This window comes from Micromys minutus, assembly GCF_963924665.1.
Source record: "Micromys minutus genome assembly, chromosome: 4".
Classification (NCBI taxonomy): domain Eukaryota; kingdom Metazoa; phylum Chordata; class Mammalia; order Rodentia; family Muridae; genus Micromys; species Micromys minutus.
In genome coordinates, this window is record NC_137973.1 from 80,714,497 (window position 1) to 80,858,675 (window position 144,179).

The window sequence follows — 144,179 nt, forward strand, 5'->3', positions numbered from 1 at the left end:
GTCTACAAGAGGCTAAGGTTAAAAAGATTTCTATTAATTGAATTGACAAAAGAAGTCTCAAAAAAAAAAAAAAAACAAACAAAACAACAACAACAACAACAAAAAAAAAAAAAAAAAAAAAAAAAACAGAAAAAACAACCAAACAGAAACTTTGTTCTCTGGAAAAGTCTTATGAATAGCATTTTGAATAACTGTAGCAAGCTTAGAAAGGAAAAATATAAAATATATGGCTTGAGCATTAAATCAGCACCAGAAAATGAAATGGAGCTGAATCCTTTGTTCCAGGATATTAAATTGAAATAACTGAGCAAGATCCCATCCAGTTAAATTTAGGTCCAGACATAGTAGTATGATCCTTTAATTCCAGGAGGCAAGGGCAAGCAGATCTCTGAGTTCCAGGCCAGCCTGGGACAGAGCAGGTTCTAAGTGAAGGGAAGTTTATATCCAGGCATGGTGGTACACCCCTTTATCCCAGAATTCAAGAGACAATACCATGCCGATCTTTGAGTTCAGTGTCAATCTACAGAGCAAGTTCAAGGACAGTCAAGCTTAGGCAGGGACACAGCTCAAAAAACAGAAAGCTGGTAATAGAATAAGGGGGACATGTTCCAGCCCCAGAAAACAGCAGTATTAAGCAGCTTCAGCCATGTGGCTCTGACCTTTGAGTCAAGAACAGAAGTGACTACTGGGACAATTAATGCTTATTACCTGGAGCTAAATTATTAGTGGGGATTAAGAAGAGACCAGTATCACCTGAGGTGAAATCTTCTGGGAAGTATTTTCTGAGAGCACAAAGAAGCTGTATTTCAGAGATAACCAAGGTCAGACCTTGTGCTGCAGCTGTTCTTGGTAATGTGTAAGAGTCACCCAAAAGGTACTGGTTTTGAAGGCATGAAGGAGTTATGAAGAACAGCTTAGGCTTGGTACTTTACGAGGCCATGAAAGGCCATTGATGAAGGTGCAGCCTCAGGTGTACCTGAAGGCTCAAGACTGAAGGGGTCATGCAAAGTAGTTGAGGATTGGTATCATGAAGGGAGCTAGTGAGAGGCTATTGATGCAGCCTGGTTTCAGTGAGAAACATCAGCATGTTAGAGATGCTAGTACTATGGAATAACCTCCAGGAACAGCAGCCAAAATGCAGTGGGGTCAACAAAAGTCCACAGTGCTACAGGGGACAGAGGTAAAGTGACCCAAGCCCTGTGGAGGAGCCCAGAAGATCACACGTGGATCCCAGACACTGGAACAAGAAGCTACAAAGTTGAAGTTGCCTTGGAGACCCCAAGACATTAGAAATGTCACAGCCATGAGATACCCACCAAGAAATACTAGTAACAGGGAGTAGAGCCAGCTCAAGGGAAAGAATTTTGTTGAAGTTGACAAAGAAGTAAAAGGAGTTGCGGATGTGAAGAGAGCTTTGATACCAGATGTGGAGATGCAGAGTTTAGAGTTTGCCTAACTGGTTTCCTGTCTTGCCTTGAGAATTACAGTTTAGTGATTGGATGAATCTCAGAAAAGACTTTAAACTTTGGACTTTTAACAATGTTGAGACTGCTTTAGACTATGGGGACTTCAGAAGTTGGACTAAATGTACTTAAAAAATATTCTATGGATAGGCATGGCCCCCATAGACTCGTGTATTTAAACAAGCCTATGAGGGCCAGGGAATGGAATCTGATGGTTTGTATGTGCTTGTCCTGGGGAGTAGCACTATTTGGCCTTGTTGGAAAAAGTATGTCACTAAGGGCATGTGTTTTAATACCCTTGTCCTAGCTGCCTAGAAGTCGGTATTCTACCACCAGCCTCTAGATAAAGATGTAGAACTCTCAGCTCTTTCTGTAGTACACCTGCCTGGACATTGCCATGCTCCCACCTTGATGATAATGGACTGAACCTCTGAACCTGCAAGCCAGCTCCAATTAAATATTATACTTATATGAGTTGCCTTGGTCAGGGTGTCTGCTCACAGTAGTAAAACCCTGACTAAGACTTCATAGAAACCTACAGTATCCGTCACTAGGAATGTGGAGCTAGACAGAAGACAGTGAGTGAAGAATCAAGTGCAGAAAGCCAAGGGATCTGGGACAGCAAGAAGATCTAAGGAAATCCATGAAAAAGAGGTTTGAAAACAAGCAGTGAGCCAGCCAGCAAGCAGGGACTGAATCTAGAGGCCATTTCATGGCAGAACTGAGCAGTGTGTAGAGTCAAGAAATGGGAAACAGGGAGGTGGGTGTATTGAGAGCCAGCCCATGGACTGAGTTACTGGTAAATTCATTTTCTGCAGATGCCATTTTTTGCTAGACCCTTTGAAACTCAGAATCTTGCAAGAAGTCAGTGATCCCGCACATGCATGTATCCTTCTGATTTGATATTTGAAAAGTTGCCTTTTCTTACCACAACAGTTCAAGCACCAAATGCCCACTGTGCACTAAGACCCCACCTGTGATTTGCCCAGTCCAAAATACAATGATATATTCTGGGCCATTAAGTAGCTAACAGCCTAACTATTCCTCATTAAATTGTGCGTTTAACTTAGCATGTTGTTGTGAATTTGTGCCTGTCCCTTTCTGATACCTCTCTTAGAAAAAAACTACCTTCATATTTAAATAAATAAAAATGAGTTTCTTGTCACAGTTACTTGAGATTTAAAATTTTAAAGAGCCCATCAAAAAATAACTCTCAATTTCCACTTTGCTGCTAGGAGCACGCAGAACAAAAGCACGTGTGGCTCTGGAAGTTGGCAGGGATCCTTGTCTGGCACTTTCCAAATTGTTTTAGCAATGTTTGGCAAGAATCTATCACAAATTATGGATGATGATAATTTTGCAGTGTGTAGAAGCAGATGGAGAAGATGAATTGACAGAAAGAATGTTTCTTCCTCGAAAACTGATTGGTAATAATAATTATTTTTAGAAAAGGCAGGAAAGTGTCAAGAATCACCTACTGACGGTTTGATAGGTACACACAGATTAATGTGCAACCCAGTTTCATATAAGAAACCTTTCATCAATGCAAAATTGAAGAAAATATTACCAAGAAACTACTCTTCAGTGGTATATACTGTATAATTGAGAAATGATTCTGAGTTCTGCACAGGCATAATTGTTTATTAAAATGCCATTTCTTCTAAGAAAAATAATTAATTCAATTGACAATTGAAGACAGAGTTCATAACTGATGGTGGCTTGTTTTTCTTAGAGGAAAACTCTCCAGTACTTTAACAAATGAGGTTATTTTTAATTTTTTGTTGTTGTTTTTATTTATTTATTTTTGAAACTCGTGGGTGATCATTTGGAAAAATCCTGTTACCCGCATAATGTGGTATGTCAGAGTAAACAAGTTGAAAATAACCAAGGTTTATTTTATATTAATAATGTTATGTGCTGGTTTATTACAAGGTGAACAAGGTGATTCTAGGTCCAAAAAATGGCTGAGGACTTAAAGCGTTCGCCTGTCAACCAGGACAATTTCAGATGCGTAGAATGCACCTAAGTGCTGAGTGGAGTCGTAGCCTCCTGAGCTTCAGCTTCAGCAGATAAAAAAAGGAATCCTTAGAGCAGGTAACACAAGATTGTCTATTGGCTGTGAGATGTTGCCTGAAAGAATAAGGTGGAAGACTGACAAAGGGGCCTTTATATACAAGAGAATGCGTGTGAGCGTACATATGTACATACATCTGTGCACATGCATAATACATGCATACTGCACACAGAAGCACACAGAAAAGGATAAAAATAAAATTCCGAATCACAAGCTATGCATTCGGGACATGTGGGTTTAAACACGAGCCACCTCATCTATGCAGACAAGAAGACGTACTGCACACTCTTCTACTCCATTCACAGTAGCACACCCAGGGACCCTCTCCTGCACCTCCACACCCATTGTTGTGTCCCACGTTGTCATGTCTTCCATAAATTAGTGAAGGTAGGGAATTCTTAACACTTGCATCTTTGTACATATGAAGTCTGACCACTATACCCTTCCAGGCAACTTTTAGCGGCTTCTACAGTCCTAGGCATAGGCACACCCAATTTGCTCTGTCTGTGGCCTCACTCTCAGCACTTTCCTGGGCTTTGTGGTCTGCAGATGTTGACCTCCACACTGTCCTTGAAGACACAGATCTCATTCTAACGTCCAGAACCAGAGTTTGCTGTTCTCACTGCTAGAACTGTCTTCCTTCAGCTTCCTTGAGAATCTTCTCCTCCCTCAAATATCCCTTCAGTACACATTCCTGGCGTAAGTGCTCACATTGAAACCACCCCAATACCTGCATCAATATTTTTTCATTTATACCGATGTTTCTCTACAGGATTGGTTGTCATGTACATGGTGTAGTTATTTACATTTTTTCCCTTTGTTGTAACTGGTCAGAGCAGAAACTCTATGACGAGGATTTAACACATCTTTCTCTATTTCCAATAGCCTTATTGTTAGGTGAACTAGTAACTTGAAAATGTATTATCTGTTATTATTGTGATTAGGAATTCTGGTCTGGTTATTGCTGAAGACATCCCACTAAGTTATTAATGTTGCTTTAGAGATAAAGTGAGGCTAAACACCCTGATTTCACTAATGTTCCGTGGAAAGACATAAAACTAAAATCTTCGCTGCCCGAAGTACTTTGAGGGTTAAATGCAGTATTAATATGCAGACACCTAATTTACCATATGGCAGATAAAAATGATGTGTTGAGGTTCATATAATTTACAGCTGAATAAAAATGTGATGTATATATATCAGAGAGAGAGAGAGGAGAGAGATAGAGAGATTTTACACACACACAAACACAGAGGGAGAGAGAGACAGAGAGAGTGAGACACACAGAGAGAGAGAGAGACAGAGAGACATAGAAACAGACAGACAGGCAGGCAGACAGGCAGACAGGCAGACAGGAAGAGAGGAACAGAGGAGGGACAATCACTCCTTTTTGTCTTGACTAGTTCTTAGGAAAAGGAATTTTTATGAGTACCAGATTCTTACTCATTACTAATTTGTCCCTAGAATCATTCCTACCACTTCCTGTCTGTTTCACACTTGAAACATCCTTCAGAGAACAAATGACTATTTTGTCACTATTTTCTCCTGAGAAATGATCGCCAAGGCAACTTTCAGTATGGTGGCTACACCGAAATGCTGCCTGAGAGCTGTGGCTGCTTGAGCAAAGAGGCATTAGGGAATAACTTGGCGAGGGGAGTAACTTTAGTGAGGCATTACAAGATTTATTTGGGGGATCAATTTTAGGGCACTATTCAGTACTAGTCCAGATTTAGGGCTGTCAGAGAGTATGATCAAGTCCTACCCTTTTCCTAGGGGTGGATATGTGGCGCAACTGTTGCATGAGAAGATAGCATCAGTTGCTTATATCAGGTAAAGTTAGGGGTGTTTGGTCATTTTTGTAAGTGCTTTACAGGGTGTTCTGGTCCATGCTTATGCTCAACCATGAACACAGTGTTGTTGCTACTGCCCTGTAGCACAATAGTCTTAGAGTAACTTCTGAGGCTGTCTGTCTGTGAGCTGATGCATGATAGGAGAATACCATAGAGTTTCTCTGAAGACTAGCTAGATTGACTCACAGCATCCACAGGGACTAACTTCTTGAGTTAGGCTCACTTGAAAATAGGGGCAGCATATCCACTTTCCAGGATCTGTCCTCAGGGCTATGAGAACTTACTAGAACCTTGCTTCTGTGTTTTCAACACAGTCATTTTCTTTAGTAAGTGAGAAGTCATTTAATAAATGTGGTCAAATTTTGATGAACTGTTTTTAATATATATAACTCCTCTTTGGGGAAATAACACCTTCTTATTTTTTATATAAAACTATTCTACCCTATTTTAATGTAGTTTTTATACAGTTTGCTATCTAACTTATCTTAGCTGTGCAATGGAAAATATTCAAAGACACCCTAGTTAAGAATACTTAGGACCAAATAATGTTGATCAAATATTCTTGCAATGTGCGTGTCGTTTCTAAAGCTCTATTATTAATGTTAAATATCAAAATATTACTTGTAATAAGAGTACACAGATTGAAAATTGTCAATATTAATCTGTTTGTAATTTGATCATGAGGAAACTTCTAATTTATTCAATTAGTATAAATATTATTATAGTTTTCATTAAACCACTCCACTCAGCTTTTGTTTCTGATAGAAAATTTGTACTTAAAATTTGAATTTTTAGGAATATTCCACTTATTATCAAAGAATGTATGAAGTTCACTAAATATCAGTTTACCAATCTATCGTCTATCAGCTGACTATCCATTCATCTACATATATATGTATCTTTATATCTATGTATGTATGTATGTATGTATATATGTATGTATTTATCTATATCACCTGTCTACCAGTCCATCTGTCCATCTGTCCATCCATCCATCCATCCATCCATCTATCCATCCATCCACCCATCCATCCATCTATCTCTTTATCCACCTATCTATCTATCTACCATTTATCTGCCTGGGCTATTTAGTGTTGATTGTCATCTTTCCATGATTTAGAATCACCTAAACAATGCTTCTCTGGGTGTTTCTGACATGATATTTTCAAAAAATGTTAGTTAGGACTGTTTGGAATGTGGGTAGAGCCATCTTTTGAACTTTTGTTCTGAAAGGAATACTAAGTTATGAAAAAGCTCTGTGCTTCCTGCCTACAGACAGTGACCAGCTCTATACTCTCCTGCCACAGCCTGAGTCTCATCTACATACAACCTGCCCTGCTATAATATAGACTTTCAAAAGGGTCTAAGTGAAAGCTTAGCTGTGAGGTGACTGCTGTCTGCTGTGTTGACATGCAGATATGACAGTGAAGGAAAGTCTGTGCCCTTTTTCTAGACATCTAATATAAGTGTTCTAATACTCATATAGATATACAATCCTTATATAGTATGCCCTATACTGACTTGTAACTGCATATTCACCTAGCTGAGTCCTTTGTCTTATAAGACAGACATTAAATCATCCTCTAAGACATATAGAAATGGCATCAAAAGCTCAAGGTTTCTCTTTCTTTTTCCCCCCAATGTCAAGCCTTTTTTTTCTCTATGACACTAGTGTCACCTCTTTGGGTTAAGTTAAAAATCCCCTGCAGATTGTCTTTTTTTTCTCATAGCAATTTATATAAATTCACCATTTATTATTTGGGAAACTCATGAAGAATGGCGGAAAAAATTGTCAAGTCTCTTTTATTCTACCAGTCTACTAGCTTGAAAAAGCCTTCCTTGATCATAAAATGATCCAGCAAAGGTTAGACATAGGTGGATTCCTGTTTCACAGCACAATGAGAATTTCAAAAATGATGAGCTCTTTTGTTGATAACCCCAAGCAGCCTATACTTTTCTCTTTATTTTGCAAATTATTGAATCCTTCCCAAATTGCCACCCAAATGAGGAATTTTAAAACCTCTCCAAACATTGATAAAGGTTCTGGGAATTTGAAAAAACTGAGTATCCCCATGGAGCTTGTCTTGTGTGAACACATTAATGCTTTAAGAAGCACTCAGGTGGTACTCCCGGATTCTAAAAACGTCACTGGATAGCGGTGTCCAGTGCATAATAGTGTTTATTAGTCAGAATTTGAGATAACTGAAAATAGACTTATTTTGATTAAAACAGATTATCTTTAACATTCAACATTAGGTTAGAAAATAATTGGCTAATGAAAATTGTGAAGCCAGTCAGGGAACCCCAAACAAGCAAAATTCCAATGGATTCACCACAAGTAACGTAACGTGTTTTGAATCATTTTTTTTTTCTTTGAACAAGTGAAGGTTTTAAAAGTGCTTTTAGGCTCATAAATTTAATTAGTGATTTCATGTGTTCTCCACAAGTCCTATTTCTTTCATCCCACATATAGCCCATCTGCATGTGAGACACACTTTGCAAAATGAAACACTCAATTACAGAACTATTTGCTGGGTGCCAATTTAGTCAATGTTTTACATTGGTGAAGCCATACTTATTTAACACCTCATAAAAAAGAAAATCTCAGGGAAAAAACCAGGTTTATTGTACACAAGGGTCTGTGTTCAGGCAGGACTCTTACTGTATGAAGAAAGTTTCAAATGACAGATCTGTAGTATACAGTACTGCTTCTTAAGAATGCATACTGTGTACACCTTGAACATATACATGTAAATAACAATATAATATGTTCTGTATTTATAGCAAATGCCTAGGGGGAAAAATCATCACTGCACAACTTCAAGAATGATGGATGATTAAAGACTTTCTTATACAACAAATTTGCTAATGGGTATTCTCTCTCTCTCTCTCTCTCTCTCTCTCTCTCTCTCTCTCTCACTCACTCACTCTCTCTCCTTCTCTTTCGTTCTCTCTCTCTCTCTTCCTCTCACTCTTTCTCTCTCTCTTTCTCACTCTCCCCCCCCACACACAAACACAAGTGCAGGAACATAGACAACCTTAATGATAAAAGTCTTTCATAAACAAAATTTTAACTTTCAAGCCCCAGGAACAAATATTTTTGGCACCCTAAGAGGGTATTTCTCACGTATCGCCATTCTCTATCAGAATGATTTATGAGCTTTCCTATTGATGGAGTCCAGCCATTTGCGAGTATCCCCCAGAAGCCCACACTGGAATGATCTTCCAAGTTGTCCTCTAAACATCTAGCAATATAGCTGGGAATGCTCCAGTTTGGAAGCACATGCTATACAAAGATGTCACTTACAAGCTTCAGATGCTACACTGCTAAGGTACCTTCCCAAATAGCTGCCAATTGGCTCTAGATTGTGATAGAAGCAAATTGATTATTTCTTTGTGGACTCTGAAGCCATTTCTTCTGCATGTTACTGATGGAAAATGGAAGAATGAAGTCATGATGACCTCAGAACAAAGAATATGGAGGGTAGGGGCTGGAGTAAGGGACCATCTAAGCATGTGATCTTATTTGCATGGGAGTAGATTTCTGTCCCTAAGAGAGTTGTCTAGGAAATGCCGTCCTTCTGGATACTTCCCTCACAGCTCAGAAAGGATTCTAAATGGCAAAGATGAATTCATTTGATATATACCTAAACCCACTCGGGCTCTCTGCTCAGAAAACATTTGCACATCCATTATTAATCATTGACTGTTACAGCCATCATCACTTTATCTGGGTAGAAGGTAAATGCCCATCAGGAAAACCAGCAAACATCTTGGTTTCTGCAAAACATAGGCAAATAGTTAAGGTGGCTATATTGAGAGAGACCGTAGGCAATGATTTTTCATCAATGTTTACGGGGGGGAGTGCTTTGCCACTCAAATATTTTCTACAGACAAGTGAGGCAAACCAGAAGAGTCATAAAATTGAGTACATGGTAGAGGAGTAAAGAATGTGCATATACAAAGAAAAGGGAAATACTGACATGTAACTTCTGTCTGAACTATAAATCTGAGGATTTTTAATAGTTGCACTACATTATGTAAAATGTTGGGATGTGGGAAGCCACATTCACCATTACAAGATGATGCCGGAGCTGCATAGGCCCTGCAGCCGATAAACAACCTAAAGTGCGCATGCGCTACAGCTCAACCCGGAGCATGCAAAATAGGGTCTGGGACACTCACCAATCAGAGAGGAACACGTCCTACCTAGGCCTATTTAAGCAGCACCAGTTCCTGGGCTCAGGGTCTTTTCGCCTCTGCAATCAAACCCCACAACAAATGTCTGCAGAAGAATCCTGTTGTTACGCGTCTTTCTTGCTGGCAAGACTGATGACCTTGACATTGGGACTCAAAGCCAATCACTCAGGAAGTCTGGTGACAAGCATACAGATCAGAGAAAACACACATTTTCGGGAAATTCAACTCATGTTGATCACAAGGAAAAGGATCTGTATATTTTTCTTTCTTCTTACTAGGTCTTCACAAGTTCTGTGATGTGGACTGGCAGATTTGAATTCTTCAATTTCCTTTTCTTGAGATTTTTTTTTTTTTTGTATAATTATAACATTACTTCTATTGCTTTCCTATCCCAAACTCTCTTATATATTCCTTGTTCTCTTTCAAACTTATGACCTCTTCTTTCATTAATTATTAGATTCATATATATATATTTAATATACATATACTATATTGTGTGTTTGTGTTTTTAAATAGTCTGTATAATGTTACTTGTATGCATATATATGTAATATTATGTACATGATTTTTTTTTCAGGGCCGATTGTTTATTGAGAGCACATTAGGAGCTTTTATGTGACACTATGTCTCCTAGTCATGTCAGAAGCTACACCCATGAAGTCTAACCAACAAGACTTCCTAAGATGAGCTGAAAAGGTTCACACAATAGTTATCTAAAATGGGTGAGGCCTCAACCCTACACAAAGAACCAAGTCAGCTACAGAATTTAGAGAGAAGAAGAAACAGCATGCCCATGGAAGGACATTAACAGTTGGGTATCCAATACTAAATGGTCATCTTTGAGTTTTGAACTCCATGTAATAAATACAAATTAGTTAGGGTTCTAAAAGGTACATGGTCTTCAGGCTACTAGTGGCATCTGAAACTGAAACTTGTTGGAAGATAGTATTGAAACTAGCTTTGACTTCTTCAAAATGTCCAAATACTTTGAATGCAGTAGTTATACTTTTCTAACTGATCTCAAGCCAGTGCTTGAAATTCAAATAGGTAATTCTAAGGATAGAAACACTGACACATAATCAACCATCAGAGACATGTATCAGTGGCAGAGAGAGTTGAGTAATGGTGTTATAGCTATGCTGTCCTAAGAGGAGGAACTGAAATCTGTGCATTGTTTATTCGCTTATACAATTAATGAAGGGCAGTGGTGTGTGCTATGATGTTCAACCAGGTAAAATTAAACCACACTTTCTGTACCAGATAACTTTATTTAAAAGGTTAGAAAAAGTTAAAAGAAAACATTGAAATGTTATTTAATATTTTGCAAGTCCTATTTTAATATTGGATATAGATTATACATTCACTATTTTTATGGGACAGTTCTTTTGGAGTGGTGGTGGACAATGAAACAGCCTTCCATGTGTCAAGTTCATGTTGAGCAGTTTTCAGAGAGAAGTGTGATGTTCCTCATGTGAAAAGCCATCACATGCATGAGTCCTATGGTAAGTATAAAAGATCTTTTGTTTTCTAGATAGAAATTTAGAGACCTAACATACTAGGTGAGGCTAAATTATTTGGCTGCCATTTAATCTGCTGGACCAAATCTGCCACAGCCACACTTGTGAGAGCTGAGCTAGCTGGTTTTATTTATTACCTCAACAGAGCTAAACCAGGCTCGGCTATTTTGCTGTGACATGAAGTACAAGGTAGTCTCTTTATATAACATAAAAATACAGATGGTGATGATCAATGAAGACTAGAAATGAGATTTAACTGCTTTTGTGATGTATCATGATCTTATAGATGTCCTTTTAAATGTTTAAAAGCTTTGCTTCTATGATTCTTAACTTGGCTGTTTGTCCATTAACATTTGAGATTCTGGGTTACTAAATTTTATATTGACAGCCAAAGGAAAAATAATAAAATTATTAGGTGTACATGTGTGCAACGATGACAAGTACTTTGTTTAATTAAGGAATTTTTTCATGCCTGCATACTTGTATAAAGAGCTCTTCTACCTGTACCCTCTTCTCCTCTGCATATAATGTATCTGTTTACTCTAGAAAAGAAAACTCAACGATGCTTTAGTGTATCGTTGCTGAGTCTAGATCCTGATGTGTAGTTATTTTTCACAAACTGTTGATACAGAAATAATGGCTTTTACAAAATCTATACTCCTGATTCTTTAGAGAAAAATTCTAGTTAAAATAAATAGTAATTAAATTTGATATTAGTTGCCACTGTGACTCATTTATATCCATGTTTATGAGTTCTACTGTAGCAATGACAGAAATATGAAGATTGCTGTTATCCATGTCTCCTAATGACTTTTCTCTAATAAAGAATTTATATCCTGGCTTACTTTGATTCTGTAATTTTAATGTAACTCTTATTTTCCCTTCCATAACTGAGGTTACATTCAAAATCCAAACCATACCTTTTTATCATTTTTATTATTTTAATATTAACTTTAATGTACTCTTTTGACAGAAGTTATATTTTTTCTAATCAAGTTTTATTAAGTGAATATGCTCATGTATAAATTTTGAGTCACTTGCATGATTCATGGACAGCTAGGTAGTCATTTATAAAATGTAGTAAACCTAGTTATAGTACCTACAAAGACTACTAGGTATATTTTAGAAAGAAAAAACAATGAATGGAAATAATCTGTGAGGGTTATAGACTTCTGCTTCTCCATGGGTAATAACAAGTACCCAGGAACACTCACCCTCATCATATAAAAACAATATAGTCTGCAAAATCTTTCCTTTCATTTAGAATATCAGAATTTTGACTTTACAAGACAACAAAACAATACAAATTTCCAAGTGTCTCAGAGGATCAAGAAAACATTGGCCTTTCTTCTCCTTAACCTTTAGCAGAATGTGGGAGGAAAAAGTGACAGACAGGATTTAGAAAACGAGCTAAAATGTCAACAAATTTCTAGAGGCTGAATAAAGATTGATTTAGGGTCCCTGGAAGCCTCAGATACAACAAAAGCATGTTGTCCTTCACAGCTCTTCTCTATGGGCCTCCATTCAGGAATCATGACAGAGACAGAGTTGAGAAAGGCCAGTGATAGGCAGGCATCAATACCTGCTCACTTTTTTACACTTCTTCAAGTAGAGAAAAATATTTGCCTCTGCAGTCTGGAAGAATTCCTCTGTCTTAACCACAATCATTGCACTCCATAACAAAAACAATAAGGTATTGCAAATATGTACCTAACATCTCTGCTGCTGATCCCAGGCGAAGATACTCTGTCATTAAATGGCAGGAAGGGAACTAGATCTTAGCCTCCAGGGATAGAATAGAGAGACCACCCAGTAATAGGACTTTGTGTTTAAATAAAATTGTGGTTATTAATTGAATGTAACATGTTGACTGAGCTAAACAATACTCAGATGGCTAGTACTATATCATTCATCTGTTTTCTTGTGGGAGCATTTCTGATCAGGCACTACAGAAAGGATTTTTAGTGCTATTGCTGAATGTGTCCTTTTCGTGTCTAGGCAATGACCATGGAATTGAATAAATAGGTGAGACTTAGGGTGATTTAACCATCTGAGCTAGTCCCCAGTGTAAAGAAGCTAAGTGTTATTGTGAAAGGGCTTAGCAGAGGGACCTTATCCACTTTAGCCTTCCCTCTGCTATGTGTGGAAAACATGTCTTCGTTGGAGGCAGGATCCTCAAGGCACCATCTGGGAAGGAAAGAATAGCCCTCACTAGACAAGCTACTGGAGTCTCATCTTGACTTTCATGTTCAAATTCTGCAACTGTTAGTTGTCCTGACACAGCTACATAAAGCAGACTAGGACAATTGGATGTGACTGTAGAGTGAAAAGAAGATTTAATTTGAGCAAAAACATGGCCTAAATGACTTATTTATAATTCTTATTGAAGACTGTACTTTACCTAATTGACAAATATTCAGATGCATAATTTCCTGTTGATTTACACTGAAACAGAAGTGAATTATTCTCTTTTCATATTGAAGAAAGTCAAAGGAAGCTTTTATTTTTAGAGTGTTCCTGGTACTTTGATGACCTCATTGGATGTTGTGAATGCTCAATCTCCATTGTTAACCTAATTGACTTGTTTAGAAGAACAGCACTTGGGCAGGTGTGATGGTAATTCCTAAGAGGTTTAGCCAAAGAGAGAAGACTCAGCCTGAATGTACATGGCAATGCCCCATTAGCTGTTGTCTGGATTGAGTGTTAAAGGACAGAGAAGGATGCAAGCAGAATGCTAACATTCATCACTATGATTCTTGACTGGAGATGCAGTATGACAACCAGCCTCCTTCTGCCCTTACTACGCCTATCTTCAAATTGTGAGGCAACATAAATACTGCCCCTCCTAAGTCACTTTTTCTCAGGTACCTGCTCATACTGATAAAAAAGAAATAATTCAGACAAGTAAGGCGTTTGGGGTGGAGATAACAGCTGGCAAAAAAGGACACGAATGTAGATGTTTCCACACACTAAATAGCTTCAGGTAAATGTGTTTTATGTCCAGTTAATTGACTGTTAGAGTTAGAGGTTGTTCTAGTGCATAACACGAATAGAGGCAGCCTGTAAGACTAAAGAACTCTATCTGGTGGTGTCAGGAACAGGCTGTGGGAATTTCCTGGGAAATGATCAGAGTTTAGAAAGGCCACTCCTGCATTAATGAAGCAAACATAGGTAGACTGAGAAGGGGAAGGGATCCTGAGGATGGCAGCTGCTAGTCAATATGGCCTAGGCAAACAATAGAAGAAATGTGGGTAGATTACAAGTATAACACAAAGTGTGTCATAGAAAGTCCCAACTATCCTGTTGCAGCATTTATGAGTTAGTCTTTAGCTCCTATAGGTAGACCTTTGTTTTTATTGTTCATGTTCTTATTTGATGCAAGCAACTGTAGCAGAGAAAATGACTCAGTGTGTAAAATTGCTTTCTATGAAAACATGAAGATCTGGGTTTGGACAATCATTGTCAAAACAAAAGACAGGCACAGTGGCTCTCATCTGTCATCCCAGGTAAGCAGAACAGGGACAGGCTAACAGGCCAGTCTCTCTCTCTCTCTCTCTCTCTCTCTCTCTCTCTCAAAAAAAAAAAAAAAAAAAAAAAAAAAAAAAAAGAAAAAGAAAAAGAAAAAGAAAAAAACCTAAAGTAAAAAGGATTGTGGAATATTCAAGAGTTTATCTCTGACCTGTTGCAAGCTCATATTAGCACACATAAATGCATACACACATCCATATACATACAGTAAAATGAAAGAGGAATCAGACAGGTACCCAGAAACACAGACTATTCTTGCTTCAAGTGATACTTTGCCATTACCACACCTAAATTTATTCAGAACATTGCAGCATTTAATTTATCCTCAGAAATTAAAGCAATTTTTCTTGCGTCGTGGAGTAATAATTCTAGATCTTATTAATATTATAGCAAGCCCAGGGCTAGCCAGTTTCTTAGTTTAATAGATTACCCAGTTTCAAATTTTGACAAAAATAGTATTTTCAGGTAATAAAGCAGAAAACGAATTTGAATTTTTTTTGCCAAACATAAGCCCCCATAATTAATATGTTATACTACAACTCTATAACATGTATTTCAGGAACTTTTGTTATGATAAAAAATATATCTGTTTTATCCCACATGCCAGCTGAAGGCATTTGATGTTACTTGAACCTGAAGATGAAATGAGGAGTTTGTGAAATGAATATCACCTTTCAAATTATCTCAATATTGGTGCTAAAGTATCAGTGTGTTCAAAATTCTATAAATTGATTTAAAGTAGAATACTAACTTATAAAATAAAACATCTGCTGTTTAGAAGCTATGCATGTTTAACCTTTAGTGATTTCATGAACCAAAATCCCATCTACTTTCTAGTCCTTGTCGTGGACTAATGAATGGGGATTTCAGTTGAGGGTGAGTGAGGGCTTTAAGGTTTCTTTCACATCACATCTCCTCATATCAATAAGAAATGGTTGCTTATCAACCTCACTTTCATCTTTATGAATGCTACAAATATTAATTTTTTTTGTGAAACTAGCCATAGTAACTGCAAGAACAGTTCATATGGTCATGCAGAATGTATAGAGTTAAATGTCTGCCTTCACAATGCAGAGGTCTACCAGATGACCACAATGCTATTCTCTAGGAATATATAGTCAGAAAGCAAAGTCAATGCTTTATTGTTAAAAACACATTCAGACAAATGTGAGCTTGCTAACAAGAACTTTTCATGTGGGAGAAAATACTTTGGGGAATTCAAAGCCACCATTGCAGTTAGATGGCCATGAGAAAACAAAACCAGAAAAGGATTAGCTGATGCTTATAGAAAAGCTTAAACAGATCTCTTCTTATTATGTTTCACATTGCTGTTGACAAAGTGACTGGAAGGATTTTAGGTTTAGAGAGGATATAGTCCACTAATGGTAGGACATCATGAAGCAAGGATAGGAGGTGCCTGGATTTATGTCATGAAGTTAAGCAATGAATGCTGGTATTCAGGCCAGTTATTTCTTTTCCATTTATATTCTTCAACTCATGGGATGGCTCCACCCACATTCACAGCTGGGTTTTATCCTCCTTCAGTTAATCTTCCAAATACTTCCATAGTCATAGTCACAGTTTTTTTTTTCTCTCATGTAATTATAAATCAAATCATTCTGCAGTAAAAACCAACCATCACATATTTCTTTTAAATAAAGTATAAATTTAAAGAAACAGAGATGATTAATATTGTGCAGTAGAGAATGCTCATGAATAGATCCTACAAAAATGCAATGGGAAACATCTCATATTCAACTCAGCATTATTAGAGTTTATTTTGTATGGAACATTCGTTGTGAATTTTAGGAGGCTTATCATATTGGAAATACAACTTTATTTAGCTTCTAATTGCTTAATGAACCTTTCATCTTATGATATACTGCTAAATCACTTGATAAGGGCAGTGTGTCTGAGAAGGTATGTCATTGACTAACAATCATCTTAAGTGGTGATGATCACCTAATATGAAAAGGAAAGGTGACCAGGAATGTCTGTAGTATCATTTGACATGCTCATGAGCATTCATCATTACTAAAAGTATTATGTTCAAACTGTGTTTAAAACACAGAATAAAAGAAGGGACTTCTCATTCCATATCTAAACCTCAATCACAAGAGTAATATCTGTGTTTGGAATTCTATTAAATGAACATAAACTGTGTACCATATTGGCTTTCATGTGATGGAAACAATAACAAAATTTTTCTTCATTTTAACTTACACCCATATCTCTGTGCTAAAGGGATTTATTGACCATGATCAAATGTTTGTTTTATAAATTATATTCTTTTTTAAAAAACATATTTGTTCATATAATTAATATAAATGATGTCCCAACACTACACATATCTTCTTATATCCCCTAAACAATACTTACTTTTCTTTGTACCACCATGACATTTTATTATTGATTATTTGGGAATCTCACATCCAGCACCTTAATTATGCTCACTTCTCAGTCTTCCATTGTCTGCCCTCTCACTGGAGCGTAGTCAAATTCCTAGTGACCACTCACACAGGAGAATGAATCTTTCTTTACCTGTATCCATGCCCAAAGCCATCCACTAAGGACAGCTATCTTTAGTGGCCAAACTCTACGTGATAGGTTGCTTGTGCTTGGTTAACTTCTTGTCATGGGCAGTTCTTCCTGTTCAGTAACTGGTACAAGAAAGGCACATTCTCAGTCACGTATCAGTGACTCACAACCCACTTTAGAGCTCTGTATAACACACTGTAAGCCCTTCTAAACACTGGTGCTGAGTACCTTCAAGACATCTTAAATAAATTCAGGGCTGATGAATTCTAGAACAGAAAAATATGTATCTGTAGACAATTATGGTATTTTCCTTTACCAGTTAAATAGGGGAAAAAGAGTGATGTTTTTCTTCTTCCATTCTTTAACATCTCTCTGTCCTTTGCATATGTTGTCAATTTTTTCTAGTTGATATCTGACTAAAAATGTTGAGTTATAGCATCACCGTTTTCTTCTTTGATGCATTACATCATTTGCTTTCTTTCTTCACTATTTGCTTTGCATTTTCTATAGATGTAAAAGTCATTTAATTTTAATTAAGTTCTAAGACCTTGATTATCTCATTTATCTTATTTGTCTTGTTTATATTTTCACAATGAAGATTAACTGAGAAATTGTTTTGTTCTGCTTTTCATTTGACAAACACAATATTGCTATTGTGCTTTTTAAAATTATTTTTTAATTGAACAACTTTATTTTAAAAAACAAAGATAAATGTACAGATTTTAAAAGCATTTTTGCATTAAAGTATATGAATACATTTTGTTAGTACTTTATTTTTTTAAAGGTTTGATAGTATGCCTTAAAATCTTACTAGTTACAATGAGCATGAAGTACATGTAAAACAAGATGTAACCTGGAAATAGTCAAAGGTTTCTTGGTGTGTAAAGAGTAAGAGTAATGATTTTTCAATTTTTTTGCCTTTGTTTTTCTTGAATTCACATAGTCTGTGAGTTGCTTCTGGGGTGTTCAGAGCTTTCTGGGGTTAGTATCCAATTATCAGTGACTGAATATTATGTCTGTTCTTTTGTTACTGGGTTATCTCACTCAGGATGATATTCTCCAGATGCATCCATTTTCTTAAGCAATTATTTTAATATCAACTTTAATGTACTCTTTTGACAGAAGTTATATTTTTCTAATCAATTTTTATTAATTGAATATGCACATGTATAAATTTTGAGTCACTTGCATGATTAATGTACAGCTAGGTAGTCATTTAGTAAACGTAGTAAACCTAGTTATAGTAATTGGCCTTTGTGTTTAAATAAAATTGTGGTTAATATTATTCTGTGAAAAGTTTTTCTCTAAATATAGGGCTCCATGGTTTTGTGATACTTACCATCCAGTAAAACCCCAGGATCCTTCTATCTCCTTCTCCATAGTCCTGGAATTAAAAGCACTTACTGACTGTCACTTCACCTCTGGGCAAGCATTTACTCACTGGTTCATTTCCCTGGCCCAAGACAATTCTCCACTTCATTGTTTTTCCCAATCACAGGGACTACATCCCTACTGTATAAGATCTTTTCAGAGTATTTGTTTGGAATAAACATGCACATGTGATAGAGTTTCTTTTATCGTGTGAAAGGGAGGTTAGTGTTATGCTAGTCAGTGTGAATACTCGCCCATATTGGCTTTCTCTAATTAAATCTACTGTATTGTGATTGTGACAGTTGTGCCCCTTTCCAATATTTCATATGAATCTCATAGAACCACAGCCACCATAAAAGCCATCAATGCCAAGAATATGAGTATAAGATCAACATCTTTGAAATTGCATCAGAACAACCTAGTTATTTTCAGGAAGAATGAAACACCAGATCTTTTGCCATCCTTGACAGGCAAAAGGGTGCTTTGAAATCACCTGATTTGATATGTTAAGAGTTCCAAACTGTGTCACATGTGATTGCATCCCAATTTTGCTGTTTCTGTCCATTATTAACCCAACTTTGATTTTTAGCTGTATAAATCAGGATGTGAGGAATAGACAGTTCAAACCAATTCTACTCAGTTGCCATAGAGAGAAAGTTCAGTTGAGCTCTGCAAGTGTCAAAGATGTAAGGTGAACTCCAGTCTCAACTGGGTGAGACTAGAAAATCCAACCAGGACATGGTAACCCACACAATTCAACACTCATCAACAAGAAAGTGTTTGATAGGCTTCATGCTCAATCGGACTGGACTTTCAATCACCTAAGAGACATCCTCTTGATTTTGTCTATGAGGGATTTCCAGAGAGGTTTATCTGAGGAAAACCCACCTTTGATGTGGTTGACAGCAATGGGGCTCTGTTCCCCAACACGGTGGAGAGTGAGAATGTGAGTTATAGCCAGCAATACTCATTTCTCTCTGTTTCCCTACTGTGGACACAACGTAACCAACCATTTCATGTGCGCTGTCTGTCATGGTACACTGTATGTCCTCAAACCCTCAGAAGAGTAAACTCTGCTTGATCCTGATGCCTTTGACCCTTGAAGCTTGAAACATTGCAGTTTAAGAAACATATCAACTGACAGTTTATAATGCAGTTGTCAAGAACAGCTGTTTTTTAGGGCTGAGACAATATGGGATCATTTGTGTGAACTAGAAAAGGGATAGCATGTTCCCTCTTAGCACTAGAAAGTGGCAAAGTATGGTGATCCTACCAGTCTCCAGAACCCAGACTGTGAGGGGTTTGTGAGCATCTCTTAATGGCCTAAACTTTTGTTTAATCTCTCAGTAGAATATCTACAAAGGTCACAAAATTCTTACAACAGCAGGATGCAGCCATTATTCTTTAACTGCTGTAAATCTGTGACCTAATTAGGATACCTGTGTCATATTTTCTCGTCCACATTGTGTCTGACAATGTGCTACACTCTGTAAGTGCAGCACTTTACCAGAGAACAACTGTACAAGGCAAGGACTGTCACTAACTTCTGTTAATGTCTGGATATAATGAGATTTAGAAAGAGCAGTTTGACTCTGAGAACAGAGGCTCCACACTCAGGTCTACTGGTCCCAAGGACCCTTCACCTAAGCATCACTGTTATTGGCTTCTCTGTATTAATGCTCCATCCTGAACTGAAGACGTATTACTCAGGATGCAGCTTTTCTAAGATCTTCATTTATCCTGACTTCTAGTTTCTCTTCAATTAATATTCATAAAGCAGCCCTGCTTCTTGTATCAAAATGATTAAATCCAAAGCATCAGAGTGGCTTTAACATTAATCTCATTGTTTTCTTCTGCTTTCTTTGTTATATGTTATTCTTGCCAAAAGAAAATGCTTAAAATTTTCATATTTCAAGTTTTGTGGTATAGCCACCTCATATTTTGAAAATGACAAAAAATTCTTTTTGTTCATTTCAGTATTCTAAATTTTATGATATATTTTGTAATACTTTGCTTAGCATCTCTGACTTTAGAGAATCGGAACAAATGTTCTCAATTCATTTAATTATTTTATTCTCATGCCTAAAAAAAAACAATATTTTTGAACTCTCTGCTTCCCAGAATTCAACAAAAGCTCATTAAGATTTTGGTCTCTTGAATATAGAATTAATAACAAGTTGAAATTAGATAGGCTCCAATGATCTATATTTTAAAGTTAGGGCATGTGTCAGGGGTGCATCCGTAGAGTCCCCGATCTTATCTATTTACATCTTCTGCTTCTGTGGGAAAGAACAGGGGATGCCTGTCATCGGAGTGTGCTCAAAGATGTATTTTTCTGAAACTAGGAAAATCTAGCTTCAGTGAGAAACAAAGCAAGGCAGACAGATACAGGACTGGTACCTCTACCTTGAGAGGAGGTTTCCACACTTTTCACATTCCAGTACTGTCAGCTTGCCTGCTTCCTTGTCAAAGAAATTACCTTTCTTTTCTGCACATTATATTGTCAATTCCTAAAGAAAACTGACATCTACAACTACTTAGGATATTGTAACTTATAACATCACTAACTTACAGACCCTTTGAAAATGTTTGCAAATATGGACCCCTCTAAATATTTTTGGTTTATTTCTAGTTGCTGATGAATATTGCCAATGACACATATGGAATCCTTCCATTAATTTTGGATCATTGTTAATAATGGAGTACAGGGAAAATGTGGAAAGAAAGGCAATGCTATGGAAAACTTTTAGTCAAGTAACACATGTTAAGCATTAATATCCTTTGTTGTCAGGGCATTAGATTTCATGGTAAAATAAGCCACGGTTTTCATTATTGCATTTCCATTATTGCTATTGAATGTCTAAGCTCCTCTTAGAATGATTACTTTGTGAACTGCTTCATCAATACTCGAAAACTGTAGAACACCATGGAATGCTTAAAAATATGAGGTTCTAATAATAGCAGACAATTATTAAGTCATCACATTCAAATCCTGTTGTCATGACATCTTAATGAAATTATGCTGCTTTTGAAGCAGGGTCTATAGAAAATAAGCCTCCAAAGATTTTCATGTGTAAAGAATGCCAACGTTTGATTTACATTTATTAACTTTATGAGGCATAATAATCTCGAATGGTACAAGACATTGAAAATATGCAATATTGCTACAGAGTTAAAGTGGCTTCTAGTTGTGACAGCAGCTGACTTAACGAGCCAGTTCCAGTAATAATTGAGTTTCTGTGCTTTTCTTTTAATTTTGCTACCTGACGCTACCTGAGAGCAGTCGACTTTATTTCAGAATCCCATTAGGTAGCATTATGAGATCCTATTTCCTGGGGTTTTAAAATCTAATTGTCAGTCAATGCACTACGGCAAGCCTAGCTGCCTTTGATTCTCAGTGCTCTTCGTGGTGGGAAAAAGGAGAGAAGAAGAATGCTCCATCATCCTGTCAAGGAGGTTTCTTAACAAATTACCTTTCCTCTCAAAAGAAAACACACAGAGGCGTTTTTGTTGCTTTAACAATTCTTATAGTTCATATCTTCTTTTCTGCACTATTACAGAGAGCAGAAACTGAACACCTTGTGCATAGCCCAGACAGGTTGACAGTTGATGTCCTTAAGATTTATGAAGAAATGCAAGTATTTAATGACTGTATCAGGCTAAGCTATGCTGCTCAGGAGTCTTAGATCTGCTTACAAGGCTTTGTTTTGTCTCAGAGTAAAATCAACTACATAGATTTTATTTGACCTGAGAGAACACTGGACGTGGAATTTGAAATTGACTTGTTCATTTTCCTTTAGATATTTTGTGATGAAATATGACCTCCAAATCTATTAAAAACAAAAATAGAAAACATTAGGCTTCTATTTTCTGCTTCCAGCATATGGTGGTTTTTATAAAAATAATTTTCAAATCACACATTTTTTTTTTCAGCACAGTTCAATTAATGGAGGATTTCCATTAAGTCTCACTCTTGCTATGACTCCAGTGTGAACAGCCCAAAGGCAGAGAAAGATTAAGTCACGTATTAAATTAGCTGGATATTTTTGTCAGCCCAGGGTAGACATATTTAGATTACAATGATTTAAACTATAGCAAATTTTTACAAAGACAAAAATTTTAATGTAGACCAGCACAACTCATAGATTCCTTCCTACTTTTCCTTTAAATGTCACAGGAAGAAGGGGTAGCTGTGTGAATACTGCGACAGCAAGTTGGTTTATGTCACATCTCCCGATGGACCCAGCAGAAAGGAAGGAAGATAATCTGTCTTCCTCTAAGTTCTTAAAGATCCTGTTTACTTGCTTTGTTTAATTCTCTTTCAACTGGGAGAATGCCTTCACAATGTTATTTATTTATTTATTTATTTGGTATAGTGGAAGAGGATCCACCTCTGATGCACCCTTCTCATATCAATTTCTTCCTCTTCTGCATGTTTTAGTCCATCTGTGATGTCTCTAGATTTCTGTAAGTGCATTAAGCTATGTAGCTGCAGGCACAGCTCCTTTATCACCTCCAAGTCACCTGCAGATCATCTGGGTTTACAGTGGTGCTACCTGGTACATGTGCATTTTGCTCAAGAGCTGCCCTGGAGCTGAGATCCTCTTCCACATCCTTTCCCATTGATTCACCTGGACTTGGTAGCCCAAAAAGAGATCAGGACAGTGGAACTTTTTTTCTCATAAAGTAACAACTAAAAGGATAATTATAAAAACAGAGTTATATATTCATGAAAAGGTCTCAGAAAACCCAAATGAAGTAAGACAAATCAAAATGATGTGCCGAGTTCTCTTAAATCAACTTAAAAAATGACAAAAACCCCAGAAATAAGGAAAAAAGCAAGTTACATTCAAAGGCCTTCACATCAGTCAGCATTTAATGGCCAAAGACTGTTCCAGGTGCTGTGGGTAAATTCTTTACTGTCTCAGCTCCATCTGGTAGTCTAGCAGAACTTAATTTTCACTTAAAGTAAAAATACATAAGTAAATAAACAAACAAACAAACAAATAAATAAATCTGAAATCACAAGAAACTTTCAAGTTAATCTAGTGGGTAGTCCAGAGTTAAAGTGATCTTTATAAAGTCAGATATTCATGACCCTAAAGGTGACAAGCTCTGTATTCCACATGAAGTGTGCCGTAGGTAGCACAGTTCTTGCATGGAGTAGAATGAATTAAATAGGATGTTAAAACTGGATTCCTTTGTTTGAGAAGGTCAATTTGCCCTTGAGAAACATAGACCAAGCTGAGATTAAAGAAAGCCTAAACCTAGGGTAGTATTTACATTTCAGAGTTGTTTTTAAAGAAAGAAAATCTCTAAAAGGGCTTTGTGAAGGAAAAAAAAAAGAGTAAAATAAAGAAACTCACCAAAACTTAGGATACAGACAAATGAAGAAGGACAGGCCATCCTCCATGTATTTGACAACTCTACATATCTTTCTAATCTGAGCATGTCCTTTATAACTCCATTGGTTCACAAAAGAGTAAGGCACACACATAACATGGCAAAGCCCTGGAGAAGCCGAGATTAATTTCTTATTCTGGAAATATGGACATAATTTATAAATGTTTTCCATGGGATTTTATGACATACATTATAAAAGTTTTCCATGGGCTTTCTTCTTTGAGGGCAGAGGAGTTTTAAGACAAGATCTTCCATTGCATCCTACCCTGGCTGTAGACTCACTCTGTAGTTCAAAGTGGCCTTGAACTCATGGCAGTCCTTCTGCTATAGGTTGTTAGTGCTGGGAGTATAAACTTGAAGTATTAATTTGGCTTTCCTTAATCTTACAAAAATGGTATCAAATACCTACTGCCACAACATGCTTCCTGGAAAGTTATCCCGAAACCTCAACTTTCTGACAAAGAAGTATCCTTTCAGACTCAAGTCTATGGTCTGGCAGTGGTGGGGCTGAAATAAACGAGGCTTGACCCAACACTTGGATATGAGATGCGGTTCAGGTTCCTCCACTGTTTATTTTAATATCTGCACAAAGATTTCAACTCTAGAATAATTTTTAGCCTTACATTCCAGAGCATTGAGACAACCTGGTACTTGGGTCTAAGACTTACACTTAGCTCCTTAGCTCAACAGCACAAGAAGAAAATACGTGTTCTGGCCATAGAGGGCTGTCCACAGATGCTGTATGACATAAATTACTGTGAGCATTGTCCACCATGAGCTTTACTGGCAGATTTCCTTGAGTTTCCACACTGTCATTTAGACTTTCATTTTGATTTCAGCAGAGGTAATTATCCCAGCTGCTTGGGTATTGCATGAAACCACAGGCATCTCAATTTGAAGGTACACATTAAAAATATTTTAGATTCAGAAGAGAGATAAAACTTATGTATTCTCTCTCCATCATATTAGAATCCATGACAAGGTGTGAGAAATAACATTTCTATTCTAGTAAGCAGATCTATTCATTATATAAGATTTTACATTGAACATTTACTCTACATTAACTATGATCCTTCAGATCCAAACAGTAAGAATAATGACATAACCATATGTCTGGAGAAATCCATCTGTATATATCTACAGAGCACACCGGAGTGACTACAAGAAAGAATGCAGTCTAAAGGAAGCCATGTTAGTATTGTCCCCAAGCTTCCCAAAAGAGCTATCAGAACATGACATCACCAACATGACCACAACTGTTAAGAATGACCTTGAGTACTGTGGCATAAGCAAGCTATGGGCAATCACTGCTAGCCTTTTTACTTCTGTCTTTGCTGGAACAAATACAGTTCCTTTAAAAACCTAATTGCTTAATAATAAAATATTGTTATATTGTTACTCTCCAAATGTATTTCATGCCATTTAATGATTTTCATATTGTATCCTGACTAGTAAAGTCAGCAGATGAAAATTTATTTTTGTATTCTTACACAAGGGGCCAAATAAATTAAGATACCAGTTGTCAGAGTTCAGTGTACTTAAAAATCACCCAAGGCAAACAGAAAAAAGAAAACCCAGGTATACATCCAAAAATTCTGGAGAAGTCTGATGGATGGGCCCAGTAAAATACATTAAGAATCGATTTGTTTCTTTTTTCCTAGTCTTTCTGAGATGAATTGTGTTTGTTTATTTATTTCAATTTACTAGTGTCAGTACTGTGACAATGAGCTTACCATGTAAAATACTGCTAGTTATTGTCCAACTTAATGATAAAGGATCACAAATTTTTAAACAGAGAATCTACTTAAACTAATTAAATGATGAATTACAGAGAATTAAATGATGATTTGAACATGACATACTTACATTTTCTAAAGAAGACAGCGTCCGTAAGTGAACAGCATGCCACCTTGTTTGTGTGTGTATAGATCCATGAGAGTCACAGACAAACAAACAAAAGCCTAATTACAAAATATAAGAACCAGCTAAAAATTTGTTACATTTTTTTTCATTTTATGTTATATGCAGGTACTTTCTCTCTGTCTCTCTCTGTCTCTCTTAGTCTCTCTCTCTCTCTCTCTCTCTCTCTCTCTGTTTTTCTCTGTGGCAGGGGTGTGTAGTGTGTTGGACATGTGGGAATGTTAGAAGACACATCAGATCTTAGTTCTCCACCTCCGTCTTTAATATGGGATATCTTTATTGCTTACTGTTGTGAATACTGGGTAAGCTTTCTGTGCCACGATCTTCCTGGGACTCTTCTCTCTCAGATTTCCACATCATCCTAGGAGTCCTGAAATAGATGTGTATGCTTCTGCTTTACAGGATTTTTGTTGTTGTTGTTTTGTTTGTTTGTTTTTTTTTTTTTTTTTTTTTTTTTTTTTTTTTGAATTTGAGTTCAGGTCTTCATGCTTGTGTGGTTAATTTTTTAATAACTAAACTGTCCCCTAAGCCTCAAAATACAATTTTCATTGTAGGAAATACTTAATACCTCAAAAGTTGTACAAACTGCAGTAAAAAGCAAGGTATCTATTAAGCCAGAGAAATTATATGACTCTTAAAAATAAAAAGCAAAAAACATGCAATACCTGAAGATTTAAGAAGAAATTTAGACAAATGATGTAAGTAAGCCAACTTAAAATTAAGGGAAAGACATAACAGTACTAAAGGCTAGATAATAAAGAGAAATATAAAAATGTAAGTGAAAGGAATAAATTGCCCAGAGGTAAAAATACCAGGTCGAGAGAGGTAATAGTAATAATAAATAATAGAGAATTGTAGGAAGGGGAAAGAGGCCAGTACAGAATCAAACACAATTGTAGCTGATGCTCAGGCAAGCGTTTGGGGTTCTAGATTCACATCTTCAAGGCTAAGACCCAGGAAACCAAACTCGGCACTGACCATTGCTTTATAGAATCTGAATACCACTAGGAGGCATGAGCTATTGAGAGATGTCTTGTGAACAGCATGCACTATGGATACGTGTGTGCTGAACAGCTGTTCAGCTAGAAGGTGCCTGCATGAGGCAGGCCTCTGATAATGGGATTTGGAAACTCAGCTCTGAGTCTCCAAAATACAACTTATACTCATAGTTAAAGGCAGAAGTCCCTACAGACAAGGCTGCTGAATGTGTCCAGGTGCTGGAGGACATTTACTGCAGCAGCAAACAGAAGAAATGGGATAACAGTGTACTGGAGACAGGCTCAGTAATGTCTTCCTTGTCTGAGAAGAGAATGGATTTTTCTACTCTGGGTGGGATAAGGTGTTCAGCGATTTTGAACAGAGCTTGCTGGACCTGACACCCTTGATCTCAGCAAGCTCTGTCTTACCACTGTGTAGGAACAAACCAGAAAACATAAAAATCCAAAGTAGATTCATTCAGTTCCAGAACTGAGCAACTGAATGTGATTCCAGCATTCAAAAGGCAGAGGTGTGAGGCTTCAGGAGGGCAACGAATATGTCTCAAGGTTGAAAGTCATTGGAACTTGCTTTGATGTTCCTATAGAAAATGAGAAAATTAGCAGATTATTTTCTTTAACCATAAAGGTAGATGGTTGTCCTGTTTATCTGGGGAAACTGGGGAGAAAGAAGACTATGTGGATCATCTTAAGAAAAAAAAATCTTTTCCCAACTGATGTTATGCCCATAAATCAAAAAAAAAAAAAAAAAAAAAAAGACAAAACAAAACAAAAAAACTACAATCTTAATAAAAATGGGCCGTCAAATCAGAGGTCTTGGAGGCTGGCAATTGTGTTTCCTCATTCAGTCCTTGGGTGCCATTTTGGTTTTCTATTATTTCTACTTTAATTAATGCCTTCTTGTGGGTTTATATAAGAAAGACCACCATGTCGCCATCAGAAAGATTACAAAGCGAGCAATCCCTGCTTCTCGCCCTCTGCCTGTTTCATTGCTCTCTGTATACAGGAAACAGTTTTTCCCATCACCGATCCTATTTCACCACATCTGTTTGTTTACCTCTTGAATGTAAAGCCTTCCCATCGCATGGAAACTTACTTACCACTGGTTACATCTTTGAAATATAAATCCAACACATTCTCTTAATTTCTCAAAACAGTGATACCAAAATGAGCCTCCTGTGTGTTGCTCTGAATTCTTAATATCGCTGTTAACTACAACAATGGTTGCTGCCCACTTATATATAAATAAGAAAAATAAAACACATTTTTGAAGCCTTTACTTGGGGTGACATGACCATGTGATTATATACACCTTGATTTGATATAGTTTTGAGTATCTAGTCAAGAAAAATTAGTATTAGATCCCTGAGAACACAGAGAATCAGCAGGCACCTGGAAGGAAGCATGTGTGGGGAGAAACCTTGGAGTCACCAGGAGAATCAGGCTTAACTTGAAGGCGATTTTGCTTCTCCAGATCTCAACCATTATTGCTGCTACTGAGTTCTCTGACCACTTGAAGGGGCACATACCTGTCCTCTTTATATCCAGGGGAACTTCAGAATTCCTAGAGGGATAACGTAAGAACTACCTGACTGGGATAGAAGGTAGACTATTTGGGGTTTGTTCTAGTCACTTTCAGTAATAATAACAAACAACAAAGAAAAATTTATAGGTATTATGAAGGTCACAGTAAAAAAGAAGGACAGATGTTGTTGATTTATAAATATCACAAACATCATTACAGTCTTTTGAAATGTCTATTAACATTAAATAAACTGTATTAACCATATTATATCACATACAACTATACACACACAGACACAAACAGATTCCTGGACATTTAAGTAAGAGAATGAAGAGCCTATGGATTAGGTCTAGCCTGATCACTACATATTTTGCATTTTGTCAATGATTCAGTGAAATACTAACTCTGTTGAAGTATTTGCATAATGTTTGGGCTGTTAAGGAAACTCAGATGTTAGTCATCACTATTAGTCTAACAAATGTTGAACCAAATATTTCAGTAGTCTAAACCGCCAAAGATAAATGGACACAGTTTATTATGGGTATCATAACCACCTATTTAAACAATAACAATTATTATTTTAATTATGTCTATGTGAATGGGTCTCTATGTGAGCTTTTACACACGAGGATAGTGCTCGCTGAAGCCAGAAGGTGGGATCTGGCCATCTAGAGCTGGAGTTACAGGCAATTGTGAGCTGTTCAATGTGGGCACTGAGAATTGAGTTAGGGTGCCTAGGAAGAATAGAATGTATAAATTCTTAATCACTGAGTCATCTGTCCATCCTTATTTACAAAAAAAAATACACACAAATTACAGACACACATACATACACATAGGTACACACACACACTATATGTATGTATACACACACACACATACACACACACACACATATATATATATATTAATTGCTTCACTTTTAGCTTGATTTATATAGTCATTTCCTTCATTACATTTTGAATATTATATAATACATTTGTTTGACATTCTACACAACAAGTTATTTATACTACAACATGAAAACTCGGTCCTTCGCTGGCAGTGCTTCCAGCTGGAGTACTTATTTAAAGCCATCAGTATTCTACAGCACTTGAGTCACAGTCTTTCCAGCTAGGCAATGTGCACATAGAGTAATTGCCGTTCTTATTAATCAGCAACAGTTTCTGTCACTGTCAGACCACAAATATTAAATTGTGCTCTCTTTAAATCCCCATTTTTGATATTAAAATATCTTTAACTTCATCACAGCTTGTTGAACAGTCCATCCCTTTAAGCTATTAATCTCACTTTACAACCTCCCTGGCCAAGTCATTCACTTTAAAAGGACTTCCCTTTTGCCATTATGTAAAGACCAAATGGCTCTTTCTAAATCTCAAAAGGGAAGGAAGTGAGCTATTCTTTATTACACTTTATTATGTCCTTTTAAAAAATCTTATCATGTATTAGCAGTAATATTCATGACACTGGAGTACACTTACAATAGTCAGCTCTCATGGTTATCAAAAAGCTTCATTTTAGCATTTAATCAACTCTAAAAGCAATTCATTGCTTTGGATATTCCCCATGCAATGACCATTATCCACAAGTACGTTCCTTTTCACCTAGAGCGGGATGGCATAGGGGATGGATCACTGTTCCAGAGGAACTTACCAGACTTTTAAAAGGGCATTTTAATTTCCATAATAGCTTCTCCAAGGAGCCGGCTGAATAGTCCTTTAATCTACCAAGTTGGGAAAAAAACCTTAAAAGCACTGTGTTGTTCTCTATGTTTAGGACCCCTTTCCGGAAACGAGCAGGTGTCTTGACATGACCTCAAGCAATACTAAATTATGTACTTGTGGTAGAAGCTTGTTTTATGACAGTATTGATTCACAGAAAGCTCTGCCCCATCGAAAGCCTCCCCTTAAGTGACTGTGATACCCACTACTCTTTCTAATGGGAGCACTCTGTAGAAGCATGCTCCCTGACTCTCAGTGAAGGGAATTGAACTTCTGAAAGAGAATATACCTCGAAATGTCTATTTCCATCTCAGCCTTCCCAAACGGCCCTGTTTCTGAGAGCCTCAAGAACAGACGAGCTCTTCCTCACCTCTCCTTACTAATGCTGTGCTGTTTTCAGCCTGGTGTAAGAACAGATGCACTTAGTGCTTCTGGAAGCAGACCGATTCCTTCTCATTGTAAAGTTGATAATTCTGAGCAAGAGAGACCATTAAATAGTACCCTTAAATCCAAAACTATGTCTTTGATGATCACACACAACTGCATTGTGTATTTAGTACCTGATTACACTGTATGTGTTATTATTTTCTTAGGCTTTCTACACCTCTGATAGTTTTCAGCATGTTGTTAATCGTTTTTTGTATTTATGAGACTTATTTGGCTTCCATTTTGCAACTCACATCTATAAAATTAGTAAAGAACTGTGTCTATCAATGTACTTCAACCCACTTCTGTTTCTAGATATCTGCATCCCTGATACTGTATGGGATAATATGGAATCCTGTTAGCTCTCACTCACATAGAACATCATATACTTCTCTCTCCCTCCCTTTCCTTCCCTTTCCCTCTCCCTATTACTTGATAATCTTAAAGAAAATGAGAAATGGGTTATAGATAAAAGGTAACAACAACAACAACAACAACAACAATAATAATCGTAATATTTTCCTCAGGAATAATTTAAACACATAGAAACTTATCTCAGCATTGAACTAGATTCTGTTCCTGAGTCTCTGGATGTGTGACAGTGGAGTTAGAGGAGAAAGAACTCCAGCAAGAAAATGAGTGTATTTGATGAAGACCTGACAGTGTGGGCAGATCCTGGACTTGAGAGATAACTAATCCAGAGATATGCACAGTGGAGATTCTCTCTAAAATCACTGAGAAGAACTCCTGCAAAGGGGAGTAATCGAGGCCCAGGCCACACATAGGTTGTCCCTGAAGCCCAGGTTCAGAAGGCTTTGGAGGAAGAGCGTGTAGGTGTACGACTAAAGTTAAGCCGAAGAAAGACTTTAATACACACCTCTCCCTGCTGGCTGCAATGCACAAAAATGAGCCCCAATTTGCAGACTTTATTATACTTTGTGTCCAAACTACTCAGGTTGGTAATTAATTTAATTTTCAGTGTATTTATGAAAACAATGAGCCCCAGATTAATCAAAGTCTCATCACTATAAGGCAGAAGGAAGTGTCCAAACCAGGTCTAGCTGACTACAGAATTGCATTCTTACCATTTGTTAGTGAGCTAACAGGCTTCAGAACTGTCTCAACAGCATAGTGTGACTCAGTGGGCTAGCAGGCTTCAAGCGTGGGTTCACTGGGATAATAAGATCTGCAAGGTTCAGACAATATAAAATCTACAGATTCTTCAATATATGGCCTCAGACCTCACCCAAATACTTGACTTTCACCCAGTATGGATATAATAAACTCATGAGTTACAAATATTCTCCACCATCATGAAGTGGAAATTCAGAGATAAAATGAGTATCCTTTAAACAAAAAGGAGATGCACTCTTTCTAAACCATTTGTCTAAGTTCAGGGGAATGAACATTTTCATTTTCCCCTTTATAAGATACAATGCCAATATGTGGCTGTGAGCTCTTTTTTTCCCCCACAGAGACATATTACAAAATTACTTCATAATTGTTTAAAATTTCAAATGTTCCGGGTTTTGCTGTAAACCAACACCAGAGCCATCCACCTTGTATAAGAACTTTGTTCTGGGAGAGAGGCTGAAAAGGAAAACAAGGTGCAGTATGTGATGGCGGATATAATTCTCATTGAAGTTTCTGAATGAGTGGGTGGTTGGATTTCCCAACAGAAAAGTTGCACCCAAAATTGATCAAGTTCAGTATCATCAACAGATGTCCCCAAAACCATTAGCAACTAATGGATTAAATAAAAGATGCTAATAGCTCATTTGTCTACTCTAAATCCCATCAACTCAACCTTTAAAAACCCTACTTTCTTCTCATTACAAAATTAAGGCCATTGTCCTTTAATTTTTAAATGATGTGTATTTCAAATCAATTAAGGCCAAAAGACCAATTATCTGTTGGATTTGTGGCAGCCAAAGTGTTTTGAATAGCTGCTGGAAAGAGCGAACTTGAGTAGGGCAGGCTGTACACTGATGAATCAGGCAGAGGAACCAAAAAAGCAGGTGCACGTAATGTTAACGTATGCATGTTCGCTCCCAAAGGACTATTAAAGAAGATGTGTGTGTCCCTTGCCTATAGTTCTCAGAGGTTTGCAATAATGAAAGCTTATATTTAAAGGTTTCTACCTTTTCGCTCCCTCTTTAAGGGATTTAAAATTTTCATCATTGTGTCTCATTCTTACATACCCCCTTAAGGTTTTAGTAGCTATGGTGATCATCTATGAAATTTTCTGTAATTAAACATAGTGCTTATTTATACTAGCTATTCTAAGAGCTGAAACCTCTAGATTTTTTGAGCCTTATGTTGATCACCTAGAATGGTACATGTGACCCTAACTGCAGTCAGATAAATGCATGAACTACGCAAAATTTCAGTGCGCTTATTGCAATGTTTCCGAAAGGTTACGGTCTTGGGATTTTAATGCATATTTTACTTGTCACCCTGTCGCCGAATAGGAAGCTATATTTAGTGAGTTAAGAATAATGGCTTTACTGTTGCTCCTGGTAAACAGCTACAAGAATGCAAATCTGAGGTAAGGAAGCAAGTTTGGGAATGTGAGCTACTTCAGTTACATGATATATTCTTGAAATTGCTATTCTGCATTTTTATGCATTCTGACTTCATCTAACATATTTTATTGGAAAAATAACAAGGTTTTTACTTAGAATTTAATTGCTTAACTCTTAGCATATGAATAAAGAATACTTTAAATTTGATTTAATACCTCTTGATTGTTAAACTTAATTAAAGTAAGCTAATTTTGAAAGAGACTAAATGAAAGGGGGTGTGTAAGGAGATGCCTGATGAGCTGAAAGCTTTCCTCCCTATTTTTTCAAAATTTAAAATATAAATTACACACAGGAAAATAATCTTTAATACACAATTATTCAAGTTTTGGCAAAGGATCATGATTGTCTGGCCACTAACAAGAATAATAAAGCATTTCCACCAAGCCAAACAACTCCCTTCACAACTCCATACCTGCCTTCCACTTTCACTCCAATCTAGGCAATCACTGTAGTTCTCTGACTCTTCTGGTTAGTATTGTAAATATAATTATTTAGAATGCAAGGGCACACACACACACACACACACACACACACACACACACACACAAACACACACCACATGACCTTGTTCAAAGTCAGGTTGACATTATGTCAAACCATTATAAAAGTTTTAGAATCATCATCTCACAGATACTGAGTCACTCAATCATGAACAAAATAAAACCATATAATCTTTTTAATCTTTGGGCTCTCTTTGCTCAGTATTTTATTTCTGTGTTAGTGTTATTTATAGTTCTACATAATATTAATTCTGATCTTGTTTTATTTTGTTACAGAGGTGAGAAGCCTTCATTTAATAGAAATGCCCACCTGGAACTAACTTTTGCTAGTGTTTGTATCCCTGTCTAGCTTAACCAGAGTTTATTTAAAACACCATTGTTTAGATTAGTCTGACACATTTTTTTATAAAACAACTTTATTTTACAAAACAAAGATAGATGTACAGATTTTAAACATTTTTTGCTTAAAATTATACATTTTTGTCAGTACTTTTTTTTCAGATTTTAACATAATTTTTACATAAAACTATATGAATATATTTTTTTAATCAGTACTTGATTTTTTTCAAGGTTTGATTGTATGCCTTGAAAACTTAATAGTTACAATGAGCTAAAGTACATGTACAACAAAATGTAACATGGAAATAGTTAAAGTTTTCTTGTTTTGTAAATATTTTTTTGTTTTGTTTTGTTTTCTTTATTTCTTGGACTTCATACAGTCTGTGAGTTGTTTCTGGGGGAGTGCAAGCCTCTGGGGTTAGCATCCCACTATCAGTGACTGCATATTATGTCTGTTCTTTTGTGACTGGGTTATCTCACTCAGGATGATATTCTCTAGATGCAGCCATTTTCTTAAGAATTTGGTTAAGTCATTGTTTCTGGTGGCAGAGTAGTATTCCATTGTGTATATGTACCACAATTTTTGTATCTATTCATCTTCTAAAGGACATCTGGGTTCCTTCCAGCTTCTGGCTATTATAAATAGAGCCGCTATGAACATTGTGGTGCATATATCTTTGTTGTGTATTAAAGTGTCTCTGGGGTATATGCCCAGAAGTGAAATAGCTGGGTCTTCAGGTAGTACTATTTCCAATTTTCTGAGGTATCGCCAGACAGATTTCCAGAGTGGTTGTATTAGCTTGCAACCCCACCAACAGTGGAGAAGAGTCTGACACATTTTGATAAAGAAGTATATATTAAATTTATAACTATGTAATAGATATAAAAAACTAAATTATATACTTCATGGTCATTATAACTGATTAATTTTGATTACTAATTAAGTTTTATACTAACTGTGGCTTTTGTATGTTGCCCTTTGTATGACTGAAACATCAATGAACTCACCATTAAGAAGACTACTCTTTGGTTTGTGTAATTCCAATAGACTCCTTGGAATTTTTTGCATAAACAATATCCTTTCCAATTTATATACAAACTCTATTTGCTCAACAAACACAGTACAATCTCTGTCAGATTGAATATATGTACAATGTTTTATAATCAGCATAACTATCGTAGCTCATGGTTCAATTAAGGTCTTCTTGGATCACCTTTATTGTCTAATAGATCTGTTTCTTTTTCTGATTTACTCAAAGTTCACGATGAGCCAATTTTCTGCCAAGTGATCTCATTCTATCCCTCTTACTAAAGTGCTTTCTAGTATTTTCCTCTTGTTTATTAATGTAGTGAATTATACTGATTTTTGTTACATAAAAGATAACATTCCTGTAGTGAGCCATTTATTAACCTGATGTTTTGGTGTTTTGTTTTCTGCTGAATTTACTCTGCTAGTATTTGGTTGTACCTCCCTAACTCCCATGAACATGAAAGATCTGAGATTTGTATTCCTTTTTATCATATTTTCCTTCAGAATGGTCTCTCAATGTCATTGTCAGTCCTAGAAATATATAGCCCTACCCATAAAATAAATTTTGAAGTATCAGTTCTTTAAGTTTTGGAATAATTTGTATAAAACATATAATGTTTTGGTCCTAAAATATTTCTTAGAACTTAACTTGTATAGATGCCTGAACCTAAATTTTTCATTTTTTTCAGAACTTTGAATTACAAGTAGAATTTTCTTTTTTCTTTTTTACAATTTATTGGATACATCTGCCTTTACATTTCAAATATGTACTTAATGGTCATTGTAAATGACATACCCTTCACTCTCACTACTCCGCCCCTCAACTTGCTTCCATGAGGATGCTCCTTCTCCCAATCACCCTCTCTACTTCAGTTCCTGGTTGAGTTCCTGACTGGTTGATTATATTGTTCTTCTGATAAGATTGTAAACCTTTCAGCTCTTTCAGTCCTATCTCCAGCTCTGTCCTTGGGGCCCCCATGTTCAGTCTGATGTTTATCTTCAGTCATCCTCCTCTGTATCTATATGACTCTGGCAGAACCTCTGAGGAGACATCCATAACTGGTTCCTTCCAGTAAACACTTCTTGGTGTATCAATAGTGTTTGGGTTTGATGCTGCATATGAGGTGGTTCTCCAGGTAAGGCAGTCTCTATAGATCTTTTCTTTAATCCCTGCTCCTCTATTTGACTTTGTATTTCCTCTCATGCCTTGTTCTCCCTTCTAAGAAGGACAGAGTATCATTAATAGTGTTAGGGATTGGTGCTTGCCCATAGGACGGATTATAAGTTGGGCTGGTTATTGACTGGCTATTCCCTCAGTTACAAAATTCTTTTAAGAGAAAGTAGGTAATGTAAAATCATATCACTAGAAATAATTTTTGCTGTTTTTTTAACTTATCCTAGTAATTTATGTGAATCCAATAATATAATAAAAGCTTAAATCTTCCCTATTAAAAGAATTTATTTGCAGCCCATTTTAAGTGTTGTGTAAACAAAGACATTCCTTCCCTAATTATATTAGTGGCAATCAAAAACCAAATATTTTTATTAATTATACTTCAATTCGATGTATCTGGTTTAACTCGTTTTGAATCAACCATGCATTTTTTTCAAATTGTTGGCTACTTTCTGAGAAGATGACTATTTAGCAAATACTATTCTTTCAATGAAAAATGGTTTAATTATATTATACTCTATGAGTATGCTCTGTTCAAATTTGTTCAAACTTAGTTTTTAAAATGACTTCAATTTTTTCTCATGAGTTCCATCTTCTAAAAATATAGTTTTACATGTATAATTGAAGGAGTGTGTGTTTTGTGCGGTTTGATAGAATGCCCCTATAAATCTGAATGTGGAAATTTTTTCTTTGCGGAGCACACTTAATGTTTAAGCATCTTCATCTACTGCTTTATCATTTCACAATGAAATCTTGGAATTATTCCAATTCAACCGTGGTTTTTTTCTTTGTGACCGAATCCTCTGTTTGTAAGTATGTGTTATATGTTATGTGCTATGTGCAGGTGCATATGCCATGGTTAATCACCAGGCTTTCTGAGCTAAACCTCTTCCTCTTAATCACATCCCCTAGTGGTCAATTGTAAATGGATTCTGGAGATTGCATTTTCTGTTAATTATGGCCATTTCATTTTCCATGTTGGGCTTATATGGGTAAATTTCCTTCCTCTCACCCTGTCATTGTGCTGCTACTTTCTGCAGCTAGCATTATTTATATTTCTACTTAATATCAATCCTGATATTGTTTTATTTTGTTACTGAGGTTGAACAGCCTTCCTTTAAAGGAAATGTCCCCTGGACCTCTAACTTTTGATATTGTTTGTATCACTGTGCCCAGCTGCACAGGAGCTTAACCATAGTTTATTAGGACTCTTCTACTAATGTGCAGAAATAAAAATCAGTTCTTAGGTTGCTTGTCCAGGAATCTCGAAGTCCATTATCAGCACTGTGCAAACTCTGTCTGCAGGTAGATCCCCATAGTTCTAGCACTCATGTTGGCAGAAAGAAACTCCTAAGTTCAAGTCAATTCTTAGCTACATAATGAATTCAAGGCTAGCATAGGCTAGACAATTCGTTTCAAAAGATAAAGAAAAGATGATTCTTATTTTTATCGACTTCACCCAGCAACAAATCAAGCAGGTTGTAATAATGACCAGCCTGAAAGATTTGCCCACTGATGGAATAGCAACAGAAATATTAGGGGAATTTCCAACTACATATTCACTGAGTTCCATGGCCATAAGGCAAATTATATGAGACTAGATGGATCATGGTCCCTACAGGAAAATTTATTATTTATATTAGTTATTATTCTGCTAAAGAACATAGTAATAAAATGACTCCTGTGCCATATTGGTAAACCCATAGAGCAAACACTACACAGACATCATCATAGAAGCTTCCTCTCGCAGGAAATGGTAATCACCACAGAGAACAAGGCATACAGTGTAAGACTTCAGAGTCCTCAATGCTCAATGGGATGCTTTTATTATACTCTTTTCCTCAGTGATTGTGGAACTAGTAGGGAAAGTGGGCATAAGAAGAAGAAGAACCAGCAGTAGTAGATGATGTTAAGGAAATAGCGTATTTAACAGGGCTGCAACACATATGCACTGACAGAGCTGATTACAGCACATATAGGACCAAAACAAACTCAACTAAACAAAAACACGAGCATGGAAGAGGGAGGAAGTATGAAAAAGTCTCACCCTGAGCCAACAGGCTTTTGGCAAGCCTCTGGGAGAGGGAAAATCAGGTTTATTTTGTGGAGTGACACAGGGTATATTAAACACACTCATGCTCAAGAGTAGAAGACATACTCACACTTGACTCTGGTTTTAGTGGCTTTTTCTTTTCTTTACTATTTAAGATAGAAAAAGAACATAAAAATGGTTGAGAAGGAAGAGGCAAGGATCTGAGAGGAGTTTGGGATGGGAAAGTTTATAATACAAATTACAAATACACTACATGAATTTTCAAAGTTTAATTGCTAATAGAAAGAAAAGAAACGAAGAGCATGTGATTTCTCTTTAATCAAGCGAGTCTTTATTGAAGGCTGAGTGAAGATTATCGGAACTGACTTGCACTGGATTTTCTAGTAATACTGAAAATTTGGTCTTTGGATGTTCCTCAGGTTTAGTTTGGTGAATATATGGGGGGAGATAGGAAGATACTTGCTCATATTTTTTTCACATTTTTGACTTTTTATTTCTGTCTACGTGTCTTAGAAGACATACAAATTCAACAAATATGTCCACAGAAGTATATTAGAAAGCACCTCTCAAAACACACATTACAGGCAGTTCCCAGAGATAAAGGCCTGGTGAGAATGAGATCCCAGTTGCCAGGGGGCAGAGAGATCTCTGCTGAGAGCTCACAGAAAGCACGCTCCTACCCTGCCTTATCCAGGAAAAAGAAACCCAGCATTGGGACCTCTGTTCCCAACAAGCGGCTTTGGGGCGCAGAACAGGGCTCGGCCCATCTGCCACATGGACCAGCAGTTCTCAGAGATAAAGGCATGGTGAGAGGGAGATCCGAGGTGCCAGGGGGCAGAGAGATCTCCGCGGAATAGGCACAGAAATCGCGCCCCTGCCCTGCCTGATCCAGGGACCAGGAACACAGCATTGGTACCTCTGTACCCACCCGGTGGCTTTGGGGCGCAGAACAGGGCTCGGCCAATCCGCCAACTGGACTAGTGGAGATCCAGGAACATAGACCAGGTACAAGGTAAAGGCAAGAACATATCACTGACAACAAGATGGCAAGAGGAAAGGGAAAGAGCATAACCCAAGGAAACCAAGACAACCTGGCAACACCAGTATACAGCTCTCCAATCAAAGCAAACAGCAGAATGCCAAACACTCCAGAAAAAGAAGACGCAGACCTAAAATCATACATCAAAATGATGATAAAGATCCTTAAACAAGAACGGGAGGAAAAGCAAAAAGAATCAGAAGCTTTTAAAGAGGAAACAAGAAAAACATTCAAAGAACTCAAAGAACTAGAGGATCACAGAACCAAAGAGATGAAGGAATGAAAGAAGAAATTTAAAATGAAAATTTACACTATAAATAAAACACTAAAAGAGATAACCCTAGAGGTAGAACAACTAAAAAAGAAATCAGGAGCCACAGATGCAAAGATTTCCAATAGACTACAAGAGATGGAAGAAAGAATCTCGGGAGACCAAGACAATATTGAAAACATAGACAAAACAGTCAGATACGATGCAAAAACCAAAAAGCTCCTAACCCAAAATGTCCAGGATATCCAGGACATAATGAGAAGACCAAACCTAAGGATAATAGGAATAGAAGAAGGAGAAGAATATCAACTAAGAGGCACAGTAAATATATTCAACAAAATTATAGAAGAAAACATTACTACCCTTAAGAATGAGATGACCATGAGCACAAAAGAAGTCTTCAGAACTCCAAATAGGTTGGACCAGAAAAGAAATTCCTCCCGACACATAATAGTCAAAACACCAAGTGCCCAAAGTAAATAAAAAATACTAAAAGCAATAAGGGAAAAAGGTCAGGTAACATATAAAGGCAGACCAATCAAAATCACACCCAATTTCTCAACAGAGACTATGAAAGCTAGAAGATCTTGGAAAGACATCATGCAGAACCTAAGAGACCACAAGTGACAGCCCAAGCTGCTATACCCAGCAAAACTATCAATAAATGGAGAGATGAAGGTATTTCAAGACAAATCTAAATTTAAATAATATCTGACCACAAACCCAGCACTACAACGAATTATAGGTGGAAAACCCAATACAACCAGGAGAACTACATCCTAGTAAAAACAAGAAAACTCCTAAGCAAGAAAACCAAAAGAAGAAAGAGACACAGACACAACTCAACCCACAAAAGCAATAATAGCAGGAAACAGCAACCACTATTCCTTGATATTTATTAACAAAAATGGAGTCAACTCCCGAATTAAAAGACATAGGTTATCAGACTGGATACATAAACTAAATCCAGCATTTTGCTGCATACAGGAAACTCATCTCAGAGACAAAGACAGACACTATCTCAGAGTAAAAGGTTGGGAAAAACTTCCAAGCAAACAGCCACAAGAAGCAAGCTGGAGTGGCTATTCTAATATTGAATAAAGTAAATTTCCAACCCAAAGTTATCAAAAAAGATAAGGAAGGACACTTTTTTTACATTATAGGGGAAATTTATCAGGAGGAACTCTCAATTTTTAACATATATGCTCCAAATACAAAAGCACCCACATTCATAAAAGAAACCCTACTAAAGCTCAAAAAGTACATTTCACCCCACACAATAATAGTGGGAGACTTTAATACCCCACTCTCACCAATGGACAGATCATGGAAACAGAAACTGAACAAGGATACTGTAAAACTAGCAGAGACTATGAACCAACTGTTATTAATAGATATCTGCAGAACATATCATTTTAAAGTAAAAGAATACACCTTCTTCTCATCACCCCATGGCACCTTCTCGAAAATTGACCACATAATTGAATACAGAACGAGCCTCAATCGATATGAGAAGATTGAAATACTCCCATGCATCCTCTCAGATCACCATGGTCTAAGGCTGGTCTTTAACAACAACAAAGACAACAAAAAGCCCACATACATATGGAAACTAAACAACACTCTGTTAAACGATAGCATGGTCAAAGAAGAAATAAAGAAAGAAATTAACGATTTTCCAGAATTAAATGACAACAAAAACACAACATACCCAAATGTATGGGATGCGAGGAAAGCAGTACTGAGAGGAGAACTCATAGATCTGAGCGCTTCTAAAAAGAAACTGGAGAGAATATACATCAGCAACTTGACAGCACAGCTAAAAGCTCTAGAAAGAAAGAAAGCAGATAAACCCAAGAGGAGTAGACGGCAAGAAAAAAATCAAACTTAGGGCAGAAATAGACCAAATAGAAACAAAAAGAATAATCCACCGAAAGAATCAACAAAACCAAGAGCTGGTTCTATGAGAAAATCAACAAGATTGATAAATTCCTAGCCAAACTAACAAGAGGGCAAAGAGAGAGTACACAAATTAACAAAATCAGAAAGGAAAGAGGAGACATAACAACTGAAATGGAGGAAATTCAAGAAATCAGCAGATCCTACTACAAAAGGCTATACTCCACAAAGTTGGAAAATCTGGAAGAAATGGATGAATTCCTAGACAGATACAAGACCCGAAACTTAAACCAGGACCAAGTAAACCATCTTAATAATCCCATAACACCTAAAGAAATAGAAGAAGTCATCAAAAGCCTCCCAACCAAAAAAAGGCCTTGTCCAGAGGGGTTCAATGCAGAATTTTATCGGACATTTATTGCGGACATAACACCAATACTCTCCAAATTATTCCACAAGATAGAATCAGATGGAATACTACCTAACTCATTTTTTGAGGCTACAATAACCCCCATTCTTAACCACACAGAGACCCTACAAGGAATGAGAACTTCAGACAAATGTAACTTATGAACATTGATGCAAAAATGCTCAACAAAATCCTTGCAAACCGAATCCAAAAATACATCAAAATGATCATTCACCATGACTAAGCAGGCTTCATCCCTGCGATGCAGGAATGGTTTAATATAAGGAAATCCATCAATGTAATCCACCATATAAACAAACTCAAAGAACAAAATTACACGGTCATCTCACTAGATGCTGAGAAAGCATTTGACAAAATTCAACACCCCTTCATGTTAAAAGTCCTGGAAAGAACAGGAATCCAAGGTCTATTCCTAAACATAATAAAAGCAATAAACAGCCAACATCAAGTTAACGGTTGGAAACTTGAAGCAATCCCAGTAAAATCAGGGACTTGACAAGGCTGCTCACTCTCCCCCTACCTATTGAACATAAAACTGGAAATCCTGGCTGGAGCAATTAGATAGCAAAAGGAGATCAAGGGGATACAAATCGGAAAGGAAGAAGTAAAAACATCACTCTTTGCAGATGACATGATAGTGTATTAAGTGACCCCACAAATTCTACCAGTGAATTCCTACAGCTGATAAACAAGTTCAGCAACGTGGCTGGATACAAAATTAACTCAAACAAATCAGTAGCCTTCCTATATTCAAAGGACAAACATGTGGAGAAAGAAATTAGGGAAAAGATACCCTTCACAACAGTCACAAAATCTATGAAATATCTTAGTGTGTCTCTAACTAATCAAGTGAAGGACTTGTATGACAAGAACTTCAAAGCTCTTAAAAAGTATACAGAGGAAAATCTCAGAAAATGGATATATCTCCCATGCTCATGGATTGGAAGGATCAACATTTTAAAAATGGCCATCCAACAAAAAGCAATCTCCAGATTCAATGCAATCCCCATCAAAATTCCAACCCATTTCTTCATTGAGTTGGAAAGATCAATGTTCAATTTCATCTGGAATAACAAAAGACCTGGAATAGTGAAATCCATCTTCAACAATAAGAAAATATCAGTGGGAATCACTATTCCTGATCTCAAGCTATATTACAAGGCAATTGTGCTGAAAACTGCATGGTACTGGTACAGAAATAGGCATGTGTATCAATGGAATAGAATAGAAGATTCAGAAATAAGCCCTTACGAATATAGTCACCTGATTTTTGACAAAGTCGCTGTAAACATTCAACGAAAAAAGGACAGCCTATTCAACAAATGGTGTTGGTCCAACTGGCACTCAGCATGCAGAAGAATGAAAATAGACCCTTTCTTATCTCCTTGTACAAAACTCAGGTGTAAGTGGATCAAAGATCTCCACATTAAACCAGAAACTATTAGATGAGAAATAGAGAACCTTATAACACAAAGGACAGGAGAAAATTTTCTGAACAAAACACCAATGGCTCAAGCTCTAAGGTCAAATATTAACAAATCGGACTTAATGAGATCGCAAGTTTCTGTAAGGCTAAGGACATTGTCAAGAAAACAAAACAGCAGCCAACAGAATAGGAAAAGATCTTTACCAACTCCACATCAGATAGAGGCCTAATATCCAAGGTATACAAAGAACTCAAAAAGTTAGACACCAGAGAATCAAACAACCCTATTAAAAAATGGGGTACAGAGCTAAACGTTTTCAATTGAGGAATATCGAATGGCTGAGAAGCATCTAAGGAAGTGCTCGACATTCTTAGTCATCAGGGAAGTGCAAATCAAAACAACCCTGAGATTCCACCTCACACCAGTCAGATTGGCGAAGATCCAAAACTCCGATGACAGCAGATGCTGAGGAGGTTGGAGAGAAAGAGGAACACTTCTCCACTGTTGGTGGGGTTGTAAACTGATACAACCACTCTGGAAATCAGTCTGGCAGTTCCTCAGAAAATTGGACATAGTACTACCTGAAGATCCAGCTATTCCACTTCTGGGCATTTACCCCAGAGACCCTCCAATATACAACAAAGATACATGCACCACAATGTTCATAGCAGCTCTATTTATAATAGCCAGAAGCTGGAAAGAACCCAGATGTCCTTCAGTAGATGAATGGATACAAAATTGTGGTACATTTACACAATGGAGTATTTCTCAGCTATCAGAAACAATGACTTTACCAAATTCTTAAGGAAATGGTTGCATCTAGAGAGTATTATTCTGACTGAGATAATCCAGTCACAAAAGAATAGACATAATATGCAGTCACTGATAGTTGGATGCTAACCCCAGAACAACTCACAGACTGTGTGAAGTTCAAGAAAAAAACAAAACAAAGCAAAACAAAACAAACAAAAAAAAAAAAACATTATGCTCAGTCTTTACACACCAAGAAAACATTGACTGATTCCGGGTTACATCCTGTTTTACATTTACTTTTTGCTCATTGTAAGTAGTAATACCTTAATGCAGAGTATCAAAACCTTAAAAAAAAAAAAGAAAAAAAAAAGCCAAGCACTGACAAAAATGTATTTATATACATTTATGCAAAAATGTTTAAAATTTTTCTCTTTCATCTTTGTTTTTTAAAGTAAAGTTTTTTAAAAAAAGAATATACACACTCACATACACACACACATACAGAAGCATGCACACATTGCATTGGGTGTACAACAAAAAGAGGTTGGATCAGTGAAGAATCTGGTAGCTGGTTAGTAAAATTAAAACACTTGGTAAGTAATTCTATAAACCAAAACCAAAACCAAACAATTAATAAAAAGTGTAAATAAATATTACAAAAATAGCTTAAATAAAATTAAAGGTGCAAATGAAAGACACATTACAAATATGTGCAATTGGAAAGAATTTATATATGCACAAATAAATGTACCCATGTTTCTTTTCTAGATTTCTAGGAAGAGATAAAATATACTAAAATGTTTAGAGAAATATACCCTTATAGTATTCAACGTTTGTCTTATTTTTCAATTCTTCTATTCTTTGATAATTACACCTTTGTTTTTCTTTTGTTTTTTTTTAATAATATATATATATTTTACATTCCAAATGCTGTACCTGGGTGTTGTTGTCCTCCCTATAGAGTCCCTCCCCCATCCTCCTTCCATCTCTTCTAAAGGGTGAAGCTGCCCTTGGGAATCTCCTCATCCTTACACATCAATCCTTTGCCTGGTTAGACATGTCCTCTCTCACTGATGAAGTCAAGGAAGCCCTCTGCTACATATGTGCCGTGGGCCTTGCTCCAGCTCATGTATGCTCTTGGTTGGTGGCTCAGTCTCTTGAGAGTTCCCAGGAGTTTTGGCATTGACACCCATGGTCTTCCTCTGGTGTTCCAATCCCATTCAGAGCCTTCAATTCTTCATCCAAATCTTCCTCAACCTCCACCCAATGTTTGACTATGAATATCTGTATCTATTTCAGTCAGCTGTAGGGGAGGGGTTCCAGGAGTGCCATTAACAATGTCTGAAACTGGTGCTTGCCCATGGGATGGGCCTCAGGTTGGGCCATTTTTTGGTTGGCCATTCCTTCAGTCTCTGTTTCATCTTTGTCCCTGCATTTCTTGTTGACAAGACACATTTTGGGTCAAAAGATTTGTGGGTAGGTCGATTCCCTTATCTATCCCCTGGGGGTTCTTCCTGACTACAGGAGTGGCCTATTCACTTTTAGTATTCCTAGCATTAGGGCACTCAGCTATGGTAATTTGGATTGATTCCTGGGAGCCTCTTCAATCTCAGGTCTCTAGAAGTTCCTAGAGACTTCTTCCTGTTCCTTACCACAGAAACTGGTGATTTCCATTCATTCTCCTAGTTTTTAGGGTCTCTCTTCAGTTTCTTCCCACACTTGATCCTGCCCCTCTATTTCCTTCTCCTCCCCTCTCTCACAAAATTCCCTCCCTCTGCCTCTCATTGCTAGTTTTTTCTACCTTATTAGTGTGATTCAAAGATCCTCAGGTGGGTCTTTTTTCTTGTTAAACTATTTTGGGTATGTAGGGTGTATCATGGGTATTCTTATCTCATAGCTACTTTATACAGGAGACAATTCTTGAATAGAACACCTATAACTCAAGATCTATGATCAACACTTGAAAAATGAGACCTCACAAAACTGAAAAGCTTCTTAAGGCAAAGGATACAGTCCATGGGACAAAATGGCTCTTTACAAATTGGGAAAAGATCTTAAATTAACCCTATCTGACAGAGGGATGATATCCAAAATGTATAAGAAACTCAAGAAGTTATACTACCAAAAAGCAAATAACCCAATTACAAAATGGGGTACAGAGCAAAACAGAGAATTTTCAGTGGCCAAGAAGCACTTAGAGAAATGTTCAACATCCTTAGTTGTCAGGGAAATGCAAGTCAAAATGATCCTGAGATTCCACCCTAGAACAACCAGAATGGTTAAGATAAAAAAATATCCAGAGACAGCACACACTGGTGAGGATATGGAGGAATAAGAATACTCCCAAGTCTGCTGGGATTGTAAATTGTACAGCTGCTCTGGAAATCAATCTGGAGTTTTATCAGAAAATTGGCTATAGTTATACCTGAAGACCCAACTATATCACTCTTAGGCATATTCCCAAAAGATGCTTTGCCATAGGACAAGGACATGTGATTCACTACGTTCATAGCAGTTTTATTCTTAATAGCTAAAAACAAACCAGGCATCACATAATCAAAGAATAGGTACAGAAAATGTGGTTCATTTGGACAATGAAAAATTATTCAGCTATTAGAAAAAAAACTTTGTGAATTTTGCAGGCAAATGAATGGAACTAAAACATACCATCTTGAGTGAGGTAACCCGATACCAAAATGATATGTTTGGTATGTATTCCCTGATAAGTAAACATCTTTTCCCACTTTTAGCTGTTAGGCCTGATCTAAACTCATTCTGTCAGCCATGTGTTGATGATGGGAGCTAGAACTCAAACTTTAGAAAATTCAAAAGATTTAGAAAATCTCAGAGTTGGCCTGGTGAGACAGTGCTCTGAGTAGCCAGGGAGCAGAGAGACCTGTGCTGAGCTCTTGGAATGTGTGCCCACCCGATTGGTTCAGGGGAGCAAGAAGCCTGCCTTGCGGTCTCTGTTTCCAACCGGAGGCCCATGCATAGAGAAAAGGAGCTAAGGTCATCTGTGACCAGGAACAGCGGAGATCCAGGGACACAGGCCAGGTACACAGGGGAGACTAGAACCAATGACTGACAACAAGAACATGTACAATCACAGAAAACAACCATATAAACAAATTCAAAGAAATAAACCACATGGTCATCTCACTTGGTAGTGAGAAAGCATTTGACTAAATTTAACACCTCTTCATATTAAAAGTCATGGAAAGTATAGGAATGCAAGGCCCATACCAAAACATAATAAAAGAAATATACTGCAAACCAACAGCCAACATCAAACTTAATGGTGGGAAACTTGAAGCAACCCCACTAAAATCAGGGACTCGACAAGGCTGCCCAGTCTCCTCCTACCTATTCAACATAGTACTGGAAGTCCAGGCCAGAGCAATTAGACAGCAAAAGGAAAACAAAGAGATACAAATTGGAAAGGAAGAATTAAAAAATCACTGTTTTCAGATGACATGATAGTGTACTTAAGTGACTTCAATAATTTTACCAGAGAACTTCTCAGCAGATAAACAAGTTCAGCAAATTGGGTGGATATAAAATTAACTCAAACGAATCAGGAGCCTTCTTCTACTCGAAGGACAAACAAATTGAGAAAGAAATTAGGGAAAAGATACCCTTCACAAAAGTCACAAACCATATGAAATAACTTGGTGTGACTCTAACTAAGCAAGTGAAGAACCTATATGACAAGAACTTCAAACCTCTAAAGAAGAAAATAGAGGAAGATCTCAGAAAGTGGAAAGCAGTCCCATGCTCATGGATTGGAAGGATCAACATTGCATAAATGACCATCTTACCAAAAGCCATCTACAGATTCAACACAATTACCATCACAATTCCAACCAAATTCTTATAGAGTTGGAAAGAGCAATGTGCAATTTCTTCGCTATAACAAAAGACCTAGAATAGCAAAATCCATCCTCAACAACATGAAAATATCTGCAGGAATCCCCATCCCTGACCTCAAGCTATATTACAAGGAAATTGTGTTAAAAACTTCATGGTACTGGTACAGACATAGGAACGTGGGTCAATGGGATAGAATAGAAGATCCAGAAATGAGCCCTCACATATATGGTCACTTGATTTTTGACAATGGATCTGTAAATATTCAATGGAAACAGGACAGACTCTTCAACAAATTGTGTTGTTCCAACTTGCACTCAGCATGCAGAAAAATGAAAACAGACCTTTTCTTATCTCCTTCTACAAAGCTCAAGTGTAAGTGGATCAAAGATCTCCACATTAAACCAGGTACACTGACACTATTAGAAGAAAAATTAAGGAAAACCTTAGAACACATAGGCACAGGAGAAAATTTCTTGAACAGAACACCAATGGCTAGTGCTCTAATGTCAAATATTGACAAATCATACGTAAGGAGAGTGCAACGTTTTTGTAAGGCTAAGGACACTGTCAAGAAAACAAAATGGCAGCCAACAGATTGGAAAAGATCTTTACCCACCGAACATCAGACAGAAGCCTAATATCCAAGGTATACAAAGAACTCAAGAAGCTAGATACCAGAAAATCAAACAACTCTATTAAAAAATGGGGTACTGAGCTAAACAAAAAGTTCTCAATTGAGGAATATCGAATGGCTGAGAAGCATCTAACGAAGTGCTCAACATCATTAGCCATCAGGGAAATGCAAATCAAAACAACCCTGAGATTCCACCTCACACCAGTCAGATTGGCCAAGATCAAAAATTCAGATGACAGCAGATGCTGGCAAGGATGCAGAGAAAGAGGAACACTTCTCCACTGTTGGTGGGGTTGTAAACTGGTACAATCACTCTAGAAATCAGTCTGGCGGTTCCTCAGAATACTGGACATAGTACTACCTGAAGACTTAGTTATTCCACTTCTGGGCATATACCCCAGAGAAGCTCCAAAATACAACAAAGACATTTGCACTACAATGTTCATAGCAGCCATATTTATAATAGCCAGAAGCTGGAAAGGACCCAGATTCCTTTAGTAAATGAATGGACACACAAAATTGTGGTATATTTACAGAATGGAGTACTACTCAGCTATTAGAAACAATGACTTTATGAAATTCTTAAGAAAAAGGATGCATCTAGAAAGTATCATCCTGTAGTGAGATAACCCAGTCACAAAAGAACAGACATAATATGCAGTAACTGATAATTGGATACTAACCCCAGAAAGCTCTGAACACCCCAGAAACAACTCACAGACTATATGACGTTCAATAAACTCAAAGGCCAAAGGGAAAAAAAAGAAAATGAAAAACCATTATGCTTAATCTTTATACACCAAGAAAACTTTGACTAATTGCAGGTTACCTCTTGTTTTACATGTACTTTATGCTCATTGTAACTAATAAGATCTTAATGCAAACTATCAAACCTTTAAAAAACCAAGTACTGATAAAAACATATTCGTGTACTTTTATGCAAAAATGCTTAAAATCTGTACAGTTATTTTTGTTTTTTAAAATAAAGTTGCTCAATTTAAAAAAAAAGAATATCTCAGTCATTTAAACTCTGACACATGATGTGTGATTGATTTACAATTGACTTTATCTTACTACACATTTTATAAGTGGGGGCTTTGCTGATAACAATGGTCTGTTGTAACATCCAAAGACTGAAACTTTTCATTTCTCCTGTCCTTTAGAGGCATTTGTGTTTCTTCCTCCTTCTCTTGAATTTTTATTTGCACTCACTGGTATTTCCTACACCCTAGTCCTCTAAAATCTTGAATCAGTGAAGCTTTCCATTAAACCATGTGCCATGGCCATTTTCTATATGGACACATCTTATTTAGGGTTCCTATTGCTTAGAAGAAATACTAAGACACAAGAAAGATAGGGATGAAAAAGATTTTATTCAGCCTACACTTCTCCATTGCTGTGCATTAGCAAAACAAGTCAGGACTCACATAGGACAAGAACCTGTAGGTAGAAACTGACATAGGCCATGGAGGGATGCTTCTTACTGGCTTGTTTTTTTTTTTTTTTTTTTTTTTTTTTTTTTTTTTTTTTTTTTTTTTTTGTCTTGCTCTGCCTGTATTCTTATAGAACCCAGGAACATCATCAACCCAGGACATCCACAATGGTGCAATCACAAATTTAAAAAATACTATACAGCTTGATCTTATGAAGGCATTTTCTGATTTGAGATTTCTTCCTCTCTATTGACTCTGACTTTGACAAGTTGACATAAATCCAGCTCATACAGAACAGAAAGAACAGCTTCTCATCAACCTTTCAATTCAACATGGATTCTTCCATGATAGATACATCTCATGTTTATATTCCTGCATTACCTACCACACCCATGCTGTAGCTTTTGAAGACTTCCAATCAGCTAAATTGATTTTAACATCTCCTGCAGAGAAGTGAGTTCAGTCTCAGAGGGTAGTTGCCTTTCAAACTTTGGATCATTAGACTATTATGTGTATTTAGTTAACTTATTTAATTACCCACATTTTATGTGAGTTTTGAGGTGGGTATAGGTTTTCCCTAGTTTTCTACCCACAAAAAGACAGTAGCAATTTAATGAGTTTTATAATTTAAGTCAAATCAGAATTAGAGGCGTACATATAGAAAGACATATGACAAGGGGAGGGATTACATTTATATATGCTACATGTTAAAACATGGAGCGGTGTGTGGCTGATTGTGTGTATGTAAGCAAGTACTCTGACAGATAAAATACTTGCTAAACTTATAAAGTTAGAAAGAATAGGGTGCCTTTATCACTACATGAATGCAATCCATTATTTTCTCACCTTCTGCTTTAGTAGCGTCCCTGGTATAAAGGACAAGAACTTCCTTACAAATTTTACAGTGTATAAGAACAGAGTTGCCAGTTGTGGACATTGGTAATTCAGGGAAGTAGAAGTTATTGAGATGTTTAATGTCAAGCCACTTTGAATTCCTAATCTAAACATTCTGAACGCAGCATATGCTGACATATTTAGATGGTTTCTGAGTGTTGAAGACTATAGGAATTATTTCTCCATGTTTTCAGAGACTTGGTAGCTGTTAAGGGAAATTTTGCATAATGTTTCTACAGGGAAATATGCATAGTATTCTTCAAAAATGAGTCTTTGATTTAAATATCCATGATTTCATAAGAATTTAAAAATTAGACAATTTTTTTTTTTTTGCCTGAAATAAAGGTTTTGTGTTCTGATTGTGCCAGAAAAACTGGCGGCAGGATTAATTTGTGGCACACATGTTGAGCTGGCTTTCTTGCCATGGGTAGTTCTAATAAAGAAACATTTAAATGTGAACCTTCTGGCTTATATTCCATAGATGGAAATATCAGAAATTAAATAGCTGTCCTGCTTCAATTATGTTATATAATACATAGAGTATAATGGACCACAGCTTGGATTGGAATTTTGTTTATTAATGAAATCAAACTTCATTATTCAAAGACAAAAATAGGTAGAAGCATGAATGTTAAATGCAGTATTCAATGAAATGTATGGGCACGTTAATAAGTTCAATGCAGTTCCATCTCCTACAAAAGTAAAAATAAATTTACTACATTTTAACCAGGGCACAAAGCTTTATATATTTTCATAACCAAGGTTCCAGTTCAAATAGTTCTGAGATAACATTGAAAAATAGAGCACACAGTTTTATAAACTACTGGATGTTATAGGCACACCCTTAAAATCCCAAGTAGTCTAACGTCTGTGAATACCACATCCTATCTTGTCTTTGGATAGTTTTTGTATTTTGTATGTAGTAAACCTCCCCATATGTGTTATTTGCTTTTGGAATTTGTGTTAGATGTATTCACTATTTCATGCATTATTGCCTACCATTTATTCACGCTTCCCTGCAGGCATCCTTTTGTGAAGACAGATCATGCTTCATCATGTGACAGCCATATAAGGACTACCACTTGTGATGGTGGTGAAGAGAGGAATTGATAATCTTGTCATGTCTTTGGTAAATAAATACACATTGTGTTTAGCACATGCTTAGCAGAAAATTGCTGATTAAGAGTATATTATTGCATTGCCAGCCATTTCTATGCAGTCTTAAGATTAAGGTTTAGGAGTTTGTGTATTTCCTTGTGTATACTTCATGCAATTTTCTGGAATGAGTGTTTTTGTTAATAAATTTTCCCTTATGTTTATATGAGTAATCCTGGTATATTTTCAGGATCTTCTTCTCATTTTAATTTACACTGTCCTAATACATCATTTAGAAAAACACATATAATTGTAACTCTAATTTTTAAATATCTTCTTGTGTGAAATTTCTGTTTAAATAATCTGACTATTAATCCTTTACAACCTGTGCCTTAGTTATTAGTTATTAAAGAATTTCCAAAATCACATGTTCTGGAAACTAAAAAATTTACAATTATACATAGTGAACAACCTTCAGTCTATGAGCTTCTTTCTTTGTATCTAAATGTAGTTTTGATTATTCAAACTTGAGTTTAAGAAAAAAACTCATAATTAATTTAGTTTTTTCTTGTGACCAACATTTATTTTGTCTCATTGAGAAATCTTTATATGCTCTTTTCTCTATCTTTGTAAAAGTAATATTTGATAAGCTTCTAGTATTTGATCTACAATAAACATTTCTTTGATTAAATAAAAATATAGGCAAGAATGCAAACATTTTCTTCAGCAAGGGAGTGGGCAGCACCAAAGAAAAGGCTCAGGACCTCTATTGGAGAAGAGCATGTCACATTCGTCTTAAATCAGTGGGGATTTTTCTTCAGATCTATTTAGTTCCATTGCAATCCTAGTCTTTGATGGATCAATATGCCACTGTCTTCCTCCTTACATTGTATAGATGATGTTGGTGTTTGGAGTAAATGTATCAGCAATGTGCGTCTTTTAGTTTTCTCTGACATTTTTTTTTTTTACCAGCTCTCACTCCCTCCTAAAATTTATATTTTGCCTTGCCTTTACATATAAACATACATATACAAACAAAGAGAGGTTGGCATTTCATCAGAAATTCTCTCTATGGAGCGGTTTAGGAAGTGCTGCTGTGGAATTGCTTAGTTTTTAAAATCTGCTTTGTAATTTTTTGTTGCTGTTGCTCCTTTAAAGATTTTAGTTTAGGGTACTGAAATTTTGTGTTCAAATTTTTACACTACATTTAGCACGTGGCTAAGGTTTCTAGAATATACGTTTAATAAGGATTTAAAAAAAAAACCATTTCACCCTGGCACACTCCAGTAGAAACAGCCTGGCCTCTGCCTAATAGATAAGAGTCAGTGAGAGTGACAATACTAGTCAGGTGCCAGGAGAAGTTCTCTGTCATGTCTCCCTCAACAAAAAGAAGGTCAGCAAAGACAGGAAGACTCAGGACCAGTAAGTGTTGTAAGGCTAGCTATGCAACCTCAAAAGCCCCACCACTGTTGATTGAGTGTTTATACTCTCTCTACACATTACATGTCCATCCACAGGTTTTGCCTCAGCAAAACATTCGAGTATACTTCAGCAAGATAGCGTGTGAGTGTGCATCATATCACACAACCAAAAACTTGCACTTCACATTCTAGTGGAATGAGTTAATTAGTACATATCTCAGATTCAACATTTTCTGTACTATTACACATAAATAATGTATTTGTCTTTAAATAAATAAACCTTCTTACTAAAGTCCTTTTTAAACTTTAAATTGATCTAGACTATCAGATCGTTTTCAGACAAAGCCAAATATCATTTCATTTTTTTAGACCTTATCTCATTTCCTTTAATATCTCACTTAAGTTTACTGAGCTTTGCGCAGATCTTGGTGAAAAAAAATGGAAGCAATAGCAGCTTGTGCTTGTATAGACGTTTTATTTTCAATATTGATGAGAAAGCTCGTGTACTATAACTGTGATGACTGCATTGACATTTTATATAATACTTTTCAATCATATTTTACTTTAAGATCACAGTTCAGTATTTGCACATTTATCACATGAATCATCTACTTGGAAATAAACATATTTTATTTGGAAAAAAACAACATAGAATAAAATGAGATTAAATATCACCAATTCCTTAGTGATTCTACCTGAATTAACTCAAAAGTACTTACTTATTTTTTAACCAAAATAACAACATAGTTGTCACTAACTTTTATGTAAAAGTCTGTAAGTGAACAAGATTTGATGAAAAGACTTTGAATTCATAAAATATTAAGCAGCATGTGTCATGAATAGACTTGGCCAATGTAGAAATTTAGGAAACAGGTGTGCACTGGCAGGATTTCATTAGAAACCCTTCATATATGCATATTATTTAAATTCATTAAACAAAATTATATAAATGAGACAAGGATTAAAGATAGAGGCAAGTAAAGGGAAATATATATAGATCTTGGAAAAATTTAACCAGAAGAGACTGAGAAGAAATGCAAGTTGAGAGGGGGAAAGCACGAGCCATTTGTCTTTCTGGGCTGGCTTATGGCACTCAATGTGTTTTCTAGATCCAGTCATTTACCTGAAATTTTTAAAAGTTTACTCTTCTTTTCTGCTGAATGGAACTCCAATCTGCATATGTATCACATCTTTCGTTAGCTCTAATATTTTATATTTAAATACTAACATGGGGAAACTGCAAAGCAGAGAATGTGAAGGGCACCATGGGTTGGAGGAAGATCCCAAGAGTGAGAACATGGGCAGGAATGTGACTGCTGCTGAGAGCTTTGTTTTCTGAAGGAGATCAAACATTATTAACCGAAAGTAGAAATAAAAGAACTCGAGTGGGGAATGAAAGAACTGTAATATATGTAAAGGTGGTAGAAATATCTAGTCTATATTTTCATCTTTTACCACTTTCCACTAATGGGAGGGAACCACAGAGCCTTGGGCACATAAGATCAGACCATTTGTCACCTTTGTTTAATTCTTTGAGACGTTGGTAGATTTACTAGTGAATAATTTTTTTCAGCTATGGATCTCTGAAAAAGGATCTAGTAATTGCTCATTTTTCTTGTCACTTCAGACTTAAGGATGATATTCAATTACCATGTCCTCAGAGCCCTTGGGTGCTTCAAGGTCCCTTGTTGGTTTGCTCAAGCCAAAACACTGTCCACATGAAGCTTTTTAACATTGCTTCCATTAGACTGTGCCATCTGTTTTCTGAGTAAAAGCATAATTGGTACCAGATGTAGCCTCAAGAAAGAAACTTAAAATCAAGATTGTGGAAGTTTTTCCTGTTTATATATTTTAGAAGCACATGTATAATCTGATTTGTAGGGTGAGATGTGATAATGAGTAAGTGTTGGCATCTTGCTTCCAATAAATGGTCACCAGTGAGCCTAGGAAAGGAATTATTGATGAAAGGTGTGGCTTTAGAGTCAACTGTCGATGGCATTTAGCAGCTATGATAATAGTAGGTATTAAGTTGTTTGAAACATGACATAGCTTCTCCATAGATCTGAGAGAGTAGTCAGAAAAATTGAAACATCCATTGTCTTGATCTCATTTGCAATGTTTAGATGGAAATTTTATAAAAGACTTTTGTTCCTTGAAGTCATGGGTTATAGCCCAAGGCTTGACTCTAGCAATAGTCACAGTTCCAAACTAATTAAAAGTTATGATCCTAGCAAAAATTATGGCTAACATGACCTTGTTGGGAGAGAATATAAGACAGGGTAGAGGATAAACGTTCTAGAGAGGAAGAAGTTTAAATTGATCATTTTTACTCCAAAAACACCTAAAACTGGCAATGAATGTGTCCTCTCTCTCTATAAGCTTTGCCAGATGCCTCTTAGTACAGTTCAGTTATCATGGCCTCATCCTCACTGATCTGATTGTTCTATAGCTCTACTGAAATATTAGGATATCAGCAACATATAACATTAAAAGAGGTAGATACCAACAAGGGAGACCATAGTCTTTCTGTCTAGAAGTTGTAGGATCTTGCCAATCTATATAAAGAATAGTCAGGAGGTCATAAATAAAAAAGGTCCTAATGGTGTTAACCCAGTAAGCATGATACAACACATGAGAATGCATTAGAGATATTAAAATAAATCCAGTCACCAGGATTTCTGTTGTTATAAACTGAAAGTGAGCATTAGTAACATATGTGACTAGTGAATTAAAGGCAAACATACAGTGGGTGGAGTTAATTTCCAGAATATGCAGGGAAATCACAATAGGAAGGGTGCCTAATAGCTGGGGAGATGTTAAATATAATGTACTGTATATTATTACTCTCTAACTTCAGTTCTAGAAAAACATGGAACATCAACATTTCTGTACATATTAGAAATTTGTTTGTGGCTATATTTTCATAAGCTGGAGCTGATACTAAGATTCTTTCTGGAATTGGGTTCTATAGTTTCTATAGGAACAGAATCCAGACATAACATATAGAAATGGTACTTCCCCATTATATTGAGAACAGGCATTTCATAACACACTTAAAACAATGGTACCAAACAGAGTATTATTCCCAGATTAAATATATAATGAATTGATCATTAGCTCTAGATAGAAGTCATTTTACAGAACATATGTGTGCTTATGGAGAAAGCAAGTGCCTTTGAAAAAAATATTGTTCTGTATAGCCACATGTGATTTATATCATGCATTTCATCCAGGGAAATTTAAATTAATTTATAAGGCTTCTTTCCATGTGATAGAATAAACCAGGATCTCTAGATTTTGGAAAGACTATCTGTAAAATTATCTCAGTGTCCTGAAGAACAAAGGACCCTGTATATTTGAACCTATAGAGATTAGAATAAAAGATATCTTCATATCATACTAAACTCATGATGATTATTTTTTCAGTTTCAGAACAAACAATGAAAATAGATATGGTTAATAAAGAACAAAATAGTCATACTATTTTCTTGAGTGAAGAACTGTATGCTATTGAGATACGCATAGCTACAAGAATCTACTAGATTGTGAAACTTCCTTCTTTGTCTTAGGTTTTGATTGTGACAAGATACCATGACCACAGAAATTCTTATAAAGAAACCATTTCATTGGGCTTGTTTACCAGTACAGAAGTGTAGTCCACTGTACTTGGGGTGGGGAGTGGGGGATGGGATGAAAGACATGGTACTAGAGATGTAACAGAATTTTACATCTGGATCAGCAGACAGAAGGAAGAGAGAGTGTATGTGGTTCTGGCTTGAGCATTAGAAACTTCAAATCTCACTCTATGACACACTTCCTCCAACAAGACCACACCTACTTCAACAAGACCATGCCTCCAAATAGTGACACAGCCTAAGACCCTATGGGTTCCATTTTCAAACCACCACACTATAGCATACAAAATGCAAACAAACAAACAAAACAAAAACAAGCAAAACAACACAAGACTGCAAAACACAGTAGTCCTAGGTTAATTTTACACATCAATTCAACCAACAATTGAGATACATAAATAGAACAAATAATACCCATTCCACACTGTTACCTGTCTGTTTAGCCAGGAAAGTCATCTTGAAACATGCCATGGCTCTTGAAAGCAGAAAGGATTTGCTGCAGTCAACAATGATGTGAAAATCTTAAGGAATACTCCAGATTCTATTATGTTGAGGGTTTTTTTTTCTATAGAGAATAGAAGCTTTAGACTTCCGCTAGGGTCTGTAGAATCTAAAACCTTTAACAATTAGACACACAGTGCTCTCTGGCTTCCATGTCTTACTGAAATGAATGATAATTAGTTCACATTTTCTCAGAAATGGATACATATTAAAGCATGCCATGCAGTTTCATGTATTCCTCAGGAATACAAATGTACAGAAAACTATCATAAAAGTGTTTTTATTGAGTCCTACAGCTTCAGGTACAGCGGCCACAAACTACAGGGCCCAGAAAGATGAGCAGGATAGCAGATTGCCCAAACAAAAGTAAAGGGACTGTCAGCAATGGTGGGATTCATGCTTCTGAATTCATCTGTTGGGAAGCTAGTCATCACTGTTATTTTGGTTGTAGATTAAGACTTTTGACTTGACAATGTTCTATTCAAGACAGAGGAACTGTTGGGGTGGTTGTGTCAGAACACAAGGAAAATGAGAGGTGAGTAAACCCTAAGGGGTTTCCCATCAATTATTAGGGTTAATATCTTTATAAATGAAGGTGTTGCAGACCCTAAGATACTTATTACTCTTAGTCATACATTTTAGGATATATTTGTATTTCCATCAAAGTATAAAAATTAGGATATTTTGGACAGAGAGAAGTAGAACACAGGTTTGGGAGAGTGTGTTTGAGGGTGGTTAAAGGATGCTTTTAGGAATGAAACATGAGTGAGAGTGTGAATATGTTCTCAAAGAAGCATCCTCAACAAATGTCTGTAGCAAGAAATGTTCTTAAAGTCTGTGACTTTCTGATTTGTCTTTCTAAAAATACAGTTTAACCTGTGATACGCTTCACCTTAGCAGAAAAGTTTCAGACATTACCCTTTGTAAACTTGATACATGGTTTTGTATTCTTATGGTTATCCACACACCTTTTGTTCCCATAAAAAAAGAAGGCAATGTAATAGTAGACTCAGCATGTGTAAAATGAATCTACCTCTTGTCCAATATGAATATTTAGCTACAGAATTACTATAGTCATAAAAAACCATTCTAGGTTGAGGAAATGATAAAGTGGGATAAACTGATTTTTATGAGATGTAAAATCGATGTAAAGGCAGACATAGTTCTGGACTCTAGTGCTCCTATAGTGAGATAGGAGAAGGTGACAGAATTTATGGAACAAGATAGGCCAACTAGACAAGCTTATAGTGGGAAAACCACAAAGTCAACTTGTCTTAAGCAATGAGGAAGATAATGACTGCATAGAGTGTTTGCTTCTGACCACTGTACATCTACCATAGTACATGCATATGTGTGATGTTCATTCACAGGAATGTACACTGAGTATACACAAAGAGAAAAAGAATGAGGTTGAAAAGTAAATTGAAAACTACTTTTGGTTTTGTGCGTAGTGGTGATGACAGCTCAAGAGGTAGAGGCAGCATGATACAGAAACAGCCAGTTCTAGGTCAGCATGATAAATAAGAGGCACCACTTCAAAAATAATACAAAATATATCAAAATTAAACAACGCACCAAACTAACCAAACAAAACCAAAAATAGACAATGTCCATTGTATTCTGAGACAGCTCCAACTTGTACAAATTCAGGACCAAAATATCTACAGGGCTCGGCTGTATGCAGTCAGCAGCCAACAGTAAATACTATCAAAGGGAAAGAGACAGAGTTCGATCAGTCTCCCTTGTCATTCATCCACCTCCATAAAGGATACTATGAACTTAATTGTGTCTTCCTCAAATTTGTATTTTTTTTTCAGCTGGGAAATTTTCCTTAGGTAATTGAAGTTAAGTGGGCTTAGAAGAGCAGGATTCTTTTATGACCAGTAGCTTTCTAAGAATAAGAAGGAAAGGATTTTTTTTTTTCTTTTCTCTCTACAAATTTACACTAAGGAAAACTCAATGTGAATACACAACAAGGTGGCTTATTGCTGCCAGCCAGGAAGGGAACCCTCATGGGAATCTGCTTATCCTGGCCTCTGATGTGGAATTTTAGTTTCTATTATTGTGAGAAAATCAAGTTTTCTTGTTTAAAACATTCAGTTTATGGTGTAGTACATAGAGCAGTTCAAGCAGGCTTATGTTAGAGGTTTACTTATTCAATCCTATAACTGAATGCTAAAGGCCTTGAAAGTTTAAGATGTGGGTATATTGTGCTTCAAAGCTAATAAGCTAGTTTACAGAATTTGATAATATCTTACAGGAACATATCTAGATTTTTCTTTTTATTTGAGTATGATCCATGCTATACTGGGACTAAAACTGTGCATAAAGAATATATTTCAGATCTACTACAAGGAACAGCAAAGATCCAGGGAAACAGGCCTGGTGAGACGGCATTCCGATTAGCCTGGGAGTAAAGAGGTCTGTGCTAAGCTCGTGGAAAGTGTGCCGCCCCACTGGTTCACGGGAGCAGGAACCCTGCCTTAGGGTGTTTGTTTCCAGCCAGAAGCCCGTGCATGCAGAACAGGTGCTCAGGAGATCTGCCACCAGGAACTGCAGAGATCAAGGGACACAGGCCTGGTGAGATGTCCTTCCTAGTAGCCAGGGAGCAGAGAGGTTTCTACAGAGTGTGTGTAAAGTGCCTGCCCCCCCCCCCCCCATTGGTTCAGGGGAGCAGGAACATTGCCTTATATTGTTTGTTTCCAGCTGGTGACCCATGCGCAAAACAGGCACTCAGGCCATGTGCCACCAGGAACAGCACAGATTCAGGGACACAGGCCTGGTAAAACAGCATTCCAGGGTGCAGAGAAGTCTGTGTGGAGCCCACGGAAAGTGCTCCCCTCATTGGTTCAGGGAAGCAGGTACCTGCTTTGGGGTGTCTGGTTCAGGCCTGCAGCCCGTGCATGCAGAACAGGCATTCAGGCCATCTACCACCTGAAACAGCAGAGATCCAGGGACACTGGCAAGGTACAAGGGAGAAGCGAGAACCAATCACTGACACCAAGACCATGTATAATCACAGACAACAAGATGGCAAGTAGAAAGTGAAAGAAAATACCCCAGGAAAACCAAGACAACCTAGCAACACCAGAAACCAGCTCCCCCATTACAGCAAACAGTGGAACACCAAACACTTTAGAAAAGGAAGACTCAGACCCGAATTCATACCTCAAGATGATGATAAAGATCTTTAAACAAGAACTGGAGAAAAAGCATAAAAAATAGAAGCTTTTAAAGAGGAAACAAGAAAAACATTCAAAGAACTGAAAGAACTAGAAGTAAACAGAACCAAAGAGATGAAGGAATGGAAGAAGAAATTTAAAATGGAAATGGACACAATAAAGAAAATACAAAAAGAGACAATCCTAGAGGTAGAAATCCTAAAAAAGAAATCTGGAGTCACAGATGCAAGCATTTCAAACAGACTACAAGAGATGGAAGAGAGAATCTCGAGGGCCAAAGACAACATTGAAAACATAGAAAAAATAGTCAGAGAAGATGCAAAACCCAAAAAGCTCCTAACCCAAAATGTCCAGGAGATTCAGGACACAATGAGAAGACCAAATCTAAGGATAATTGGAATAGAAGAGGGCAAAGAATATCAACTAAGAGGTACAGCAAATATCTTCAACCAAATCATAGAAGAAAACTTCCCTACCCTTAAGAATGAGATGACCATGAACATATAAGAAGCCTACAGAACTCCAAATAGGATGGGCCAGAAAATAAATTTCTCCTAACACTTAATAGTCAAAACGCCAAGTGCCCAAAGCAAAGAAAGAATACTAAAAACAGTAGAGGAAAAATGTCTTGTAACATTTAAAGGCAGACCTATCAGAATCACACCCAATTTCTCAACAGAGACTATGAAAGCTAGAAGAGCCTGGACAGACATCATGCAGATGCTAAGAAAACACAAGTTTTAGCCCAAGCTGCTATACCCAGAAAAACTCCCAATCACTATAGATGGGGAGACCAAGATATTCCAAGACAAAACTAAATTACACAATATATGACTACAAGCCTTGCACTACAAGAAATTATAGGTGGAAAACCCAATACAAGGAGGGAAACTACATCCTAGTATAAACAAGAAAATTCTGAAGCAAGAAAACAAAAAGAAGAAAGACACACAGGCACAATTCTACCTCTAAAAACAAAATTAGCAGGAAACAGCAAATACTATTCCTTGATATCTGTTAATATAAATGGACTCAACTCCCCAATAAAAAGATATAGGCTATCAGACTGGATATGTAAACAAAACCCAGCATTTTGCTCCATACAGGAAACTCATCTCAGAGACAAAGACAGACATTATCTCAGAGAAAAAGGTTGGGAAAAAACTTTCCAAGTAAACTACCCCAAGAAGCAGGCTAGAGTGGCCATTCTAATAACAAATAAAGTAAATTTTTTAACCAAAGGTTATCAAAAAAGATAAGGAAGGACGCTTTTTACTCATTACAGAGGAAATTGGTCAGGAGGAACTCTTAATCTTTAACATATATTTTAAAAATACAAGAGCACCCATATTCATAAAAGAAACCCTACTAAAGCTCAAAAAATACATAGCACCCCACACAATAATAATGAGAGACCTCAACACCCCATTCTCACCAAACAGAAACTGAACAAGGACACAGTAAAACTAACAGAGGTTATGAACCAATTGGAATTAATAGATATCTACACAACATATCCTCCTAAAACAAAAGAATTGACCTTCTTCTCAGCACCTCACGAAACCTTCTCCAAAATTGGCCATATAATCAGTCACAAAACAAGACTCAAAAGATATAAGAAGATTGAAATACTCACATGCATCCTTTCAGATCACCATGGTCTACGGCTGGTCTTTAATAATAATAAAGACAAAAAAAGTATACACATGGAAACTAAACAATGGTTTATTAAATGATAGCAGGGTCATAGAAGAAATAAAGAAAGACATTAAAAATTTTCTAGAACTTAACAAAAATGAAAACTCAACATACTCAAAACTATGGGATGCAATGAAAGAAGTACTGAGAGGAAAACCCATAGCTCTGAGTTCTTCCAAAAAGAACTGCAGAGAGCATACACTAATAACTTGACAGCACATTTGAAAGCTCTAGAACAAAAGGAAGCAGATACATCCAAGAGGAGTAGACAACAAGAAAAACAATCAAACTTGGAGCAGAAAAAGACAAAATAGAAACATAAAGAAGCATTCAAATAATCAACAAAACAAAGAGCTGTTTCTTTGTGAAAATTAACAAGATTGATAAACCAGATAAGTCAGACTAACTAGAGGGCAACGTAAAAGTATCAAAATTAACAAAATCAGAAATTAAAGTGGAGACATAATAATTGAAACTGAGGAAATTCAAGATATCATAAGGTACAACTAAAAAGCTTGTACTCAACAATGCTGGAAAATCGAGAGTAAATGGATGAATTCCTATACAGAAGCCAGATACTAAAGTTAAACCAGGACAAGGTAAACCATCTAAATAATGGTATAACACCTAAAAAAGTAGAAGCAGTCATCAAAAGCCTCCCAACCAAAAAAAGCCCAGTTTCAGAGGGCTTCAGTGCAGAATTTTATCAGACATTTATGGGTGACCTAATACCAATACTCTCCAAACTATTCCACAAAATAGAATCAGATGAAACACTACCTAACTCATTTTTTGTGGCCACAATAACCTTTGTTTTCAAATGACAAAAGGACCATACAAGGAAAGAGAACTTCAGACCAATCTCACATATGAACACTGATGCAAAAATACTCAACAAAATTCTTGCAAACAAATTCCAAGAACACATCAAAATAATCATTTAACATGATCAAGTAGGCTTCATCCCTGGGATGCAACAATGGTTTAATATATGGAAATCCATCAATGTAATCCACCATATAAACAAACACAATGAAAAAACCACATGGTCATCTCACTAGATGCTGAGATAACATTTGCAAAATTCAATACCTCTTCATGTTAAAAGTCTTGGAAATAACAGGAATCCATACCTAAACATAATAAAAGCAATATACAGCAAACCAACAGCCAACATTAAACTTAATGGTAGAAAACTTGAAGCAATCCCACTAAAACTCGAAAGGCTTTCCACTCTCGCTCTACCTATTCAACATAGTACTGGAAGTCCTCGCTGGAGAAATTAGACAGCAAAAAAAAAAAAAAAAAAAAAAAAAAAAAAAAAAAAAAAAAAAATCAAAGGGATACAAATCAGAAAGGGAGAAGTAAAAACATCACTATTTGCATATGACATGATAGTGTACTTACGTGACCCTAAAAATTCCACCAGAAAACTTCTACAGCTGATAAACAAGTTCAGCAAAGTGGCTGTATATAAAATTAACTCAAACAAATCAGTTGCCTTAAGCTACTCAAAGGACAAACTCATGGAGAGAGAAATTAGCTAAAAGATACCCTTCACAATAGTCACAAACTATATGAAATACCTTGGTGTGACTCTAATTAAGCAAGTGAAGAACCTGTATGACAAGAACTTCAAATGTCTAAAGAAGGAAATTCAGGAAGATCTCAGAAAATGGAATGCTTTTTCATGCTCAAGAATTGGAAGGATCAACATTGTAAAATTGGCGATCTTACCAAAAGCAATCTACAGATTCAAAGCTATCCCTATCAAAATTCCAACCCAATTCTTCAAAGAGTTGGAAAGAGCAATGTGCAATTTCATCTGCAATAATAAAAGACCTAGAATAATGAAATCCATCCTCAACAAAAAGAAAACACCTGCAGGAATCACTCTCCCTGACCTCAAGCTATATCGCAAGATAATTGTACAAAAAACTGCATGGTAATGGTACAGAGATAGGCACATGGATCAATGGAATAGAATAGAAGATGCAGAAATGAACCCTCACACATATGGTTACTTGATATTTGACAAAGGAGCTGTAAACATTCAATGGAAAAAGACAGCCTCTTCAATAAATGGTGTTGGTCCAACTGGCACTCAGCATACAGAAGAATAAAAATAGACCCTTTTTTATCTCCCTGTATAAAGCTCAAGTGTAAATGGATCAAAGATCTCTAAATTAAACCAGGTACACTGAAACTATTAGAAGACAGAGTAGAAAAAAACCTTAGAACACATAGGCACAGCAGAAAATTTCCTGAACAGAAGACCAATGGCTCTTGCTCCAAGGTCAAATATTGACAAATGGGACTTAATAAGATTACAAAGTTTCTGTAAGACTAAGAACACTGTCAAGAAAACAAAATGGCAGCCAACAGAGTGGGAAAAGATCTTTATCAACCCCACATTTGATGGAGTACTAATATCCAAGGTATACAAAGAAATCAAGATGTTAGTCACCAGAGAATCAAACAACCCTATTAAAAATGGGGTACAGAACCAAAAGTTCTCAATTGGGGAATATGGAATGGCTGAGGAGCATCTAAGGAAGTGCTCAACATCATTAGCCATCAGGGAAATGCAAATCAAAACAACCCTGAGATTCCACCTCAAACCAGTCAGAATGGCTAAGATCAAACTTTCAGATGACAGCAGATGCTGGCGAGGATGCAGAGAAAGAGGGACACTTCACCACTGCTGGTGGGGTTGTAACTGGTACATTCACTCTGGAAATTAGTGTGGTGATTCCTCACAAAATGGGACATAGTACTACCTGAACACCCAGTTATTTCACTTCTGGTCATATACCCCAGAGAAACCCCAACATACAACCAAGACACATGCACCAAAATGTTCATAGCAGCCCTATTTATAATAGCCAGAAGCTGGAAAGAACCCAGAGGTCGTTCAGTAGATGAATAAATACAAAAACTGTGGTATATTTACACAATGGAGTACTACTCAGCTATCAGCAACAATGACTTTATAAAATTGTTAAGAAAATGGATGCATCTGGAGAATATCATCTTGAGTCAGATAACCCAGTCACAAAAGAACAGACATAATATGCAGTCAATGATATTTGAAATCTAACCCCAGAAATCTCTGAACACCCCAGAAACAACTCACAGCCTACATGAAGTTCAAGAAAAAAAATAGAAAATTAAAAACCATTATACTTAATCTTGGTTAAAGTTGTTCAATTTAAAAAAACAAACCAAAACAGCATATATTTCGATTTACATATTATAGTTTATCACTGAAATACATTGGGGAGAAATTTAACCAGGATCTGATTCAGGAATCATGAAGGAATCTGTCCATTGCTTGCATTTCAGGCTCATACTTAGCTATATTTCTTGTGCAGCCCAGGTCTACCTAATTAGGCTTTGAAACATCCACAGAGTACTGGGCTCCTTCTACATCAGTCAAGTAAATGTCCCCGCAGACATGCCTTCCCATGGGCCCACCTGATAAAGAAAATTATTCGATTAAGGTTTCCTCTTTCACAGTGAATAAAGTTCACAACCAAGGTTAATCATAATAGAAGAGATGGTGAAAAAAATCGAGTGTAGGGATGCAGGGTGAAGAGACCATGCTTTGTGTTTCTCCTTCATCTTTACCTCTTGTTTTGTGGTCTATCCATCCTCACTACCACTCAACTTGAGGCTGGGCAAACTGTATTGAACAACTGGGATCCTCCTCATCTCTGAGAGAAAATAACCAATGGGAATGTGTGGAAGTCACCTGAGTGACTGCTTCGGGGTAAAGATGGTTTGATTTGTATCATGCCCTGTTTCTGCTCTTGATAACTGAAAGCACTTGACGGCTATGCCAAGGAAATTGCTCTACAGCTATTCATGTCACAGCCCCCTTTGTCTGGAAAGTTCTCCACTCTATTTCTTGTAAAGTAACCAGAGCATTATCTTAAATATACTTGACTTTAACTCTCATGCCATGAGGCTCCTGTTCTCCTGTTATATATATTTAATTTGTAGTCTAATCTGTGAGCATACTACCTGAAATTTTAAAAATTCTTTTTTGAATCAAAGAAAGAGATGCACCTTAATACTAGGAGACATGGAGTTTCATGTTTCCAGTGGACTTTTTGGTATATTGGGCTGGTTATGGTTGGAGCCAAGTGTGATGTTTAATAAAAGATGCTGAAAGCCAATTTGTGTTTTCTGTTTTGTCTATAGACAGATTTGAGTTTTAATGCCTAGTTGGTGTGAGGAAATCTTTGGTTTTCTTCTTCTGTGACTAAGCAGCATCAAGAGAGGCATCTCAGTACGGACAGAACAGTATCCTAGAGATGAGGATATATGTATTCAGTCCACATCATGACGCTGTGCCACTTTGTAGGTACTTTTGAGCCTGAGGCAAAACTGTTTCTCAAGGTCTACTTCCCAGTCTAAGTGCCGCACTAAATGCTGAATGCTGCTTAAAATTGAGCAATTAAGGACTCAAGAGAAATCTTCCTAAACATTTTCAAGACACTTACTGCTAAGCAACCCCTGTTTCCATTAAACTCCTGATGCTATTTGAAATTATGAGTGTAACTTTAGGAATCATCTTCCCACACATTAGAAAGAATTACAGTGAGTCATCTTGATTTGTAATTATGTTTTGAGATATATTCTCTTAATTAAATTATCCTATGACAGATTAAAATGAATTATTTGTAAGAAGTTGCTTTTGTTTCTAAGAAATGATGATACAGATCTAAATTAAAAAAAATCCTTAACTAGAATTTACTAAAAGACGTACAACAACAACAACAAAACTACTAAAAATATATAAACTAAAGTGGTCCAAGCCATCTAGGACCCAGGAGTTAGATTTCAGAACATGTCTTAGTCAGGGTTTTTATTTCTGCACAAAACACCATGGCCAAGAAGCAATTTGGGGAGGAAAGGTTTATTCAGTTTACACTTCCATATCACTGTTCATCACCAAAGGAAGTCAGGACTGGAACCCAAGCAGATCAGGAAGCAGAGGATGATCCAGAGGCCATGGAGGGATGTCACTTACTGGCTTGCTTCCTCTGCCTTGCTCAGTTTGCTTTATTATAGAACCCTGGTCTACCAGCCCAGGGATGGCACCATCCACAATGGGCTGAGCTCTGCTCCCTTGATCACTATTTGAGAAAGTACCTTAGAGCTGGATCTCATGGAGGCATGTCCTCAACTGAGGCTTCTTTCTTTGTGATAATTCCAGCTTGTTCAAGTCGACACAAAACCAGCCAGTATAGAAGACACCAGTCATCTGTCACAGAGAGAGGTTAAGGAAAAATATTTACTGTATACAGATGTAAGGTGTACACACATGATGTCTAAGCAAGTCAGAAGTCTCAGGTCATATGCATGCATTCTGCTGAGAACTATAAAATGCTTCTTTTCTGAGTACTAGGTTTGTGTCTGGCATCTCTTTCCACTAATGTACTGAGTTGGCTTTGATCTTCGATTGCCATGTTTAGAGAATTTTCCTACACTAGTGCTTAGACTTAAGTGTACTTTTTTTGAGCAAAACTATAAGGCAAACTCTTTAGGAAAGCTATTAATTTTTCATTTCTTTGTATTCCAGTGGATATGATTCATTCATTTCCTTTACAGACAAATTATCATGCATATATTAAATTTATTTCAAGACAAATAGGCAACAGAAACAGCAGAATTTTAACACTTCGGGTATATTTTAATCTTATATAATGTTAGTGAGCCCTTATTTTCATCCTCTGCAGCTATGCTCTATACCCGAAGACACATAGTCAAGAAACAGATGTACAAGTATGGCAGATACATTTAAATCCTTTTGAAAAATGTTACTTTAAGTCAGCTCTATTATGTTAATAATACTAGAGTATTTAACCTGTTCTCAAAGTAAAATAACCAACTATGTCAAGCCAAGTTTCTTATTACAACCATCCTGTAATTACTGTGCATGCTACACAACTTAGAGAAAGGAAAGTATAGCAGATGCAGGATGATGTTCATGAAGGAAACTGACCTTCTTTAGGAGGGGCTTGGGAAACCCTGTGCAAGATTCATCTCTTTGGGGCAGATCTCACTAAAGTAGCTCTGGAAGGCATAGAACTGCAATGTAGATAATGCTGGCCTTGAACTCATAGAAACTCATCTGCTTTTGTCTTCTCTAGTGCTTGGCTTAAAAGAATTCATCATCATGCCTGATTTCTGCTCTTCTGGTAAATGTTATGGGTTAAACTTTTAAAAATATGTTTGCTACAGTACTTCCATAATTATATCTTCTGGATATAATTCTGAAATATTCCACTTCTCTAATATTACAATATCAAATAGTCATGGCTTATTCATCAAAAGCGGTAAATAGATTCACATCCTAAGGTACTGTGTTTAAAAGAACAACAAACTCTGTAAGAGATGGCAATTGAAAAATCTTTATCAAACTATGAAATAGTGTTAAACATATTTTAACTGATGTTTTCATACTAAAACTGAATGACAACATTGTTTCTGGTAATGCAAAAATTCAGTTGAATTTATTTTGTTTTACATCAACATATCATATATTGTTATGAATATGATATGACAGAATCATTTGTCTTAATAAGTGGTCTGTAAAGACCAGAAAAAAATATTTCTCCCAAAATGTTTCTGAGGTTGTCTGACTTAATGTTTAATACTTCTGCCTAAATCATGAGCAAGTATTCACTTTGTCAAATTTTCAAAATCAAATTTAATTACATTAGAAGACATCCATCATGCCATGACATTCTATTATGTCTTCATTTACATTATTTCCAAAATGCTTATGGAAAAAATACATCGTGTTTCACTCTAAATTATATTATCTCAGTCACAACACCATTGTTCATTGCACAGAGGATTTTGTGCACAAGGCCTTTCTCCCTCCAGCAGTCCAGAGCAGGCGCAATGAGCTCATGTTTCTGACTCTATTCAGAAAATAGTTCTCAAACTCAGGAACTCAGAGAACTTGCGGTGAGTTGACTGGGTTCTTCTATTCTCCAAATAGAAGAATGGAGACATTGTTCACATTTATATGAACACGATCAGAAGGGGATGGACAGGCGTTGATTGATGCTTAGGGGCTCTGACACATCTTGAGATTAAAAATTGGTTTTGAAAATGCCAGGTACCTGCCAACAATCTGAGAGAACTAAAGATATCTTTGCCGAGTATTTTGTTGATCAAGTATGATGTGTCAGACTTGAACTATGTTCACTCCGAGAGTCATCAATCTGTCCACAGTTTTAGCTCTCAGGAAAAGTGAAAATCATGAAAAAGTTATATTGAAGCCTGAAAAGATCCTTTTATTGGGATGTAATTCCCTTTTAGAGTAGAATCAATAGGAACAATATATTTGTCAATTCTAAATTGTTTAATTTTTCTAGTTTTGTTTCTGCATAAAAAATGTCACTAGGGGAAAAAGATACCTAAAATATTATGGAAGATATATAACTGTCAGTTGATTAATACCACAAATAACAGACTTTTGCAGTTAGAAATGATTTGGATACATGTTCAAATGAGTCGCTGCATTCAAAATTAAGATTGTCAAAGGCGCAATCCTGCAATTGTTGGAAGATAGTCAGAAGGCAGCATTTACTTTATTGGATATTGAATAAATAAGAATGTCAAGGGAAACCCAACTTTGGCCTACAATGTGTTGCCCTCCCCCTAATTTCTGTGTCTTTGTCAAAATTGAAAAATGTTTTTCACCCTTTTCAGTATAAAGAAAGAAGAAAGTAATCATATGGTTATTAACATAGCTCAATAATTTAATAGAATTTCATTTAACACTAACTGGATGGTGAGTCTAGATTATAGAGTTGAATATCTGTTACACAATCAAGAGAGAAGCCGAAGAGTGGATGGTCAGAGACATGAACATAGGAACTATCAGAGGCATGGGAGGAAACCTGCTCAATGTTAATTGTTCTGAATTAGTATACAGTCATTCACATGTAGTCAAACTGTGTATATGAAATGTGTGTTACTGCCAATGCTTCATAGGACTTAGTACAGAATCTTAAAGGCCAGAGAGGTAGCAAGGAAGTCTAGCTGTTAGAAGGAAGCCAAAAAGAAATAAGTTTTTCCTAGTTCCATTTTACTTCATTAATTCAGCAACGGCAATGAGTATGGTACATTGTTCTTATCGTGAATTCAGTGTTTGGGTTTAAATCAGATAATGTAAGTTTACTCTTTGCTAGTGTTTCTCATGCACCAAAAATGTCTGTCCATACTGTCTTCACTCTTTCCTCTCTCTGACAACCATTTAGTGGACGTATAAAAGACACTTTAAGTTTGGAATCCTCTCCTAGCTGCTGCTGACACAGTCTCCATACTTCTGCGCTGTGCTCCTGACCTCTCTAGAGTGGCTGAATCCACATCTTTGCTGATGGATCCTGCTGTGTGGTACCCACTCTATCCTCGGTCCTTCTATAGACCATCCTCTGTTTTTGTCCAAATGTTGAAATGTACTGTGCTCTCAGAATTGCTTGATGCAACTATGTAAATCTTAATTTGGTATGTTTAAATATTTCAGATCATTCTGTCTGGGAAGATAAAGTCAATATTTCATTTCATTACTTTACTAATCTGCTTTCACAATGAGGAGCTAACACTGGGTTTTCTGATAACAACCAAACCGCCTTTTCAAATATTTCTACTTTTGTCATCGTCTGTTCAATGTTGATCACATATTTTTATCTTCCTTTCTACTGTGTTGATCCTTGCATTAAAATTTGAATCTCAACTTTCATGTGGAATATACATATATATATATATATATATATATATATATATATATATATATATATATATATATATATATATATATATATATATAATAGAACTTTCTGGAACATAATGAAGCTGTATTAATTTCCATTATTTCTTTTATGATTAGGTCCTTCACTGTAAGCCTGAGCTAAATAACACTCCTATAGCCAAGAGCCAGATGTACGGGGCATCCCTACAGCACACTCTGATGCCTGCAAGACATGAGTGTTTGGTAGCTTTTAGAAGAGGATAAGAAAACTCAGTGTCTACATGATCCAAGCCATTGATCCAACTGTCATTTTTATCCCACTGTTTCTGAGAGGACACATTAAGACATTAACCCAAAGAAGACCTAATGGCCCCAAGATGGAGGGAAGCTACGATGGACATTAAGTAAAAACTATCATACATATTCCCATATCTCTTGTTTTTCACACTGCTTTGTCAATAGTCAGAGTTAATTACTCTAATGTTAAAATCTTCTATGTAATTAAAATACTACAATCTATTTTCACAAAGAAATGACTGAAAATTTTTATAATGATTATTTGAAGAATTATGGAAAGAAATTTATTTCTAAGATTATCACTCCTTACAGCACAAAAACGACAGAATGATAGGAACAAAATGACAAAATGACATCATAAAGTGAGTAAGAACAATGTATCATGTTTTGGTGTCTCTTGAAATCTATACTTATTCTATGGCTTTCTAATTAGGTCAGTTTTGAGAAGTGAGGATTATACTAATGTTGGTTCATTCAGCCTGGGTTTGCAAGGTTTCAGTTACACAGGGTAATATACTTTAAGACAGCATGCCTACATCATATCACTTTGTGTCATAAAATAACTTTGCATACCTGAGAATAGCTGGTATAATTTTCTCAATGTAAGACTTACATACTGACTTAAATAGGGGTAGATTACCCAGTAGCACTGTGTTTATGATAAGGATACCTAATAAGTACACGTAGAGTACTTACAATCATCAAAGAATTCTGGGAAGACATGTTAAAAGTGTATCAGTGTTCTACCACAGCTGTGAGAGGGTGTGAGAACATTGGTTAACATCCTACTGAAGGTAAAGGAAAATCATAACATAAAACAAACCTAAATATTTACATTGCCGCCATGTTTTTGTGGTCTTTTCAAACTCAGCATTATTCATAATATTGATGCATAAAATATTAAGATGAACATGTGTTTAAGAACAATAAATTAATGTGCTGTGGTTTGGTTCTATGAAAAGTGAAATAAAACTTCATGGAGGATCTCTTATCTTGATCAAAATAAAGGCTTGGATTTGATCTCTAATAAATGTGAACAAGAACAAAAAGAAAATTAATCACTTCTAAGGAAAACATAAAAAACATTTATATAAACTAAAACTTTAACTGGGTGTTTGTTTATAGGATAAATAGAAGAACTAAAAATATGTGCGTATCAAGGATGGCTTTATAATCACATTTTTATTTCAATAGCGTTGACGTATACTTGATTTTGAATAAAATTCAAGTACATGAAATTGGACACTTTGACTTCTACATAAACCCATGCGTCCATGAACACAATCAAGATCTGACTGCCTCATGTTGTTTGTGCTTTTCTGTTCTCATCCCTTCCCAATTCCATTTTATCCCAAACATCCAAGAATCTGTTTGATGCTAATGGATTTATACTCACTTTCTCTAATTTTATGAACTTGAAGTCCACTATAATAACCACTTCACAGGAGTTTTTTACGGAGTATCATAATTTTGAGACTCATCTCTGTCAAAACAAATAGCATTTGAACATTTGCTTTTGTCACTGTGTATCATTTAATAAAGCATAGTATATTGTGCCAACACATCACTTGTATGATAACTTATATTGTTTCTGCCTTTTAGCTATCATTAATGTCTATAAATGTTAACTTTTTGTGTGCATGTCTTTTTGTGTATATTTGTGTATACCTACATGCATATTGTCTAGATCATTTGGTATGTAGGAGCCTATTATTTCACAATTACCAAACTGCTTTCAAAGCACGTGCTCTGTTATATTTTGTCTGGATGTGAGAATTACAGCTGATTTGTATCCTTGCCAACCTTTGATATGATCAGGCTTCAATGTTAGCTATGGCGATGAGTTTTTTGTGCCTTCTTCTCCTTCTGGTGTTTTTGTATATGCTGATGATTAGAAATAATGAACACGTTCTCATAAGCTTTCTTATTTTATCTTCAGTAAATGATTACTTAAAGACTTTTTCCATTTTTAATTAGGTTTTTCTTTTTTTGGTTGGACACTGTGAATTTTCTATTGATATATTCTGAAACTGAGTTTTACTGATGAAATAATTTCCTAATATTTTCATAAGTTTGTGATGTGATTTTTTTCCTCTTACAACAAAGCATAAAGTGGTGAAGCTTCGATGCTTTTATCAATCTAATGTTATATACTCTTCTGAAATGTACTTTTGAAAATAGCTGAGAAATATTGGTACCAGGTGTGGTGACACATGCCTTTAATCCCAGTATTTGAAGGTCAAGTCTATATGAGTTCAAGGCCATCCTGATCTACTTACCAATATTTAGGCCAGTAATGGTTGCATATGGAGATTCTGTTTTTAAAAAGAAAGGTAGAAAAATACCATTTAAGTCTTTGATCATTTTGAGATATCCATCTCATTTCTTCTCTTTTTTTGTGAAACATGTAAACAGTTTGGTTTTCTTGAAATATTTTTGAAGAGGCAGTCTTTTCACCTGTGAATCACCTATGTGTTTGTGTTTGAAATCAGTTTCCTACCTACCTGTTGGTCTGCTTCTGGAAAATCCATTATGCATAGTGATTTATTCATAAGCCACTATTGAACTTTGTTTTGCTTTGTATTTACTCTTAAAATCAGATTATGGTAGTCTCCCCAGTGTATTACTCTTTGGAATGTAGTTGGAACTGTACAAGCTCATTTGACCTTCAGTAAGAACTTTTGTTTTCAGTAAGAACTTTTGTTTTCAGTAAGAACTTTTGTTTTCAGTAAGAACTTTTGAAGCATAATATTCAATTTAGTAAAGAAAACAAAGCAAGCTCAAAATCTATTGTCATTTTCATTGATGACATATTTATTAAAATTTAAGAATTTGTCATCTAAATAATGTTGTCTTTAACTCAAACTTTGCTTAAGTTTTCATAATTTCTTTAAGTAGTACTTTGAAGGATTTGGTATTCTGATCTAGACTTTAGATGTTTAGATTTGTTCTTAGGTATTTTAGAAGTACAATACAAATAAAAATAGCATTAAAATATTTTTTATCTAATATAATTTTTCTAATAATCTTCCATCCTACAGCCTTTCTATGCTCATTTGTTAGATTTGTCTCTGCTGGCAAAGAGAATATTAAAAATTATTTTGTGTAGACTATCCTATATTTTTTTGAATAAAGCATTTATCCTTTGTTTTTTCAACTATATGAATGTCTTTTCAGTTTTCATTCAGACACAGATGGTGCATGATTATGTACTGTATTTGTAATACTAGAAATTCTTGTCTTGTTCTTAATACACGTTACAGAAGAATAATTAGTCTTTTACTAAACACATGAAGTGATTATAGAATTTTCAAAGAATATGAATGTTGCCATCTTTTTATACTTTGAAAGAAAAATTTTCAATAATGCATATTAGATTTTTATTTATTTGCTTTTTTTATGACAAATATTTTTGTCCATTTAAGGCTAACCTTGAATTTGTTATTCCCATTCATGTGTTCTGGGGTGCTGAGATTAAAGGCAGGCATACCACATCTACTTTAATATATATTATAACTTGTAGGCTCAGCCTTTAAAAAAACCTACTTCAATAAGGACTCTCAAATGCTTCAACTCCTCTTCTAGCCCACACTATAAAGGCAGAGGAGAAAAGATGGTATATAGGACAAGGTGACTTAGACCTGTTTAGAAGTAGCTCTTTAGGACAATTCCAATCTCCATTTATTAGGATACCAATATCCAGTTGAAAAGTGTCATCAAACACAAATCATCAAAGACTGCATGATCCAACAGAAACTGCCAAGTCTCTACCAATTTTTCACAAGTCAGCAGGCGTGACCAGGATCAGTCCGAGCGCCAGAGTTCTCTCAGCAAAGTGAAGAGCAGTGGAGACTTGAAAGCAGTGAAGAGCCACACAGATAGCTGTCCAGGCATTGAGTCCCTTTCCACTCTCTCCAAACATCACAGATCTTGCTGCAACAAAGCACCTCATGGGCCTGCATCACATGATACATCCAGAAACTTCCACTTCAAAACTTCGTCAAGTTTGTTGTCAATATTTATCAATGAAAAAAATATGGTATTTGAATGTTAAATGATTATTTTATTCTCAGATAACATAACTTTGTGATACAGAATTATTCACATTCAGTCTTCTGAAAAAAATTCTGTAAATTATATATAATCTTTGAATTTTGTTTTATATAAATTAGATAATGAATCTACTTGGATCTGTAGTTTTCTTTACAGTAAGACTGGAACTTCATAGTCCGTATTGTTATAATAAAACTTCTTGAGCTTATTTCCCCCAAGACTAAGCTCTAAACCTGCTGCTACACCACTACCTCTGCTGTTTGAAGACCATCACATAGTTATTCATAACTCTTCATTTCATCTAACCAAATGGTTTCATGTCCCAATTTTCTGACAAATGAGTCTTATTCCTTTTATTGAATATAATATTTATACATTTCTTCTGGCTATCTGTTCTTCTTTGTTTATATGCTGTCTACTACTCATGGATTATTTAGTTTGTTTAGTTCACACACATGCACACATACATACAGATACACACACACACAAACACACACTATGCTGTGGGACTGGAACTCACTGGGCAGGAATAAGACCATTTCTAATAGTTTTGAGCCAAATATAGACTGAGATTTATTAAATACTGGCCATAATGAATAACATAAGTCAGCTCTATACTCAGGGTTCCCAGACGGTGGATCAGAGTTACCTTAGACAAGGGCTTTTAAAGATTTAATCCACAAGCTTGTGTATTTCCTGCTTTCTGCCAGTTGGGAGCAAGCCTTCATCCTGATGGAATTAAAACCTACTATCTCCAGCCTACATATGATGATGCACATCCTCTGCAGTTGGAACAACCAACTTTGTTTATAGACAGGAAAACATGTAATTTGTTATATTATATAAAGAACAGACCCTGGTATCCCAGGACCTTATTTATCCTTGTGCAAGTGGCACTAACAGGTTAGAGGCACTTTTATTTTACAGAATTCTTAAGCACAGTAATTTAAATTGGAAGCATAATCTACTCTCACAAACACTTATTGGTTATGAGGGCTTACTGCTATGTTGTAGGACTAGAATTCAAATTCCAGTGCAGTTATCAGGTAGCTCCAAATACATGTAACCCCAGTTTTGAGGGTCCTAACACCCTCTTCAGGCCTTGGGGGGCCCATTATATACACATATATATGCAGAGATACATAAACACATAAATAATATTTACAAATTGTTTCTGCTTCACTTTAATAGATATTTGCATAAAATGAAACATAAGATAATATATTCTTTTGATAATTAAAAATTCTATTTTGCTTTTTTCTGGTGCATTGGTTCAATAATCAATCTTCTCTCTTTACCTCTACCTTGCCGATTATATGTACCCTACATTTTCATTATTATATTTTGTTTTTATATGTTGTTAGACACGTTAGATTATGACATGCCATAATGTGATTTTCACTGTGTGTGTGTGTGTATGTGTGTGTGTGTGTGTGTGTGTGTGTGTGTATGTGTGTTTTGATGGTCTGATAACTTCTTAAATAAATGGATATTTAACTTCTCAAATGAATTTTGAATAATCTGTCATTATGTTGCATACCTCCTTTCCATTTCTAGTATGAAATCAAGTCTGCCATTGACCTTCAAATAATTAGCCTGTTATGAATATTAATTTTTTTCTCCCATGGTAAAAGTTATTTTTAGCACATAGAATGCAATGACAATTAATTTCCATGTTCAGTAATTTTACCAAATATATATATGCCTTTTGTCAAATCAGCCATGCACGTATTGTGTTTCTGATTTCTATGTTTGGGAATGTTTCTCTTTTCATAAACTTCTTTCATTGAAAATAATTTTTTAAAAAACATTGGAAATAAAAATCTTCACTTATACAATACATTGCGAGCAGTTTCCCATCTCTCCACTCTTCCTACCTCCTCTCATCTTCAGCCTACCCCAAGATCTACGCTTGCCCTCTTTCCATTACAGAAAAAAGCATGCCCTCAAGAGACTACAGTCAAACATGCAAAAACAAGATTTAATATTACTAGGCAAAATTGATTCTTTTATCATGCAATATGTCCTAATTGTAGTTTTCCCTCCCTCTACTTCTCCCTGATCTTCTCACCTCCCCTTGCCCCCGATCCACACTCTTTCTGACTCTCGTTAGAAAAAAATAGGCTTCTACAAGATAACAAACACACATGACTAAATAAAATACAAACATATGAAGGAAGAAACTATCATATTAAAATTGGGCATAGTAGTCCAACAGGAAAAAAAAATCACAAGAGGAGGTACGAGAAACCAAGAGCCACTTATTAGCTCCATGAGGACTCCAATAAACACACTGAGATAATAGCTTGCTATAACATTTTGCACAAGACCAGTTGCAGAACCCAGGAGGCCCTATGCTTTTCCTTCAGTCTGTGGTAGCTCATATAGTGCCTTGCTAATTTGAATCAGAAGACCTAGTTCTACTGATGTTCTCTATCTCCTTTGTCTCTTATAACAAGTCCCCTTCTTTTTCTGTTATTTCCAGGGTTTGATGGAAATCTCCAATTTGGATGTGGCATTTAATGTAGTGTGGTGAATCTCTGTATGTGTTCTCATCTGCTCCTGTAGGAAGCTTTTCTGATGATGACTGAGTAAGGCATTGATCTATAAGCATAGCAGAGTATCATTAAAAATTATTTTATTGATTTTTTTATGTGTTCAGATTTACTGTGGGTCTCTGGGCTAGACTCTAGCTCTTGGATACACAACAGTGTCAGGTATGGGTTCTTCTTTGTGGAAGTTAAATTAGACATTGGTTGGCAACTCTCATAGTTTCTCTGCCATCCTTGCCCTAGCATATGTTGTAGACAGAACAGAATGTAGATTAAAGGTTTTGTGGCTGGGTTTATGCTAGTGTTTTTATTTTTCCAGTATACTACAAAGTACCTTCCTATATTGAAGAGAAGACAATATAAGGGAGGATACCCTTCATAGATTCTAGGAATTTTCCATTGCAGAAGGTTTCCATACCACCCAAGTGCACCATTCATTTCCAGTGATCTTTCTCGACACTTTCTCCCTCCAACTCATTTTCCTACCAGATTCCCCTATTCCTGTCCCTGCTAGCCCCAAATACCCTCTTAAAATCTATTCTGTTTCCTTCTCTCGGGGAGATCCTAGAATCACCCCTAGATCTGTTTTCTTACCTAATCTCTATCGGTCTACAGATTCTAGCTTGGTTATCACTTTACTTAATGGCTAATATCTTCTGATAAGTGAATACACACCACATTTTTCTTTCTTGTTCTATGTTAGCTCACTCAAGATTTATCCAATTGCCTGTATTCATGATGTCATTTTAAAAACATTTATCAGCTCTTTGTGAATTTTACATCATGCTCCTCAATCCCAGTCATTTCCCCTGCCCTCATACCCACCCTCCACCCTTTGTATCTTTCCCACCCTACAGAGGAAAGGAATCTCATTGTAGAAGCTCTACTGTGTCAGGGTGTCTTACAGCTTACTTTTTGTTCACAACCATTTGCTTGCAAATATTTATTGCACTGAGTATATCTTTGGCCAACTAGGTACTTATTTGTCTGGTGTGAGGTTTTTGATTTCTGCTACACTATCAGTTCTGGAACCTCACTGAAACTCCTCTTGGATATCCTGTTGTTTCCCTCTTCCATGCATATCCTGTAGTTTCTAATCTGTAGGACCAGTCAATTCATGAATTCCAGCATTTCACTGATAGAATTGATGCCAGATGGACTAATTCAAAGCTCTGTACCTGGGCCTGAGGAGTGTCTGAGCTGGTCAGGTCTCTTGGTCTCATGTTTTCATGCCAATTCACCACAGGCCCCACTTCCTCACAATGACAACTCTACTGAGGTGCAGGGGTGCTCTTCTGAGTCTTTCTCATAGTTGTTACTGCTGAAAGATATGGTAGGCTATCCTTCCTGGTATGGGAGGTAAGGGACAAGAGAGATTAGGAGAGTATCTCTCCCATATCTGCACTATAAAACAGGAGAAAAGAGACAGGGCCTGCTTACCTGCAACCTTCACTTCTGGGGCCAGCTCTACTGTGCTGCCCAGGAGCAGTTGACATTTCTTTCCCTAGTGCTATAGCAGGTAAGGGGTAGCGCCTGCTCTCCTGCCAGCCTTAGATGGCAAGGGCAAAATTGAAGTGATGGGTTCTCTCCCTTATCCATGCCACTGCATGCAATAAATAACAATTCCACTCTCATATCCTTACCAGCTCAAATGCAACTCCCACACTGTGCTGTGCATCTCTCCCTGGTACTGCAGCTGGCCAGAAGCTTGGCCAGCTCTCCTGGTCTCTTGATACCAGGAGCAGCTCTTGCATGATGCCCAGATAAAGAATGGAGCAATTTATGCACAGCTCTCAGTCATCAACATGTCCCTGGGTTGGGCAGCCCAGACCAAAGACTTCTTCCTGGCCTTTTTTGGTAACAGATTGTTCGAGCTGGTTTTGTGTGTCAACTTGATACAAGCTGGAGTTATCACAGAAAGAAGACCCCCTGGAGGAAACACCTCCATCAGATACAGCTGTAAAGCATTTTCTTTTTTCAATTAGTGATCAAAGGTGAGCAGCCCATTATGAGTGGTGCCATCCCTGGGCTGGTAGTCCTGGGTTCTGTAAGAAAGCAAGCTGAGCAAGCCAGGAAAAGCAATCCAGTAAGCAGCACACTTCCATGGCCTCTGAGTTACAGTCCTGAATTTCTTCTGCAATGAACAGCAATGTGGACATGTAAGCTGAATAAACCCTTTCCTCTCCAACTTGCGTGTTGGTCATGTTTAATGTAGTAATACAAACTCTGACTAAGACACAAACACTTGCTGATACAGAGCCAGGAACTCAAACATAGCCTCTGGTGACACTATGGGCTAGGACTCCACCATGGTCCCAGGTGGCATCCTCAGTTTCTCCGATCAGGCAGTTCCTCATTACCCTTGAGTCTCAAGTTCTGCCTTTCCTTGTTGTGCCCACAACCGTTTGTGTCTCCTTCTCTTTCATTTGCCAGCACTTTTGTGCTCCTCTTAGTGTCAACGGGGTCTCTGAGTTCTGGGGTGGTTTCAGGTGGTGTCTTGGGAGTGCTATGGCCTCATGCATCAGGTATAGTTTGTGCCCTGGGGCCTAGGCAGTGAGATCTCAGTGTAGTTTGCTTTCCATCCCTCCTGATGCCAGACTGGTAGTTTTCTCAGGCTTACTTTTTTAGGGACTGTTAGGCTAATTCAGATGTTCACAGGTCAATATAGTCAGCATAAGCAACCCTTCATCCCCGATTGTGCCTTCTTTCTAAATCGGTCCGGTAATACTCCATTGTATAATGTACCACATTTTACTTTATCTTCTATTGAGGGATGTAGAGGTTGTTTCTAGCTTCTGACCATTATGAATAGAAGCACAATTAACATAACTGAACAAGTATCCTTGTGGTTGAATAAAGTATCATTCGTGAGTAAGGCCAAGAATGGTATACTTTACTCTTGAGGGAGAAAAATTCTCAGTTTTTTTTTTTTTGAAACTGCCATATTGATTTCCATAGTAGGTGTACAACTCTGCATTCCAACTAGTGATGGAGAAGTATTGCTTTTTCCACACCTTTGACAGCCTGAGCTGTCAATTGTATTATTGATCATAACATTCTGACAGGTATAAGATGGAATCTCAAAGTGGTTTTTGATTTGCATTTCCTTGATAGATACAGATGTTAACCATTTATTTAAGTATGTTTCAGTTATTTAAGACTCCTCTATTGAGGATTCTCTGCGTGGAACTGTCCACTTTTAATGTATTATTGTTTTTAATATATAATTTTTTAGATTATTTATATGTTTTGGATATTATCCCTCTATTGGAAGTGAAGTTTCTAAAAATATTTTTCTATTATTGCAGGCTGCCACTTAGTCCTGTTGAAACTGTCATTTGCTTTTCCATCGGATTTAGTTTAATCAGGTCTCATTTATTAATTGTTAATTTTAGGGATTGAATTATTGGTGTTCTTTTCAGAAAGTATTCTCCTAAGCCAGTATTAAATTATATATTAAAGGCTCCTTTTCTTATTTTTTCTATCAGGTTTGGTGTATTTAGTTTTATATCAAGATCTTCAATACACTTGAACTTTGTGCAGCATGACAAATGTGGATATATATGTATTTTTCTACATGAAGCCATGCAGTTTAACCAGCTCCATTTTATGACCATGATACAGGTGTCCCTCGGCGTACAGATTTATGTCCTGAACTTTAATTTGACCCCACTGATCAATGTACTTGTTCGTTTTCCAATAAGGTGTGTGTGTGTGTGTGTGTGTGTGTGTGTGTGTGTGTGTGTGTGTTTCTTGGTAGAATTTTTATACTATCATATCATGTGTAAGCAATGCTTTGAATTATGCTCTAGCTGAAACTTTCGGTACTATATTGAATAGATATGAAGGGTGTGACGACACTTGTCTTGCTCCTGATTTCAGTGTAATTGCTTTTAGTTTCTTTCCTCTTTACTTGATATTAACTACAGAGTTGATGCAAATTGTTTTTATTACATTCAGGTATACCCTTACATTCCTCATATCTCTAGGACTTTTATCATAAAGGGATGTTAAATTTTTTAAAGGCCTTATGCATTTAATGAGGTAATTGCATTTTGTTTTTCTTTCAGTTTATTTATATTTTGGATTATGTTTACTGATTGTTATATATTGAACCATCTCTGCAACTCTGGGATGAATTTTACTTGGTCTTTTTGCTGTGTTTATAAATTTGTATAGTGATTATTATATCAGGTATTTTTGTATCTATGCTTATAAAGAAAATTTGTCTGTAATTTTCTTTCTTGTTGAGTCTTCACGTAGTTTGGCTATCAGAGTAATAGTGTCCTCATAAAATAAATTAGAAAATGTTTTTTATCCTTAAATTTGATTAAAAAATTTTGAGAAGTATTGGAAATAATTCTTCTTTCAAATTTTGAATTTTAATTTTAAGTTATAATTCTGTAATAATATCATGTGGCTTTGGAATTTTATTTAGTAGGGGATAAGGATGAATTTAATTTGTCTATCTTATCTTGATTTGATTTTGGCAAATGGCATCTACTGAGAAAATTATCTAATACTTTTAGATTCTCCAGTTTAGTTATGTACAATTTTGCAAAATATGTCTTTATATTTCTTTGGATTTTCTTGTTGTCTGCTGTTATGTTTCTATTTTGTTTTTGATTTTCTTAAACTGAATACTCTTTCTACAGCTTTTAGTTTGAATAAGGGTTTGTCTATCTTGTTGATTTTCTCATAAAACAAACTTTGTTTCAATGAATCTTTGTATTATTAAATTAAATATATTTCAGTTCTCTCTGATTATTTCTTACCAGCTACTCCTATTAAATAATATTATTTCTGTTTGATTTAGAGCTACAGGGTGTGTTACTGAGCTGCTAGTATGAGTTATCTCTAACTTTTAAGTTGTACTCAATGCTATGAACTTTTCTCTTAGCACCACTTTCATTTTGTCAGATAATTTTTCATTGAATTCTAGTAAGTCTTTCACATATTTTTGTATCTCTGCGTTTACTCAGTAATCATTCAGTAGAAAGTTGTTTGGTTTCCATGAGTGTGTAAGTCTTGTGCTTATCTTGTTTTTGATATTCAGGTTTAATCTGTGGCGATCTGATGAGATGCTGGAAGTGATTTCTTTTCTTTTTATTTGCTATTTTGTATGTGTTGAGATTTGCTTTGTATCAAGATATGTGAAGAAAATTTCATGACATACAGAGTAGAAGGTATATTCTTTTGTTTATTTGGGTGAAATGTTTGGAGATGATGTTTGTTTTATATTGTCTGCTAGCTCCAGTATATTTCTGTTTAGGTTTTGTCTAGCATTGGTGAGAGTGTGGTACTGAAATATCTCACTTAGTATAGGAGAGTCAATATGTGATTTATACTATAGTAGTAGTTCTTTTACAAATGAATACTCCTTGCAGAAAATATCCAGGAAATCTGAAGCAATATGATAAGAACAAACAGCAAAATAACAGACAAAAAAACCCTCAGTTAAAATGCTCAGAAATCATAAAAAATAATAGAAGTAATTTTTTTCTAATCTAAAGAAATTACATGCTTATAAAGGTTCAAAAAGTGTATAGAACACGAAATAAATTGGACCAGGAAAAAAAGTCTCTTTTACACATAATAAAAATATAAAACTCACAGAACAAAGAAAAATGATTAAAAGTCACCAAGGAAAATATGCCAAGTAACATGTAAACACAGACCATTTAGAATTACACCTGACTTCTCAGTGGAGACTCTAAAAGATAGAAGAGGCCTGGATACATGTGCTGTAAGCTATCAGCAATCACAGTTGCCAACCCAGAAGACTGTATCCAGAAAATCTTTCTATTAGTATAGATGGAGGAAAATAATTATTCTATGAGGAAGCCAAAGCCAAAAATTAAACAATGTCTACCTACAAATATAGCCATATTAAAGGTGCTAAAAGTTACAACTTAAGGATGTTAATTATATACATGGAAAAAGGGGGCTAAAATCACAACAAAAATCATATAAAGAGAGAGAAACTCATATAAAGGAAACTCATATAAAGAGAGAGACACACACAGAGGCATGCATAGACACACATAAACACAATGAGTATACACACCTATGTACTACTACTTTACACCTCATCATCATTGTCTTCCTCCTCTTACCACCACCAACACAATTACAGGAATCAATAATCATTGGTCATTGAAATCTCTCATTATCAATGGTCTCAGTTCCCCAATAAAAATGCATTCTAACAGAATGGCTGTGAAATTGGATCTTTCTTTCCAATGCACCTGAGAAATACAACTCAACATCAAAGATAACTATTACATCATGGTAAGAATTGGAAAATATTCTTTAAGCAATTTTACCCAAGAAAAAGGCATGTGTAGTAATTTTACCATTTAACAAATAAGATTTTAATGCAAAATTAATAAAAAACATAAGGAAATATGCAACATGTTCACCAAAGTAAAAAGTCATCAAGAGGAAATTTAAATTCTTAGTAACTATGCCCCAAACAGAGGGAACCCAGTTTTGTGAAAGAAAATGTTTCTTTAACTATAGTCATACAAAACTCTATCTTTAGGAATTATTATATTAATTTTATGTAGGTTCATTAGAATTTGCTAGGATTTTGGTAAGTTTCATAGAACTATTTAAATGTTCTTTTATGGTTTGTAGAAATGAGCAAACACTAAGACTAGAAGGGTTTGCAGTCACTGATATTGAGATGCTAACCCCAGAGGCTTGCACTCCCCCAGAAACAACTCACAGACTTTATGAAGTCCAAGAAATAAAGAAAACAAAAAAAAAATATATTTACAAAACAAGAAGACTTTGACTATTTCCATGTTGCGTTTTGTTTTGCATGTACTTTATGCTCATGGTAACTATTAGGTTTTCAATGCATACTGTCAAGCCCTTGAAAAGATCAAGTACTGACTAAAAAATATCTTCACATAGTTTTATGTAAAAATTATTTTAATATCTGAAAAAAACAGTACTGACAAAAATGTATAATTTTAAGCAAATATGTTTAAAATCTGTACATTTATCTTTGTTTTGTAAAATAAAGTCGTTTAAAAAAAAAGAAGGATTATATTTGGAGGACTGAATTACTAAATGTAGGAGAATTTACAAACATGTGAAGACTCCCAGTTATGTATGAATGCCCACTGGTGACTTTTACGCTACCATATAGTCAACTGGTCAGGTTTAAATGGCTTTTCAAGATAAATTTGTTGGTTTAATGACAAAAATTTAGGTTTTAAAATTCTGAAGTCTAGAGTACAAGTTTACATGTCTCCTTCTCTTACTTCAGTTTTAGCACAATGGAAAAGTATGTGACATAATATTTCTAATAAAAAAGGATTTTATATATGAAAAATATAGTTTTTGAATTATCCCTGAATTTCTGAGTTTCATATCAACAGTGGCAGCAAGGAATTTTTTTGGATGCTGAGTCATTGAAATTTGTTGACATTTCTCTGTTTCTCTATTCTTTTCAGCTAAATATTTAACTTTTATTAATTTTTATAATGATGTTTTAATTGTTTTATGCTTTAATTCATTTAAAGAGTTGACAATTCATCCCTCACTTTGTCTAAACGCTGATTGCTCCCTAACCCATACTTAAAACCCTCAGTTTCCAAGAATATACCCCTGCCACCCAAACCTCGTCCCTCTAGGCCACCCCACTCTGTGAAACCTCAAGTCTCTCAAGAGTTAAGTGCATTTTCTCTCACTGAAGTAAGATCAGGTATTTCTCTGTTGTATGCCTGTTGGAGGGGTTTCAGACAAGCTACAGTATGCTGCCAGGTTGGTGGCTTAGTGTCAGAAAGATCTCAGGGGTCCAGATCATTTGAAACTGCTGGTCTTTTGCCACCCACCTCCTCAGATTTGTCCAGTTTTTCTCCAATTCAGCCACAGGGGTTCCCAGCTGCTGTCTATTTATCTGCATCTGACTCTTGCAGCATCAGTAAGAGTGTCAGAGCCCCAGGCCTCTCCTTAAACTAGATTCCAATTTGGGTCAGTTACTAGACCTCCTTTCTCTCATCCTCTTCTCAATTTTTCCCCTGCAGTTCCTTCAGACATGAACAATTTTGGGTCATAGTATTTGACTGTGGGATAGCAACTACATCCCTCCACTTGATATCCTGTCCCTCTAGAAGTTCCCTTTCCCACTGTAAATCACTACATCTAAGATATCTATCTTCCTTAGAGTCCTTAATCTTTTACTCCCTGGTCTCCAACACATTCTAGAGGATCTTGCCACCTCTTATCTCTTGAGGTTGCCTATTTCCATTTGTTTCCGCGGGTGTTCAGGACTTCAGTCCTATACTCCTCCCTAAATACCTCATCATATTCCTCCTGCCTCCTACCCAAGTCCCTCCCTCTGACTCCCATGGTTGCTTTCTTCTCCCTCCCATGTGGGATTGATGCATCCTCACTTGTGTGTTTTGGCTCATTAACCTACCTGACTTCTGTGCCTCCTGGATATTTTGTGCCCCCCCCCAATATCCACTAATTAGTGAGTACCTACCCTGCATGTCCTTTTGTGTCTGAGTTACCTCACTCAGGATAATATTTCAGGCATATACCCTAAAGATGCCCTATCATGCCACATGGGTACATGTTCTACTATGTTAATAGCAACCTTTTTTGTGATAGCCAGAGGCTGGAAACAACCCAGATGTTTCACAATGGAAGAATGGCTACAGACTATATGGTTCATGTACACAATGGAATACCGCTCAACAAAAAAGAATGAGAACATCATGAGTTTTGCAGGAAAATTGATGGAACTAAAGAGTATCATCTAAATATTTTAAACATACATTTTAACATCCAAAACAATATATGTAATAAGAAAATCAATGTCAATTGTTTAATTCGCAGCTTGACTCTTCATATTGTTTCTGTTTCTTTGAAGAAACCATAGAACCTCTTATAATTTAAGTAGACCTTACAGAAAATGTACATGAAACTGCCTTACATGACCCAGGACTAAAAAAAGTTAAAGTAAAGCCTTAGGTTCTTTCTAATGTGATTACTTTAAATTTTATTACTTCCAGAAAGATGGCTATTAATTCTCCTGAACACCTTGTCATGCAATATTTTTTGAGTTTACTAAGCACCAAGAGTTCACGTTGAACTTTAAATCTTCCTTCAGGCCAGATGCCACATATAACTGTCAAGCCATAGCTTCCCTTTACAAATGAGAGGACAGGGACTGACAAAATGTAAATGACCTATTATGGTCACTCAATAAAAAAGTGATGAGATTTACTGAGACCTCTGATCATGTGCATGTATATAAAATAATTCAGTACTGGTTTGCATCTGCTGATATGCTGGTCAACTAGAATGTCCATTTTCCAGTCCAGGATTAAGATTTTGGCAGAAAGAAAACGTTTTATCTAATGTTAAGCACATAATGCACAGTAAACGAACAATATACAGCATAGCACATGGAGTTGGGAAGGAATAATTGATTTACTCCTAGCGTTAGAGCTGTGTTCTGATGTAAACAGTACTGTTCTGAAAAGATGACATCAGCTTACAATGGACACAGTAACATTATGAAAAACTTAAAAATATTACTGATAGTGATAAAATTAGTGTAAAATAACTTAGTTTTAGAAGAAAATTATATTACTTACTGACAAATGGTTAAAGATCCAGTTATAAAAGTTAGAAGGTATAAGGAGATATCCCAGAGGACTCCTTAACCTATATATTATAGAAGAATATGAAGCTCAAATTAATTTTTTTTGGCAAGAAAAACTTGAGGGCTTTTGCCACAGTGACTGGTTCTTCTTTAGGACACACAGATGTGAGCCATGTGGGATTTGAATTAGACAAGAAATTTTGGACACATGGATACAATTTCCTTAAGACAATCATGTTACTTCCCTTTCTGACTTCGCCCATTTATATCTCTACAGACTAATAGGTGCTAATTCATGTAACATATCATAGCACCTCCAAATAAGATTATTAATCTGGACAATGTGCTATAAATAAAGACCATGTTTCAGAGGGCAAAGAGCAAACATGCTGTGACATTTTATCAATATGAGCTCAAACACAAGAATTCATCCCTCCTTTACCAAGGCCTGGTAGATAACAACATAGTCTGGCACATAAGGAACAAATGGTACCATTTACTGCTATTAGTGCTCTTTGTATGTAAGATGCTTGTCAACTTACCACTGCACTCAAAAATCCCACTACCTAATCTTTTGTTCCTTAATTTTGTTTAACTTTTAATTTCACGTATCCTGGAAAACAGTCCTTTCAGAATTAGACAAAGACACATGGGCTCTTGAGAAATGCTATCATTCTTCTCATAACCAAGTGGAAAGATTTGTGACCCAAGCTACTCATAAAACTTGGGAACAAATGACTGAAGGCTTGCCAGCTTTGGAAGGGTTGCTGTCCTAATCTTAAATCTCCAATGTGGTCTCTCTAACTGCTTTAGAGGTTTTCTCTTCAAGTACATTTATGATTTAGCACCGACCTTCACATCACACCATTATAAAGTGTCTGCGATTACATATAATCTGTCAAACACATCATAGTATTTAAAGTAATTCTTATGAAAGTTATCTGCCTTTAATTTGTGTAGCAGGTATGCATGAAATGAAGTGTTGCAAATCTAAGTGTCTCTCAGTCTAACAGTGCAGCATTTCTCACATTAGTCCTGCGAACCATAATAACAAAGCAAAGTCAGTTTATTTGCTCCAGATTCTTTGATGGTTAGCTTTCCAAAGACTATTGTTCTTCAAGAGAGAACTGTGCAGATTTAAGCACGTGCAGGGCATGTGAGCCTGTAGACCTCACTTTTCAGACTCCGTAGGAATTCTTCCAAGGAAAACACTCTTAAGAAGTTAATGTTATTGTTTAAGATTAACATTAATGTTAAGTGTTTCTGAACAGTGAACCATGGTTCTAATACTTAAGTATTTTAGTCAATGATTCAATATTTATTCTGAATATGATTTAAGACAAAAATGCATAGCAGTTTCTCTTCATTATATGATCACATTATTTGATCTCAAAGCACTTAAGTAAATTCTCATGATTTTAATGGATTATAAGTATTTATAGAAAGGTCATTAAGTTGAAGGTAAAGCTTCTCATTCTCTAGTTTATTTGGTGTACGTAACATAAGTCGAGTTGTTATAATAGATTCACAAATAATGGTGGACAGTTTCAAACATTTTATTTAAAAAACCCACACTGGGGATGCAATGTAGAATAATTACATGGAAATAATACATGATGAATCACAGATAACCTCTAGTGTGTTTCTTGCCTACCAGTAAACTTGACAAATTCAACTAGGAATTCAGTCCCGGAAGTATTATTTTTTAAAAGCTTAAAATATATCAAAATAAAAATATATTTTGATGTAGAAGTAAGTTGAAAACAGAAGGTTTCGTACATTTAGAAAAAGTGAGAATATCCATGTTAGATTTTATCATTACAGATGTTAGATGAAAGTCAAAGCTTTTGGTTTGAAGTTCTTATTTGTGTAAAGACAGAGATCTTGGTGCCAAAGACCTCAGAGATGAAATATCTGAAAATAAGCCCTAAGAAGAAAGGGTAGGTCACAGTTGACTTTGTGAAGAGAAAAAGCAGTGTAGGGCCCCTTGGAAATTTCATCACTCTTGAATCATGGCAAGTAGCCATTGATATAAACATCACCAGGACTGGGAAGGAGAAAGTTTGGAAATGTTTGAGGGGTTTGTTGATAAAAAGAGTAGTATACATTTTATTTCTATTATTCTGCTGTTTTAAACAAAGAACATGTGTATGTATGTATGTATGTATGTACATATTTATATATGTAGAAGGAATCTTAGATACTAAAAGGCATATATATTCATATATGTGTGTATATACAAACACATACACATATTTAAAAAGTGAGACTTGTCTTGGAGAACTTTTTATAATTAATAGTCTGTATGTGAGAATTTTTATCTAGTTTAGAAAGAACAAATTTGATGCAATTTAAAGGATCAATACAATAGTGAAAATTTTCAGGGAACCATAGTATATATATTATGACAAAGAATAAAAGCAAGAGATCTACTTTATTTTATATTTTCAAGCCAAAAACAATATAAACATTGGTTTTACATCACACAAACTTAATTTTTGCATTTACAGGGGTTCAGTTAGAAAACCTTCATGTTATAATAATAATGCAAAATATGCATGGCATTATATATTTGATAGGCCTTTCAGAATAATTAAATACACCAAATACATTGCATTTATATATATCATTTATTATTGGTAACAAACTTGTACATTACTAATAAAAAATTAGAATACACTAAAGCAAATTTTATATATATATATATACATACATATATATATATATATATATATATATATATATATATATATATATGATATCAGGAGAAAATACTTGAGGTCTGAATTCAGTTCCAGTGATTCAGAATTTAAAATACTGAGTATGTCAATCGACATTTTGTATAGGACATAATTTCAGGTTTAAATTATTGATAATTTATCATTTTCAAGGTCCATTGTTTGTATATTTTTATTATTTGCAAGTTATATTGTTTATAATTCATTCATATTCATATTATTTATTCTATCACAAATATTCAATGATTGTCATAGAAATTCAAAACTATTTGCAAAATATATAAACTAATTAATTAGAATGAACTATTTTTAATAGCTGAAATGTTTTTTCAAAAGCTCCACAAAATCACCTGAATTTCTATTCTTCTTGTGTAAATGATACATTTAGTAAAGACTCTCTATTAAAAATATTATTGTGAAAACATCAGCTTTACCTTCAAGCAACAGAGTACAGAAGTAATTTAATTACCTTTAATTAAATTTTCTAGTTAATATTTCTCATACAGTTTTATGCTCTTTTCTATAGTACTTCAATGTTTCTAAGTATTTTCTTTATTAAGAACTGTCCCAAATATTCAGTTCCACAATTTTTACTCGACCTACATTATAAAAATGGCTTAGCAGATGACATTTTGAAACAAACCTAGAATTCCTATAAAGAAACATATTGCACTATTGAGAAACTTAGTTAACCTGTAAGTTTCAATAAAGACACAGAAGGAAATCATCTTTGGCTGATATTCAAATTTATTTTCTAAACAATTGACCATTGTATTTTCTCATACACTGGAAAACATTCAAGTTTTGAAGAATATTGTTCATAGAAGAAGATTACAGTCCTTGAGGACTCTTTCAAAGAAGAAACAAAACACAAGGGTTTTGCTCCTATTTTTGTCAATTTTGAAGATGCAATGGAGGTCTGGAACCAGCTGAATCATCTTGCACTTTAGGTCCTGATGGTGAGCAGCTGCATGATATTGACTTGGGGAAGTTAACACCAAATAAGGTGTAGACATCTGAAAGTACTCAGCCCACCTCTAAGCAGTGGCATATGTAAATGGCGTTGGAATCTTTGAAAGCTCATGATTAAGTGCTCAGACAGCTCAGTAGCAGATGTTTGGCTCTCCTGTCATCCATTTTGGAACCCTCATGCTAATTAGGAATGTGGACAAATGTCACATATGGATTTGAGTGAGCATTTCTAGAGGATATAAATGACATGGTTTGTGTCTGGTTGAAGGAGTTCAATGTGAAACAGGTAGAAGAAATCCCTCTGCATGGAGATTATTAAGACAGAGTCAATAGTTTTAGGGGTGCGTATTAATTTTATTTTATCAAAGCTTAACACGTGGCTTTAGTTTTTGAAGAGTGAATTCTAATAGCACAGAGCCAGTCAACGCACACTGGAGAGGTGACGGGGCTGAGAGAATTTGTTGTATGTAAAGAAACGGTTATAACCAAATTCTCCCCAAAGAATACAGTGGGCCAACCACAACCATTTTCTTTAGCTGTCTTGTTTTCCTTATGTATTCCTAATTACTTTGGAATTCACTAAGTTACAGAAAATGTTTATTAATTGTTTTATTTTTAATCACTGCTTTTCTTTCTTGTTTTTTTTTTTTTTTTTTTGCACAATTTCCTATAAGTTCAGGAAAGTTATTACCCAAAGCCCAAGGACATCAGAATAAATGATATTTAATATATAAATATGTATCATTGTATATGAAAGCAAGCTTTCTAAGAATTGTGTTAAAAATGTAAATCTACCTTTATGACAACTATCCCTTACACAACTTCTAAAAAAATGGAAAAAAATAGAAAAAAACTGACTCAATATCCAAGCAAATACAACATCTCCTCCTTCCTACTTATCTTTATATAACCTATTTTTTTTAAGGAACTTACTTATCTAGCCTGTGAATTGTAGGTTTTATTGATGGCAATAAAAGTTCCCTTAGCTTTTAGGGCTAGACACGGATAAAAAAGAATTGTGTAAACTTAAAAGTACAAGATAAAATCTTTGACACAGTAGGCCTATGCTTATGTAATTTAAGTTAAATAAAATAACATTATATGAAATTAATAAGTTATATTTGGAAATATGTAAATATTTAATACATATATAAATATAATAACAACTGATAGAAAAAGAGACAATGAATTTAAAAAGAAGGAATAATAAGTGTATGAGAAAGTCTGGAATTAGAATCAGAGAGGGATATGTGTTATAATTTAAATACATTCTCGAAAATAAACAGAAAATGAGCCTTTTATGTCATAGCTATAGTTAACAATTCTTGTGATTATTTTTTCATTCTATTAGTGAGTCTCCTAGGCATGATCATAAAATACACTTTCTGTATCTCTGCCAATACCATTCTTGAAGCTTCCATCAGTCTCCTTAAGACTAATAAAACAACAGATTCCTAAAGGCTCACTATATCAACTGTCTTTTTCTGTATGCTTCCTTCCATACCTATTTCAACCTCTCAAACAGAAAAACTAAACATTTCAGACAAATCTCTCTTCTGCTGCCTATTAATCAACAACATTCAACAAACACTGTGAGGTGTCAAACTCCTAACCATGGTCTTTAAAGCTTTAAATAAACCATCTTCTCTCTCTACTCTATGTCACTTCTTAGTCTTTTCATTCTCCTGGTGCCTGTGAAAATAACCACAATATCTCTCTTTCTGATTTTATACACCCTGTGTAATAAGGAGCCCAGGACTCTGACATCAGTCATTAGCTTTATACAGAATGGTCTTCTTCTCATGTGATTTTGAATTTCTTTTTCTTACGATGAATTGCAAAGTTTCTGTTAGGCTAAGAACATTGTCAAGAAACAAAACAGCAGCCAAATGAATGGGAAAAGACCTTTACCAACTCCACATCAGATAGAGGCCTAATATCCAAGGGATACAAAGAACTCAAAATGCTAGACACCAGAGAATCAAACAACCATATTAAAAAATGGGGTACAGAGCTAAACAAAACGTTCTCAATTGAGGAATATCGAATGGCTGAGAAACATCTAAAAAAGTGCTCGACATCCTTACCCATCAGGGAAATGCAAATCAAAACAACACTGAGATTCCACCTCACACCAGTCAGATTGGCCAAGATCCAAAACTCAGATGACAACAGATGCTGGCAAGGTTGCGGAGAAAGAGGAACATCTCCACTGTTGGTGGGGTTGTAAACTGATACAACCACTCTGGAAATCAGTCTGGCGATTCCTCAGAAAATTGGACATAGTACTACCTGAAGTCCCAGCTATTCCACTTTTGGGCATATACCCCAGAGACACTCCAATATACAACAAAGATACATGTACCACAATGTTCATAGCAGCTCTATTTATAATAGCCAGAAGCTGGAAGGAACCCAGATGTCCTTCAGTAGATGAATGGATACAAAAATTGTGGTACATTTACACAATGGAATACTACTCAGCCACCAGAAACAATGACTTAACCAAATTCTTAAGAAAATGGCTGCATCTAGAGAATATCATCCTGAGTGAGATAACCCAGCCACAAAAGAACAGACATAATATGCAGTCACTGATAGTGGAATGCTAACCCCAGAGGTTTGGACTGCCCAGAAACTACTCACAAACTGTGTGAAGTTCAAGAAAAAAAAGAAAACATTAGGGTTAATCCTTACACACTAAGAAAACGTTGACTAATTCTGGATTACATCCTGTTTTACATGTACTTTTTGTTCATTGTAACTAGTAAGATCTTAATGCAGTGTATCAAACCTTAAAAAATGCTTAAAAATTTGTACATTTATTATCTTTGTTTTCCTTTAAATAAAGCTCTTCAATAAAAAAAAGATGATTTTTTCAAAAAAAAGTATTTTCTATTCCAAAATTTCTTTGGGCCAGGGAAGACTTAGTGGATATGTTGAATCCTTATGTCTCATGGCCTTTTGAAAGTTTGTAGCCAAGGTATCATGTAGAAATAGATTTTACTTAAGAGATCCCTGGAAGATTGTTCACTGTAAATGCATACATGCACACTCTTCATATTGCTAATGAGTATTGAACAGAGTTTTATACAAATTTGCTTCTTCATAGGGCTTTTTCAACAGAACTGGCCTATTTTAGGGTACGTCAACCAATGAAGGGGGAAAAAAAGCACAATGGCACATGTTGAAATTTGTAATTATTGTCCACATTTGTAGTTGCTCCTGCCATGTTCCTTTCTATAGAAACTGGTAATTGAGTCTAACCTAAGAGTGAGATCTTGGTTTCACTATATTAAGGCAATCTAGATTCATGACCCATGCACATGAATATTTGATTCAACCCAAAGCTTCCAACAGTCTGACCTCATCTTACAAAGAGTGTAGGACCCAGCACTTAACTATACAGCCTGACCTCACCTCATCATACACAAAGTGTGAGATCCAACACTTAACTGCTACAATCGGGTTTTGGAGAAGATGAGGTTCCTTACACCAGCCATTGAAATACAGTTTGTGGCTTGAGCTGAAGACGATGATACTCAGAACACCATATCTGGTCTCATCTTTTTACATATACTTAAAGCTCATTGATGAAGCAAGTCTAAGATACCCTCTACAGACATTCATCTTCTCCAGTTAGGCATGGTGCAGGCACCGAGGCATGGAGATCCTGCAATCTATTCACATCAAGGGAAGAAAATTCTTGATTAATTTCACTCCCTGCAACACATTTTTTCAGGTGATCAGCTCTGCACCCTGCCAATGGTCCAACACTCTGGTTATCACTGATTTATCAAAGGTAATTGATTGCTAACAGTGGTAACAGCTCCCTGACTTTTTTCGACTCCTATTTCGCTTTTTCGGTTTGCTTATGCGGCCCCCATAGGAGGCTTTTGCTCTGTTTTATTGTTTCAACTTTTGTCCTGTCTTGCTATCTATCTTTTCTGGATCTTCTTTTTTCTGAAGAGGGAATGAAGGAAGCTTGGTTTGGTGGAAAAGAGAAGTCCTGGGGGTGGGGAGAGCTGTAGGAGAAGTGGAAAGAGTGAAACTCTGATAAATATATAGGAGAAAAGAATCTCTTTTCGTAATAATAAAGTAAGAATCTCCATTAAACTGAGTGGGTATTTGTGAACTGCCATCTGGAAGAGCATCCCTCTCTGTGTGCCAGTGGCACTGAGACTGCCCATTCCTCTGTGGTCTGCCAGGGGCATGCCCTCACTGTTTGTAGGTTAGAGACACACGTTCCTGATCCTAAGTGTTCCTCTGATATCTTTGAGAGTAAACATAACAAAAAATAAATAAGTGAAAGCCCAAGACAAAGCAGAGCCTCAAAATGTTAACTGTTAATATGATTTAGTACATGCAAACTACCTATATTTATTACGTTACCACATCTACCACATCGTATTACATAAAGTGTAATTTAAAGAAAACAAATTCAATCATATTCTTTGAGTTAATAATATATGTAGTAAGTTAATGCAGCATATGTTTATTTTTAGTGATGATAGTTTGAAGTAGAAATTGAAATTAATTTCCATTCACATTTTACATATATTCACATCTTATACATTTAAATTTACACTAATATTTTATTATAAGCATTTCATAAAGATTGTGTTGTCTATGGTCAAACTATAGTGTTTTAAGTATAACTTTTTAGAATCAACACCCTTTATTAACCAGACTAAAGCTGATTATATTTGTATGAGATCAAATTTAAATGGGAATTGCTGTTGACAACATAAATACATTAAATACAAGTAAAATCATTCAAAGATACATTTGTTAAAAACTTGATGTGCAAATATTTTATGAAAATATAGTATTCTATATAAAAGTTATTTATCTAAGATAAAAATATATCTGTGGGGATTAGACATTTTAAGGATATTTTGTAGAAAATGATTTGTCAATTTTTCTTCTACATACTATTAAAATATTTAAAGTTATTTTTAACCTGGCACTTGTCATCACCATTACTTCAGGACAGTGTTCACTGTATATGGAAGAAGCAGATGGACACAGTCATAGGTTTAACTTTTCTGATGTGACTTTCACCACATTTACATTGGTAAATGCTGTGTCATGAGAATGGTCAAGACCCTGGTCAGTTCTGTGCACACCATCGAGAAGTAAAAATACTGTTACTGCTTTTGTTCTTTTCTTCTTATTGTTTTCAAAACAATATATTTGATCAAGAACATGTCAAGACAATTCATATATTTACTTCTCTGCACTGTGGTCTGAAATGTGTTACCAACATATTGCTTATAGAAAATTTTCTTATTATATATAGGTTTGTAAACTCAGAGTTGTAATGAATCTAAAGAAATAATGTCAACTCAAACCACTTTGTGCTACTTTTCTGTGTAATTCATCTTTGGAGTTTCAAATAAAACTCTCTAGCACTGTAAATAAAACTCCCAGGATCTGAGCAAAGACACCGATGGGTCCCATTCCCTCATAGCCAAAGGAATCATCTGTGATCTTTGCTGACACTTTATGGATCTGCCCTCTTCACTCCTAACCACCTGTAAATCCCTGTCCATTCAAAGTACCCCCCTCTGAGTCTTTAGCTGGGGCTCTATCTGTTTCTATATTGAATTTATAAAAGATGTGTTGACATGATCTTAACAAAAACTCTCTTATAGCAAGGGAGAAATGAGGAAGAGGAAAAAAATGAGTTTCTTTGTTCAAACCAGAACAAACCAGATGGTTTTATAAGCTACAGTAACTAAATAATATATCATTGATTCCAATGTGAATAATAAAGGTGTTCAGGGACTGCTCGCCTCATATGTGAGGTTTTAGTTTCCAATATCTAGTGATCTGGAAACCTGCCATGGTAATAATTACTTCATGCGGGTCACAAACCACTTCAAAGCAAAGCAATGATACAGTAGAAGCACTTTGAAGAACATTCCATGAAACTAAATAAATGGAACATAAATTCATATCTTATTTTATAACATCAAAGATCGTGTTGGTTCTTAATACTACTGTTGCAGTGGACTGAATGCCTCTGTTTCAGAAAAGCCTTCTCAGATTGTTAGGGAGCTGTCCTATGCTCCCTGTAATCAGTGCCTGGTCTATGGCTTCAGTGAAGCAATTGTTAAAATGATTCATGCAACAGTTTGAGGGTTTATATAAAGGCAAACTATGTTGTTTATTATAGAAATATTAAGCTGAAAATTCTATAGCATCAATTTCATAATTTCTCCTGGAAATCATTGTTTAAAGTCCATTCTTACTCAAGAAACTACAAAGTACACAACCTATGACTTTCTTTAAAGAGTAACTTAGTATTTCTGTCATCAAGAAATGTAGACTTTCTAATCTGCTCCAGGAATTCCATCAGTGTTCTCATGCGTCCCAAGATTGGAGAGATGAAATCATTGTGTAAATAAGAAGTGCATATTAGGAAAGGAAGGCTTAGAAACCTCATAGCCAATCTGAAAGAAATTGACCTGAAAGAAATAGAATCAAATAATATATAAGTGGTCAAGTAAAATCAACCTAGGAGACAAGTTTGGGCCAGATTATCTCAGAATTTTAGTGTTTTATTTATATGGAGGTCACTTTTCCTGTGTTTGACTGGAAAAGGAAATGAATAACCAGAAATTTCTTACACTTTATCTTCTTGAAGGAATGTCATTTATTTCATCCTGTTTTCATTGTCTAATGATTTAATTGAAATGTAAGCTTCTGCATACTCAGCATGTAAGTGCCCAGATCTTTTTATTTCAACTCAGCTGTGTGCCTGAAATCTATCATATTTATCAGTTCAAAACAGAAAACTATGAGTTTTGTCTTTAGTGTATTGTACAGACTCTGCAGCACTGTAACAAAACACATGACACATCAATGGCAGAAGACAATTGACTGATTTATCTTATGGTTTCCAAGGTTTTCATCTATGACTCCTTTGTCCTCTCATTTTAGGATTGTGACAGGGTGAAACTTCATAATAGTAAAACCTGATGATATCAGAAAAATTGAAAAAGAAAAAAGGATTTACCTAGGTCAAAGATGTGTACACTATAGCCCAACTTCTTTGCTTTTAGTCCAATAATAGAATTATTTCTGGAATTTTGAATTGTCCTACTAGATAGGTACTAAAGCCTTCAACACACACATTTTCTATAATATTCAAGATTCAAAGTAGAATACTTTGATAGTAAGATAATATCTTTTATTGTATTTGGGAAAACTAAGTCTTTAATCAATAGCTGATAATGCAGTAAGTAATATTAATTATCATTGTGCCTCAAGACTATTTGAAAATATGGATGAGTATAAGAACTCAGTGACATAGGTCTCTCATTGTTATGGTGGCTTAGCCATTTTTTATTCTACATTCTACCATAAATATAATTTTATCAAACTTGATTTTTTAAATAAATGGAACATTCAAAGATTTTAAAGAGTTATTGAAAAAACTGAATTCTTGGTAACTACAATGACATTATCTGAAATACTTAGTTACTTCCATTAATTCCAAGTTAACTTCAAGGTTTTTTTCATCTTTTCTTTTTTTCTATGTTTAATATCCAGGAAATAAAATTTTCTCACAAAATAACCCAAAATATAGATGAGAAGGAACTTTCCTCTTACAATTAAATAGTCAAGTGCAAAGCAGATGTAGTAAGTCATAGATAGAACGTCATAAGACCGATACATTCCCAAAGTAGTCCAGAGACTCTGGATAGAGAAAGATAGAATCCAAAAATGTCCTTTCCTAAGAAAACCTTATACTACACTTTGGTCTTCAAATAAATGGTATAGAGGAAAAAGAATATATTTAGCCCAGGAAACAGAGTCTTCTAACTCTTACATACACTTCAGAAACTCCTGAAATGCCCATAAATGTACAGAAATCTATGTTCATATGCATGTAAGCAGGGTTGAAGCAGAAAAATTTACTCACAATGTAAATGAAAGAACAGCAAATATTGTACAAAAGTATTCATATTCTAATTGTGTCTTGTGCCTCGTTGGAGAACATGACAGCAAACTTTTCCTATGTTGTTGATATTCAAAGGCTGACCCCTATGACTCTCATCTTTGAATATCTTTGACTGCCTTAGCATTTCATTTTTTTTTGCAAGTGGGTGGAGTCCAATGAGACAAGGAGACAGAAGCCTACATATTTTATACATGTTTATCAAATGGCAGATGGAACAAATCCAGCCATGAAACCTACATGGAGAATGTTTTCTTCCACTATTGGAGGCAAGAGAATCTGAGTAAGAGAGGTCTGTTCCACCATCACTAACATTAGAGGTAGAGGAAGTCACAACAAGCAATGTGAGAGGTCCAAACAAGCAGCGTGGGAGGTAAGAATGATTTCTACCAACAGCCAGCAAAAAAAGAGAAACGTCAGTATCACACTCAGAGGACCTGAATTGACCAAACCACGATGGACTTGTACATGCTCATTTACAAAACAGTACAAAGGATCTTGCAGTCACCTGATTTCAGCTTCCCAGGATGGTAATTAAAAAGGCCTTATGGGGCCAACATAGACATTTCTCCTTCAGATTGCTAATAAAATAAACAAGTATAATTTTAAGTCAGCAAATTCATGGTGATATACAGCAAGAGAAATCTAATAGTAACAGGATTAATTTGTGGATTAAATGTAATAATATCTGAAATGATTTCTATGTGCATTTTCTTGACAAGTTCTAAGCTTTCAATAAGTAGCAAATTTCTTGTTCTTGTAACTCTTGTTACTCTGGGAAATTCCAAAACAAGAGAATATTGGTGTCTATTTAAGAAGATGTGTCTTGCTCTACAGGAGTTTGAATATTATATGAAAATTGCTAATTTTCTAGGAGCTGTCCCAGACTGTGCTAGTAGAGTCCCAAATGATGACTGCTGCCTTACAGATGCAGGAGTGACAAACAATGGCTGGGACAATAAAGATCTTATCTAATTGTCAAGACCTGGACCTGAAAAAATGGCTTGTATTTTGGCTGTCACAAAGATAACAAGAACAAGGGAGAGATAATGGAGAGTCAAGATTTGAATACAGAGAACAGAATGTGAGTCTTCTCTGTCACAGTGATGGTGAAAGAGTGTCTGAATGTGACAAGAAACATCCTTTATTACAATACTGTATAATATTGTTCTTAGTTTATACTGGACACATTAGGTATTACAATGTATTTATAATAATGATAATTTCCAGCTAGGAATTATGGCATTTAATATCTTCCCTTTTCTCTCAAATACATCATGAGTTTTATTTATTGATATTACAAATCCTTATTTAACAACTAAATTCTGAGCACAATTTCAGGCTTGTTGAAATGATTGCAAGATCCATGTAGTTCTAGGCATAATGAAAGGATTCTAGGCAAAAGAAGGAATTTTCTTCTTTAATGGGCAAGGAATTAGGTAACCTCTAATGTTTTTTCAAACATAAAATTAAAGATGCCTTATTTGTGATTTTCAACATTCCTTGAAGTTGTGTTCTACCTAAAAGTTTTGGAAAATTTGAATACTTAACACATCCATATCTTTCCAAATAACTACACTTATTGTGTGCATTAGTTGGAACAAAGACATTTTTATCTAACAGCAACTTCTCCTTGAAGTCCTGCCATGAAGAAGATGCTGACATTAAGGATATAGTATTCTAAAATCAATGCTGTTTACAGTGTCCTAACATCAACACTACAAGTCACTCTATAAAGCCCAGTCTGTTCTCTAAATGTTAATGCATAGCAGAATCTCCAACCTATAGTTTATAGGCAATGACTATGAGTGAATCTAACATATTTGAACATGTCAAAATTATGTCACAATGTCAAATGCTTAGATATTTCTGGAACTGGAAATAATCTAAAAGGCAAGGTGCATATTTCTGTCTTTTGTGTTTTTAATAGTACTAGATTGAGTTAATCATCAAAACAATTCACTGGAGAATTGGTCTTACGTGTTCCTGAAAGGAATACTATCTTTATTTTGACATTTTAATCAATGTCATTTTCCCCTGTCCTATTTAACAATAATTGTGGTACAGGACACCATGGAACATAAAGTCTTACTTATAAAATATTACTGATAATGTGAAGTAAGTTTTCAGAGAAATGACTCATAAAGAAAAAATTTCAACTTACAGACCATTTCTATAATTCATCATTTTATGATAGATACAATGTAAGGTGCATATTAGGAACCAAGATTCTTTTATTGTTTGCTCTCTTCAATGCCATTTTACTATATTTACAACATCTATGAGCACTTTGGTTGTATTCTTCTATCAATTTTTGTTTGAAAAACTTTGGAAACAATTTGTCATTAAATAAACTAGTTGCATGATTTTGCTAGGGTTGAATATTTTTACAACATATCATGAGAAGTAACTGTATATTCTTAACAGGTTAAATAAAGAGGTCCATATTTATCTAATTCAGTAATTTTAGGAAAAAATGTAATTGCCTGAGCAGACAGCCTAATATAGTGTACATGGTTAAGCTTTTCTTGGTTTTGTTTCATTCTGGAAGTCTGAGGCTAATTAGTTTATTAGCCAAGCTTAGTTTCTTTTGAGGGAAATCATCCTCGCTTTCAGGCAATGTCTCCTAACCATGTTCATGTGATCTTTGTGTTCAAGAGAACATGAATGAACTAGTAGGCACATTCCTCAAACCTACAGAGTCTCTTATAAGTTCAGACAACTGTATAGGCTAAGTCCCTAACACATTGCTGCGGGAAGCAAGACAGTGTAGCTTGTTATTCCCAGAGGACAGAACTGAGTGAAAATGCTTTCAGGAACCCTGGCAGTCCAGCAATTAAGGAAAGTTATCTTCTTGCATCAAACTCAGCCATTGATGAACGTCTATATTAGGATGTTGGCAGTGAGGTTATGATGTGAGGATAAAGACAGACATGACCAGGTTCTGTCTCAACTGCACAGACATTGACATCTATCTGGCAAAACAGCTGAGGACAATAATCTTATCAGAGAGAGCTCAGAGATTCGTAGGCTAGATGGCTGGAAAAGAGTGAAGTACATCAGTAGACAAAAATAAAAAAAAAAAAAAACAAAGGAAAGCAAGTTAAAAGGACAGACCAGAAGAATGAGATGGGTTAACTCGCATCTCTTCCTGAGTCAACTGAGAACATACTAGCAGGTATATGCTCTTATTCGTAAGGAAGAGTCAATCAGTAGTAAATTAGAGATGGTCCTGACCTCAAGGATATTTCATTAAGGCAGTGAGTGAGTTTGATATCTCATACACACAATGGGTTATTTGTGGGAATCATATACGTTCAGCAAACACAAAGAACCAGAATGAAATATAGAAGGATGCTTTGTTCAGTTGTCTCAGATATCACGGGTCTACAGTGATGTCTGCTACTAAAAAATGTAGAATTAAAAAGTGAGAACACTTTTGTTGAAGAAAATTTGTCTCTCTCTCTCTCTCTCTCTTTTTTTACTGTATTTAAAGGATAATGTAGACAAGTTACATTTAGTAAAATGATCACAATTCTATCCACAGTTCTGATGCATAATGAGAGGCATAGACAACGGTTGTGTTGTGAGTGCTCTTTTGTGACTTTCCCGCTTCTATCTATACAGCTCCTTCTTTTCTGCACCCTTGCATGTGAAAAGCACCAAAGTCATGTATCAGACAGCTGTAGAACCACGGGAAGCTCCCCAGGGAGGGCTGGCTTCTTTGATGGATACTCTGTGTAAAATGGCATTCCACAAGGTTCATGGGCACTTTTTGTTGTACTTTGTTATCTAATAAAAACTCTTTGTGACCCAGGGTGAAAATGGGAGGTAAGTGGGGATTTTATAGCAAAGTGCAGAGAGAGCTCAGGGGAAAGAGTTCATAACTTTTGTTTAAAATGAACTTGTCAATGGGAAAAGGGTAAGAGCCGTTTGTACAGCTGCAGTGGGCGCTGTGAGAAAGTATCCAGCAACTTAGTAAACACTCTGTCTTTGGCCACAGAACAGTGAGAAATAGCACATATTTAAAAACAGCCTTTGTTTCATTCTTTTTTTTCCAATAAATGAATTAATGGAAGAAAATGGAAGCACATCATTATTCAAGTGTCTGTGAGAATTCCCTTTTTGTTATGAAGTAAAATTATTGATAATTTTCTTTGCCACCTCTTCACATATACAATAAAAAATGAAAGATATTAGGCATTTGTTGTCTTGTTCAGTGCTTGATAACTTAGGAGTTCTGACAGTTTAATGATTTTATTAATGACTTTATTTTGTACTAAGTTAAAAGATTATGATTTCATTTCAATAGATTCTTGTGGACACCAAGGGATAACACTGTTAACAGGAAATTCAAGAAAAACCTTTGGGAAAATCAACTGTCTTTCCAGACATCTTGCTCATAAATAGGAGAATAAATTAGAGTCACAAAGGTGCTTCATATGTTTGTGTGTTTCAAGGGAATAAAATGGCTGACTAATTAAAACATTCCTACCTAAAAGTACAGATGAAAGATTATTGATTTCAGTTCTCCAAATAGGATATATGTATTTTTCAATTTAGCCCTTTTTATCTATATATGGATATGTAACTTATAATAAAATGCTAGGATGTGTGTGTGTGTGTGTGTGTGTGTGTGTGTGCATGTGTGAGTACGCAGTAGAGTTCATACCTATAGGAATCAAAGGTCAACTGCTGTCTCAGTGCCCAGGCCCAACTTCTTTACCTAAAACTCTCCCCACCAAGCTTTGATCTTTATGGTCATAGAATAGGCACGTAATCACCCGCTCATTTTCTCAGTCTCCCAAGTATAACTGTTAAAATTAACTCTTAAGGTTCTCTGTTGCTTTATTCCTATCTTCGGTTGCCACACAGATCTAATGACAATGGTGGGACATAGGAGCTACAAAAGTACAGCTTCTGTGAAACAGTGCTGCATGGTATGAACTGGTTTTTAGACCAAGACACCATCCTCTCTAGACTGATCACTGGAAAATGCAGCCAAACTGAACTTGTCAAATAAGTATTTAACATCTTCTTTTAGACAGACTAGGAGCTAGGTATATGACAAAACTGGTTGTTAATGTTTAAGATTCTCTAAATCACTCCTATTTGTTGCTTAGAATTTAGTTTATATATTGATAGTGTTTTACACTGGTCAGGTTTCTGGACATAATAGTCTACCTATTCCTTTAAACATAGCACAAATCAAAATGTTATGGGTAATTACCAAGTTATATTTTTTTATAAAGTACATCCTTCTTCACTTGTTGAGGTGCTACATCAGATTCATGTAGGAGCTGTTTATAAGACTAGGATAAGATGGCTTCTGCATTGTGGCCAAGTGTCAACTCTGTCTTCTGCGTGGTTTTTATGAGGTCACTAGTATTGATTCATGGCAGAATGGACACAAATTGTGTAGAGATAGTTGCTGCTCAGAATAATCCAAGTGATACAGAGAAATGTTAGCCAGCTTCAGTGTAACAATACGGTCTCACAGATAGCAGCAGCAGGCAACTTCAGCCACCATGTAACTAGATGACATTGGGTGGTTCCATTTGTACGAAGGCTCCTTGTCGCCTGTAAGATGCGGAGGCTGAGCCACCAAATGTGATGAGTCTTAAATATGGTTATCAGATGGGCTTCTAAGTCTTGACACAAGGATTTAGGATTTTCAGCCCATCTTATATGGATCATGATGTGGTCACCAACATCTAGAAATATGGTAGAGTGTGCTAAAATCATTTCCTTTATCCCTAATTACCAATACTGAGCAGGTTGAAATAAAGTAGACAACCAAAAAGTCACTATAGGGTTTAATTATAATCATTTGCATCTTATTATTTGGTACAAAGTCTGTGGGTGATTGGGATCTGCATATCCTGCATAGCCTGTGTGTTGATTTCCTGAATGCTGTGTCCACAGAGAGTAATCCAACCAACTATAGATGCTATGCTGATTTTCACCTCACCCCTTACCTGCATTTCATTCCTCATATGTCAGCCATCAGACATCTGATTCTTTATCCACCCTTCATAATCAAAGCCAAGTTACAACTCCTCTTTCATTTGCAAGATCCAGAATATATGGGTCTTGAGTTGGGTATGTGCCTGGTGCCTTTCTAGGTTCAAGGGAAAAACATGAAAACAATAAGTATAACGGTAATGATGATGGTAAAAATAATAGTAACAAAACAAAGTTCCTTCCCTAGTGAAGTTTAGTGTATTTGTAAGAAGCCAGAGAAATGGGAAGTAAGCATAAGACATGACTACATGAGGCAAACCTTGTGAAGAAAGGGTGTAAATTGTTTCAAAGCACAGGTAAGTTGTGTATCTCTGTAGAAACAATGCTTAAAAATATTCTCGAATAAAATACTTGAGGAGGTCATAGGCTTCGTGAGAAGAGAATGTCTGGCAAAAATGACACAGAAATCGGCACAGAAAGACAGAGTGGAAAGAAAAGAGGAGAGATGGCCTAAGGCAGAGGCAGGTGGACTAGGGACCTGTGAAGCTCTGGTATGAGGTTAAATGTGCATGAGTAAAAGCCACCGTGTCTCTTAAAAAGAGATGACCACTTGTTTGAACAATTCAACAAATTTCTCAGTTTCTTATGTGGGGTAAATAATTTGTGAGGCCTGGAATTGGGGAGCCATCTGGAAAAAACTGAAATAGAAAAATGATAGAATCAATGACTGAAGTGAGGAAGATAAATAGTATGAACCTCATCAAAGTCAAAGTCAATCAGGAAGCCAGAGCCTTGCTGGTACACTCCATGCTGCTTGGGAGGGAGGGAAGGAGGGTAGGATGGAAGAGAGGGAGGAAGCCAGGGAGAGTGAGAGGGAAAGGAGAGACAGAAAGAAGGGAATAAGGCCTGCAGTGGAAAACATAAGTGATTCATGCATGCCCACACACCTCACGATAGAGCGGTTCTCTCTCTCTCTCTCTCTCTCTCTCTCTCTCTCTCTCTCTCTCTCTCTCTCTCTCTCTCTCTCTCTCTCTCTCTAACACACACACACACACACACACACACTGTTTATCGATGAAAATATTGCTTTACTAGGCATTCTGTTGGGAAAGTGAGTTGATAACTAGCTAAACACATTAGCAGTTTGAGAGTCAATACATAATTGATAGTGAGAAGGTAAAGGTTTGATTGAATCCTTGAATTCTCCCTGGGAAAGAGCAAACTGCAGAGAAGGCTGGTTCAGTGGTTTAACCCTTGAGTCCTACAATATAGAAAGATGCAAGAGCAGAAGTTGGAATGGAAGTAATTTTAATTATATCCATCAAAATATAACAATTGATCTCCTATAGTGGCAAGCCAAATCGTTCTAATGTTTTGTGTGTGTGTATGTGTGTGTGTGTGTGTGTGTGTGCTCACAATTTTTGTCAATACTACATTTTTATTAGACACTTTGTATTTACATTTGAGATGTTATCTCTTTCCCCTGCCCTGCTCTCATCCTGCCTCCTTCTATTTAATTTTACAGCACTCCTTTCTAATCATCCTCTCCATCCCATTGCCTTGGCATTCCCCTACATTGGAAAAACATGCCCTCCCTGGACTAAAGGTCTCTTCTCATATTGATGACAGACACTGGTGTCTTCCACGACACATGCAACTGGATCAGTAGGTCTTTCAATGTGTGATCAAAGATTGTGTTTTAGTACAAAGGAGTTGTGGAGGGTTTGTTTGGTTGATAATATAGTCCTTCCCATGAAGTTGTAGCCCCTTTCAGATCCTTCAGTTCTTTCTTTAGCAACTTCATTGCAGTTCCTCTGTTCAGACCAATAGTTAGCTGTAAATATGCTCAGCTGTATCTATATGACTCTAGCATAGACCCTGAGGAGGCATCTCTATCTAATTCCTGCCAGTAAGTACTTCTTGGCATCATCAGTAGTGCTTGAATTTGTTGGCTATATATGGGGTGAATTCCCAGGTGAGGCAGCCTCTGAATGATCTTTTCTTCAATCCCTGTTCCTCTATTTGAGCTTACATTTCCTCCCATGAGTGTTTGTTCTTCCTTCTAAGAAAAACTGAGGCATCCGCATTTTGGCCTTCCTTCTTTTTGAGTTTCATATGGTTTGTGAATTGTTTCTTGAGTATTCAGAGCTTTTCGGGGCTAGTATTCACTTATCAGTGACTGCATACCATGTGTGTTCATTTGTGACTGAGTTACCTCACTTAGGATGATAGTTAAGTTCCATCCATTTGTCTAGAAATTTCATGAAGTCACTGTTTTTAATATCTGAGTAGCACTCCACTGTGTAAATGTACCACTCTTTCTGAATACATTACTCTGTTGAAGGACATCTGGGTACTTTCCACCTTCTGGCTATTATAAATAAGGCTGCTATAAACATGGTAGAGCATGTGTCCTTGTTATTCATTGCAGCATCTTTGGGTTATATGCCTAAGAGTGGAATAGGTGGGTGTTCAGGTAGTATTATGTCCAATTTTCTAAGGAACTAACAGACTGATTTCCAGAGTGGTTGTACCACCTTACAACCCGACCAACAACGGAGGAGTGTTCCTCTTTCTCCACATCTTGGACAGTATTTGCAGTCACCTGTGTTTTTTATCTTAGTCATTCTGACTGGTGTGAGGTGAAATCTCAGGTTTTTTTTTTTTTTTTTTTTTTTTGATTTGCATTTCCCTGATGACTAGGGATGTTGAGAATTTCCTTAGGTTTTTCTCAGTCATTCCATATTCCTCAGTTAAGAATTCTTTGTTTAGCTCTGTACCCCATTTTTAATAGGATTGTTTGATTCTCTGCAGTCTAACTTTTTGAGTTCTTTTTATATATTGGATACTGGCCCTCTATTAGCTGTAGGCTTGGTAAAGATCTTTTCCCAATCTGTTGGCTGCCTGTTTGTCTTCTTGACAGTGTCCTTAGCCTTACAGAAGCATTGCAATTTCATGAGGTCCCATTTGTCGATTCTTAATCTTAGACCATAAGCCATTAGGGGTCTGTTAAGGAAATTTTCCCCAATTCCTATGTGTTCTAAGATCTTCCCCACTCAATTTTCAGATAGCTTCAGTGTACCTGGTTTTATGTGAAGGTTTTGGAGCCACTTGAACTTGTGCTTTGTAGTAGGGGATAAGAAAGGATTTAATTTTGTTCTTCTGCATGCTGACTACCAGTTGAAACAACACCACTTTTTGAGGAGCCTATCTTTTTTCCATTGAATGTTTTTAGTTCCTTTGTCAAAGACCAAGTGAACATAGGTATGTGGGTTTATTTCTGGGTTTTCCATTCTATTCCTTTGATCTACCTGCCTATCATGTACCAATATCATGTGGTTTTTATCACAATTCCATTGCAATATAGATGGAGATCAGGAATGGTAATTTACCTGGAAGTTATTTTATTGTTGAGAATATTCTAGGGTGTTTTTTTTTTGTTATTTCAGATGAGTTTGCAAATGTCTCTTTTTAACTCTATGAAGAAATAAGTTGGAATTTTTATAGGGATTGCATTGAATCTGAAGTTTGCTTTTGGCAAGATGGCCATTTTTACAATTTTGGTCCTTCCAATCCATGAGCATGGATATATTTCCATCTTCTGACATCTTCTTCAATTTCTTTCTTCAGACACTTGAAGTTCCTGACATACAGATCCTCTGGTTGATTTGTTAGGGTCACCCCAATGTATTATATATTTTTTGTGACTACTGTGAAGTGTATCGATTCTCTAATTTCTTTCTCAGCCTGTTTATTGTTTGAGTAGAGGAATATGGTTGCTTTTTTTTTAAGTTAAATTTATATCCAGCCACTTTGCTGATATTGTTTATCAGCTGTAAATGTTTTCTGGTGGAATTTTTAGGGACTTAAAATTCACTTAAGTATACTATTTTACCAACTGCAAATAATGACATTTTGACTTCTTCCTTTACAATTTGTATCCTTTTGACCTCTTTTTGTTGTCTTATTGCTCTGGAAATTGGGAGACTTTTGATGAATACTTCTATTTCTTTAGGTGTTAGGGGATTGTTTATATGGATTATCTGATCCTGATTTATCTTTGATACTTGGTATCTGTCTATAAATTTGTCCATTTCCTCTAGATTTTTCAGTTTTGTTGAGTATAGGTTTTTTGTAGTAGGATCTGATGATTTCTTGAATTTTTCTCCATTTCATTTGTTATATCTGCCCTTTCATTTCTGATTTTGTTAATTTGGATACTCTCTCTGTGCCCTTTTGTTAGTCTGGCTAAGGGCTTATAGATCTTGTTGATTTTCTCAAAGAACCAGTCCTGGTTTTGTTGATTCTTTGTATAGTTCTTTCTGTCTCCATACGTTGATTTCTGCTGATTTCTGATTGATAATTTCCTGCTCTCTACTCCTGTGGGTGAATCTACATTTTTTTTGTTCTAGAGCTTTCAGGTGTGCTGTCAAGCTGCTAGTGTATACTATCTCCAGTTTCCCTTAGGAGGCACTCAGAGATACGAGTTTTCCTCTTTGTACAGTTTTCATTGCATCCCATAAGTTTGGGTATGTTGTGCTTTTATTTTCATTAAATTCTAAAAAATCCTTAATTTCTTTCTTTATATTTTCTTTGACCTTATTATTATTGAGTAAAACATTGTTCAGCTTCCATGTGTATGTGGAATTTTGGGTATTTTTGTTGTTATTAAAGGCAACCCTTATTCCATGTTGATCTGATAAGATGCATGGGAGTACTTCAGTCTTCTTATATCTGTTGAGGCCTGTTTTATGACCAACTATATGGTCAGTTTTGGAAATGGGGCTTTGAAGTGCTGAGAAGAAAATATATTCTTTTGTTTTAGGATGAAATATTTGGTAGATGTATTTTGATTCCAATTGATTCATAACCTCTGCTAGTTTTTCTGTGTCTCTGTTCAGTTTATGTTTCCATGATCTGTCCATTGATGAAAGTATGGTGCTGAAGTTTCCTAATATTATGTTGTGTGGTGCAATATATGCTTGTACTTTAGTAGGATTTATTTTATGAATGTGGGTGCCCTTTTATTTGGAGCATAGATGTTCAAGATTAACAACCCTAAGATTCCACCTCATGCCAACCAGAATGGCGAAGATCAAAAATTCAAATGACAGTAGATGCTGGCAAGGATGCAGAGAATGTGGAACACTTCTCCACTGTTGGTGGGGTTGTAAACTGGTACAACCACTCTGGAAATCAGTCTGGCGATTCCTCAGAAAATTGGACATAATACTACCTGAAGACCCAGTTATTCCACTTCTGGGCATATACCCCAGAGACTCTCCAACATACAACAAAGACACATGGACCACAATGTTCATAGCAGCCCTATTTATAATAGCCAGAAGCTGAAAAGAACCCAGATGTCCTTTAGAAGATGAATGGATGCAAAAATTGTGGTATATTTACACAATGGAATACTACTCAACTATCAGAAACAATGACTTTATGAAATTCTTAAGAAAATGGCTGCATCTAGAGAATATCATCCTGAGTGAGATAATCCAGTCACAAAAGGGCAGACATAATATGCAGTCACTGATAATTGAATAGTAACCCCAGAAAGCTCTGAACACCCCAGAAACAACTCACCGACTATATGAAGTTCAAGAAAAAACAAAGACCAAAAACAAAAAAAAGAAAGAAAAAAAAAAGAAAAACCATTATATTTAATCTTTGCACACCAAGAAAACTTTGACTAGTTCCAGGTTACACCTTGTTTTACATGTACTTTATGCTCATTGTAACTAGTAAGATTTTAATGCATACTATCAAACCTTTAAACATATCAAGTACTGACAAAAATATATTCATATACTTTTATGCAAAAATGCTTAAAATCTGTAGATCTATCTTTGTTTCCTTAAAATAAAGTTGTTCAATTTAGAAAGAAAGAAAGAAATAAAGAAAGAAAGAAAGAAAGAAAGAAGTACAAAATGACCCCTCCCAAAAAAAGAAAAAGTTAGTCTTGATAGATATTTTTCCTGCGAGGAATAAAAAGTGTTCTTCCTCATCCTTTTCAATAACTTTTGTTTGAAAATCTATTCTATTCAATATGAGAATGGCTACTCCAGTTTGTTTTCTTGAACCATTTGCTTGGAAGGTATTTTCCCAGCCTTTTACTCTTAGGTTGTGTCTGTCTTTGTCTCTGAGATGAGTTTCTTGTATGCAGTAAAATGCTGGATTCTGTCTATATATCCAGTCTTATCGTATATGTCTTTTTATTGGTGTTGAGACGTCTGGTATAATTCTGATCGGTCTGCCTTTATATGTTAATTGTCTTCTTTCCCTTACTGCTTTTACTATTCTTTCTTGTTTTGAACATTTGGTGTTTTGTCTATTATGTGTCAGGAGGAATGTCTATTCTCGTCCAAAATATTTGGAGTTCTGTTTGCTTCTTTTATGTTCATGGTCATGTCATTCTTAAGGATAGGGAAGTTTTTTTTTTTTTTTTTTTTTTCAAGAATTTGTTGAAGATATTTTCTGTGCCTTTTATTTGGGAGTCTTTCCCCTATTATACCCCTATTATGCTTAGGATTGGTCTTTTCATTGTGTTCTAGTTGTCATGGATTTTTTTTTAAAGGTTTTTTTTTTATTTTTGCACTTTCTCTGACTGTGTCAATGTTTTCTATGTTGCCTTCTGCCCCCGAGATCCTCTCTTAAAACTCTTGTAGTCTGTTGGTGATGCTTGCATCTATGACTACTGATTTCTTTCTTAGGTTTTCTAACTCCAGGGTTGTCTCCTTTTGTGATTTCTTTAGTATTTATATTTCTGTTTTCAGTTCCTTCACCTATTTGGTCGTGTTTTCCTGTAGTTCTTTACGTGATTTTTGTGTTTCCTCTTTAAGCGTTCTATTTGTTTATGTGTGTTCTCCTGTAATTGTTTAAGGGAGTTATTCATGCACTTCTCAAAGATCTGCATCATCATCATGCAGTATGATTTCAAGTCTAAGTCTTCTTTTTCTAGTGTGTTTGTAAATCTACTACTTGCTGTGCTGGGAGAGCTGGGCTCTAATGTTGCCAGGTTGTCTTGGTTTCCATTGCTTAGGTTCTTTGGCTTTCCTCTTGTCATCTTATTATCTGTGATTATAGGTGACCTTGTTTCTGATTGGAGCTTGTCTCTTTTGTGTGTTTGAGGACCAGTGGGCTCAGGAAGGAGATTGCTCCTATGTGTTTGGCTTTTTGTTGGCAGGCATTGAGTTCTGATGACAGTGACTCTGTTCTGTGTCTTTGGGCTTAGGTGGGAGAGCACTTGCAAGGCTGTTCTGGGGGCTCAGCTGTCTGCAGGTGGGTCCTGAGTCTTGATATCAGTCGCCTGTCCCTCTCTCTGAGCTGAAAAATGCCTATTTTTTATGCTGCATATTTAACTAATAGGTTTCCATTTAGCTCTCAATCAGAAATGTCCTCCCAATTACCACACAGCAAACGCTTATAGTTGTGTTGGAGTAAATATAAATGTCTACTTGAAAACATCTTTGTAACTTAACCAAAAAATTTTTAAAATGTGTTTAGGAAAAAAATCTTAAATATTACAAAATAGAATAATATTTGAAATATAATAATGAATTTTAATTAAGTGTTTTACTTTATTATTATTATCATTATTTTGCATCTCACCTACTCTGTACTTAGAACACCTTCACATTGCCTTGTTACTTTCATTATAGACAAAGCTCCCTTTCTGTGAGCAATTTGCTGTTTTTGTCAGCTGTCACACAATACCACCCTGTCCATACATGGGCCTGTTCATAAGGACTTAGAATCAGGCTCCATTGGCTCCGTGGGTCCCTCTTGTTGTTCTGCACAGCACATATGAGTCAAGGCTATATAAGGAGTCTGCGGGCTCTGGGACAGCACACCTCTGCCTGCAGGCAGGTATCTGCAGATGATAAGCTGCAGGTGTTTGCCTGCAGGAACTCATTGTAAGTCAATGCAAATGAGGCCATTTTCCCTTGCAGAAGACATTAACCTGCGGGAACCTTGTAGGCACAGGTGTATTTTGGTACCATAATGGCGTACTTCTTGAACATATGCATTTACATTAATCATAAATACTAGGTCAACAAAGTGAGGAGCGCCCAGTAAAGACTGGGAAACTGAAGTCACGATGACCAGTTGTCTCTTCGTTCAGTTTGAGAGAAGGTCTGGGCACAGCGCCTCCCATTGTGCTCACCACCACCCTAGCTCTTGTTTGGCATGATGGTCAGAAAAGAAAGGTTTACAAGATGGTAAGGCACTGTGAGGAACAGAGATGTAAGAGAGCTCCCTGGAATTCACTTTGACTTTGGCTGCATTCTCAGCACAGTAATATTATATTTAAGTTAAGCTTCTAAAAAATATCCAAATTTGTTTTCTTGCGTCTAAGTTACACATGTAACCAGTCCAAAAGCTTAATAACTCTACAAGGTCATATGGTGCTGCAGCTCCAAATGGGGGTTGAAAGAATTTTCCTTATTCTTGATTTTCTAAAATTGTTAGCCCTTTAGTTGTGTTTTAATGGTGAAACCTTTAAAACTCACCTTGATCTCATACTAACCAGTCAAGAATACTTTCAGTGCTTTTACTCCATACTCTTCATGATCACATTCAAGCTGATATGCAGCCTTAAGAATCAGCCATTTAAATTGTATAAGATTCTCCCATCACCCAACCTTTTCCTTTTCATCATGATGCTCCTTACCTAAGAAATACATTGTCTATTTTTTACACACCTTCTCACCCTTGTCTCCACAACTTTTACTCTGACTGAGTCAAACTCTAGTGCAAATGCTTAAAACTAAAGTCTTTGAATGCACACTAGAGTCGAATGCAAGTTATATTCATAAAATTTAAGACAGCATTGGCGGGGGTTGAAGAAAAACTACCAGGCCTTAAGCTTATCTTGCAACATTCAAATTAAAATATACAATTTGACATTTGGAGGGAATTTAGCTCTGCTAAAATTTCACATGCATGTGGGTGCTTAATAAATAATTTTTGGTGGTGAGCCAGGACCACGCTGTATATAGGGACTGTGCATATGCTCTTTGATATTAATGAAGAAACATATGTTTTAACAATATTTCCCTCAAAGCATGGGACATATTGCATCAATCCTTTACTGAGCATCCCCTCCAAAAAGGCCTCCTCATCATGCAGTGAAAGCGCTTTAACATCGAGAAAAGTTCTCTTGTGTGGTTCTTCTCCATGCTTGCCAACAGTGTAACCTTCAAAACCACAAATGTGATAGAGCTTGTGTTGCTTCAAGCCCCAGTGTCGCAGGGCATCTGGGGCTGTTCCTGCATTTGTAGTCAGACTCATGTGACTTTCTTGTCTTGACTTTCTCAGGGTTTCCAGGCAGCTATTAATAGTGGTATTCTTCACCATTCTATGCTCATAATATGACAACCCAGGGCTCTCTCTCTCTCTCTCTCTCTCTCTCTCTCTCTCTCTCTCTCTCTCTCTCTCTCTCTCCCTCCCTCCCTCCCTCCCTCCTTCCCTCCCTCCCTCCCTCCCTCCCTCTCTCCCTCCCTTTCTCCCTTCCTCTCTCTCTCTCTCTCTCTCTCTCTCTCTCTGGTACTATTTAATCAGCCTGAAATGTGTTTGCTAAAGTTCTCTATATGGTAAAGTAGTGTTAGACTTGGAATCCATTCTTGGAGCATTCTTCTCAGATGCTTTGGCCCTTTGACACTCTATCCTCATTGTCTCAGTAAATTTTCAGGTAGCCTACTTGGATCCGTGCTCCCATACTGGCCTTGCCCTTTCTGTGCAGATTGTGGAACTACAGAAACCAAAGAGAGACAGTTAAGTCTATACAACTTTGAAGATATCACATCTTGTCTGTTCAGCTCATTCTGGATCCTCAGCTGTAATTAAGAAATAGTATGTTTTTTTCGGGATGGAGCTGAACACTACAGATGCATATTATGATAATTTGTGAAACATATGTATAGAAAGAAGCAATATATCCAATTACCCAAGTTCCATTAATCAGAGAAACATATTTTAACACTGAATATACATGTTTGCAGAGACGTGAACATATTTACTTCATACATGTTATTTTGTATAGTATAGTACACCCTATGATAATTTGATTGACACATGGAACCTGAAATGCTCAAGTCAGGATGGGTAGCATGTTCTTTCCTCAGATAGTTGTAATTTTCCCCTTTTTTCTGGCTTTTCATTACTTTAAAACACTAAATATTTTTAAAGTTATTTTAGAGTTAAATGATGTCTGTTGTGAAACACTAAAACATTATATATGCATATATATTAAATATAGTAGTTATTTAAGCATTATCTACCATCCTAAACCCCTCCTGTTTACTGGCCAATGTTATTGTCTCTAATTTTGTGAGAGCATCTTTTTAACTTATACAAGATGACTAAGAATGTTTGAAATGGTTTTTGTCTGTCCCCACCTTATTTCATTTACTATGGCATTCTCTAGCTCTGTTCATGTTTTCACATTGACAGGCTTTTTATCTTTGTGATGGTATAACATTCATGTTATATGAAAGCATTTATCTTTATCCACTCAACTTTTAAGAGAAAACTGAGTTGTAACATATTTTGGCTAGTATGAACAGTAGTTAGAGACAATGATCTCATTTATTTTGAAAACACACCCAGTACCGGAGTTATTAGATTACATGTTTATTCTATCTTTAGTGTTTTTAAAATTGTTTTTCTTTGAGGAGCTGCCATATCATTTCTTATATGGCAGTGTTATTTTATATTCTTTCTATCAAGTATTTACTTTTCTCTTCATATCCTCACTAATATGTTATATTTTGTTATATCTATATTTTTAATAATTTGCTTTTTCTATTCAGGATTTGAATTACAGCTTATACTGGTGTTGAAATGATTATTCTCACTCCATAAATGAATGATATACTTTGATCCTGTCAAGCTCTGTTTCTCCACCTCCCTCTTCCTACATCTCATTCAACCCCTTCCTTCTACCTACCCACATCATGGCCTCCCCTTTTATTTACTATGTGTTGCTCAACAGCTTATGAGTGTGGTATATATATATGCTATGTGTGTGTGGTATGTGGTATATGTGTGTGTGTTCCCTTAAACAGGCATATGTCTGAATTTGGGACACCAAAAATAAAGGTTCACTTTTATCAACGCAAATAATTAGTAATTAGATAAGAAAAATGGCTTCATGCAAACGTAATAAACTTTCTTCCTGAGTGAGGTCACAAAAGAACACACATAATATGCACTCACTGATAAGCAGATACTGGCCCCCAAAAGCTCAGAATACCCACGAAACAGTGCATAGACCTTATGAAGTTCAGCAAGAAGGAAGGCCAAAATGTGGATGCTCCAGTCCTTCTTAGAGGAAGGGACTGATGGAAAGACCATTCACACACTGTCTCACCTGGGGATCCACCCCATATGCAGCCACCAAATTCAAGCACTATTGCTGATGCCAAGAAGTACTTACTGGCAGGAACAAGATAGAGAGGCCTTTTCAGCAGCTCTGCCATAGACATACAGATACAGTTGAGGATGCTTGCAGATAACCATTGGACAGAACATGAGGACCCCAATGAAGGTGCTATAGAAAGAACTGAAGAGCTGAAAGGGTCTGCAACCTCATGGGAAGAACAACATTAACAACCAACCAAACCCTTTACAACTCCCACAGACTAAACAACAACCAATGACTACACATGGAGAGGCCATGGCTCCATCTGCATATGTAGCAGAAGATCACAGTGTCTGGCATCAATGTGAGAAGAAACCTTTGGTCCAGTGAGGGTGTGTTTTCCCAGTGTAGGGGAATGTCAAGGGTGGAGAGGGTGATTGGGAGAGGGAGCACATTTGTATAGACATGTGGAGAGGGAAAGTAGAGGTGGGTAGGAGGAGGGGGAAGAATAACATTGGCAATGTAAATACAGAGAGGACCTTATAAAAAATGAGAGACTTATTAAATGTATTGTTTAAATGAAACGCAGGCTGCACCCGCTGTTTCATTCCACAAATAGGGCACGGAAACTGTGGATAGTAAATGACAGAGCTCTCGATTTATTTGTCAGTTTACACTTAGAGTTTTTCAAATCTTCAGCTCATCTGGAAAAATAAAAAAGATGCCAACTTGGACCTGACATATTTCTTTTTCGTAGACAATCTTCCCAGGTCTCCAACCTCAAACACACAGAAGATGCCACGAGGTGCTAGGAGCCCACTGTCTAAATGGAATACAATCGCCCTTTGCCCAGTGTCTTGGATCTCCCTTATTCCCCCTCCTCTATACTTAGTACACTCTAGTCACACTCAGTTCCCCCTTCCCTTTCTGTTTCTTACTTTTCTTGTTACTAGGTAACATTTACTTCAGTTCCTGCCTCTCTGTTTCTCCGGAGTCAAAGGCAGAGTTCCTAGCCTCTGTATGACCTGTGGTGGTTACTTTCCTTTACCCTCTAGATCAGGAGGCTTTTCTGTCGGAGTGAAGGCTGTTGCTATCTGCAAAGCTCTAAGACATTCTGCTTCCTTTTGAGAGTCTTTCAATCTCTGAGCAGATCGTTCTGGGAGCAGAGAGCTACTTACCATTTCTTTTCATGCTACTGTTTGCTTCTCCTCAGGCAGAGAAAGCGGGACTCTTTGTGGGAAGAAAGGACAAGTGCCCATGCCTGAATACTTGATTAAGCATGTCCTCCTGGAAAACCAGACTGCCAGCGCATTGCCCCAGCAGCCTTTGACTACTTAAGTTCCTCCTCCTACCAATTGCAGGTTTTATTCTGTCCTGTGGTGGTGAGATACTATGTCTCATGTACACTTTTGTCCCCTCCTGGTAGGACTGTGAGGTAAATGTAGGAAGAATTCAGAGTTGTTCCTGTGTTTCTAGGAGAGTATCAAGCCCTTTATTTGCTTCACTGATGAAAGATGTTACATTTAATATAAGGACTGAAGTTACTTATTGAAGGCAGAGTTTTATGCAAGGGATACATAGATCAGATGGAGCCAATTAAAATATATACCTTTTTTGCAGTAAATACAAACATGACTCAGAAAAATTTTATTTTGTAGAGAAAGTTAAGCCTTATACATAAAGAAATGAACACCTTTTGGTCTGACCATGGGTGTCTGAAAAATAATAAAAAGAAGAGAATTCTGGAAAAAAATGTCTGGACACAATTTTTTTTCTTTTCTTTTGTCTTTTTATAAAAAAATGAATGCCATGTTTTAATCCTGAAATAAGAAAAAACATGTGAATAGTAGAAAATCAATTGGAAAATCATTATTTGGAGTAAAGAATGTGTTTGGAAGAAAGTCTGGCCATGTTTCAATGTGAGAGAGACTTGTTTTGTTTTTCTTAGGACTATGGCTCCCAGTTGTGGTGGGTGTTCTTTGCAGAGGATGAAGGAGAAGGCCGGAAAGCTGGGTAACCTACACTTTCAACTTGTCCCAGTGTGCCTCTGCTCCCCCTAGAACGTGGTGGCCCTCTGCGGAGTCTGCCAGGGAGAAGCCAGCCTCAGACCACGGAGCCCCTTGATTGGTGCTTGTGCTGTGGTAGCCACAATCCTGAAAACTTACATTTCTCAGTAACTGATTCTACCTTGCCCTGTGCAGCTTCTACCAATGTGCCCTTGATGATTAGGACTGGTAATGATTGAATTAAATTATACAATGTTCTTCCCTCAGACATCAAATGTACCTTTTTTGTCTATCTTAAATGACAATTTAAAAAAACAAGAATTATAGTTTCCCTGATTATTTTTTTCTGTGCCAATTTGAGGGGAAAATATATATTTTTATCCTCTAGATTTTTCCTAAGCAAACTAACGCTAGCAATGGAAACCTGTATCAACATCATTTAGGAAGACTGCATTTGAAATTTTAGTCATTCTTTCATTTTATATTTACTTATTTTGTTTGTTCTTGTGTTTACACAGACATGTGCTGGTTAGGGACACACACAGGCATGTGCTGGTTAGGGACACACACAGGCATGTGCTGGTTAGGGACACACACAGGCATGTGTTGTATGACATGTGACAGACTATAAGAAGAGCCCTTCACTCTCCGCTTTTACAGCCATTACACCAACTCTTTCTTAACCTATAAAAATAATTTATTGGTTTGTCATGTTTGTACCTATGTGTGTGTTTTAGTGTGTGTGTATTTGAGAGAGGGGGGGGAGGGAGGAGGGAGGGAGGAATAAAAAGAGAATACATTGTATGAAGAAATATATTTTATCTATATTATTGATATTTATATTTAGAGAGAAAAATGAAAATACATAAAAACAATAAATTTATTTTCAGCGTATATATGTATACATACATATTGAATACACACACATATATTGAATATATCAATAGATAGATAGATTAAACATAGATGAAAAAGTTATGTGTTACAGAAAACAAATTTCTTCATATAATCTATTCTGGTTCCAGTTTTTTTCCATTCAAATTTCAATGATATCATCCTTGCTTCCACTTTAAGAAACACACACACAAAACTAGGTCTTTCAGTGGGTCCTGTGATCAGAACTAAGCTTTGTCATATATGTATGCCTATACATGAATGTGTGTGCTTGTGTATATATGTATATTTCTTTCCTTGCTTTGTTTATTATAAACAACATAGAGTCAGCTCTATACTTGCTCATAGACTTCCAGCATACACATGTTCATAGTCTATTATGACAATCACCTGATCTCCATGAATGTGATATGTCTAGTATATGAATGTAAATCTCACTTTCATTTCCTCAGAGAAAGGGGTGAGATGGGAGCCATACTCAACTTTTATGAATGCATGCCTTGGGCTGAGTCTAGTGTGTTTTTAATCTAACCCTCCCTGGGCCTAGGCTTCGGTGTGACAGCTATTAGTCTCCATTCAATCTAATCTTCTGCAATCCTGGGACATCAAGGCTTTAGCCTCCAGTTTCCATTGGCTAGCAGACGCCTAGAACGTTTCAGCTTCTGACACATGCTGGCAAATAAACTTACCCTTTCTAGCTTTTTCTGAACGTTGTCTGGCTAGTTCAACTCAGCTATTCTTGGTCAAACTTCTATCCAAAATGACTGATTCTAATTGGCTTCTCTTGGATTTTGACTGAACTGTTCTACTTGAAAAGACTGCCTCTGAATTTCAAACTGAGCTGCTCTGCTCTGAAGTGCTCTCCTTTTGAGCTGAGCTCTACTACACTCAAGTGAACATTGCCCAACTGAACTGAATCTAACTGAATTGAACTGAAGACCACTTCTGAGCATTTCCCTTACTGCTCTCACATAGCTGTCTTGAGTCTGTTATCTTCTCAGTTGGGCTTTTCCTGTCTCTGACTCATTCTGTCAAATCATTCTCTGATTTATCACTTTTTTTGCTTCACAATTAGACACATGGAGCTTCTTTTCTGTATATGCCCAAGAGAGACAGAGGTGTGTCTTGTGGTAGGACTATTCCAAATTTTCTGAGAAACAACCAAATTAATTTTCAAAAATGTAGAAGTTTGTGCTCTCACCGACAATAGAAGACTATTCCTCTTGCTGTACATCATTTCCAACGTGAGCTGTCAGTTGAAATTTTTTTCTGACCCATTCTAATGGTTGCAAGAACAACTTTCAGAGTTGTTTTGACTTGTAATTTTCTGATGACTAAGGATGTGTAACATTTCTTAAAGTGCTTCTCATCCATTAAAAATCCTCCTGTCAAGAATTATCTATTTAGATCAGATAATTCTTCAATGTTTAAATTACTTTTACTTTTGTACAGTCCAGCTGTTGTCTTTCTCTTGGTCCCCTTCCCACAGTTTCTCATCCCATTCCTCCTCCTCCATGATTCTAAGATGTACCCCCCAACCAGACTGCCCCACTCCTTGGGGCCTCAAGTCTCTTGAGGGTTAGACACATCTTCTCCCACCTAGGCCAGACCAGGCAGTCCTCTGCTCTGTATGTGTTGGGGTCCTCAGACCCCCTGGTTGGTAGTTCAGTGTCTGAGAGATCTCAGGGGTCAGGGTTAATTGAGACTGCTGGTCTTTCTACAGGGTCACCATTCCCCATAGCTTCTTTTGGTCTTTCCCTAATTCAACCACAGGGGTTTCCAACTTCAGTTCATTAGTTTGGTGTTTTAAGTATCTGCCTTTTTCTCAGACAACTGCTTGTTGGGCCTCTCAGGAGACAGCCATGCTAGGCTCCTGTCTGTAAGCACTCCATAGCATCAGTAATAGTATCAGGCCTTGGAAGCCTTACCCTCCTTGAAATGGATCCCAAGTTGTGCCAGTCACTGGACTGTATTTTTTTTGGTATCCTCTCCAATTTTGTAGCTGCAGTTCTTTAAGATAAGAACAATTCTGGGTCAGAGTTTTAAACTGAGGAATGGCAACCCCATTTCTCCACTTGACACCCCATTTTTCTACTAGAGGTGGACATTGTAAGTGCTCTTCCTCTCTGTTGGGCATTTCATCCAAGGTTCCCCCTTTGAGTCCTGAGAGTCTCTTACCTTCCAGGTCTCTGGTACTTTCTATAGGTCTCACCCCCTAACCCCTGAGATTCCATATTTTTATTCATTCTGTAGGCCATCACGGCTTCGCTCCTGTCTCCACACCTTCGTACCTGATCATGTTCCCCCTTTCTCTTCCCCTTCCCCTCTCCCTGCCACATCCTTCCTTTCGTCTGCCTCTCATGATTATTTCTTCTTCCTCCAAAGTGATATTGTAGCATCCTCAATTGAGACCTTCTGCTTGTTAACTTTCTTGAGTTCTGTGGATTTTATTTGAGTATTCTTTACTTTTTAACCTAATATTCACTTATTAGTAAGTACATATGATACACATCCTTTGGGGTCTGAGTTACCTCACTCTGGATGATATTTTCTAGCTCCTCCATTTAGCTACAAAACTCAGGATGGCCTCATTCTCAATAGCTGAGTAGTACTCCATTGTGTAAATGAACCACATTTTCTGTATCCATTCTTTGTTTGTGGGACATCTAGGTTGTTTGCATCTTCTCTCTATAAGAAATTATGATGTTATGAACATAGTGGAACATGTGTCCCTGTTGTATGGTGGGACAACTCTGGGCCCTTGGGGATGCCTATTGAATAGTTGTAACTTTGTTGGAGAAATTACTGGCCGAATTGTAAGTTGTAGTTGTCGAAGGATGCCTGTGTCATAAACACTTTTAAGGTTATCAGTGATTGTGCACATATTTCTGAATGTTAGTGAAGAGTTTAGCAGCATTCACACCCCTGAATCTCCCCATAGATGTTCACTGTGCAAATTCAGCTAGTTCACACAGCTCTGTGGCTTAGCCAGTTTCAGGTGATTGAACATTTACTTTCCATGTTCAATATCAGGAAATCACTGCAGGGAGAGACACTCTTCTATGTTTTTCGGGCTTTTGATATTTCCAGAAAGTAAACAGGAAACAAACTTCCTTCATGCTCACTCCTTATGTATCCTTGACATGTTGTCAAATGGTGAAATCATCGATTGACCAGCTTCATCTCTGATTCCTGACGAATATGACTGGCAGTCAAACATAAAGCAAAAAAACCTAATAAAGTAGTAATGAACATATCTGGATCTGTAATTTGGTTAAAGTGTATGGCTTTAATTGTGCCCTGTGAATCTATTTTAGAATTATAGATTGACTTTAAATAGGTTTAGCCAAGGTATTTTAATTCATATTACATAAATCAGCTAAATATATGATAAAAATTTACCTGATTAGGATGTATGCCTACAAATATTTAAACAACTTAAAAAATTGTGAAAAAGTGTGTGTGTCTGTGTGTGTGTCATTCAACAGTAGCGTGTGGAGATCTAAGGACAATTTTACTAAATTGGTCCTCTCCTATTCCTCGGGTCTGAGGACTTTCTCCTGGTTATCCAGCTTTTGTGACAAGCACCTTTACAGAGGGGACTATCTCAATGGTCCTGTAGATGTATACATAACGAGATGGTAAAACAATATTCAAATTACTGTTTTAAGACCAACAATTCCAGCCATTCAATTTTACCAGTGAAGACTCAATAGCAGATGTTGGGCTGAAAACCTGGAAGCTCAGAGAGGTAGAGAAATCACAAAGCTGACCTTCCTTCTCCTCTGAAGCTCCAGAATAAAAAGGCTTTTTTTTTTCCTTCTCCATATTGTCTTAAATACCCGTCAACTCCAAAGACCCTCCTATGTCTTTCCTGGGTTTTCTTATGTTTACTCCCCATCATTGACTTTATTTTCCTCCTGTTTACAAAATGCCCTTGTGTTAAAGGTGTGTGCTAGGGCTGAGCCACATCACAGAAAAGTTTCTTTGCCAGTTCACAATCTTGGAGTTCACAATGTAATCAAATACCTTGCATCACCAAATCTGATTTCTTGCCCTCTTGTTCTAAAGTATTTTAATATGTTTTCATTTGTCTTAATATCTTCTGCAACCTCTGAAGTATTTTTTTAAGTTGCTAGTCCACATCTAGATTTTAGACATGGGAGAGGCTGGAAATACTGAGTTCCACTCAGAGTCTTGGCAAAGCCCATCTAGTAATGTGTACTCACAGAGATAACACTGCAGGAAAGTCATGCAGTAATTTAATGCAATAGTCCAATTAAGTTACTAAAGCATCTAGGACTAAGAGTTCTCACACGATAAGCTCACCGGGCGATACCAGAAAGTTCTGTGCTTGCAGGTAGCTTGTAGACATTAATATGATATTAGGAAAAGCTTTTTAAGATGAAGAAGGGAAGAGTGGAAATGATTTGGTTGATTAACAACTGTTCTTTGAGACTCCAGAGAGGAACTGGAGATGAGCCATTGTGTCTGGGCAATAAAAGGAGTCTCTCTTAAAGACATGGCTACAAAATTATTGTAGACTTGGAAATGAACATCAAAGGCTGTTTTTTTCATTTTTCAAATAATCACACGTGTTGTACTGTCTTCCAAATGGTGTTATATTTTACCACAGAGAATCTGTAATTGGGATCTGTTGGAAGCCTTTTGTGCTGCACCCAAAGATGGCCCCGGCTTCCTGTCGATGATTCAGCAAACAGAGCTGTTGTCCAGCCTGAGGGATGTAGTGCACATGTACCATGCACGTCATAGCCTGCTCTCGGGCATGGTAATGAGATACTGGAGGGCGCACCAATCAGGTAGCAACATGAGTCTCCTGGGCATTTATAAGCAGTGCATTTTTCTTCCACATGGTCCCCTGCTCAAGAATACAGTACAATAAAGGTTGTTAGCAGAAGAATCCTGTTGTTGCACGTCGTTCTTGCCGGCGAGACATAGGGTGCTCGACAAGTGGTACCAGAAATCCCGGGAAGCCTTAAACATCGCTGGCGCCAAGGGGAACCTTCAGTTCGATGAAATGTATTCAGAACTACAAAAAGGTAAATAGGTAAGCTCCGGGAGACATGTCCCTCTTTGGATTTTTACGGGGCGCCAGAAGAGTGTGGCAAAAACGGAGGCATGTCCCTTTTTGGATTCCCTCGGGCAGTAGAAGGGTTATTGCTTGCATTCATGGTAACTGTTGTAAGAATATTGCTGTGGAAGTTAGTTAGACAGAAAGTTATCATGCAGCACCTAGAGGGCAGGTCAGAAATGGAGCAGAATGAAATAGGGAGCGCGCAAGGAACAAAAATTAAAACAGGTAGGCTCCGAGAGGCACATTCAAAACACGTCAGAAATGGAGCAAAATTCAAAACGAAAGTGAAAGAAAACCGAAAGGCGAGCTCCGGGAAAGATTGCTGGGAGAGGAAACAATTTTGCCCCAGAAAACAAAGTACAAGTTTCCTGGAGAGGATACTTTGTATCCGCTAAAAGAGCAAAAAGCTTTAGAGCTGGCAGATGAGTTAGAGGATGAATTGCTTGAGTCTGAGGAGGAAGATTTAGAGGAGGAGGCAGCCAAATTTGAGGCGGAGTGATTTCATGGGGTAGAGGACTCCTGTAGCGAAACCGAAAGCTCTTAAAGCAGCCACCACCTCTGCTCCTCCGCTTTTTCCAGAGAGGAAGTGCAAGTTCTCCTTTTGTTCACCGGAGACACGCCATGCCATCAGGCAAATGTTTCCCGTGTTCAAGGATGATCACCACCTCAAGCATAAGCAAGTTAAAGAGTTGGCAGGGTCAGTCCAAACTTATAGAGTCACTGCTAATTATACAAAAAACCTGGGGAGGCTGATGCCACCTGGATTGCCAGTCACTGGCCTATTTCCCAGCCAAAGAGTAATTTGTCTATTCCAGCCCAACCTAAATGGTCACCTTTCTGTACAGGAAGAAGAGATTCAGCCCTGCCTCCTTAGACTGGCTGTCAACCTCGGGGAGTAAGTTGGACAGTTAAGGGCCTCTTTACCTTTTCTCCTAATGTAGGAACTGTTTATAATAATACCTTAGAGAAATGATCTGGTTCAAGAACAGATAGATATGTTGTGGCAGGTTGCCCATCTGGGCTGCCAATGGAAGTTCTCAGGATTATGTGTGACCAGTATTCAGTATAAAAATTTTACTAAAGCTGCAAATTATTCTAAACAATTATCTCAGTATCTTTTACATGTGTCCATTGACCTGTTCGGGAGTCGTATTTACTTCTCCTTTAGCGGGAGAAAAGGCTTCTCATGTTATTACTCATTGTCTCGAAGTATGGAGTGCATGGGGCATACCTAAAGTGTTAAAAACAGATAATGGTCATAGCCCGTTCTCTGGCATGCTAATGAGATACTGGAGGGCGCACCAATCAGGTAGCGACATGTGTCTCCTGGGAATTTATAAGCAGTGCATTTTTCTTCCAAGTGGTCCCCTGCTCAAGAGTACAGTACAATAAATGTTGTTTGCAGAAGAATCCTGTTGTCGCATGTCTTTCTTGCCAGCAAGACGTAGGATCCATATGGCGCCTGACAGGTATTCATAAAATGATATACAATGACCACTGACTTTCCAGGGAGAATAGAAATCTAAATCCTGCTGGAAACATACTTGTCTATCACAGCAGGCCTATTATTTTCCATGACTTAATAAAACATAAATATAAGCAGGAATCTTCAAGAAAACAGGAAGTTTGCAGCATAAAATTTGCATAATTTTAGTTCATTGTTGCAAATTCTACCAGTGGAGCTTCAAGAGGGTCACAGGAGCTTGTGTTGGATGTACATTTCTGTTGTTTGGTGAAGGAAAGCTTTATATTGTAGGCTTAGAAGTCTCTTCTCCACCCCTGTATTGTGGCAGAGTCATTAGACTCAGGAGTATAGTCAAAGAACGGTCGGTTTTGGTGAGCTCCAAAAAGGAACTTAAAACTCCATCATCCTCATTCAATTATTTCTGACTAAACCAGGCAGACACATTCTGCCACGCATTCTTGACATGATAGACTCTTCACTCCAAACCCAAGAATAGAGACTTCAACAGCCCTTAACCTACAGAACTGTAGGCTATTATCAATCCTTCATACATTTTTAAGTTTATTTCATATTAAGATACTTGGTCACGCAATATAGAAAGCTGTTACATTGCATTGTGTTGTTTTCTATAATGGTTAAGTTCCAACTTCCTAAAATGTTTCAGACTATGTAGTGTTGAAAATACTCAGGATTTTTTTTTTTTTTTTTTTTTTTTTTTTTTTTTTTTTTTTTTTTTTTTTTTGCCATATATGTTTAAACTCTTTCTTAGGGATGATTGACAATACGGCTTCTCAGTTCACAGATTTCAAAGGGACCCATGTTTTTGCTTGTTAAACCTGCATTAATCTCCAAGCCACTCTTCTGGCTGCTAAGACAAGTTTTCAGCAGGATTTGGGTTCTGTTTGTTTGCATGTTGTGAATGCTGCTTTTATTATTTTAATCATTTCAACTGTTGATGGCTCATGATAGGACAATTAACAGAATTGGCAGAGGATGTGGAGTCAGCTGTCATCACAAACAGCACTTTGTAAAAAAAGACATAGTCAAAAGAATGACAGGAGCGAAGAGGGGTCGCTATCCACATAATGAGCAAAAATCAGATGAAAGTAAGAATGCTGGACATTTGCTGTACACAATATTCAAACTCGTACACTATTTTTCAGTATCGATTTAATTCTTAGGAAGGAAACACAAGCAGACACCATGAAGAAAGTCAAGTCAAGCACACATAAGAGTCACCAGTTTTTAAACATTTACGGCACTCTGAAGGAATACTTGTGGATCACCAGTTTAGCCAAAATGGAATGCCAAACCATCAAGAATTCTCCTTTTTAGGACTTTTTACCCTAGAGGATTTCACAATTTTATTCCGGCTTAGTTGTCATTTGCAGAACATAGATAACCCAAACTCTTCTCAGTTTTTAAACTAAGTTATAGCTCAATTTTATAAAGATAAAAATTACAGTTGAATATGAATTCTTTCTTTCTTTATTTCTGTGTGTTTGTGTGTGTGTGTGTGTGTGAGAGAGAGAGAGAGAGAGAGAGAGAGAGAGAGAGAGAGAGAGAGGGGTATACTGACAGAGGCCAAACAAACATATTGAGTCTCCTGGAGCTACAGTTACTTGTGGGTGTGGGAAATTGATCTCATGGAAGGGACTAAATGCTCTTTACCAGGGAGCCATTTTCTCAGTTCCTCAAATAAATACCTGTAAGTCTATACTAACTAATCTGAAGTATATAAAACTGGGTTTTAAATGAAACTCATATTAGTTATTAGTTCATAGATAATATTTTATGGCTTTGCCATTTTTTTGTCACCTTCTTCATCATAGCAATTAAACAAAGTAGCCCAGAAAAAAATTGCAAGAAGCATTTTCATAAAATCATTGATCAAACTATAAAACTAACTCTCACATTATTAAAATCAAATTGTGTTCCTGCTAATTTTCCTTGTTATTATTTATTCAATGGCTACATAGTCAAGCAGCACTCTTTATTATGCAATTAATTATTTATAATTAAATAGTGTTACAGTAACTTTTTTCCCCAACATCCTACTTAAATGTCTAAGAAAAAATGTATTCTGGGACTAAATTGATAAAGAGATAATAATGGTTGCTGAATCTGCAAAGCATGCAGTATTCTTTAGAGTGGACATCTTGGTCATATGCACAAACATGCATACACATAAGCACACAGAAAAAACTGTCTATATACATGCACATACAGGCACACATGCACTTGCACAAATGAGTGCATGCACACCCACAAATCTGGCATTTTCTGTGGTATTTTCAGTTTGGGACTTTTGTTGTTCTAATATCAAGCTGACATTGCTGCTCTCTGGTAACATATTTATATGCAATTGGCTGAGTAGTGACAATTTAAACCATTCAGAAAATCATTTGTCTTGGGTAGACCTCTGCTTTATTGTCCTAAGGTTTAAAATCTTGCATTGCTTGTGCACATGAACTGGATGAACCGGGATGCACTGTGCAGAAATATGAGGGTCATGCTTAAGCATGTGCAGCTGACCAAGCAGCATGATCACAGACATGCCCTGGTATATACACTTAAAGATAGCAATATCTACATTATGGCAGAGAAGGGCCTCGTCTCTCTCTCTCTCTCTCACTTAGCAAACCTCTACAGTGTATGTACTGTGTTTCTATCATATGCACCTCAGTTTTTTACCATTGTCCACATATCCATCAAACTCTCTTTTTTCTTATTACTGCCATCTCTTCTTTATATCCCGGATTTCCCAGTGATATTCTATGTCTATTCTAGGAGACCCACCCTTTTCCCCTTTGATTCACCTTTTCAAGTGGCCGCATTTAGACACTCTGCCCACGTTCTTCTCAGGAAAGTAGCTCTCCTGCTTTACGGGATTTTCTGACATTTTCATTCCATTCATTTCGAGATCGTCTACATTGAATTCACGTTATTTTTAACAGCTTTCACTGGTAGAGCACATCTCTAGCCAATACAAGATTAAAATGATCTTTAAAATTACATCTATCATAACTCTCTGAAGTGTATCAAATCAGTAGGACAAACACAGCAACAGCACACATCCAATTAAGTCTTCACTCTGCCAATTCATGTCGAGGCCTGAACTGCGTGGTCTTTAAAAATATTTGATAGTTACTTTTTTTTTTAAGCTGAAATGATGTAGAAACGATGTATGTTAACAGAAAATTGTTACTTCATTCTAAATGAGCATCCATTTGCTAGTTTCTTCCCATTGCTTCCTGGATGTTATCAAATGTAACACCAAGTATGTTGTGATAAGTATTAAGGGATGGCTAAACTGTTTATCTCGTGCTTTGCTGGCTACCCACGGGGCCATCGGGCACTGCCTCTAACTTACTCTGCCTCTGTGAACTCTGATGTGGGTCACTCTGCTGCCCCTTGGTTTCCCCTGTCCTGTGCTAATATGACCTCCCCAGTTTGTTCCTTTTCTCCACTCCCTAGTACAAACATGGTTCCTTAGCCTGGTAACTTATTTAGCAGGTTTATATTTTAAATTCTCAGTGCACAAATCTTGTACACAATAAGCTTACAACCAATGGACAAAGATATAAGCTGCCCTTCTATGAGATAAAAAGACCCACAGAAACCCTGAGATATAATAACAACCTCATCAAGCCCGGGATACACTGAGAGGAACATACACATCTACCTCCATCTTCATTCCTACTGGAATCTCCTCTTCTCCTCCTTTTCTGTTTTCCTAACCAATCACATATCACCTTAACATCAACCCACATAAATATGCATGCAGTACCCTGTCTTCTATAAGACATTCTCTTTTCTATGGAGTTTCACATTGTATGCATTTCTTTGCACTTTCTGCAGTACCCTGTCTTCTATAAGACATTCTCTTTTCTATGGAGTTTCACATTGTATGCATTTCTTTGCACTTTCTGCTGTGGATGTTTTGTGTAGTGTTTAGGACCTCAGCTCTCAAGTCTCTGTGGATGCACCACTGTTGACACTTTGCTTTATAGTCTATATAACAACACATTTCAAAATCATTTAGGAAGCTCTTTGGACCTAAGCTCTGTCACCTCTTACATGTGATGTGACAGGAAATTTTATCTGTGTACTTGAAGGTGGTTCTGGATAATAGGAACACAAACTTTGATCAAACAGATTCTAGCTGTGGGTGTGTCTCATCAGACGCCATTAAAATATGAGTTAAAGACAGATCGTCTCATAAAATAGAAATTTCTGGAACAGTGCCTTTGAACTAGAACTAAAGAGTGTACTCAATGGGACACATGGAAGATTTAGGTCCCAACTGGTATAATTGTACTAACAAATTCATCACAGAAAAAATACGACTTATGAGTAGGAAAGAGCTGACAAGTACATGGTGATTTAGAATGAACTAACACTTTTCTGCATGTTTTCTTCAAGGATAAATGTCTCTAATCTCTGTTTCACCTTTAGTAAAACTCTTCAAATTCAAAATATAAGATAATATTTGTTTCACACTAAAACTGTGATAATCAGAATTGGAAAATATTTTTTTCAAAATAAATATGAGCTAATGTTTCAATGTTTTTAGCATACACTGAAAGCTACTGAAAGATGACCTAATCATTTGAAAAACTTGTCAGACATTTTGACATTAATGAAAGTTTAAAACCTCCCAGATAATACATTAACATTAAGAAATAATGATTAAATACTGGTTGTAAATTTACCATTTCATTTCATTTACAAGGTTTTAAGAATAATCACTTCTTTGGGGATAAAATTAAAAATCTGTTAAAAAGAAATTATCCACCCCCCTTCTCCTCAAAGGTTGGTTGATCCCAATAAACCTTGATTTGTTAAAGCAACCTTATATGAGGACTTTACTGTTACTTTCATTTTTAATTATATCTGCAGGAGACTACAAAGTTACCAAAGTAGAATTCCTCCATTTGGAAAAATAAATGTTATGATCATTTAAATCATTAAATAATTAAAAACACAATATAAGCTAAGAAAAGCTGACCTTGCAAGAACTGTATTTGGAGAAAGCTGCTTGTCCAGAATGTTCTAAGATGGAGTAGATGTGTCATGGAGGTATTTGCCAGAAAGGACATGGCGCAGAACCTATGAACGAGAGAATGCTTTAGCCATTTCTATCTTAGACTTTGTATACATTACAGAATATTATATTAACTGGCCTTGTTCTCCTAATTCTAGCAATGATATCACAGTTTGATACCCCTTACACAGCTTGAATTAAGTTAAAATAAATGAAAATAGTAGAGTAATAGAGTTTGATAATAATGTATATTATTGTTTTTCTTTACAAATTTGTCACTTTAAATCTCATTTTCAATTTTTCTAGGTTTCTGGCATAAAATTAAGCATTTTATTCCAGTTATTCTTCCTATATCATTCAGAAAAATCTTCTAAGATAGGGTCTTATGATAGATAAGAGAGGAGAGTGACTTACAGGAGGTTGAAGATGACAGGAAACATTTTATTTACACATGTGAGCCAAATGTGCTTCATGATACTTTGAAAATACCTATTTAAAGAAAAAGTCCTCTCAGAATCTTTCAAAGAAAGAAAGAATTTTCTTTTTTCTCTTCTGAAGCTACACATAAGCATGCATACCCTAGCCATGTTTTTTAATTTTATTGTAGCAGAATATTTGCTTTGTTCAGGTCCAGCTGTGTGGTTTCCTCACCTTCTGGACTGAGTGCCTCTTTGATATCTTAGTAGCTATTTTGTGGTAACCTGACACTAAACTGACAGATAACACATTTGTTGTGAAGCTTGAGGAACTTATAAAGCTTTTGAAAAAAAATAAATTTTAAGAAAATCTAATAGGGATTTCCATTTTAATACAATGACAGAAACATTAGAAGCTTTTGACTATGCAGTCATGTGATCCCAAATACTATACCTGAATTAATGCCACCATCTTAGCTTCGAATAACCACCTGCATTTTGCAAAAGAATTGGTGTTTTGCACAGTGATCTTTAAATACTTTTCAAAGATTAGATACCACTTGTAGACAATGTAGTAAATTCTGATATGGATATTTGAATGAGCTCACACTAGGAGTTACCCAGTGTCCACCAGATAATGAGTAGAGCAGTATTTCAGATTTACAGTAGCTCACAGGAGTTCTTGAGTTTCTGGTATTACCCAAGGGCATCACACCACCACACCTGGAGACCACGGGGCTGTATTTTATATTCTGGCCTTGAAGGCACATCATGTATGTGACAGCTTCCCTCTCCCACAGTGGCAGCAATTGTTTAGGAAGTGACATTTCTGTACATACACATTCAATAATTACTGAAAAAACCCACACAGTGTTGTTATCAAATTTTGGTGTTGTCATAAATTTATTTATTAGTGAGATATATTACAAATTACTTTCTATAACTTAAAGGGATAATAATTCTGTATTTGATATTATAAAATCTCACTGAAATGTTTTACCCATTTTTATCCCTCTCATTTCTCATTGCTAACCAATAAAACTGTGGCCAGTTCAATTTTATTTGTTATCTTAAATTTTATTATGTTTAAACAAAGGAAGAGAGTTTGGGATCTTCAAAGAAGAGTTCCATTTTTACCAAGTTTTGCTCCTAAGTATTATGTGGACAGTTTCTTTTGATACTATAACTAGAGAACAAAACATTTTGCTATCTTGTACTGCTTGAAATTTAAAAGTAACTAAGGAGAAATGCATAAATATAACTTATATATTAACATTTTGATCTGGAAATAATGCTTGCAATTATTATCCTTCCCTTGAATAGTACATTGATTAAAATTATGTAATATGTGTGTGTGTGTGTATAACATTCTACAGTGAAACCTACACAAAATTTATCAAATCTTCTACAATAGAAAGTCATCCTTATAGAAACTATACAGGTGAAGTCACTTTTAAAAGACAGTTCAGTGTCTTCTGATAACTGAAATGCAAGTACAACATTTGGATTTTTTTTCACTCTCTCTTCCTTTTAATGTTTCAAAAGAAAAAAAAAATAAGAAACCAATCTCACAATTTTTTTTTTTCAGGAAGAGAGACAGAAGAGTGAAAATTACTCTAAAGCACAGATTATAACAAACTATGCTTGCCAATGCACTGGTCGGAAAAAAATAAAAATATAGTTATCAGCAAGGATATCTCATCAACTGAAAATGTCATGGATTCTAAAACTCTACTTAAACCAGGTCGATTACTTTGGACTGGAACTATGTAGAAGAGATACATCTATCCCTTTGCTTAAACCAGGTCGATTACTTTGGACTGGAACTATGTAGAAGGGATACATCTATCCCTTTGGTTGTCAAATAAATGTACTTACAGCTCAGTGAAGATTTTGTTCTCCCCATGAAGCAGGTGATAAAATGCTTTGTAAAAAAACTCCAACGATTCTAGTTTCCTTCCACTATGAAATGGGATTGAGATACACTCTACAAAACCCTTCACCTTCTATGGAACATGCCATTTGATATTCTTAACCTGTTTCCCTTTGTTCCTCTTTACTATTCAAGAACAACTTGAGTTTGGTCCTTAAATGTCATTGCAACTGTTGCATCATGGGTGTCTGCTTCAACAAGAAGTGGTGAGCCACTTCGCTAACCAACCCGACATATATTTTCTATAATTTATCAGTACCAGTATGTAAATCCTATATTTCAAGCTTGGCTTCAATTATGACCTCTAGAGGGGAATTTCTACATTACTTCTTTAGTTAGACTTTTACATACAAAATTTAGTACTGTAACTTAGAAAAGAACCTTAAAAATTTCTTGTCTACCTTCATGCTCCATAGAAAGTCCTATCTCTCACCAAGCTTCTATTCATTAAATTTTAAAAAGTTGAGCTTACTTGCTCTTCCAGAATTTTCTATTAACTTTCACATTTTTAATAACGACAGGCTCTATTGATGTTTGATCTATATATTCTATAAATTCTGTCCTCTAAGATTTTCTCTCAGTGTGTTGTTATGGAAATACCTGTGACATCATCCTAATTGCTGTCCTTTATGTTGTTCTCTTCTAGTTAATTTAATCTGCAAGTCACCACTACTAGCATGTCTTACCTGCAACTGAAACCTGTAATTATTTTCCTGACAAGTCAAAGTATTCCACCCACTCAACAAAACACATACATTTGCACTTCATTTTCTTTTCACCGCTAACTGATCCCAGCCTACAGTGTTAGAGATAGCCTCTCACATCTTCTGCCAGCCTTATGTCACTACATCAGAATAACCAGCTATAGGTACTTTGTAAAGGGGAGACTATTAACTCATGGGTTTGCAGATGGAATTCAGCAGCTTGTTAGAGCCGTTTGCTAATGCCCGGTACTACATCATGGCCTGGCAGAAAAGTAGAAACAGAAGGGGCAAGCATGGAAGGGCCATGGGCAGCCTGTTTCCTGATAATACATTTTTCTGGTGACTGACCTACTTGCTGGGAGAACTAAATTGTCTTCTCGTTATGATATCGTAACCGCATGGGACTGCCATCGCCTTTCATTTTAGTTACATTGGGGGCCGACGTTACACATACATTTGAAAAGAAAAATAATATTAAAAAAACAGGGCCCAAAGTCCCCTTTTGCTTCCAAAATATATGCAAATTCAGAGTCCAAATGAATTTGCCTAAACATTCCTTTATTCAAGCACTGAGATTTAATACCTTAGCCTGAAATGTAGACAAAAATCTGCCCTTACCAGTCTGAATATGTTGCTAAAATTCTATGGCTTATTTTAGACCCACGGTTTATGAAATCTCACCTAATGTTAAGAAGAATAACATTCTTATATCATTTATGTTTTAGTTCCAATACATTAAAGTTTCACTTAGATCATAGTGCTCTCTTCACCTTCCTCAAACAAAGGATGTCTATCATCTTTATGTTTAGGTTATTATAGAGCCTGTTATGAGGTGGATGCAGGTAATTTGTTACAATAAAGTTAGTGAAAGTGTATATTGACCCAATAGAATTATCATGAATGGTAGGAGGAGAGATCTGCTGCCCTTGGCATTCCCCAGGCCCCAGACTCTGTGATAGCCAGAGGGAAGCTGCTTCTGTGCCTTTAGAAACCACCTATTATGGAAACTGCAGAATGCTGTGTCTCACTGTCTTTTCCCTGGTGGGGAATTCTTCCTGCACCATTGCACAGAGTCATCTAATTAGGATCTTGGAAGCTTCTGCTATAAACTTGATCATCAAAATGGTCATATCATGTTTTGTGTCTCTTGCCACATAACGCAGTTCTGAATCTAAAACTCACAAAATGCGTTTGACAGAAAACTAAATTATGAGAAAACTCAAGATATGAGAAGCCTGGGAAATGCAGTTTTCATTTTCTAGCCTTGGCAATAAAAGATTTTACTTTAAAGGATTTAGGTGGAGGTCATACAGGGCAAAGCACTTTATCCTCTGATCTACTTTGAAAAGACCCACTTACACCTGCCCTTGTCCCAGACCAGATCTCCTAAATGAGAGCACTCTACACATGAAGTTGCCCCCACAAACACTTCTTCCTGACCTGGCTAACTATTTCTTATATAAAGCAAGCATATGCTTTTTTTGATGCCATTCCTACAAGCCAAGATAATAAGTGTAGTATAATCTATACCAAATGCCACATAACAGGAAGAGACATAGGTAAGGGGGAAATTATTATAGTGTAAATGCAGATGTAATCGGACTAAGATGAATGTGTGGTTAGCTGATGAGAACTGCCTTTATGAACTGGTGGGGATGGCATCTTTGACTCCGTAAGAGTCCTTCTAGCTCCCTCTGATTCATATTCATTTGCTTCTTACCCAGGGCTTCACAAGCTTCTTTCCTGGCCTGGGCAATTTAAAATTCTTGTCTAACGAGTATGAACTCTCAGAGGTCCTTCTATGTTGGAGTTATGTAGTTTCTCCATCAAACTTTTATCAAAAGGCATGGTAGTTCAGTCAAATACACCAAGGATATACTCAGAAGGTCCATGGCTTTTCAATATCTCCAATGTTCACTCTTTACCAAATTTCCCTTTATTTACACAGACTACTTATGCTTCCTTACATACACTGTTTGCTCATTCTGATTTAGTGTCACGAGCAACATTGGGTCACCAGCTTACAGTCCAATAGATGTAGCAGTGTTTCTTAATGGAAGAATGTCTTTTGTGCGTATCACACCCCTAAATCAGGGAACAAGACTTCCAGGGTTGGTCTTCCCTCTTCTTTAGCTTCTTTGGATCTGTGGAGAAGTGTTGGTATCCCTTTAGAAGTGGAAATAAAACAGTCATTGGAGGCAGATGGAGGGAGAGAACTGGGTGAGAGAGGGGATAGAGAGAGGGGTGGTGTTTGGCCAGAAGTAGGTTTGTGGAGAAAAGGAGAAAGGTCCAGAGGGCCAGGAGAGTGAATCAATATAGCTGACTGGCGTGTAGGAGAGTTGTAGGACAGCTTCAGGATGTGCTGAATCCTTGGAAAGGAAGATATTTCCCAGAAATTAATAGGGATGACTTTATTTGAGACTCAGAACAATAGGAATATGGAGTCTGAAAAGGCCACCTTTTGTAGCCAGGCAGGAAGCCCATTGGATTGATAAAGATAGCAACTCACCCACAAAATTGTGGACTCAAAATTTGTCCTGTACTAAGATGTGCAGAGATGGGGGAAAAAGCATAGACAGAGAAAATGGCCAACTGATGACCAGTCCAACTTGAGACCCATGCCATGTGCAAGCACTGTCCCTGACACTATTAATAGTATGCTTTTATGCTTGAAGCAGGGCTGTCTTCTGACAATCTCCACCCAGAAAGTGACTCAGACAGATATAGAGACCCACAGTCAAACATTGGATGAAGCTTGGTTGGGGGAGGGTTGTTTTGTGGAAGAATTGTGGGGAGGCTTGAAGGCCCTAAAGGGTATAGGGACTCCACAGAAATATCAGCAAATTCAAGTATCCAGGTCTCAGAGACTGAACCACCCACCAACCAAAGAGTATTCATAAGCTGGACCTAGTCCTGCATCCCCAACCTATAGTGGATGAACATCTTGATCTTCATGTGGATCCCCCCAAAAACTGGAGCAGGGGCTACCCCTAAAGCTGTTGCCTGTCTCTGGAACATGTTCCTCTACCTAGGCTGCCTTGTCCAGCCTCAGTGGGAGAGGATGCACCTAGGCTTGCAGGAACGTGATGTGCCAGCGTTGGGGTAAATAGGATGTCTTAACCCTTTCAGAGGAAATGATGGGGATGAGGAGAGGGACTGGGGGAAGGTGGGCCTGGGAGAGGAGCAGCAAATAAGAATGTGATGTGGACAAATAATTAATTAGAAAAGGATTGGAAGCAGTATTTGATAGGTGGGGCATGAGTTGTAGCAATGGAAAACATCACTGTCATATTGTACAGAAATGGTTGTGTGGGTTCCACAGAGTAACACACACATCCCACAGACCATAGTCTGCTCTTTAAAAATAAGAAAGACCTACAAGTAGAATATAACTCTATTCAGGATGGGTAAACTACATCTTAGCACATTATCAAAAGGGCTAGGGTAAACAGAATTTTACGTCCAGTAAGTCAATGTTGATATGATTCTACAACAGAGATGAAACATTGCTTTTTCAACAAGAAAACACAACATCAAGGCTGTGAGTTAAAACATTTACTCCAAATATCCAGATAGCTGTCTAAAACTTAGGCGATATACTGGGGAAACCACATGTATAAGTTGCTTGTAAGCTCTACCACAATGTCTAAGGCAAAGATACAGGCAGACACATGAATTGTCTCAGTTTAAATTCAAGTAACATCTAACCAATTAAATGAAGTACAATTGATAAAGCATTATAAACTGAGGGCATGAGTTACTATTAAATTGATACTAAGTAGGTAACGTTAAATATTTTTGCATTTTAACAGTAGTCAAAATATTAGTAGTATATAGTCATTTAAAATGCTTGTTTTACTTTAAGGATTTAAAAGCCTGTGAGAGCAGACAAAATTCCAAGCATCCTATGATTGAAAGAAGCAAGTCTGGTACTCTGAACAAGTATTTTTCAGAGTTCTTGACACATCATGAGTTGGGTTAAGTGGTTCACACTAACTCAAAGCTTTTACCCATCATCCTGAGTTCTATATGAGAGCAGTACAGGCATCACTCATGAAACTGATCTGAGTAAGGGTATCTGGTTTTATATTTAAGAAAGCTATGGCTCAAGTCATTTTAAAATTTTAAGTTTCTGGAAGAAGATGGTCCAGAAAATAGACAAGGATTATCTCAAGTTCCAAGACCATGGATGCAAAACAGAGGAGAAAAAGATCAGACCAAGGGACAGAATACACTCTGAAGTGATTAGATTTAAAGAACTAATACAAAGTAAATAAGGATGATTTCCATTAGAAATATTCATTTTCATGTAAACAGGCTAAAAAATAACACACAAAAATAATATCAACAAAAATTTAATCCCATTAATACTCTATAGAATTGCTGAAACATGAATTTTAATAAATATACACCGTATGTGTAACACGGTTTAAAGGAATCATTATGCATCTTTGTATAAATGCATCTTTATAACATTATTTTTGCTAATCACCTATTGAGGATCTTGGTTTATCCTTATAAAACAGCTGAGAATTTGCATTTAAATCAGTACCTTACCATCGTGTCTATGGATTAAAAGTTTAGATAAGCTGCCTTGTTTTGAAGCATTTTAAATGATTAAAAATATCATAATATAATATTGGATTCCCAAAGCAGAAAATCGCATGGGTACCACCAATCAGAAAAAAAACACTTTCTTTTAAAAACCCAGGGACTCAGCCCTCAGAATAGTAAGATGCTTAGATTCTACTAAATGTGTTTGGGAGTAAGAGTTTGAGAAGATCTGAGACTCTGACCTTTCTATCCCCAAAACTAAGTAGACTTTTAACATGAGGACATCTGGTTTATGTTCCTAAATCTCTGGCCTTTAAAAGCTTTCTTTCAAATTCACACAATATACCACTCAGGATTGCTTGACATGCTGACCCTTCCACGTAGGAGGTGAGCTGAATTAAGTAATTCAGTGCATTCAAGAATTTAACATGCATGTTCCTAGTTAACATTTACATTGTGGGGTGATTAACACAGGACACAGCTCATGCACATGTTTGGAACCATTTGGCTTTTTGAAGTTACAATTGTAAAATATCTTTTGTCTTCCCGGAAGCTGATTCGCTCCTCCTGTAAATAATTATACTGGTACCATTATTTGGTAATTCAAACAAGGAAAAATGCATAAAAATGTATGCCTTTTCTATATGGTTTTTTTCAAAGCTCCGATGCCATTACTAGGGAAAAAGGCACTGAGAGGGTGGTCAGTTTGAATCCATAAATCTCTATGTCCACTCAACATTTACAAACTCTTAGGTATTCAATTGAGTTACGCATTAAATGGTGCATTGGCTAGGAAGATTTCATGTCTACAAGGCCCACTAATAAAACAGGCTGAGTTATTTGTGTAGACTGTAATTCCTCCTGACTGTGCCTTCCATTGCCTTGAGGACATACCAGTTTAAAAGTGTTCAGCACACTACACCATGCATAACAGGTAATCTGCCTAATTAAATCCAATAAGGATGCTCTAAGTGAAATGCTGAAGAGTGCCTGTAACCTCAGCTTCACCCTCCCTTTGCACCGGGGCCTCTGAGATTGAGACTCCCCGGCCATTAACTGGAGTGTTTACACTCGAAGCTCAAATTCTACTTTGCCAGAATGGCTCATTTCACATTTTACAAATCTGTTTTCTCATTTATAGGCAGAAAGCAATTCATCAATGTTTCTATGTTTTAGTTCTCAACTTGTTCTGATAGTGAGCACGCTAATATATCGTTACATTGGCAATCCATAACGCCAACATCACACTGAGGCTGGGCTGTGAAACTTGGAGATCTATCTAATCAGATTTATATTCACATTTTGAGTGCATTCATTTGGTATATTTCAATGAATTATTAATTAGGACCAACAATAAAATATTATTTTGCTCAGATGCACAGCAATCAGAATGACACCCCAGAGAAATTTATCTGACAGCTCGAATCAAAATGGCCCAGATTCACTCATAGGTTAGGGATGCGACTCAGCATGGTACTATTCGCTGATCAAAACCACTCAGTGTGTGTTTTTCACAGCTTGTCAATGTTTTGTCAGAAGAACAAAAGACAAAGTTTAGTAGTTCAAGAAACTTCAATTTAAAGATTTGTAAAATAACAACAAAAAAATGACAGATGAATAAGGCTTTTTTTTCTGAGAAAATAAAATTACAGTGAAAATTGATAACTATGATTTTTCCTTCAAGTAGCACCATTTGCAACCAAGCTGCATATTATATTTTATTTGATTTAGTTCTATTGACATAAAAATACCACCTTTTATCATACTCCCTTCTAATTATGTTTCTGTTCTACTCCAGAAAATACTAAGAGAAGAACTTTATTTTAACCAATGGCCCATGTTTTCTGGTTTTCATATGAGACTGACAGCCAATTCAATGCTCTACATCCCATACGCATCAGTAAAGTTGGTGTCTTTCTCTAATCTGTATGCAGACTTTCTGGTTGGCCTTTCTACAGTATTTGCTTCTTTCAATCGTATAAATGGCTGATTTAAAAGTGCGCCAATCTGTTGTTGGCACTGTCAGAGGGATATTTCAGAGACATCAACACAGGTCTCACATAGTTTTGGGTATACCTTGTAACTGTTGTTCAATGGCCAGTATCTAGTGACAGACACCAATCTTGATATGAAGTTCTCCAACAACACATGAATAGAAATGATGACCTCTCTCATAAGGGCTGTTATCTAACCAATCCCTACCCATTCCTGATTCTAAGTCTAAATTATTGAGCAGTAGGTAGTGGGTAGCTACGGCAAAACCTTTCTGAACAAGAACAACTTTATTTCATTTCCTGCTGTGTGATGATGACCTTAGATAAACCCAGAATGTCTGCTTTTTTAAAGAGGATGATGAAAGTCATTCAGAAAAATGAAAACCAAGTTCCTGTGTGGAGATGTGGATAATCACCAGTAGCTCTTATAATTGGTTAACACTGTAAACCCTAAAACCAAAGGTTTATACAAAGATGGTTCATTTTTACCATGGCTTAAAATATATCTGTCAAAATCAATATCTAAATTAGTCTACATCACCTATAAACTTCAAATTTATTTGTTAAAATTGCTCATTTTATTTTTAGTCTTTCTTCTTCTTCCAATCCCTTTCTGCCCCCCTCCTCTGTGAATACGTGTGCATGTTTGAATATGCGTATGTATATGTGTGTTTATTTGTGTGTGTGTGTGTGTGTGTGTGTGTGTGTGTGTGGGTGTGTGACTTTGCAGGTGTGTGTATGTGTTATTGCTGGTACTGGTAGAAGCCAGAAGATGACATTGGACCTCCAAAATACAGAGTTACAGGCAACTGTAAGATGCTCAATGTATATTTTGTGAAGAGAATTTGGATTCACTGGAAGAGCAGAAAGAATTTTAACCATGAAGCTATCCCTCCAGCACCCTTCCCCAAACACATGATATTCAAACTGTGAATTTCAAAAGCATCTGTAGCATTTCTCATTGCCCTTAAAGAACCACAATTAATTTTGCTATTTTTCCTCTTTCATTTAAGTCACTGTTTATAAAAGTCTTAGAACAGAAGGCAGAAACTGTCAGTTGATTTTATGAATTCATTAAAGTTTAACTTGTTTTTGTATGGTTTGCTAATTTTTTACATAAATTTTCACTTTAAACTGAACTTTAATCTTTTCTTGAATTACATGTTGTCTGGTCATAGCAACTCACATTATCTTATGGCAAAATTCAATTCGATCCACCACAAGGTCTCCTTGCACTAGCAGGTTTTCATCTCCGCTCAAAGAGCATGCTTCATGTCTGCTAATAGCACACTCCTCAGAGGAATCAAATTCTTTAAAACTTGTCCCAGGATGGAGATTTACAAATCTGAAAGGTTTAATGCTTGGTATTTTTTTCCTGTTCTGGTTAATTTGGGAGTTATTTGTCCATTGCTGAATTCAGTTATAGTTAAACATGAATCTACTACTGCGTAGTTCTCTGTAACATCTTTTGCTTTCACTGAATGCCTGAAATGCACATACATACATTTAATCAGCTACTAAAGTTAACCAAGTCCACAGACATTCATTAAATACTGGAGACACAACACATGATTCTGTCTATGGAATGATAAGAGTGATTGAATTGAGTGTTAAAAGTTCATTTTTATGCCCTTGACTACTGGGCATAAAAATGGACATTTGAAGCAAAAGTATATTAAATGATCAAAGACACAGTGCTGTTATATCAATGGTGCTGTGAACAGTATAAACACATAGGGAAATGGTTCACAAGGTCATGATTGGAAGGACACGAGGACTATGTCATTTCGTCAGATTCCAATGTGAAATGAATTTGAGAAGAAACAAGAAAGGAAAATGGCAAATCACTAGTCAGATCAATCTGTGAAAAAAGGTCATGTGTGTGATGCAGCTGGAGATTTTGTATTTTATCACATGAAGAAGGAAAAGAGAGTGAGTTCCAATGTTTTAAAGATGTCCACCATTATGCCTATCAGTCTGATTGCTCTACAGAAGAAAGACTTTGCTGACAAACCTGAGATTTTTAGTTTGTCACAAGATCGCATGTGCACAAGTGATCTGTGAACAGGGTAAAGTTCCTAAGCCTTTGTCAAGTCCAAATGTCACCTGGCACAGGAATAAACAAGTCTACCATGGGAATTGATAAGACAGAATTCTGCTATGAGCAAATACAATAGGCAAAACTGTAAGGCTCAGTGGTGGAAATAATATGGCTCTACCCTTCCTCTTATTAAACATGCAGTGAGACTGCATTCTCTATAGAACCTGTCACTGCACAAAAGCATCCCAATATTCATACCAAAATACTTTACTGCCTGTGCCCCTAACAAAGCATGGGTGTGCATTATCCTCACAGAAGACCACAAAATCTTAATAGCCTCTTGGTTTTACATTTAATTATCCTTCAAATACATGCTGCTCACAGACTTTTTAAATGGAATAATATATTAATGTTCAGTCATGTTTGTTATGTTAAAACCACCCCTTTTTTCAAGATCACAGAAATTAATGGCATCCATAATTTTATCTCCTTGATGATAACATTTACAGGATCAACAACACTGCAAATGAATTTTCTACCCAAAATAAACAGACTTCCTAACTTTCAAGGTTATTGCAAGAGGTATCTTTCTACTTGCTGTGAACACATAATTCTGCCTAAATGAGGTTTTGATGATTTTTTTATTATGACTGATAAAAGATAAACTGAATGGTAGGAATGTGAAATGTTCTTTGGCTCTGGTGTGCCTCTCCAGATGTCATTTTTTTTTTCTTTGACTTCCATCATTTTTTTTTTCATTTAAATACTTGAATATGACAAAGGTTCCATCTTTGTTCCCTAGAATTGTTACTCATTGATAAAAACATTTGTTTTAATTAAAGCACAAGGTTGTTTCTTGCTTCATTAGATATTCAGACTAAGCAGAGATATTAACATTTTCTAGCAAGAAGCATAAGGTCCAAATGTGTCTATTGGATGTAGACACAGGACGAGCAACCTTAACCCGATTTGTGGCCCAGGGCTTCCAGAACCACTAACTACTGTAGTGCAAATGCAGTGGTTTAATGACTAGAAATACTATATCATCTTGATAGCATTATTTAATGTCACCCTTACAGCCATGGGTGAATTTAGCTTTATAATGACCACACTGGGTGGTAACTATGACTGAGATTTAAAACAATACCCAAACTAATTCGAGAAAAATTAAGTCATTAATCCTTCTCGTTCTAAGTATTAAGATTTTTGGTGTTTGTGTTCATTCATAACAATAATCTTTATGTTGTTTGGCATAACTTTTCCCAAAGAAATTCTGTAATTCATTTTTGATCAAGACTTGACTAATTAGAAGTCAG